The 102,061-nt window shown below is 50.0% G+C and overlaps 8 protein-coding genes across 11 annotated transcripts; 1 reads left to right on the top strand and 7 right to left on the bottom strand.

Annotated features, from left to right (window-relative positions):
• Positions 1–555: 555 nt before the first annotated feature.
• On the bottom strand, positions 556–3,189 carry TPI1 (triosephosphate isomerase 1). Its single transcript, XM_021549125.3, has 7 exons — positions 2,991–3,189; positions 2,222–2,345; positions 2,062–2,146; positions 1,803–1,935; positions 1,608–1,693; positions 1,394–1,481; positions 556–1,125 (listed from the first exon to the last, which is right to left on the bottom strand). The coding sequence occupies exons 1-7, from the start codon at positions 3,100–3,102 to the stop codon at positions 1,007–1,009; spliced, it is 747 nt and encodes a 248-aa protein (XP_021404800.1). The 5' UTR covers positions 3,103–3,189; the 3' UTR covers positions 556–1,006.
• Positions 3,190–3,292: 103 nt separating this feature from the next.
• Positions 3,293–18,107, bottom strand: USP5 (ubiquitin specific peptidase 5). Of its 2 annotated transcripts, none has more exons than XM_021549111.3 (20): positions 17,959–18,107; positions 16,437–16,562; positions 16,041–16,107; positions 13,112–13,245; positions 12,666–12,811; positions 12,191–12,375; positions 11,531–11,625; positions 10,836–11,029; positions 10,613–10,684; positions 9,319–9,400; positions 8,974–9,099; positions 8,381–8,534; positions 7,822–7,996; positions 6,389–6,477; positions 6,002–6,193; positions 5,320–5,463; positions 5,021–5,166; positions 4,783–4,936; positions 4,054–4,138; positions 3,293–3,893 (listed from the first exon to the last, which is right to left on the bottom strand). In XM_021549111.3, the coding sequence occupies exons 1-20, from the start codon at positions 18,064–18,066 to the stop codon at positions 3,800–3,802; spliced, it is 2,568 nt and encodes an 855-aa protein (XP_021404786.1). In that variant the 5' UTR covers positions 18,067–18,107; the 3' UTR covers positions 3,293–3,799. The 2 variants fall into 2 exon arrangements, with proteins under 2 accessions (XP_021404786.1, XP_021404787.1); XM_021549112.3 differs by having other exon boundaries at positions 6,071–6,193.
• Positions 18,108–18,487: 380 nt separating this feature from the next.
• CDCA3 (cell division cycle associated 3) lies at positions 18,488–20,619 on the top strand. The gene is made up of 4 exons (XM_021549126.1): positions 18,488–18,601; positions 18,675–18,808; positions 20,002–20,119; positions 20,485–20,619. The coding sequence occupies exons 1-4, from the start codon at positions 18,488–18,490 to the stop codon at positions 20,617–20,619; spliced, it is 501 nt and encodes a 166-aa protein (XP_021404801.1).
• A 710-nt stretch (positions 20,620–21,329) lies between these two features.
• On the bottom strand, positions 21,330–27,061 carry GNB3 (G protein subunit beta 3). Its single transcript, XM_021549130.3, has 9 exons — positions 26,906–27,061; positions 26,361–26,399; positions 26,106–26,212; positions 25,931–25,994; positions 25,655–25,817; positions 25,487–25,553; positions 24,370–24,571; positions 23,101–23,317; positions 21,330–22,291 (listed from the first exon to the last, which is right to left on the bottom strand). Exons 1-9 carry the CDS (start codon positions 26,960–26,962, stop codon positions 22,185–22,187), a joined length of 1,023 nt encoding a protein of 340 aa, XP_021404805.1. The 5' UTR covers positions 26,963–27,061; the 3' UTR covers positions 21,330–22,184.
• Positions 27,062–33,353: 6,292 nt separating this feature from the next.
• On the bottom strand, positions 33,354–44,817 carry P3H3 (prolyl 3-hydroxylase 3). Its single transcript, XM_021549072.3, has 15 exons — positions 44,410–44,817; positions 43,712–43,864; positions 42,840–43,026; positions 42,581–42,712; positions 41,585–41,718; positions 41,227–41,316; positions 40,855–40,907; positions 40,626–40,684; positions 39,346–39,470; positions 39,126–39,221; positions 37,995–38,145; positions 37,709–37,826; positions 34,864–34,939; positions 34,304–34,444; positions 33,354–34,048 (listed from the first exon to the last, which is right to left on the bottom strand). Exons 1-15 carry the CDS (start codon positions 44,815–44,817, stop codon positions 33,836–33,838), a joined length of 2,136 nt encoding a protein of 711 aa, XP_021404747.2. The 3' UTR covers positions 33,354–33,835.
• A 1,016-nt stretch (positions 44,818–45,833) lies between these two features.
• On the bottom strand, positions 45,834–52,112 carry GPR162 (G protein-coupled receptor 162). Of its 3 annotated transcripts, none has more exons than XM_021549116.2 (5): positions 52,007–52,112; positions 48,567–50,334; positions 47,590–47,779; positions 46,883–47,034; positions 45,834–46,719 (listed from the first exon to the last, which is right to left on the bottom strand). In XM_021549116.2, the coding sequence occupies exons 2-5, from the start codon at positions 49,404–49,406 to the stop codon at positions 46,192–46,194; spliced, it is 1,710 nt and encodes a 569-aa protein (XP_021404791.2). In that variant the 5' UTR covers positions 49,407–50,334; positions 52,007–52,112; the 3' UTR covers positions 45,834–46,191. The 3 variants fall into 3 exon arrangements, with proteins under 3 accessions (XP_021404791.2, XP_021404792.2, XP_077637384.1); XM_021549117.3 differs by lacking the exon at positions 52,007–52,112 and adding an exon at positions 51,540–51,688; XM_077781258.1 differs by lacking the exon at positions 52,007–52,112 and adding an exon at positions 51,141–51,168.
• Positions 52,113–62,111: 9,999 nt separating this feature from the next.
• On the bottom strand, positions 62,112–66,316 carry CD4 (CD4 molecule). The gene is made up of 8 exons (XM_031503730.2): positions 66,256–66,316; positions 64,587–64,769; positions 64,365–64,508; positions 63,860–64,132; positions 63,052–63,414; positions 62,689–62,931; positions 62,480–62,598; positions 62,112–62,241 (listed from the first exon to the last, which is right to left on the bottom strand). The coding sequence occupies exons 1-8, from the start codon at positions 66,314–66,316 to the stop codon at positions 62,170–62,172; spliced, it is 1,458 nt and encodes a 485-aa protein (XP_031359590.2). The 3' UTR covers positions 62,112–62,169.
• Positions 66,317–81,425: 15,109 nt separating this feature from the next.
• LAG3 (lymphocyte activating 3) lies at positions 81,426–86,904 on the bottom strand. Its single transcript, XM_077790830.1, has 8 exons — positions 86,850–86,904; positions 86,448–86,619; positions 86,043–86,269; positions 85,518–85,775; positions 85,053–85,346; positions 84,440–84,730; positions 84,043–84,158; positions 81,426–81,533 (listed from the first exon to the last, which is right to left on the bottom strand). The coding sequence occupies exons 1-8, from the start codon at positions 86,902–86,904 to the stop codon at positions 81,426–81,428; spliced, it is 1,521 nt and encodes a 506-aa protein (XP_077646956.1).
• Between the last annotated feature and the right edge of the window lie 15,157 nt (positions 86,905–102,061).

The raw sequence follows: 102,061 nt of genomic DNA, 5'->3' as shown, positions 1-102,061 counted from the left end.
GTACTGCCTCACAAATAAGCTCCTCCTTGTAAGGCACTTTTTTTTCATCACCCTCAGTACTACCAAAAAAACCCCAGCAGCTAGCTGGGAAGTAACATCAAGTCTTGCTTTCTCACCCACCAGCACATGGCTGAAAGCAAGCAGCAAGTACTGCCCCAACACAGGGCCTAAATAAAATCCTTCCCTGCAGAGACTGAGCTGCTCCACTCTACATTGAGTGAGCAAAGTCAATTACCAGGCTTACAGGCAAAGAGCATGGATGAGCACATTACTGAGCCTGCCAGGGAAGACTGGCTCACTGGTGGAACAGCCAGGTGCTCCAGCAGCTACTGGAATAGATACACAGATATAACAAAATCACCACAGGCCCAAAGAAGAGCTGTTATATGCCAGAAGCAAGATGCAGGTTGAACCCATGTAGTGCCTACTGGAGTAATGGTGGGCTCTCAGGGAAAAGCCCACAAAACCCTCTCTGCAACCAGCCACCTCAAAAAGCAGTAAGTTCTCTATGCTGCTTGTCCCCGAGATGCTTCCAAGTAAGATCCAGGACACACCTTTGCTTTTTCTGTTTTTCATTTATTGTTCAGTACGGGACACAGGTGAGGTAAGACATCTCACAAGGGTCTAAGCTGAGAGATTCCTTGCTGATGGAGCTGAAGGATGCAAGAGACTGTGGTTCCTTTTTCCTCCCCGCAGCACCAGCGGCTCCCTGTCCCTGCAGGGCTGCAGGGAAAGGGAGAGATACTGGCCAGGTGGGCTGTGAGCTCTGAACAGGTCAACAGGAAACTGAGGATTCAGCTCAGAGTGGAGACTTGTCAAGACTCTGCCGAGACAGGCTCCTGCAGACAGGACTCTGACGTGGTGGGGGTGGTTAGCAGAACATCTAGAACAATGACTGTGGAGGGGGAAAGCCTCAAGGGAGGCCTCCGTACTGAGATGTGTGCAACAAAAGGTCCCTTCTTGCTTCCACTTCTTTACCACAAGGGACAGCTCCTCATGGGGTGCTTCAGTGTTTGGCATTGATAATATCCACAAACTCTGGCTTGAGAGAAGCTCCACCAACAAGGAAGCCATCCACATCATGCTGAGAGGCCAGCTCCTTACAGTTGCTGCCAGTGACAGAACCTAAGGAGGGAGCAGTGTTTTAAGGTCAGATGCGCCAGCTCTAGGAAAATGGGGCCAGAGCAAAGGCAGGACTGGCAAGGTACCAGCCACTTCTTACAGACAGCAAGACTCTCCCATTTATCCAAGCAAGCTACCCAAATAAGCTATAAGGTGATTCTTTATGCCCTGAAAGTCAAGAGTTTCCTTGCCAGGAAGAAATTATGTACAACTGCAGCAACAGGTAGAGAAATGAAGCACTTCCTGCCCTGGAAAGTCGCTCCAGACTCACCTCCATAGATAATCCTAGTTGACTGAGCAACAGCATCAGACACGTGGCTTTTCAGCCACCCCCGCAGCTTCTCATGAACTTCCTGAGCCTGCAACACAACGCAGGAGTCACACTGAGGCATGAGCCATTCTGCACACAGTTCCCTTCCAAAGACAAGGTTTCCTGAGGGGGAAGGGTCAGTTGGTCCTTTAAGCAGCACCTCCCATGCTCATACCTGTTGGGGAGTTGCAGTTTTACCAGTTCCAATAGCCCAAACTGGCTCATAGGCAAGAACCACTTTACTCCAGTCCTTCACATTATCTAGGGAGGAGAGAAGGTAGAGGTAAGCACAATACCCCCATACTGGGAAGAGCAGAGCTGGAAAATGGCTAAAAAAAAAACCAAATCAACCATTTCATTTTCCTCTTACCAGCAATAGCCTTGGTCTGTTCAAAAACCACTTTCTCTGTTATGCCAGCTTCTCGCTCATCCAGCTTCTCTCCAATACAGGCAATGACTCCAAGGCCCTCAGCCAGAGCATGAGCCACCTTCTGTCCAATCAGCTGGGAACGGAAAAGAAACAAGGCAGCCAATAAAACAGGTTGGAGGTATGTTTTAATTGTTCACTTTCTCAGTCTTTGCAGACCCATTGTAACTGGACCATGTCTCCATTCTATGAGGCCACTCACCTCATCAGACTCTCCAAAAACATGCCTTCGCTCTGAGTGGCCGAGGATCACCCATGCAGCTCCAATATCCTTGATCATTGCTGGGCTGGGGAGAAAGGAGATGACTCACTGGAGGAAGTTCACATCCCAGAGGCACCCTAACTTTATTCTCTGGGCTCACCTGATCTCTCCTGTGAAAGCTCCTTTTGGTACTTTATAACAGTTCTGTGCTGCCACGCCAATCTTTGCATCGAGCTTCTGACGGGCAAAGTCTAGGTAGATGGCAGGGGCTCCACAAACCACCTCTGCAAGGCAAAGCACCTTGTAACCCTTGTGACAGGAAAAGGGCAGAAACTGTACCCAGCCACTGATCCCAAATCCCAGCCCCAAGGGGTCATCCCTCTCTCCTGGGAAGGCACAGCCTGCCCCTCCTCACTGACATTTGGTGGCCCCTCTGCCACAGGGCAATCCCCGCTATCCGATTACTCAACAGCAGGGAGGAAAGCCTTTTCTAGGGGGCTGGACAGGCGACACCAGCCCGACGGCCAGCTCACAGGGGTCCCTTGGGAAGTGCCCAAATGAACGATCGCGTGAGAATCCCACCCTGCAGCCTGGCCTGGCCGAACCGGGCTGCGCCTGGGGGTATAGCCGGGCGCGGCGGCGGGGCGGGCGCAGCGCAGCTCGGTGCTGCGAGACCGCCGCTCGCAGGGCGCGGGGGCCAGGCCGAGGGGAGGCCCGGGCCCGCCGCGCGGGGTCCCCGGGGGTCGGCCGCACGTGGCGGCCGGGCCCGCAGCAGCCCGGATCCGGTTTCGCGAGTATATTTAGCCGCGGGGTTATATTTAGGCCCCGCCGCCCTCTGACATTTGGCGCTCCCCCGCCCGGGCCCGGGCCCGGTCCCCGGCTCCGCAGGGCCGTGTGGGACGTGCGCTACGTGCGGGCCGCGCCCTCACCGGTGTCGGCGGAGAGCTTGGCGCTATTCAGCGTGTGGATGAGCTCGCCCAGGCTCTTCTTGTCGCCGTTCATCTTCCAATTGCCCCCCACGAAGAACTTCCTGGGCGCCATGGCGGGAGGGAGCGGGAGCGGGGCCGGCGGCGGAGGAGACGCGAAGGTCAGCGGCGGCGGCGCGGAGACCGGCGCCCTTTTATAGCCCGGCGGCGGCCGAGGCCCCGCCCACCCCGCCCCGCGCGGGCCCGCCCCGCCCCGCCCCGCCCGCGCGCTCCCGCGGCCAGGCGGGCTCAGACAGGAGCCAGGGGGGAATTTCGGCTTTTATTTTGTCCCTCGTGTATTTTGGCATCTCAAGGGCACACAAGGGGAAGCGCTGCCCGTGGCCCGCCTTGCTGCCCGCCCCACGCCCCCGCCCGACAGGGCGGGCAGGAGGAACCCCCCCCATTCACAAGCCACACGTACACACGAGCCCCCTCCTCTCCTTCCGGACAGCAAGGAGGTGGCATCATCCCACCAAGCAGCGAAGCACTAGGGCTGTGTGGCACGGGGGTGGGGACAGTGAGGACATTTCCTACAGAAACAGATATTCCCAACCCCCCAAACCCCCTTCACTCATGTCCACGGGGGCTCCAGCCCCCAGTCGATCAGTCAGTGAACTCTTGTATCCCCGTGTCTCCACAGAGAGGCCGTGAAGGGACCGGGGAAAGCAGCAGAGAAGAGAAGGACCCTGCTCCCACCCTCACTGCCCCCACCCCTTTCCCCCCCCGACAGCTTCAGCCCACTTTCCCCCCACCACACACAGCAAGAGGATGTTCTAGCTGGGAATCCGCTGATAGAAGTAGATGTAGCCCAGGTCCTTGGGGGGCTTCTCAGAAGCACAGACTTTCTGGTCGTTGTAGATCACCCACCTGCAACAGGAGTAAGAGGAGCTCAGGAATGCCATTCGTGGTTAAGACACAACTCGATTGCCTGCTCTCAGTCCCAACCCCCCAAGACTTCTGAAGAAACAGGGCAGGCTGGGGATTTAAAACCAGTACCTCAGTTCCCTTACACTGTGGAAATCCTTACCTGCCATCTTTCTTGATGTGACAAACATAATGTCCACACATAGTTGAAGTGCCCATGTGGCTGATGAAGGCAAACAGCTGATATTCTTGAAAGAAGGAGGGAAGAGAGGATTGTCAGGGAAAGATGTCTTACACCCTAACATCCTCTGCAAGGCCCTCTCTAGAGAAGGATCCCTGAAGGAGGCTCTGCTGGGTAATAATTTAGAACTGGATCCCCCGTCAAGTGTGACTGTCAGTGGTCTTAAGGCCAGACATAGAGGGAAATGGGAGATGCTGACTTCCATTTAGACTTGTCTCTTCCAACTTTCTATTTGGGCCATGGCTCCTGGATGGGTAAGGCAGGGATTTTGCCTCCCTATGGCACCCAGGAGCCAAGCACCACTGGCACAAATTCTGTGCACAAACCAGAACTACTTTTTTTCAGTGGGAACCAAGAGAGCAAAAAAAGCCTCCTAGAACCACTGGACAAAAGCAGCACAGCCCTTCCTTTCTCTTCATGGCCCTTCCCCAACCTCTCTCTTATTGGCTTCCAGGTTAACACTCATCCAGCCTGAAGGATCTAGACTACTTTGCCATACCTTCCCTCCTCCTCCCTGCTTCCACCTCTACAACCAGACCAGCTCTGCAGTAGCTGCTGCTGCTAAAACCTGCAGTACTGCATGGATCAGGAATGACAAAGCAATGTTGAATTTGCACCCCAAAATCCACATTCCTATGGCTTGGAACTCACTTCCAGGCCCATCGCGGACTTTGGGACCCACAGGGATGGATTCAGAGATGGACTCGGCTGCCGAGCGCCCCTCTGAGATATCCATAGCAGCTTCTGCATCGAGGTCATCGATGTGACTGAAGATCCAATCCACAGCACGCTCCAGACTGTTGTTCTGGAAGGAAGAAGACGACAGTGAACTTGAGAATTCCTGTTCCTGAGAAAATCCTTGCACTCTGATGTCACCCATGCCTCTCACCGTGGCTCTAAGCGCTTTCATTGCCTGGTCCCGGGAGAAGCCCATGGAGACAATGGTGGCCACGCTGTCTTCCGAAGGAGGGTCTGGGCAGGCAATAGTTGACCCTGGCCCACTGGATCCAGGGAGAACTAATGGGTTAGCAAAGTCTGCAGCAGGAAACACAACACAGCTCCGAGTAATCAGATCTCTCCAAGAGGGTACAGCCCAAGTCCAAACTACTTCAGTTTTCCACTGTGGTAGTAGGACACAAGAACAGCCCAGAAGCAGCAGAAAGCTTCACCATGCCCATGGCCTCATACCTGGATCGTCCATATGTGACATGACCCAGTTCATGGCCGCCTCAACCCCACTGTTCCCTGTGTAATACACGGCTTTGCGGCAGGCATCCATGGGAAAGCCCATTTCCACTAGCTGGATAATCACCGACTCATCCAGCATGGGTGCTGTGGGGAGACAGAAGTTAGAGCCACCCACTCCCACCCATCCCTGCTGGCTCCATTTTGTCTCATGTCACACAGCCTCCAAAGCCACCACTTCCTAGCTTTATTTCACACCACCTTCCATCTCATGGCTTTTCTCAGCCACCTTTCTTCTTCAGAAGAGCAGTCTCACACACAGGCAAAGAACAAAATGATTCAACCCATGAACTCAGGAGCACTGGCTCTTCCCTAGGCTCTGAACCCAACCTCCCACTGTGGTTTGTAAAAATTAAATACCCCTACCAATTAAATGCTGTATAAATCCCAGCTCTGTCTCCTCTAAATGCACCAGACACGCCACCCCATCTTGCACAGAACAGGAATCAATAAACCCCCTTGCATAACACCCTTGCATAACAGGCATGCAAGGGAGGCAGCTGGCAATCGCTGACAAAAGGACAGGGAAAGTCTGAGCAAGTGGGAAACTGCTAGCATGGGACACAAGGCAAGGAGAGCAAGGAAATGAGTCAGGCATCAGGAAGAGAGGAGGAGAATCACTAACATGTTGGAGAGGAGAAGTGAGGGGAGCAGAAGGAGTCGTCGTCCTCGTTGCCATAGAACCCCAGGCTACCTTTGGGCTCATCTGGTGTCACCAGTGGGGGTGCGATGTCTGGCATTTCTTCCTCTCCTTCCTGCAGCCCCGTTCCCTGCAGTGCAGAGATATCCAGCTCCTCTGGCATTTCAATGGAAACATCTGCAAGATATGGTCTTGCTCAGCCTCCACGTAGGGGCAGAAGCAAAGGACTCAGCTGGGAGATCTAGAAGGGTAAGTCCCTGGGGATGCCTGCAGCAACTTTTGGGATAGTCACTTTCCTCCTGGCAGCAGTGACCACAATATCCATATGTGACTCCCAGTACCTATATGCTCTGTACTTCTCATCCTCCTTACCGAGTTTTTTGGGCACCCAGTCCAGACCAAAGGTGAACTTCTTGATCTGGATGACCAGATAGTCTGGGAAAGAGGCGAACCGTGTTGTTCTGAAAGAGACACGTAATATTTTTAAATACCTGGTCAGCAAAGACTAAGGGTATCTAGCTGATCCAATAAATCAGTGAGCAGGACAGAACCATGTCCTGAGCAAGTTGGGGGACACACCTGTCTGTGCAGTTCTTCTATACTGAGCTTAAAGCTCCTCAAACACAGAACTATTTCTAAGACAGAAGCCCTGATGAGATGGAATGCAAATCTTGGAGATGAGAAAAAATTGTACATATGCTCTACCTTCCAATCCTGTATTTTACAAACCTGGTCAGATTTTGTTTAATTGGAAGTCTAACTCTTAAGGAATGTAGTGGAAATAACATCTTTTATTAGAGCAACAGAACATGCAGGAACTGTCAAGCTTTCAAGCATAAGAGCGCTTTTTTGGATATGAAACAGAAGCAGTGAATTTTAAGTTAACCAAATTCAATAAAACATTTTTTAGTTAGACAATTTGAGAGAGAAAGTGTCTGGAAGCTATGAAACAGACGGGAATGTTTGTGAAGGGAGAAGCACTTCTAAGTGAGACAGATACTCATTACCAGGTGATAATTGCAAGATGCTGTAGAACTAAATCAAGTGACAGTAAAGTGTTTGAATACAACTCAGTAAAAATTAAAACAAAATGTTACTTTTCAATGTGTTATTTGTTTATAGTAGCTATTGCTTAATAGTAGAGAATTTAATAATTTAATTAATTAATCCATTAATAATGGAGTATAGAAAAGCCCTTCCAACTCTTTCATGACTTTCATTGCAAAAGAATACTCAGCATCACAGCAGAAAGCTGCTTACATTTGTAATTTTGTCACTTCAACTTTGCACTGTTGCATGTGCTACAAGCAGTGAGAAAAATTATATCTGGTTTTTAAACCTTGCTACTAGCATTTAAACTAGCATTCTTTCAAAGAACTCATGCATCTGTTACACTCAGTGTTCTGCTCAAATCTTCACAGCTTAAAACTTGAAGGAATTTTAGACATAGTGTAAGATCATTGTCATCATACAGTCAGTGCAGATTTCAAAGATAAATTTTAAATTTACAGTAACAACTACTAGTTTTCTGAAATATCACTGTGTTTTCATAGCCCCTCAGCAACTGAGAAATCTGATGACTAGTGCGGGAGTTTGTAATTGGACTCCACTAGCACTGCCGCTCTGCCTACTGAGGGTAACCACTCCAGCACTGATGGACTGATCCCCTCTCTGCTTCAATGTTCTATGGGCCCAGGGTGTGGAGGACTACAAAGCTTCAATAATGGTTCTTCCCCCAAGCCACTACAAGTCCCCAGAGAAGCAGCTATGGCCAGTTCATCACAGCTTAGCTGACACACACTTACTTGAGAGCCACAGACTTGGCCTGCAAGGCTGTGCTCCAGAAATCATCCACCTGCTCTGGAGCTCCATAGGCCTCTAGGCAGGAGCTGAAAGGCACCTTGGCTCGCACCAGCTCAGGCAGAGGCTGCTTCTCCTCCTCTGCCTGCCTCTTCTTCTCCTCATATTCCAGCAGTTCATCTAGAGAATAAAGCAGGGGAGTCAAGGAACACCTCTAGGTACCTACAAAGCGACTGCTGCAAGCTACACCCAGAGGCAGAGCAGGCCTATAGATACACGCCATCAAGCACGGAGCACAGCTTCCAGAGCACAGCTCTGCCACTGCAGTCACTCCTCGTTTGCTGCTGAGTCACAGCCCAGCTTGTGGTGGCCGAGGGAGAGGCTCTAGAGGGACATCCGTGTCACACCACCTTTGAAGAATCAGCCCAATCCCACAAAAGCAGGAGAAGGACCTGGCCTCAGAAGTGGCAAAGAAGTCCCTTTCTCATTTAAGGAGCTCTGTAAGAATAGTATAATATAGAAACACAGGGCTTGCTACTGTTCTGGTGTAGGCACATTACTGACCTTTGTTGAGTGCAGCATCCATGGGCACAGGCAGCTGCATAATATAGTCCACACGCTGGGTGTATTTCACCTTTTCTGTGGCCAGGCACTTCAGCTTCTCCTCCACCAGAAAACGGAAGACCTCGTTAGGGTTCTCCGAGCTGCGGCAGTTCCTCTGAGGAAGGAGAAATTAGAAGGACAGATGTAACAGCAGAATAGCAGAAAAAATTATCTGCAATAACAGTGATGTCACACAGCATGTGGCTGAAGAGGATTCACTTCTGTACCCAGTACCCTGGAAAAGACAGCAAAGAGGAAACTAAAGCCAGCTTCTGTACTCCAGGAAGCCATGGCATTCCTACTCCTACAGAAGAAACTTTACACCTCCAGCTGTGCCACTCCCAAAAAAGACTTCTCCATGGAATCAGCTCTGAAAACATGGCCAAGCACCTCTCCTTCTCCACCCTGGCAGGTGCTAGATGGCCCATTTCCCTGTGTTCTTTCCCTCTCTCTGCTCCAACTGCCAGCTTCTCACCTCCACTCCTCACCCCTTGCTGTATGAAGAAAATCAAGCTGGACTTATCTGTGATTTGTCAGTTAGACTCAACCATTACCTCCACCATGTTGATGAAGTGCAGAAAGAATTCCTGGGCATCTTGCTGTCTGTTAGTGGAAAATTCTGGGTGCCCCTTTCCAATGAGGGACTTAAACATGCGTGGAGCAATGCCATTTTGCATACCCTGCAAAGAACAATGTGGAAGAGGAAGGTGGTCATAATTTGCCAAGCATGTGTCCTGGCAGGTAGCTCTCTATTCTTAGACATGCTTTTCTTCAGGTGACAGGCCTTGCAACAAGCCCCAGCACATGTCTTCAGAAAGGGTTCTCCCTCCTTTGCCATGTAGCACACACAGTACCTCATGCAATACATGCATCAAAAGGATGCCATACCCAAGCCTCACCTTCTGATCAGGCTGTTGTTCCCCATCTGCAGAAGCTGGCCTTGAATACTCCCCAGAAAGCAGTCCATGGCCAAGTTTGGCTCTGGAATGACAAAGTCACTGTTAACATCAATGTTTCTTCAATCTCACATGCTCCAGGAGCCACATCAACCCATCCAGATTTAACACTGCCATGGGCTGTCAGTCTCACAGATAACAGCTTTTTCTGCTGCACCAGGCAAGATTATCTTATCGTGGTCTGCTCTCTGGCTCCTGGAGACATCATTGACTTCAAAGTCACCAGGGCTTTAGGGTGCCAATCTCAACCACTGCTTGCACACTGACTAGAACACGAAGGAACAGCTGGTGCTGAGCCACACGGCAGCTGTGCAGCAGCCAAGCTGAGCTGCAGCCTGATGGGGGAATGGAGCAGTGTCTGACTGTGCAGGAGACAACCGGGCACAGAGAAATTGTCTGAGCCAGAAATAGCACTGCTGTGAGCACACTGATCACGTTTTCCCACAGGAAAGATTGACTGCATCAGGCACTTAATGGACAACAGTATGTGTTCAGTGATTTACTCCTATGCTCTGACCCTTCTGCTATTACATTTCACTCCAGTCCTTCCCCATCATTACTGCCATCTTCCCATTTGTCTGGAACCAAACCTTACCAAACCCTTTGCCCAGGCAATCATCTTTCTTTCACCTTAATCCCCTCTCAGTGAACACCTCACTCCAGGCTGCCCAAATTTAGAATCCTTCTGTACTGAACTCCTTGTCCACAAATGCTACCTTCCATTCCTCCCCACCCAAACTTCCACATGCTTGTTTGAAAGCAGCTGCAGCACAAACATTACATACGTAACATGCAACTCCCTCCCAAATCTTGTGTTCCTCCTTCTGCATATTCTCCACACTGGAGGGAAGCCTCTTTAAGCATACATAAGTTATCCACTGAGAATAAAGCTGCCTAAACCTATGTATCCCCTTTATAATCTCCCTCCATTGAAGACAGCAAGCCCTTTTTATCTGTTATGCAGACAGAAGCTGTCTCCCAGAAAACCCCCCAGTTTAACATGCATAATACATTTCAGAGCCTCTCATGAACACAGGGTGCACTCTGTCCTCTCCATCTAGGGCATTCAGCTGAACTTCCTTGGCTTAGATCCTTATTGATCACTGAGGATCAGTGTTTCTGGTGACAGGCAAGGAAACAGAGGTGAGGCTTGAGGGAGAACCCTGGAGCAAAGCAGCACAGAGGGGATGCATCCAGGCAGTCTCAGCCTTCTTTCTCTCACCAAAATTCTACGTACACTTGTGTGCTGAAATCCTGTGTGGGGTCTGAAGGTGCACTTTGGAATATCTTCTCCAGCTTGTCCACATACCTGTGGAGCAAAACAGAGCAATCTAGGGGATATGCAGCTTCATCTGGTAAAAATGCAGCTCTGAGGATGACTACTGCAACAGAAGCGCCCAGCTCTAGGGGACTGTGTACTGATCCCAGACTAATGGAAAGGAGTGATTAAGTTCACTTACTTTCTCTGGAAGTCTGGGATACTGAACAGCACCTGCATCACAGAATTGAGGTAGCAACTGTTGCCCAGGTTACGGATACCAGTGTACCCAGGCCCATAGAGGGGCTTGAGTTGAACGCCAGACTCCTGGATGAGCTCCCACTCGCCAATGCGCTGGTTCATGTCTATTTCCAGTTCTGTCATCGTCTTGTCTGTCTGCAGAGGGAAAGAACAGGAAAATCCTCAAAGAGGACTCAAGGCAACATCAGAGGTGTGAAAAATGCAACAATGCTGTAGAGAAACAGAGTCAAATTCATTCTGTTTTATTCTGTAAGTAGAGGAGGAAGAAACAAGAGTTGTTTCCATATATATGAATAGCTGGGACAGAAAGAGGAGGAAAAAGAAATATGGGAGAAAGCTGAACCATTCCCTAGAAAGAGGCATGGAAACTACACACTAACAAAAAACCCCTCAGCACCTGGGAGCCTGTACTGACACATAAACCCAGGGAAATAATCCTGAGGGACATGAAAGAAAGGCAAAAAAGGCAATAAAAGAAGAGAGGCAGATGAGACAGCTCTCTGTGTGACAAAAAAACCCAAGGTTTCTTGACCAGGAATGGTTCTGCATAGCCACAGAAAGCTGGAATCAAGCAAAGACACCTCAGAGTGCTTCTCTGTCCTACTGGGCCTACAGGGGACACCACTTCCTCCTCACCTTCTGCATCTTAAGCATGTCAATCCCAAAGTGTGCTAGGTGTTCTGCCAGGTTGGGATCCAACACCATGTCATCCTCATCATAGGAGTAGACATCTATGCAGGAAAACAGGAAAAAAAGTAACTTATAATGACCTGTGATCTCAAATTCACAGCTGAATGAAGAAAGTGCTTGGAACTGGGAGTTTTGACAAACTGAGCTGTTGGGCTTTCTGCCCTTTCTCAGCAGAATAACATAACAGACAGAATACCAAGATTCCTCCTAAACATGTGACAAGACAATTTTGTCACCAATCAGGGTACAGAGGTACACTTATGCCAGGAGTAATGAAAATGGGTTACTCTGCCATATACTCTCTGCTCAGGATTTGAACACAGGGTTCTTTGATAAACACCCCAACACAGAAAATCAGACGGCAACCTGGATAACTACTCTGAAAGCTCACAATTACAAGGGAGAGGCAGAGAAAGGCAAGGCTTTTTTATCAGCTCTTTCTTTGCCTCACACAAGAAGCAGGTCAGAGGGGGAAAATTCACAATGGGATGATACTGCATGTTCCAGGTCACAAGATGGCCAACACCACCCTAATACCTGCAAGAGATCTGTGTCAGCCTGAGAGGTGCCTGGCATCCCTAACCTGGGGAGGAACCCCCTTCTCACCAGCCCCATCAGGAGTAATTGTTCCCAGTTTCACAGCCAGCGGGTAGCCAGTTTCTCGGTAGTGCTCGACCGCATGGTTGTTGCCACCACTGCCATCAAAATAGCGCCGACCACAGAGGATGGCTCCGTCGGTCATGTTCAGCCACAGGTTCTCCTTCATGTCACACTTGCTGCACTTCCAGCCACTATTGACACGGAACAGAGAAAAAGAGATCAGAGGGAAAACCTCTGGGTTCTACCTCCCAAGCCCTTGCCACTGCTGCCCACTGCAACATCCGCAGTATAAAGCGATCTCATTCCTCTTTTACTACAGAACACTGAGAATCCTGACATACCCCAGTGTGCCACCTCCCCTGAATCTACTGTGACAAGCACACCTGGAGACTCACAAAAGAAGTCTCATCTGCTCCGCAGCCCAACACAGAAGAAGGGCCTGGGACACAAGTGACACAGCAAGTTCTGGTACTCTGCTCACCACGGTGGGATGCGGACATCGTTCTGAAGCTGGTGCAGGGAAAAGGCGTGTTTGGAAACACGTCGAACCTCCCCATCCCAAGCCTGCACCTCCTGCTTCCGTGAGGCTGAATCTGCTGTCAGGATGGCCTCAATAGCACTGGCAATCTGGAATCAGGACAGCAGGAGAAAACATGAAGGGCTGGCCTACCACAGTAAGGGCAAAAGAAGCTTCCAGTGCCACGACACTCCACATTTAGGCAAGTTGGTTGGGACTTTGGGGAGCCTCAGTCACACACAAGCCAGATCTCTGTAATATACAGCACTGTCTAAGTGCAAAGCAATCCTGATGACTGCCAGCTGAGACTTCACAGCAGCTCTGCAGGATCCCTTTTACAGGACAGTTTCCTTCTCTGTAATGGTACATTTCCTCAACAACAGTAAACACAGCCCTCCACCCAAACATACCCTGTCTTTGACCATGTCTGGTAGTCCCTCTAGCCCATCACGTGGAATATCCAAATGGTCCGGCAAAATTACTATTTTTACATCTTCGTCATATTCAAACTTTTCTTCTGTGATGTCAAATCCACCTTCTACACCTACAGGAAGAAAAAACATTGTGGTAACAGGTGAAACCAAAGAGCTTGAAAAGCTTCTTTCCCCACAGCATACATGAGATAAGGCACCACGACTAAGACAATGATCTAAATCAGCGATCCACAAGCTTTCTTCCACTTCTGGATCCTAGAGCTTCTGCTGGTGCTGTGGACTTTACAGGAACAATTATAAGCCTAGTGACAATAGATTTTGTTTTCCCCAGCTTTTAACAAATACTTAAAAACAATCTCCAGACTCTGGCTACAACTAGGAAGAAAATCAAACCTCCTCTAGAGAGGCATTGGCTCAACCTTAACCAGAATACTCAAGACAACGAATGGAGATGTGCATTAAGAGAGCATCTTGTAAGCCAGGGCAATGGTCAGGTCTATCAGCATCTTTAAGAAGCCTGCCTCTCTTTCTTTCTTGCCTTTACCAGAAAGGATAGTCTACAGTCCTGCATTCAAGCAAGAAGAAGCAGGAGCTCTTCTGGAACCAAAACACCCAGAATTGCAGAAAAAGTCTGAGCAAAGGTATAGTGACAGTAGTTTCTATGCACACCTAGCTGTGCTTTCCAGAGGTTGCACCAGAAACTGGAGATCCATACGTAAAAGGTTATTTGCCAGTTGTAAAGAGTCATCATGGATGCTCACCAAAACATCTGCAGTTTCTGCAGATTTCCTCACCTACAGTTTTTGGACTATATAGGTACTCAGAGGAAAAGCCTGGCCTTCTCTGTTCTCTAGGTATTCACATTCTACATCCCAAAAGGAAACAAGCAGAAGATACGTGGCTTATTAGCAGCCTAAACCCCCTGTGTTTTTAAACTGAATTTCCTTTGTTTCTGGAAAAATTGCATGCTGTGATTGCAATAATCTCTGCAACAAATATCTGAACATCTGCAGCTGCAACAAATCTCTGAAGGGAATAAGAGCTTTTGCTGCTCAGTGCTTCTGCCTCAAGAATCCTGTGTGCATCACAGTTCTGATAATCACTTCTGTATTTCCTTAAAACATCCTTGTCAAAAGTATCCAATCCCATGACATCTCCTGCAACTCCCTCTTAGATACCTACAATTTTTACACTATGCACAAACTTCTGTATATGAACACAAAGATTTTAGAAAACAGTCACCAGCATCATGCAACAAGATACCTAGATAATCCTCTTCTGTGCCTCTTCAGCACAGCCCAGAGATTTCCTGTCACTACTTCATAGAGTAAAGCAATACACAACCCCTGCAAGGCATTACACAAATCCTGAACTCTAAACAAACTAAACCAGACTGCTGAGGTCCCCTCAGGTGGCCATGAGAACCTTCTGAGGCACCATATGAGGAAGAGAGAGGGTCTATAGGCACCAGCTTGCCCTGAGGTACTGCCTCCCTTTCCAGGGTGGTACCTAAGCACTACACACCACAAAAGTCCATCAGCCAACATGCAGGCATAGGAGGCAAGCACTGCAGATCTTTTCTTGTTATTGAGAGGGCAAGTGAGGTACAGAGAGATCAAGGGCTACATTTTGCTTGCAAATCTTTCTAGTACTTAAAAAAAATATCCCGTGTCAGGATTAGCTATACCACTAGAGTTGAGCTAAAACAAAGATTAAAAAAAAAACTTCTCCTGAACTTGAACCATTGCCTCACAGGGCTAATACTTTATTTTATTCTCTCTTGCTCCATTCACACCACTGAGCTGTTATCACAGGCAGATATTTGCCAACCCACTGACAACACTTGTTGCAGGACCTTTGTAGAATTCAGGATGCAGAAATAACTCATAATGCAGACTGGGCCTCATCTCTCCCAAAGCAGCATAATCATATATATACATAAAAGCACTGGCTATCTGAAGAAACAGACTCCAGCCTCAATTTTGCCTGAAGTGATCTATGGGGATCTATTCAGCTCACCAGCAAAACAGGGAGCAGCTGCCAGTCTTAACAGTGGTATTTGTGCTCTGGCAGTAGACGAGTCACTGGGCATCCTCACCAGGGAAAAAGTGAGCCAAAATCAAGACATTCACAGTCCAGATTCTGGATTTCCCTCTAGTGGTCAGCTTCCAGCAAGCCAAGAACCTGTTACTGCTACAAATGTTCCTGTCCCTTCCTTTATCTGTCTCCGTAATGGCTCAGAAATTACCATCTGAGACTGCTCCAAATAAGCAGCATCTCCACTGATTGCCACAGCAGCCCTTGCAGGCGGTGAAAGACAGTAATGGAACACTGGCATTGTTCTTCCAAAAAAAGGAACATTAAAAATATTTTTTATGTTTTAATGTCCATATGTATTTCCTCCAGTATCAGCTTTTTAAGACCTAATGAACCAAAAATGTTAATGCAGCATTTCCCATTAATTTCTTTGCATCTATATCAATAATGCTAGTTCAATATCAGAGGAGTTTAAAAAACAGTTTACCTGCCAGAACCTTCAAACTTACTTTTCTCAGACATATATTTTCTCAAACTTACTTCAGCCCCATGCTGGGCACATTGTGTTTAAGCAACAGTCCCAGTCTGGTGATCCCCACACCAACCTGAGCCAGGCACGTGGGATCACGGCAGAGGATAAAAAACATACTTATCCATGGAAAACAAGATGCAACGCTGGATATAGAACACAACTACCACCCTAAAGGCTGTTCTACAGAAACTGCTCACCCGAGACACACTGGAAAACAGGAATTCTGAATTTGGCCAGGGATACTAGCCAAGAAGAGTAAAGCAAAAGAGACAAACCAAGCAGCTCCAGAGGACTGGCTGAACACAGGCACCATACAGTACATAGGTGCTTCCTTACCAATAGCCAAGCGGGTTGGTTTCTTCCTCGGGGGGTCCCCAGCACTGGAGTTGGTGTCTTCTTCCTTCTGTGGCATTGAGAAGAAATAGGGAAGTAAGAGTTAAGGGGACAGGCACACTGTGGCAAGCCTTAGGTGTTAGAAAGGATGGATAAATCAGGCACTTAGGGATTGAAATCAAGCTACTCTGAAAACAGAATGAAACCAGGCAGAAATAACATGGGCAATCCATATGACAACTTAGCATAAGCAGAACTGGAGCACTGGTGTCCCTCAATTCACCAGGAAAAACAACAGCTGTATCTCAGGAGAGCAAACTGTATCTGATGGAATACACAGACACAGCCTGGCTCTCAATTTCAGAACAAGCTGAAGTGTATGTATTTTCATTTTTTTACCGGTTTACGTGTTCTTTTGAGGTGCAGGTAGACCCGCTGGCCTGTTTTCTGATAGTGCTTTTCCACATACTGCTTCCCAAAGCCCAGGAACGTGTTCATGCAGATATACAAGCCGCCATCTGACTCCTGGAAGGAAGGAGGGACAAAACTGAAGGGAGGTGGTAAGGAATAGCATTCCAGCTGCTAGGATAGGCATGACAGACTAGTCATTATTCCTTAAGTCATGGCAACAGCTCATCCCTACATAGTAGCCACAAGCAGTAAGAAAAAGGATGGCAAGCCCAGCCTGGCTGTCCCAGAAGAACAGGTACTCCCGTCATGATGATGTATTTAAAAAACTATTTGCGTGTTCATTTATGGCAGGATGCTACCAAATCAGGAAAGCCTCAGTTTCCACAGGAGCTTATCTTGTAAAAGGCTCCTAGCACACAGTTTACAAGTTCAGAGCATGGTACAATAATTACGAGCAAAACTGTGGCACCCTGTCCAAACACATGACTTCCAGTGCCATAGGGAATGCTGCCAAGCTACAGTGTGAGGAAGGTTGACAGGCCACCATTTACTTTTGCTGTTGTGTTCAAAAGCCTGTGAGCAGTTTGGAAACAGATACAGAACGTGGCCCCACCGTCCCATCAGCAGCTGGAGAACACCCACTCATTCAGCAGATACCCTTTTCAGATTGAAGGGGCAGGGAAAACAAATGCAGAGGCTGGAAAGGAGGGGAACCACTAAGAAGCTTTCAGAAGCTGCTGGGACTGAGACGGAGAGGGCAGTGCAGGGTCAGGCATCACTGTGGAGCTCGGGGAGAGAAAGGGCCGGGACGCCATGTGCTGCTGCCTCGAAGGAGCCGTATCTTCCAGCTGCAGCCCATTTCTGCCGGGATAGGGCAGGAAGCTCAAGGGGCACCTCGCCCTCCCGCTGCCTTCGGTCCCCTCAGGCCGAGCAGGGGTAGCGCAGGAAGCGCAGGGATGTCAGCGGCGTGGAGATGGCTGGAGAAGGGACCACTGCCATCTTAATGACACAGCAGCGCCTCGCCCCCCGCCTGCCGGGCCACGCTGCGCGGCGAGGGCGGGGAGGTGGCTCGGACCCGGGCAGGGCGGGACCCCCGGCCCGCCCCTCCACCGCCGGGGGCGGGCCTGGGACGCGCCCGACCCCCGCCCTCCGCTGGAGTAGAAGTCCTGGCGGCCCTCCACACGGAGGGTTCGGGCTGGGGGCGCTCCCTCTCCGGGGCTGCCGGCGGGCCGCCGCTGATCGGAGCGAGAGCCCTGCCCACGCCCGCCCCGGCCCCAGAACTACAGCCCCCAGCGCGCAGCGGGCGGGCGGGGCGCGCCGCGGGGCACGCCGGGCACAGTAGTCCGCGAGGGCCCTACACGCCGCCCGGGAGCGGCCGCCGCGGCCGCCGGGGAACTACAAATCCCATGAGGCCCCGCGCGGGCTGCGCCCCGGCTGGCGGCGGGGTGGGAGCCGGCCGCGGCGGGAGCAGCCCGGGACGGCGGGCGGGCCGGCGTCGGGGCGCGCTTACCGGCGTGTCGAAGGAGAAGGCGCACTCGTCCTTGTGGACGCGGTCGCCGGCCTTGGGCACCCGGATGGACGGCAACACCGACAGCAGCGCCTCGCTCAGCTCCGCCATGACAGCGGCTCACCGCGGCACCGCCCACAGCCCCGCCCCGTCCAATCGCAGCCCAGCGCGGTCAGGCGGGTCCTGGCCAATCGGCAGCGAGGCTGGAGGCCGGACTCGCCGTGCCAACCCTCCGGCTCGCCCAATCGCAATCGCCCTTCGGCCATCGCGGGAGGCGGTGCCGGGCTCCTCGACCAATAAGGGCGTAGCGAGGGGCGAGGGGGCGGGTCTGTCTAGGAAGATTGACAGCGGGGCGAGGCGGGACGTGACGGGCGGGGCCCGCGGAGCCGACGGGCTGGCGGGGCGGGGCGGTGGGCGTGGCGATGTGAGCCCCGCCCCCGCGCAGCGGCCAATGGGCGGCGGCACCGCCCGGCGCGCGGGAGATTCGAACGGCGCGTCCGGCGGGCCCGGGGCGCAGAGCGGCCCCGCCGCCATGGGGGCCTCCGGCAGCGCCCCCGCCACCCCGGCCGCGCCCCGCAACAAGCACCTGGCTCACGTCAGCGACCCCCGCTCCCCCACCGCCGGCATCCTGCGCACCCCCATCGAGGTAGGAGCCCTCCCGCCGCCGCTTCCCCCTGCGTGGCTCCGGCCCTCTGCCCGCACGCCTGCCCTCTCCGCAGGTGGTGAGCTCCCCGGCGGGCAGCCCGCAGCCCAGCCCCGCCGAGCCGCCGGCGGGCACCGGCCAGGAGCGGGACCCGCGGTCGCCCACGCCCGGCATCTCCCGCACGCCCATGAGAGCCGTGTCGAGTGGTGAGTGAAGCCGCCGTGGGTGGGCGGGTTGAGGGGTGCCGGACATAGAGGCTCACCCCGTCCCCCTCCGTCCCCGGCAGACAGCGTGGACCGCCTGGTGACGCAGCTCAGCGAGGCCTTCGGGGCCGAGGCCGCGGAGCCGGCTCCTCCGGGAGCGGCGGGCCCCGCCCAGGAGCCGGCCCGGCGGAGCTCCCCGCCCGCGGGCCCGGAGGCGGAGAGGCCGCCCTCCCCCGGCACGGCCCGGCCCGGCCGCCCTGCAGGACACGGCTTCTGCTCGGGTGAGTGCTCGGGGTGGGGGTGAGGACACGGCTTCTGCTCGGGTGAGTGCTCGGGGTGGGAACGGCCGGGCTCCGTGTGCCCGGAGGGCTGCGCGGGGTGCGCTGTGAGCACGGCGGGGCTCCCGGTGCCTTCTCCAGGCTGCTCCGCGCCAGAGCCTGCCCCTACCCCCAGCTCGGCTGTGCCCCCCGGCCTGGAGACTCTGCGGCCGGGGCACCCCTTAGGAACTGCTACGTTATCGAACAGGTTTCTGTCCAGAAATTGTTTTTAAACTGTATTCAAAATCAAGAGGTATACGACAGTTCTTCCCCTCTTCGAGATGGGTTTTTGACTGTGGAGACCTGTCCAGAGGGACCTTACAGTTTCTCCTTAGGAAGAGCTGTGGAGCAAGGGTGGGCAGCACGTCTCTGTGCTGAGAGACTCGGATGCAAACTGTGCTTCAGAAAGCGCTTGGCTGAGCACTACTCCTCAGAGGAGCAGCTGAGCACTGGGGCTGTTTGGCCTGGAGAGGAAAATGCTCAAGGGTTATTTTCTTAATAGATACAAATACCTGAAGGAAGGGTATAAAGAAGAGAGAACCAGAGGCAAAGGGGACACAATGGTACACAGGTTCCTGAACATCAGGAAACGCCTTGTTTTTCACTATGAGGGTAACCAAGAAGTGGAACAGGTTGCTCAGAGAGGTTGCAGGATCTCTATCCATTGAGATATTCAAGAGACACCTGGACATGGTCTTGGACAATGGGCTTTAGGTGACGCTGCTGGAGTGGGTCCTCTAGACTTCACTTCCAACATTTCTGTGATCCCTTTGCCTCAAAGCCCTTGGTTAAATCTTTGATAAAGGCCAGGAGGCATTTAAAATCCAGGACCTTTGAGCCTTGTCGTGACATGCTGGTGTGTTTCCTTTTGTCAACTAGTGAGCAAGCCCATAAGACACAAGCCCAACAACAAATTCATGGCAACATCTGGAGGAACTGGCCGCTCTCCCCTCAGCATTCTACGAGATGATAATTCTCCCAGTGCTCCCACCCCTCGCCAGGTAAAGCTTAATGGGTCATGCTGAGGGAGGGAGATTGAGCTGAAAAAAAAAGCCACATCCTTCAATTTCTGTATCTTGTAGGGTCCCAGTTGAGAGCTGTGGCCTCCCAGGTCTGTAGAGACTAGTAACTAAACAAATGTTTTTCTGTGGGTTAGTCTTGTTCAGTGTCTTTGGCCTTACTGTGAAATTGCCCATTTCAGTGCATTCTTTCTCTCTAGGCTGTAGAAAAAAAGTTACTCTTGTACATTGTCACAAGAGAGTCCAAGCTGAATGGCTTGAAAATAGGCTACATATTCTGCTGAGAATTAACTAACCTTCCATTAACTTGTGTTTTTCACTCTGTGTTTGGGTTTTTATTTCTCTAGGGTAAGAGGCATGTGTTGGGAGAGAACCTTGGGGAGAAGAAGGATGTGGATCTAAGCAGGAGCCTTAAATCTGGGAACTGTGCTTGGAGCGACTTGAACAAGGAGAACCAGCAGTGTACTTTTGTGGAGAACTAGGATCTTGCTATAATTTGCTCCTATGTTTTGAGAATTTTTTAGAGGGAAGAAATCCTACAATAGACTGAAACCCCAAAGCAGTGGTCATATTTCTCACCTATCCCTGCTGGGGAAAGATTTCTCCCTCTTCCTAGCTTGTCATGTCTAATGTACAGCACAGACTTTGTCTCTTTTATTGTATAGCAGTTGTATTGGTTTTTCCATAGAGCTTTTATCTCTAGTAAATAAATTTGTGTTCAACCTTTGCTGACTGTATGTCCTGATACTGTGCTTGCTCAGCAGAAAAAAACACAGGGTGAGATCCAAAATAACATGAGATGGCATTGTCCATTAATATTGACCTTCTGTTGGTGAGTTACTAAACCTTGTTGATCTCCAGCTCTCCCTAGCAGAGCCTTGGGCCCCCCAGGATGCTACTTGGAGCCAACAAGTAGAATAGGGGCTGAAAAAAAATGGCTGTGTCCTGTAAATCAGTAAAATATCCAAGCTTTGAAAGGATTCACTTTCATCCCATGATCCCAACTTCAACCTCTTCTCCACTACAGCATGTGAGGAGCCCCCTCCCCTGGGGCTGTGAGCCAAAGCAAGGTCTGTGGATGAAGTGTTGACTGGTTGAGACCAGCAGGTAATATTCACAGGAAAAGAGTTATGCTAGCAGTAGCTCATTGCAATGCTGGAAAGAACACAGCCTGCAGTGCTTCTGTGAGCTTTCTTTATTTGCCTGGGCTGTAAAGATCTAAACAGACTTGAAAACATGGGCTGATGGCTACTGGTTAGATAGGGTCACCACACAATGCAGGAGTGAGGCAAAGAGGGAAGGAACAGCAGGAAGCAGACAACAAATAAGAATAAATATATTATTCCCTGATATTCTGGCAGGTCTTGAGGGCTACCTTTCTGCCATTTATGCATAGATAAGACTTGAACTAACAAAAGAATAAATATATTCCCTGCTATTCTGGCAGATCTGAAGGCTGCCTTTCCCCTCTTTATGCATAGATAGAACTTGAGCTAAGTATTCCCCCATGAAAATGAGCCAAATTTACTCTAGCTTTATGTTTGAGGCGGTGCCATAGAAATCATAAATCCAGTGTGTCTGGGGCTGTCTGCATGTATGCAGAACAGCTGCACAGAGAAGTTAGGGAGAATTAAAGCAGAGAGAGAGCTTAGTCTGGGGTGGGTGTTGCATGAGGGGTCCCCTGAAGGAGGAGGATGGGTACCAGTGCGGGTAGAGGTGTCTGAAGGAAGGTGCAGGGTGTCTGAATTGTACTGCAAAGTCCTGAGACATAAAGAACAGGTCTTCAAGCCTGCACAAGGCTGGAAACTGCTGGGGCTGTTTAGAGGTGGAGAGAAGGGCCAGTGCATTTGCTCCTACTCCCCAGCTCCCCTTGCTTCTCCTCCCTGATCTCCTTTCACTCTGGGAGACTCCTACAAGTGACCTGTGTCTAGAGACGAGTGGGAGTGGTAGGTAGGCATTTCTGTTGTGCTCAGCTGATGATGCTGTTTTGCGTGGGCTCGGGCTGTGGGCCGTGCTTCTGCTGCTCATCCCCTCTCTGCTGCTGTCCTCAGTTCCAAATCTTGAGGAAACTGTCCCAGGAGCCAGTGGCAACAGCCATGCCATCCGCCGTCACCCCCAGGCAGCTCACTCTGTTGTCGTGGCCAGAAAGGATTCCTGCGGTGGGAAAGAAGAGAGGTCAGGGAGTGAAGGGGGGCCTGTGAGAGGTGACATGGGTGGCCCTGCTGAGGACACACATCACAAGCTGTGCCTATACACCGTGTGTGGCCCTGCCTTCTCCTGCACATCTTAGAGTCAGTATGGGGAGAATAGGAGCAAACGTGCCAAAGAGCTTTTGTGTGTGGCATAAAGCCACCACCCAAAGGGTTCTTGGGAAGGTGTGGCCAACTTTCACAACTGCTTTCACCCTGGAGTGATGCTAAGACTACGATAGGATAGGGTCCTTGATAAGGCTGAGAAAAGCAATGCTGTTGGTGGGCTGTGTTTCATGACTTTTCAGAGGACAGGGGCCACATCTGAAAGAAAAATGCCGTGCGTTCTGTGTATGAGCATCGCAGTGTACCCAAAGATGTTGGATGGAACACTTGGAACCAGGTGCACACTTGACTTGGTGCCTGGCCACCAAGTGGCACTGTGAGTACCTGGAACTGGCAGACTAGGAGGAAGTAAGATATTCTTTTGGTGGTTGTGAGCAGTTTTAGCTAATAGGAACCTTCTTGTCCCCCTTGAAACAATGTTGTTTAAAGGCTTGACTTCCTTAACATTAAAAACCATAGCTCTTCTAGGCCAAAGAGAGTTGTCCGAAATCTGATGTGCTCCCTAAGCACGAGGGAGCTTTGTTTGGTTTCAGTCAGTATAGGATATCTTCCTATGTTTAGGAAAAATAAGTGCCTTGCTATCCCTAAGGCAGGGAGGGACAGGAGGCCTTGCAGGGAGGGAAAGAGGGACCTGGAGGAGCCACTCACCCACACGCTCTGCTTTCAGGGAGTCCCAGATGTTGCAGTTGAAGTCATCGTAGCCAGCGAACAGGAGCCGGCCGCTGCGGGAGAGGGCGATGGAGGTGATCCCACAGATGATGGTCTCGTGGGAGTACATGATGAGCTCCTGGTCCGCCCGCAGGTCGAAGAGGCGGCAGGTGGCGTCGTCGGAGCCGGTGCAGATGGCTTCGCCGTTGGGGAAGAACTGGGGAGGGCACACACCACGTTTTAGTGAGGTTTGCCTCAGATCCCGATGGAATTCCTCAACTCGCCGCCCCCCTGCTAACCACCAGGAAGGCATGGAGGCAGGAAAACCTGGTGGGGCCAGACACGGGATCATAAAATTTGAGTCTGCTGAAGGGGAAGAGTGATACTTCTCGTAAGGCCTAATAAACTGTTTCCACTCCAAGAAAATAAATGGCCTGTTGCAAGATATCTCAGTGCTTGAGGAAGGATTATTTTAACTCCAGCTGTTAGGTTGGGCCTTGACAAGTGTCCACCCATTATCCCCCAGATGAGGTCTGACATAATTCTGGCTACCAGAGCCTTCCTCTGTCTGATCCTCATATCCCAGCCTTCTCATACATGCTCATTTTCTGTGGTTTTGCTCTGAGGAGTAAATAAAGGGCTCAGGAGCAGATATGGCAGAAAATCATGTGGCTGGCAATGCAGCCATGGGGCAACTGAGAAAGTTACACTACTTGGTGTCAGTGGAGGGTGGTTTGAGCAGCAGACTGCAGGGAGCTGGCATTTGGTTAGCTTCAAGGATTAGTCTGCCATGTGTCTTGTCCTGCCATCTCTGCAGCTCTGAGAGAGGTGCTTCCTCTTAAATGTCTGAGCTGCCTCCCATGGAAATATAATCTTCAGAAGACATCCCTGTGATCCTACCTCTTCTGCCTGGAGCTGACCTCAGCTGAGTTAGGTATTCCTGCTGCCTCACATGTGCCTTGTGCCAGAGGTGCTGGAGCATGCCTGAACCACAGTTCCCAACAGCTGCTGCGAGCAAAGCTGCACCAGCACCTCTGTCAGGGTGCTCATCTCCACAGACCATGGTGTGCTTTGGTGCCTGGGGAGAGCCCTCCTCCAAACTTCAGTGAGCTTGGGCACTCTCTGCTTCAGGCTGGATCATGGGGCCAAGGTCTAAGACCCTTGTTACCCTAATGACTGTGACAGCTTCCTTCAACCTTGTCCCAGGGCTGTTTTGGAGCTGTTCCACCCCCATTTTCCTCCCTAGCACTGTGCAGGGAGCATACGTACGGAGATGGCGTTGATGTCGGACTCGTGCCCTGAGAAGGTCTGACGGCAGGAGCCCTCCCGCACGTCCCACAGTTTGGCAGTAGCATCACAAGCCCCGGAGATGAAGAGTTTGAAGTCAGGGGAGACGGCCAAGCTCATGCAGTCTCCAGTGTGACCAATGAACACAGTCTTCTGCTGCCCTGTCTCGATGTCCCAGAGCGCGCTGCAGGAGGGGACAAGAGAGGAGAGAAGGTCTCAGAGCCAGCCCAGGCAGAGCAGACCTACAGCTGGGCTGAAGAGCTGTCCCACTCACAAACAAAAGGAAGAAGCCATGGTTACTGCACGAGAAAATGGGTGAGAGCATCCCTGGAGTCAGCTGTATACAACAGGAGATATCTTCACAGCTGTTGTTGGCAATACCTTTGCCAAAACAGAGCTAGACTAAGGCTGGGGGTGTGTGAGGCTTGGCATATTCCCGTAAGTGTAACAGCTGAAGGGAATACTGAGAGACAGAAAGAGGGACACAAACAGCAAAAAAAAAAAATAGAAAACAGGAGAAAAAGGTCTTCTGTGTCCATTCTTGTAAGATGCAAAGCTCTTGTTCCAGGGGATCCCACACCACAGCTGGGCAAACAAATCCTGTGTAACACTGATCTCTGATGGAAATGCCGTTTATCCTTGGTCAAAATACTATTCCAAAGCAGGTTTTGGGATGGGTGAATAAAGACTCAGGACTGCTCAGAGTCACAGCACAGCAAACCCTGAGAAACAGGAACCAAAGGATCAAGGAACTGCCTCTGCAGTGTCTCTTGCACAGAGGGCAAAACTTGAGAAGTGGAGAACGTGTGAGTGCTCTGCATAAAATTAAAACTCTTTCTGTGCTGGTATAAGTGACGCTGCTCTTTGTGAGAGCTGTTGACATAGTCCCTACTGCTTGACCTGGCCTCAGCTGAGAAAAGAAGCATCTTTCTGCCAAGGGAGTTAGAATGGATCAGGCTTCCTAAGGTGCTCCATGTGGCCTCCCCATGTAGGAACAATTCCTCCTTAGATAGTGGAGTGCTGAAGAGCACAAGGACTGCACTTGCTGCTGTGCTAAGAGCAGAGATCATGTCACTAGGATGCAGGAAGGAGCACTCACCATGTGGTATCTCCAGAGCTAGTCACAATATTGTTGTCGTCAAGAAATCGGCAGCAGGAGAGGTATCCTGGGAAGCGGGAACAAGCAAATGTGAGCAAAAGGGGCAGGGATGGAAGGGTGAAGTTTGGGAGCCAGGAGCACCCAGTTGCAGGCAGGCAGTGCACACACCTGTATGGGCTGAGAGCTCCCTGCTCACTTTGACGTTGCCTTCACGAGACTTGAGGCTGTAGATGGAGCACATGTTGTCAAGGCCTCCACAGGCCACAAAATTGCCAGAGGGGGCATAGGCACAGGTCATGACCCAGGAAGAACGCAAAGGGATGGCATGAACCTGGGAGGACCAGAAACCGTGTCAGGGCTCTTGGCAGCAGAGAGAACAGGTCAAGGACACCAGCTCCAAGGGGACCCCTCCAGCATCCCAGTTTGCAGCCACCTGGCTCCTACCTTGTTAGTTGTGTATGTGTCCCACACAATCAGTTTTCCATCTTGTGAGGCACTGACCATAAGTCTGTGAGAAAGCAACAAGATCATGTTAGTAGCTTTCTTCCCACCAGAGCTTTCCTGCCCATCACACCCATGTGCTGTCCTGCACCCAGCAGATCAGCAGTAGTGCTCTCACTTGGAGTCTGTGGACCAGTGCAGGGCGTAGATCTTGGCCAGGTGTCCCCGCAAGGTCCTTCGGGTCCGCATCTGGATGCGCCCAACGACCTCCATTCCAGACACAATCTAAAGAAAGAGCGGCGGGAGAGAAAGAATTTATCTTGGACTGCCAGGAGCTTTACTACTTTCCACATCTCTGCCTCCTAACTCCTTCCTGGCAGGACAAAAGACCCTCAGAGTGGTGCTAGCTTGCCCAGGCAGCCCTGTCCCTTACCTGAGCAAGCGTTGTGTCTGCACAGGCTTTCCGGGCATCCTGGAGAAGAGACAACAGCAGATGAGAGAGATTAAAAACATGCGGGGAAGGCATGACATTTGGGGTCATAGTCTGGGGGCTACTAGAAGTAGGAATTGTGGCTTTGCTGTGTTTGGATTGTGGCCAGCATAGGGGGATCTTTGTTTATGATTAGGGCACCTTGACACCAGTCATTTGTCAGGAAGGTGAGCCAAAATTTGCTGTGCTTCACCCTTTCCATAGACCCTCCTGACAGAACACCAGCGATCTCACAGACAGAAGATCCTGGGGATTCACTATACTCTTGGGACTGCTGTCCCCTCTTCTCTCCCTTCCCCTACTGTTGTTCCCCCCACCATGGTGGGAAGATCTCCATTAGCATTTAAAGGGCTGTGGAGAGCTGGAGAGGGCTCCAAGTATGTAGATGGAGAAAGCCCAACTCCATCTTGCAGCTGAGGAGGAAAGTTCGGGCATGCAGTGGGGGGTAGACACGCTCTCAGCAGCTTCATGACTGTTGCCAGCATTACCGCAATCTGCTTCTTCAGCTGCTCAGCCTCCTGCTTCATCTGTTCCATTTCCCCCATCTTTCTGACCTAGGGGTGGCTCCCTCCACGCGGGGCAGCCTGGATTCTGGGGAGACAGATCAAAGGAGAGAGGTGTGAGTCAGATAGGACACCAATGTGACTGCTCAGTTATGGAAATGCAGGTATCTCTGATAAAGGATTGGTGACCACTTCTTGGCTGAATACTCAGTCATGTCGTGCTGTATCTGGCCGCAACCCTCAGCATTTGGGAATATTGTGCTGGGCCTGGTCAAAGGTCCATTTTTTTTGGATCCTGCTTACACATACACATAGGAAAGCTAAAGAACTCCAGAGCCTCTTGCTGAGGTTCTGGCCATACTTGTCCACTCATTTTTAACCTCTCCATTCCAGACCCTGTGTCCTCTTCATCAGCTTCTCTCTGCTCATGACCAAGCTGTCCATCTCAGCTCCAGGAGGAAGAAACTTCATGGGGGGAGCCCATTGGCTATTTCCTGCTGTTTGTGCTAAGCAAAGCCTCACCAGGTAGGACCACCCAACTCTCCGACCACCAATAAAATCTACAGAGCTCTTGAGGTACTCTCTCAGGGTTCCTTCCCAGTTTCACATCAAAAACCAAGCCAAAACCAACCAAACCAACCAAAAAAACCCAAACCAAATTAAAATAAAAAGAAAGGTGGATGCCTAGGGAAGGGTCTAAGAATAACGTAAGCTGATAGGAGTACATCTCCTACTTGCCCAGCCCTAGCTTTTCACTGACATCCAAAGCTAGAGCAACATTACTGTATACAAGTCCTTGATGGACTTTTCTTCTTTGCATTTGTCCACACCATTTTTGTGCCTATGCCAAGTTCAGCCTCCTCAGTACCCCATGGCGATGATTTCCACAGCTGGGTGGCAGGCTCTGCAAAGAAGCTCCTGCTTCTATAATTTCCCAGTGGCACTAGCTCCACTTGAGAGTAGCTATATTTTGAGTTGGAAGAATCAGCAAGTAACTGGTCTCTATTCACCTCTGCATCACTTGGTGTTTTATACTTCTTTGTCATACCCGTCTCTTTTCCAGACTGCAGAGCAAACTTAGTCATTCCTCCCATGTAAGCTGTTACATCCTATTGTCTCTGTTGTGCTATGAGTTTTTTTTCAGTTTACAGAGCAGAGATGATACGTTTTTGCAGGGAGGGCAGGAACCAGAACTGTAATCCATATTTAAGATGCAGGTGTACTGTATCCTTATACAACATCTCTCTTTCATTCTCTCTTGCTATATGCACTTAAATCTTTACCAGCAATTCTAGCATCTCCCACTTTTGTAGACAAAAGTGATCTTTAATTGATCCAACATTTCACCTGGATAGATGCAAGTGTCCAGATACGCTCCAGGTGTTGCCCAAGAAATGTTCCAGCAGCATCTGCAGAAATTCTCCCAGTCCCTACGGGTCACATCACTTCCATCCCTGCTGCCTGAAGGCCTCACTTCCTCTGGTCAGTGGGGCTTTGGGTCCTTCCTTCCATGCCAGACTTGCTCCCTTGCTGTGGGCAAGCACATCCAGACAGCTCCCAAGTCCCACCTTTGCTTGCTGCTTCATAGAGCCTTTGAGTTTCCTTTAAGAATGCCTTCCCTTGAATGTTTCCACGGCTTTCCTTTGATCCCTCAGGCATGATGAGTTTTTGCTTGTTCAATGATTCCTGAGGCATGGCTTTGAGTGCAGGAAAGAGAATGAGATACAGGTTTCCCCTAGCTCCTGGGAGGCTATCCCAGCACAAAGCTATTTCAGGATATATTTTGCAGAGAGAAACTTGTGCCTGCTGCTGCCTGCAGGGCTGGATAGAGCCACAGCACTGCTGAATCCTCCCTGCTTGCTGTCAATGGACTGGATGGGGCTGCCAGCCCCAGCAAATGGTGAGGGAGCAGGAGGAACTGCCAGGACCCAGAGGAAGGTGCCAGAGCCATGCCTGGAAATGCCAATCACAGCCTCCTGCAGCTACACTGAAGGACAGGAACAGAGCAGCACCTAAGCTGGGCCCATTCCACAGAGTTTTTCTTCTGTTATTCCAACAGAGCAGTGATGAGGGGGCTCCTCCCAGCAAGGATGCAGAGCTGCACCTCATTGAGTGACCCTGGCCATGAAAGCCCACCTTTATCCACTCCCCCTCCTTTGGGAAAGGGCTAGCATTTCACTCCACCTCTCAGCTGACTGACAGAGCGGGGAGATGTTGGGGAATGCCTTGCTGCTTTTAGTCAGAGGCTGCACATCCTCCTTCTCCTGCAGTGTTTGCCCCTCAGTTTCAGTGTACAGTGAGGCTGCCAGGCTCCATCCAGCTCCGGTCACAGCTGACAGCACACCAAGTGGCACACCTGAACTTCCAGCCACCTGTGCAGCCAGCCCTACCATTGTGGCCCACACTTTGCCCTTTTCCAGTGTTCCTCAGGACTGATCCATCAATCCTAAGCATTGGATTGCCTTTTCCTGCTAGGTAACCTTCTGCCTCTGACTCCTTCCTTCCAGCCTGCTTTACTTGGTTCCCAAGTTCCTCAGGCTGTTATTTCATATACCTTTGGCTCTCTGAGATCACTGTCCATCCACCTGCCCTAATTTTTCTTTGTAGACTTCTGGTTTTGCCCACCCAGACCTGCACAGAGATGGGAACCTTGTTCTCTCTCCCTTCCAATTTCTACTCCCAGTGAAGCTGGCCGTACACGTCCTGCTCATTACGTTGGATCCCAGTCTTCCTTTCACTGCTCCTGCTTTTTCACTACACTCTTCCCCTTCTCTGGTTGTTTCTCAACTCTGGCACTAGCAAGGGAATGCCAGTTCACTGGTCTCTAAAGCTGCACGACCAGATGAGGGGCTTTCAGAGCCCTAGGCAGATCAAACAGCAGGGGCAGGATGTCGAGGACGGATAAAAAGGGCTAAATATAGAGAAGGTGCAGCTCAGGACTGTGTCCGAACCCTTAAATCCCTCTGAGAGAACACTCTAAATGAAGTTGGGAATTGTTCTCAGCCTCAGAAGGACAAGGAGCTACAGATGAGTGATAATAATAGCTCTATCTTTTGCCTGTCGCCTCCATCCGTCACATCCCAGTGCAATTTGTGGAGAATGAGTTATCCCCAGCGTAGTGCAGCTGCCTCCCAGGAGGACCAGGGCAGGTGTGCAAAAGAGCAGCTTGTTATGGTCATGTAAATTTAGGGCAGGAAATGGGAGGAACAAAATGGGAGAAGAACAGAAGAAAGAGAAATGGAGTTTGGCCAAAGCATGTTCCTGCCTTGACCCGCAGGACCTTAGGACTACACATTTCTAGTGGATCTAAGGATCAGCTCACAGTTGCTCATGGTGGTTGCCCAGGCTAGTTTTAATGGGAAAGGCTTCTAAATGGTGCACACTTGGTTCTTTCTGGAAGTAAGGGCTCTTTCAAGTGAATGCTAAGCAGAAGAGGAAACCAAGTCCTTAGGTACCTTTGAAAGAAACAATTCACCACTCTCAGCACAGCTGCTGACAGGAGGACCTTGGCACCTGTTCCAGACTTTTGCCTCCTGCAAGCACTACCAGGAGCAAGTAGGGCATAGTCAAACAGAGCCTGGGCTTGGTCAGTTCATGCCAGCCCTGTTCTGAGCTCTGCCTTAGCTGTGCTCATCCAGTTCACAGCTCTTGGCTTTGGAAATCAGTTCTTCTGCTCTCCAACATAACAGTTCTTTCCCCTCCTGCTTTTCTAACATACTTCTTGCTGCAGCACTCCTGTCTGTGGGCAGTCAAACCCATCCTGAGTCCTTTGGTGTCTGCTCATAGCAGATCAAATGCCTCTGCTGTGGTGCAAGACGGAGGGGGATCTGGAATCATCCATCTTCTGCCTTTTGCTGCCACACCCTGACTTTCCAGAGCAGTGGCCATATCCTTGCACAGTGCCATGGAGGTGGCCCAGCTTGCTCCCTGGAGGCTGTCCCTCCAAGTCACCTGCATCACTCCCTGGTGGGGATAAGGGTGCAAGTAATAGGTGGGAAAAAGAGGCAAGGTGAACCCTCTTATTGTCTGCTCCTGGGTAGCTTCCCCCATGCTGCAGAAGGAGTGGTTGCTCTGTGAAATGTTGGGAGAGGGCTGTGAATGGAAAAGGGAAAGGTGCAAGAAGGACACAGTGGGAACAGGCAGCATCCCTGGGTCTCTGTGTAATCCCTGACCAGCTTCGCAGGCTCGCCCTGGTGACCCTGGGCTCCTTGCAGAGCCGGATAGAGATGATCCCTCTCTCCTGTGATGGAGGTCAAAGGTGAGGGTAAAATTACCCTGCTCTGCTCCTTGCTTTCTGAGGGCTCCTTCTGCACCCAGAACAGCAGCCAGCTGCAAAGAGGTGCACCTAGGGCGCACTGGGAGTGCCAGGTCGATCAGAGGAGGTGCTACTCTCCCGCTCCAGCCTGGAAACTGGTGAGATTTACCTGCCAAGTGGAGAACAAGCAGTGCATCCCAGCGCAAAGCTCTCTCATCACTGTAAGGACACTTCAGTGCTAACCCCAACTCCTTTCCATGATCTTACCCTCCCTCATCCTCTGATGGGATGAGCCCTTGTTCAAAGTCTCCCCACAGAATCACTCCAAGAAACTCAGGGTTCCAAACGCCAGGTTCACCAAGGTGACCTCAGGCATTGCAAGGCGGCAAACTTACCGGGATCTGTAGAGCAAGGTGGGTTGCAGACCCTCCTGGATGGGACCCTCACAGCCTGCCTCCCTTGCTGAGAATGGCTCCTCACTGCCCCAAAGTCCCCTGTACCTCTGCAGTCTCCAGCCAGTCCCGTTCGTCCAGCCAGCGAGTCCCTTGCTCCCTCTCTGCTCCTCAGCCTCTCCCAGGACTGATCTCCCCATGGGGAGCTGGAAGGCTGTGGACGGGAGGGGTTGGGGGAGGGCTGATTCCAGGAGCAGCGTCAGGCAAATTAAATCAGACACCAGAGACTTGGGGAAATCGGATTGGGACGTAATGCAAAGCAGGTGGATGGGGAGGGGTGAAAAGAGAGAGTAGCACACTGCTCCTGAAGGGAAAGAAACAATCCCAGGCGGATTTGACTCTCTCTGTTTATATCAGCAACAAACTAATAAAGTGAAGATTAGCCAGAACAGCCTAGGATTATCAGCCACCAGGGCAGGGCTTGCTGTACCTCAGAGTCACAGGAATTCCTGTTTTCCCAGGGACAGCATGTCACTTGTGTCCTGGGCAGGGCAGAAAGAGGGATGATGCCACCAGAGAGGGCCTGCAAAGGAAAAACCAATGGCAGGGCCATCACACCCTCTCTCGGCTGTGAACAGAGCTCTGGATGGGGAAAACAGAACTGGGCACAGGGGCCAGGGGTGGCAAAAGATTTGGTGGCATGCCTTTTGGCAGCCACTTTAGTGGGATGCTGCGAGGGGATTATCTTGGCCTCAATCTCTTTTAATCTCTCCCGCGGCTTTGGCCCAAGCCTGAGATAAATACCTTTTAACGGATCTCATCTGACGTCAGGAGGCCATCAGTCTAATCACCCAGGCCACCTTTGGGCAAAGCAAGCCAGAGATGTGGACACTGGCCCCTCGGCCCCCAAAGTGTCTTCATCAACTAGGAACCACCCAGCACCCCGCAGAAATCATTGGGATGGACATGTGGGTGCTGGGATGTGACAGGCTCCTTTGCTTGGGAGAGGGAATTTGAAATGCACACATCAAACATTTTCCTGTGACCCTGGAGAAGGGGATGGAAAGCAAAAAGGGTTGCCAACAGAAGTTTCCCAAGCCTGCATGTTAAGAAGCATCAGGATTCAGACTGAGGAAGGACTTCCCTTTCCATGGAGCAGGGGCCCTGTGCCAACAGTGACAAAGGGGATCACTCACCCACCTCTTACACCACTGCCTCTGGCTCTAAGGATTTCTTCCACTTGAACTGCACTTGGGGTCTCCATGCACAACTCATCAAGGCTTGAGTATGTCATGACCACAGATTGATCTCTTGCTCTAATGCTTCCCAGGAAAAGGGTCACTGCTCTTTTAGATACTCCATATCCACCCCATTCAATTCCTATTTGACTACAATATAATCCCATCTCGGGACACTAATCCTCTGGGCAGTGACAGCAGATTGTCTTTCTATCAGGGTGGAAAATGATAAACAAAATCTCTTTTCTGCTTTCAGGGACAATTTAGTGCATGGAGAGTGGAAAAAAAATGAAAACAAAAAAAAAAGTCTTGATACAGGGAAATGTGAGTGCACAGTGCTCTTTCTTAAAGGCACTCCTCACCCTTTCCATGTTAGCCATGTCACAGCTGACTTTCTTGCTCTCCCTTACTGGAAGTAGCTGACATCTGGGTAAATACTGTTATCTTTCACTGAGGGCTCAATCCCCTCCCATCATTTGTTAATTAAATTTCAATCAGAAACAAGTGTGCACGTCGCCCTGGTATACAGACTCAAGCTCCCATCAATATCTGTGTCCAGCATTTGGCTTTTATTCCATCTATTCACAGTCCCTCACCTTTCCTGTCTCAGGTCACTTTGCAAAGTTCTGGAGTTTGCAGGTGCTTAGGAAATTGAAGCGCTTTAGTTTTGAGCTCCTGAATGTGAGACAGCCCTCACCGAAAGACTCCAGGCTCCTCCTCCCCCTCTCACATTTAGCCCTGGATGGCCAAGAAGTTAGCAGTGAGAGGAGTGGGGTGAGAAGACTTTGTCTTCTTACTTCTCAGTGAGGCAAACAGGGTGAGGCAGTGAAGAAAGTTCCTGGTGTCACTGACTTCCACACTGTGTCCTTCTCCCATTTTTCAGCTGCTGGGACACCACAGAGAAGAAAGCTGCACCCCTCCCCATCACTACAGCTCTACCACACTAATACACTGCCCCAGGCCTCCGTGGTCCCGGTCCTTCCGTGACCTGCCAGGCGTGGTGTGTGACAGTCCACAGGGCCCCATGCCCTCAGAACTCATCTCTGGCCCGTAGCACCTTGGGGTGCTGCTTCCTGTCCAAGCCAGGCTTCTGTCCCTGGTCTGCAGGCTTGCCTGCACGCCTGGGAGCACGAGCCTCTGAGGAGGATCTGCTGCTGCGACCAGTTCCCTGATGTTCATCTCCATCAGGCTGGTCCTGCTCCACAGCCCTCTGCTCCATCAGCTCCTCTGCCTTCACCCGTTCCTGCAGCCATGGAGACAGAAATTATGTGAATCCTCCCTGCTGGGGTCTCGACAAAGCACATCCACCCGACCGCTCCAGAGCCCAATCCCCTGCAGGACCCATCCCAGGCTGGCCAGTCCACCAGACACCCTGTCCAAGGGCAGCCCCCAGCTGCTGCACTATGCTCTGCCCCAAGGGAAAGCCCAAAAGCTGTTCCCCAGTGGGATTTGATCCCACTGGAGCTACTTGTATTTGTCCCTCGGCATGGCCCTTCACCTGCTCAGCGTGCTCCTGGGAGTGCGTGTACCAGAGGGCGATGGCGCAGCGCCGTCCGCGGCTCACGGCCCACACGCCATGGGGGTTCTCCTTGCCAGAGCTGAAGGCCACCAGCCTCCCGCACTTGGGACGCACCTCGGCCTGCCAGGAGAGAGACAAGAGACTGTGAAGCCAGCAGACCCCTGCTCCGGAGTACACAGTGCTTCTACAGAGGTGACACTGCCTCTGGGAACGTGGAAGAGCAGAGAGCTGCTAGGAATCTACAGTCTATGAGCAAGGCAGGCCTTGGAGAGGGACAGGGAGAATCAATGGGACAACAAAGGTCACAGACACCCACAGACTGAAAGAGCCTGGGAAATCTCAGCTAGGAAAGAGTCAAACTCTGCTCTGTCTGAGATTTGCCTCAATTTCCCTTTAGCTGCCCCTATTTGAATCTGCCACTGCACCATCATGGGATTGTTTTTGGAGTGGTGGGATCCAATAACCAAACAGTTTGCTCCTGCCCAGACTAAGTCTCGCCCTCAGTCCTCTCTCCCTCTTTTGGCCAGTCCCAGACTTACTGTGACGGTCACAGTGTCCATTTCAGTGAAGAAAAGGCCTCCACCTTTGAAGTCATCATTGAGGTAGAGAATGCCACTGTGGATAAAAAAAAAAAAAAAAAGAGTACATATGTACAGTGAAGCTTATTCCTCCCAGGTGCTTCCCCACACTCCTTGTCACAGGTTCAAAAGCAAGCAGACCAGTTAGCAGGAGAATCCATCTGAGGGTGTTAAGTACAGCAGTGCCTAGCTCAGGGGAGTCCCTGAGCTGCAAGCCACAGGAGGCTGGGAGAGAATGCCAGGGAATTAGCTCTACACACTTGTCCCGTTTTATTTTGGTTTGTTCCTAATACCCTGCAGCATGCAATCTGTGGCACTGTTGTGACAATGCCCTAGGCTTGACAGACCTTGTTTCTAACCTGCTGCTTATGTTTCAAGGTTGGGAATAACTCAATTCCTGGAAGAGGAGACTGATCAGCAAAGAAAGCCATGTCTTAACAGTCAAGCAATTTCAGGGTAACATTAGAATTGGAATGATCAAAAAGGGGCCTGGTGCATGTAGAAAAGAAAATTAAACCAAGAAACTTCACTAAAGTTATACAAGAAGAGAAGTAATGAGGCCACTGTACAGCACAGGTGAGCCCACAGTCAAGTAGGTGAAAGAATGGACCACAAACTGCCCGGGTTCTTCTTGGTATTCGATTAAGCTGATAGAAAACATCAGAGGAATGTGGCAAGCACATTTCTCTCCCTCTCAGGATTTTCATAGAGGTGCACAGAGAGAAATGAAAGAGAAAACAACTTCTATTTCTGCTCCTTGTTTTTCCTGTGGGGAATGTGTTTGGAGGATTGTTTACCTGGAGTGAGTGCTTGATTGGATTCTGGTGAGGATTGTTTGAGCCTGATGGCCAATCCAACCCACCTGGGGCTGGACTCTTGAGAGAGGGTCACGAGTTGTGGGAGGTTTAGAGATAGAGTCATAGAAAGCAGTATGTCGTTTCAGTATCCTCCTTTTATATAGTATATTAATGTATTTTAGCATAGTTATAATAAATAAATAATTCAGCCTTCTGAATTGAGTCAGACATCGTAATTTCTTCCCATCGGGTTCGCCTGCATTTACAATAGAGGAACAACAGAGGCTCATAATTAATGGAACACAGAGGAAGAAATACAAATGAACACTGTGGTTGCTGAAGCAATGTTAAGGACATGAGGGCAGTGAGAGGATTACCAGTCCTGGAACCCAGGAAGTTGTAGCTCTTCTGCCACAGGGTTTTAACGAGGCTGTGAAGCCAGAGTGCTGACATGAGTGGAGAAAAGCAAGGACAGCTCTCACACATCCAAAGGGACAGGAAGGTAGGGATAATGGTTGAAGCATAAACTGTGTTATCCTGACCTCAATAGTCTGCAGGGCTTTAGACTCCATTTCTGAGAAGGGTAATTGGAGGACAAGAAGCAAACGGAAAATGGTCTTAAAATGTAACATGGGGGTACTAAAAGCAGATTGGGCTACCCACATAATGATTGAAAAAATAGTGCATTTTCCAAGGAAACACTACATGCTCAATCTCAGCAGTTTGGACTGTGGTAAAAGGACTCAGAATGGTGCCATGGGGGAAATTTCTAATGAAAAGAGAAGGTGAAGATGAGCATGAAAGCACACAGGGACCAGTGCACTGCTGGCACCCAAAGGAGCACTGTGCACCCAGAGCAGCCTTACTGGAACTCGTGGGCCCCTGGGCCCAATCCTGCTCAATATTATAATTAATGCCCATAGCACAGATTCATAGGAAAGATCCAGGAAGTTTGGAACACAGGGACTTTATTCAAAAGGACACTGTAAGAGCTCAGCCCTTAAGCTGGTTGGGCAGTCACAACTTGAGCTGTAAGGGGACAGGGATACTCCCAAAAATAGCTCAGTGGCATAGATCCTGGGAAGGTATTTTACCATCCATTCATGTGGAAGTCAGAGAAACCAGGGAGCAGTGAAGGGACAGGACAGCTTTCTCACAGGAGGGACATCTAAGTAGTTACACAACAAAGTCTGGTAACTTTACAATTTGGTTATACCAAGTAAACACTGCTATCCAAAGGGAAACAACTCAGTTATACTAGAATTCCCTCTAAGTCCCATATCTTTATCACAACTTCTTAAGAGATTTCTGCTCTAGATATAGCTACCATTCAAAGAAAAGACAAGTAAAATTTCTGGATGCTCAGGGATGAGATGGCAAGCAGGAGGAATCAGCTGTAGTGAACTGACCTCATCTGGCTGCAGTGTGCAACAACTGGCATCACCATTAAACTATATTTCAGGTTCTTTCACAGAAGAGTAACAAAACCTGCCACAGGCTGGAAAAAACATAAACTCTCACGTGGAATGGAAAAACCCAAGACAAAGTATTTGCAGTGAATCTTGAGAGAACAGTCACTGAAGTACACTGACTGCTCAAACAAAAGGAATCCAAGGAGCTCGAATATCCCTTATAATTCACAGAATTCTGTAAAATATGGAACTCGACTACAAGAAACAGCCTGTCAAAAGGGCTGGCAGCTGACTGTAGTACTGTGGTAGACCCACAAGATAGCAGTTTGATACCATGGTTCTAATCTGTGCAGCCTCCTAGCCTCATTCTGCTCTCTATTAAAGCTGGCTGTGTGAAGCAAGGAAGGAGAAAGGGCAGGTCTTCCCAACCCAGGGAAGGTGTTTTACACCTTGTTCTGAAGCTGCTGATGCAGCCTTTGGCCTGATGCTACAGTCCTGGATGGCTCTGAGCCAACCATCACCTGGTTTCTATAAGCTAAGCTCATCCTCTGATGGAGCCAGGGATATCTTCACATGATCCAATGCAGCTGCTCTTACCTGTAGTCCCTGTACACATAGGCAGGAGGTTCTTTCCAGCACTCTTGCCCCTCAGGATCCAAGAGACAATTGTCAGCGTGGACAGGATGACTAAGATCCATGCGACCTTCCTGCTCCCCTGAAAATATACAAAAAGGAATATGGGCATTTTCAGTTTCAAGAAAGAATAAAGCAGAGGGAAAGGGATACAGTGAGAATACATGGAGGATAATCTCCTGAGAGCACATGGCTGGGAGTGAGGAGACTCTCTGGGAGGCAGGCACTAACAGGATAAAAGGTTCTTTACCATCTACAGCTCTGCGACACACAAGGTGTGTGAACGAAAAATGGAGTTTCTTTCCAGGAGTAAAATAGGACTCTATGATTTTCCGAGATTTCTCGCTAGCCTGCAGAAGCAATTTGGCGTCCCTCCATTCCACGTCCCCATTTTGGGCCAGCTACAAGTGAAAAACAAGTCTGTTACAATACTTACAAAGACACTCTATGAAATGATACACGTACACAGCACAGAAGAAGAGACCTTTGTAAAGTCCTGTGGTCACTCAGGCAAGAAAAGAACACATTTTCTCATTCAATTATAACTCAGGAGTACAACTGTACAGCACAGTAATTATTTCCTTCTCCTTGGCCCATGAAGCCACATCTGTAAAGCTGCATAATTTTGGATGTCCCACTACACAAGAGATACTAGAAGACTGAAGTGAGTCTTGAATGAAGAGTCCCAAGATGGCAGGAATGTTGGAACACACGACTTAGAAAAACAGGCTGAAAGATTTGGCTTTCTTCAGTCTAGAGAAGAGAAGGCCAAAGGAACATCTAAGTACAGCCTCCTGTCACCTGAAAGGGGATTATAGAGGAGATGGAGACAGTGTCTCCTCAGAGAGACACACTGAAAAGAAGCAGCAGACCAAAGCTGCAGCAAGGGAAATTTTGGCTAGATATAAAGAAAAATTTCACCCTCACAAGACTGGTACAGCACCAGAAAAGGTGCCCAGAGAGGCTGGAGAATCCCCACTCTAGGAAATATTTAGAACTTGCCTACATAAAGAATCAAGGGATTTAATCTAGCTTTGGAATTAGACATGCTGCAAGCTGGAGGTCAGATCAGAGATCTCAAGAGGCTCCTTCTACCTTAATTTATTCTCCAGCTCTAAACTAAGCGTGTCTGTAGGGATACCTCACAGGGAGAAGCAGTCCCCAAACCGTGCCTCACAGAAGAGAAAGTACTTGTCAAGCCTTCCACCTTCAAGATCCCTGAATGTGCTGAGGAGGAAGGAGGTCAGAGGAGACCACAAGTGTTGTGAGGGAGACAGCTCACCCCTGACACCACCCAGAGTGCAACTCACAGAAAACCCTCAGGTGGCAAACTCTTTTTCTGGACAATTAAGAAGGCAGCAGACTCATAGATGCATTTTACCTGCACGGCCTTGAGAACAGTTAACCCTTCAAATCTCTCATGTGGGGTGTGAGGCGACCGTCTTGCCCGGTATCCATCTCCTGCTTCCCCTGCTGCCTGGAATAGAAGGATACGGATGACATGCATTAGGCTGCCACCTCTTCTCCATGGAAACCCTACTGCCCTGCCTGCTGAGGAGGAAAGTACACACACAGGAATTCTTACAGGACCCTGGCCTCACCTTTGTCAGTCGGAGAAGGTCCTTGCACTCAGACTCTGTCAGCACTCTGTCAAAAACAACCCTCTGGGTTCCATTCATCTGCTGGGAATCCATTGTGACAGCAATACCCTCAAAAGGCAAAGGACCTATTGAGAAGCAAGCACGGATAGGCATGAGCAGGCTTTGGACAAGAATCCCTCAGACACCAGCCCCCAGCCTGGATAAGGAAGTGGAGAGACACTATACATTCTCTGAGAAGACAGGACAGTTCCCCAGAAGTGCCCGCTCCTTGCAGACCCCTCACATGCTTCAGGGGAATCAGAGCACCAGCTGGGGAAGCTGGCCTACAGCACGTGCTTCAGGAGCCAGCAGAGACTTGGGACTTGCTGGGAGAGCAGCAGGGAGCTGGGAGAAGTTGAGTGCACTGTGGATTGCAGCAGTGGAACAGGTCCAGCCTACTGGAGTGAAGCTCTGGAGAAAAGAAGCAGGTAAACACCTCCATCAACCCTCCTTCCAATCATCTTTCATCAACATCTTATTCAAGAATTATGTCTGGTGAATCTTTCTGCTTTTTTCACCCCAAAGAGAAGCACTGGATATTAGCTGATGATTTAGCTTTTTGATCTTCAGCCTTTTTTCCCAACCCCTCTGACTTCTGGATGATAAGGAAAGCCAAGGCACTCAGGCCCTTAGAAGGCTCTGCTCTCACGTGTGCCACAGCAGAGAACCACTTGGGGTCATTTTAAGCAAAGACTCCACGACTGAGCCCTTCAAGAGGCTCTGCACATAAGAATAGGGGACCAGCAAGAACACGAGACTCTGCACTGCAGCCTGTATCATTTGGCCACAAACCCCTTGGACTTCTGCTTTTCAGGGAACGACTTGCCCAAGCTACATTGCCTGCTTCCAGTTTCCATTTCCCGGCCCCTCCCTTCATGTCCCTTTCAGAAAAGTGTTGATTGAAGTCGGGCTGGTGGAGCTGAACCAGGTTTGGTGTAGACACTGCTGGCACACTGAACAGGGATCTGCATGTCCACGGGCTTGACACACATTCAGGCTGCTCTCAGCTTCTCCAGCCACAATGCCCTCTGAGTTCGCATGCCAGAGATGTACGCAGTAAGATTTTGCAAGATTACACATGCATCAAAGAGGAGAAAAAGAACAGTGAGAAGCCTTGCTGAGCCATTCAAGTCAGTCTGCCTCTATGCTAGCATTCCAGTGTCTGAGGGTGGAAGACAGCACTTAGCCTGAGTAAGTCAGGCTGACTGCATCCAAGACCTCCTTCAAGCTCTTTTACTCACCCCTCTTCTCCCTCTCTTCCATATCCAGAGTTTCCTGCTTTTGCTTCTCCTGATCCTCTCTCGGGAGCAAGGGCAAAAACAGAGACCAGGGCTGTCAGTACACAGAGCTATGCCCAACCCCCCTCTGTAGCAGCATTTCACATCTTTTCCGTTCCTTTTGTGCCCATTTCTCTACATATTACTGTTCCTTGTACCACCCCTACTTATACTGCATATTATATAATATTACCTGTGTTTCTCCCTTAGGTTTTCAGGAATCAGCTCATCTGGAGTCCAAAGATCCTGTAGGACAAAAACATAAGTGGTTCAGTACACAGCAAAAATTGCATTGCTGCTCCAGTGAGTATCAGACCAACCACTGTGGCTCACTTCTCAGGACAGACAAATGGAGCCAATGCAAATTGAGCAGCAATTTCAAACTAACTTCAGTCCTGGAGCAGCAGAAAGGCCTTAAAGATCCACCTCATAAGGACTTGGGGGTCCTCCTCATCAGCATCTGATCATTTCTGGATCATGGCCAACTAAAGTAAATTCTGACAACTGTGATTGTGAACAATTGGTGAAGCCACGGCAGGAAGATTAAGATGATACTGTTACTTACAGGGTCATTAAAAGTTTCTCCCAGATGTTCTACTGCATAATAAATCAACTTCTTCTCCATCAAAGATCTCTGCACATAATGCTGAATATTCTAAGGAAGCAAAGAGACTGTCAAACAAGCACCTCACAAAAGACAACCCCTTCCCTGTCCAGGGCAGAAGCCTGACCCCATCACTGTGCCCGTTTTTGTCCTGAAGGGACACTGACTGTGACAGACTAGATGTAAACTCCAGTTTCTTCAGTCCTGGCTTTGGCACATGTCTGCAGTGAAACACCTTTCCCTTTTTGTCTCTTGGACTGTGATCCTGTCCTGTGGGACAGGGGAGGACCAAAAAGGACAGACCTGGAGTTGTAGCTACCTGTCTGGCTGTGACAGCTGCATCCTCTCCCAGTTCTGTGCGATACTGTTTCATCTTCTCCAACATGGGCTCATCCGTGGGATAGAAGAGCAAGTAGGAAGCGGCACATTCAGCAGCCAGTGTCTGGTTCCCAACTTGTGCAGGGACAGAAGAGAACAAACACACATATCTGAAAGACTTGAGCAGCAAATGTGTGCAGGCCAGCAGCACCCAGTGTCCCTGTCGGGATCTGGCAGCTGGCCTTACACCAAGTACACATCAACCCCTGCCTAGCAGGGCTTCCACCCAGCGATGGGAATGATCCTGGTACAGAACAGGCATGCCTTTAATACTTATTGGGAGCTGGTTTACAATAAACAGATTAAAAGTAGGTATATTTTAAAAGAGAGATGGTCTCACTTCCCTCATGCAACAGACAAGATGAGGGGTCTAGCAGCTTCTTTGAGATACAAGTTTTACCAGCTGTCTGACAGAGGAAGTAAGAACAGTTGGGTCAGTATGGGGAGAGGCAGGGTTATGCAAAAGAAGGGCTGAGGGATGTGTGAATGTGACAGAGTGACAGGATGACCAGTGTCATGCCAAGCCATCAGTTCAGCAGGTAGGCAGGTAGGGTTGCCTCAGAGGGAACACCACTGCTGAGGTGAGATGTGCAGCCTTTAGGCAGGAAGGGGGAGCCTCGTCTGGAATCATGTACTGAAAAGGAGGATATAAAATACTCAGTAAATAGCTAGAACAAGGTCCTGAAAAAGTGTGCTGGAGGAAAGACATGGGGAACAGCCTCACCCCACAGATGCTGGGCAATGAGACTGAAAGAGACCACAAGGGACATCTCCCAAGGTGGCCACAGACTTGAACAGAGGAGTTAGGGGGTAAACAGAAGTAGAGCTCAGGACAGTGTGCCATTTTTCCCCATGAAATGCTGCCCTCCAGGATCAGAGGCAAAGGGCAAGTGTAGGGGTGCCACAGTACAGCCTGCTGGTTTGTGGCTCTGCTCACCCTGGCTGTAGGCAAACTGCAGCAAATCAAGGTGAGAGGGTATGAAATCTTCTGTGGCAGAAATTCTCCCCGGCTTTGTGGCAATTTCCAGGACGCACTGCTGCCTGCACTTCAAAACCTGAATATAATGGGCTGCAAGAGAGGGGAGCAAGAAAGGCAGTAGCCCACACTTCTTCCAGACAGGGGTGCTGGGTGATGGGATGTGCCCAGTGTGGGGAGCACAGCCTTCCTACCCAACCCTCTGTGCCTCTAACACTACCTGCAATGGCTTCATACAGGCCAGGCTGCATTTTCTCCTCCTCGTCCTCATCCTCCCGAGGCCCTTCACACAGGGCACGACACTCTTCCAGTGCTGACAGGGCCTCTGAGAGTGACTCCTCCAGCCCGGCCACAGCCTGCAGGTACTCATCTGCATCATAGTGCTGCACACCAGCCTCATATGCCTCCTGTGAAGGACAGATCCAGGTCCCTTCATCAGTGTGGGTGACACCAAAGGATGCCCTGAGACTTCTGAGTCGCTCATAGGATGGGGCTGACATAAAGCGGCCCACCTGCTCATGCACAGTCAACCACACAGTGACAGCAAATCCTAGACTAAAGCCAAATAACTGTCATCAAAAAGTCTCTCTGTCACACTTGCAGTGGTTTGTCCTCACCTTGAAGAGAAGGCTGCCGGGAGATCTTCCCGCAGCCGTTCAGACACAAAGGGGTCTGAGCAAGACTTTTGACCAAGGCCTGTAGTGACAGAATAAGGGGCAATGGTATTAAACTGAAAAAGCATTTTGATGGAAGATAAATATTTGTTGCACTGGAGATAAGATACTTTGATGTAGGAGACACTGAAGCAGGTTGCCCAGAGAAGCTGTGGATGTCCCATCCCTCAGAGTGTTCCAAGGACAGAATGGATGGGGCTTTGAGCAACCTGATCTAGTGAAAGGTATCCCTGCCTATGGCAGGGGACTGGGATTAGGTGATCATTAAAGGCTCTTTTCAAGCTGAATCTCTATATGATTCTGTGTATGGGGGCCTGTCTCAAGCCATGGCCTTTGCATAGGAACAGATCAGGGTTCCAGACTGGTCCCTAGGGTGGAATAAAAGCTGCTCATGCGTGGCTCTGCACTGAGCCCTCACCCAGTGTGGCGTGGCCTCCAAGTCCTGGAAGCTGTCTGACTTCACCCCTGACATACGGCGGTACTTCTCGATGTCCTCCCGCATTTGGAGGTGCTGGGGATTAGCGACGAAGAAGGTGTGAGCGGCAGACACGGCCTGATCCAGCTTCTTCAGCTGCGGAGAAAAGGCAACAGTGCCTGTCATGCTCCTGTAGGTCTCTGCTGTTCACACCCACCCCTCACCCCAGCTACTTCCCGGGTTCAGAATCACAGAATTACAAAATGGGTCACATTGGAAGAGACCACAGCGGGTCATCTGCTCCAACCTCCCCGCACAAGCAGGGTTGTCCTACAGCACATGGCACCAGATTGCATCCAGATGGTTTTGGAATGTCTCCGGTGAGGGAGATTCCCTCTGCTCTGAGCAATCTGTTCTAGTGCATGGTCACCCACATAGCAAAGCTCTTCCTAATATTCCCCCTAAAGGTGGAACTTCTTGTGCATCAGTTTCTGCCTGTTGCCTCTTGTAGCGACTGGCACCCGTGAGAAGAACCTGGCTCCATTCCCTTGGCAACCCCCTCGTAGACATTTATGCACATCCATACGGCTCCCTCTCGGTTGTCTCTTCTCGAGGCTGAAGGAAAGGCGTCCACCCCCCGGCTACCCGGGGACCCTCTGGGAGAGCCGTCGGCAACTCGCGCCCCGCTGCGGCTCGCCCACCTGGAAGAAGGCCACCTGGAGGTAGTTGTAGGGCTCCCTGCGCTGGAAGTCGCGGCGCACGGCGCGGCCGGCGCGGTGCGCGGAGGGCGCGGGGCGCAGCCGCCGGCGCAGGCAGCGCTGCAGGCAGCCGGCGCGCCGCAGCACCGGCCCGAGCAGCGCGGCCTCCCAGCCGGGCCCGCCGGGGAACGGCTCCTCCCGGGCGCAGGCGGCGCGGCAGGCGCGGCGGGCGGCCCGCAGCCCCGCGTAGCTGTGCAGGGCGCGCTGCAGCAGCTCGGCCGCCCGCGCCCAGTCCCGCGCCAGGTACGCCCGCACCCCGTCCGCGTACAGCAGGTCGAACGGCACCAGCCGGCCCGGCGACGTGGCGGCCGCGGCGGCGGCCAGCAGGCTGAGGCACAGCAGCGAGGCCATGGCTCCGGGAGGAGGAGAAGGGGTCCGCGGCGGGCGGGCGTCCTGGCGGGCCCCGGGCTCGGCCCACCCCGGGGGCGGCGCCGGTCCGGGGCCGCGGTGGGCGGGAAGGCTCGGCCCGGGTCCCGCTGCGCCGGCCGGGAGCCGCCGCTGCCCCGGGGGCTGCCGGTGCTGCCGCCGCTGGGTCCGACGTGGCCCCTGGCCTGCCGCCCCACGCGAACCCCCCATTTGGGGTCGGTCACCCAAACGCCTCCAAGGACGCCTCTCCTTGGAGTCACGCTTGGACACTTCATACTCCGTCGCACGGAGAAGTGCTTTGGGGGTGAAGCGCTACCTGTCTCCCTCTGACACTGCCTCTCCTCTGACACTGCCAAACCTTTGCCCTTGGCTGGACCTACAGCCAGCACCAGCCAAAAGGTCCATCTCCCACACACTACTCTTGCACCTCCCTGCCAAGAGTTGTGTCTGGGGCAGGAGCCTGCTCCAGGCCTCGACACTCCCAGCTTTGCTGGTGTGGGCAATTGAGGGGGACTTCCCCCAGAAGCCTCTGTCAGCTTTCCTCTTTGGCTGAGAAGTTCGGGCTATCTGAAGTTTCACACAGTTTGCACTGGAATCAACAGTTTGCACTGGTGAAATAAGATGTTAAGAGTCAAAATCTTCTTGGAGTGAATTTAATTCTTTCCAGGCCTGGAGTTGCTCAACAAATGGTTTTGCTTTGAGGCAATGTCAGAAACCTGAGGCCTCCTGCTTAGCACCGCAACTGAAATGGACCGAAGACTTTTCACCCAGTCTCCCATGACAACTCCTCTAAGGGCATCCTTCCCTTTCCTCGGCTGCTAAGCATCCACTGCCTTTCAGAGAAGCTGACATGAGAGGATGAAGAGGGAGGAAAGGAGCCTCGCACATTTTGCGTTTCCCTTCCAGAAGCCTGTGAAGCTTCATTAAACACCGGGCCAATCATTTTGTTTCTATGGAAACAAAATTATTACTAATATAGTATTTTAAAAACAGACACACGATTGACACTCCAAATATAGAATTTTAATACCATTCTGCGCCTGCCTTGTCTCTTAGGGCAGAGCGGATGTGAGGGTGGAGTTCACAAAGGGACGGGACTGGCAAGGGCGCCAAGTGGCGGTGGCAGCGGTGGATGTGTTTGTAACCTGAGAGCAGGCACAGGCTGTCTGTCCGTCCGTTGTGCTCCCTTCTGTGGATCTGTCCCACTTCTTTTTTCCCCACCAGCATGGGGTGCCGTGCTTTCTGCCTGCTGGCGAGAAAGATGAGAATGCAAATTAGTGATTGGGTCCCGGGACAAAGGGAACGCTTGAAATTTTATTTAAAAACTGTGATGGCACTGAATGTTTTTGATGCTGTCTCTCATAGTTTGGGGTCCTGGAAGGTCTGTGGCTTGCAGGCCTCTGGGGTCCTTTCACATGGTGCCTGCTCTCCATCCTGCAGATGCCAGACTTCATTGCCAAGCACGGAGCAGCGCCGTGGCCGGTCGGAATTCTCCTCCTCCCTGCTGCCGAGGGAGAGGCGGCGGTCTCGGCGTGATGCGAGCAGGAGACGGGAGTGCCGTGGGCTGCAGGCTGGGGTGGGTTGTGGCGTCTCGTCGATGAACGTGGTGATCTCATCTCGGAAGAAGCAGGCGCTGGAGCTGGAACCCCGGGGCAACAGCCCCCCCTCCAAAAATTGCCGTAGGGTCGTCAGCTCATCTTCTGGGGGCCGCCGGCGGTGCTGGTAGTCATGCAGCTGGGGAGGCAAGAAACCGGGGCCCCCAGGCTTGCGGGGGGTGGAAATGCGGATGTCGTCAGATGAAGACCACTTGTGTAGGAAGGATGGAGCAGAGCGGTGGGCGGAGAAGATGTTAGTCTCATCATGTGACAGTCTCCGTGAAATAGGGACCTGGAAAACAGAGAAGGGGGCAGGTGATGGAAGACTTGAAGAGTCAGAACAGGAAGGGAGTAGCTGAGGTTCTCAGAGAAGAGAGTCAAGAGGACACAAAGGCGTGGGAAACTGACGGAGAAGGAAGTGGGTTGTGGGGCTGCCCTGCTAGCTCTTGGCTCACCTGCAGGTAATGCACCTTGTCCTGGGGCAACAACATGTGGTGCATGGGCAGCAGCTTGATGTCCCGAGAGTCCCGCTTTGCAGCTGTGGCGCCATTCGCATCGAATCTCACTTTGCAGATCCTGCCATCACCATAATCATCACACACACCATCTGTTGGCAAAGACAAGAACGGCGGTCAACACTTTTCAGTCAGAAGAGGAGCATTATCAGGGCACCTGGATACCATCCTAATGCTTATCTGACTTGTGCTGTCCTACTTGCAGCCCTGAGGGCTCACCTCTGAACAAGGACCTTGTCTTTCTGCTTGCAGCAGCACTAAAGCACCCACACAGTGCCCTATTTCTTCTGTCTTGCCTTTGAATCGCTCACTGCCAGGTCTCTTGGACCCTTGAATGAGCGAGTTGGGCTGAGGCCCAGCATGTCACTTTGGTTGTGGTTTGGCAGCTACACACAATGTATCTATGCAACTAGTGAGGAGGATGCTGCACTAATGCTTCCTGGATGCTAGTCCTCAGGCTGCGAGTGGCAGAGCCCTCCACAGAATAAATTTTCTTGTGGTTGCTGACTTCAAGCCGTAACATAAATGTCACTGAGCCACCCGCAACACCACAAGATCCTTTCCCCAAAGACCCCCTCTTTCCTCTGTAGTCTTTTGGGGAGGTTGGTTAGTGAAGAAAGGTGACTGTGGGGTGGTGAGGAGCTTACCATCCTCTGTGTCTTCCTCAGACATGATTGCCACACACTGCTCCCACACGGTGCGGAGATCTGCTCGGTAGCGCTCGCAGGACCAGATGAAAGAGGGGAGCAGCAAGGTCTGCACCATGGAACACCAGAGCACAGCCAGAACCATCCAGGTGGGGGCCGTATCATAGCGCAGGCTGAAAAAGCTCACGACCTGTAAGGTAAGAAAAAGCAACAATGCCAAGGAGACAGAAGTAGGCAGAAAGGTAACAATTCTGTAGTAGAACATAATCTGTCTCTAAAGGATTCATCAAGTAATTACCCTGTGTCCCTTTGAAAACCTGCTCCTGGGGTCTTTCCTCAGGTTTGCTGGACCATATTCCAAGTTGTCATATCTCTACCATGAGACCTGGTGCTAGCATCCCTTCTTCCTGTGCTCATTACCAGCTGGAGCTAAATAGGTGCTAACAAAGAACACCAGCCGCTGGGGGAAAAAAATAATCTGTGACTCAGCCTCTCCCCTTTTAAGGGTTCTTTTTGAGAATTTCTCCAGCTCTCCAATTTTGCACAGAATCGACCGGCTGGCCAAAACCTGAATGCTGCCTACAGCCATACACGCAGAAAGAAAAAGACAACTGGATGCATCAGCTGTTAAAGCTGGTGTACCAGTTCTCCAGAAGCAAACTGGAGAAATAGAAATCTCATTGTTTTTACAAGTAAGTTTGCAGAATAATTTCCTCTCCTCTTAGCCACTTAAAACTTGCACAGTGGTTTTAGCTGTGCGGTGTGTATTCCCCAGACTTAGACTTAAGAAAATGCTGCTGCGGAAGGATGAGAGAATTACTGCAATCTTTTTAAAACCACCGCTCAGAATAACACAGATTCAGATGCGGCAGTTCTGCGGCTGGTGGGACAGGAGAGATCCTTCTCTAAAACTTGAGAGAAAAGCAAATCTGCTTTAACTGCACACTCTGAAGGGAAAGGGAGAACTGGATGCTTACCAAGATGGGCACCCCAGTGAGCGTGTCATACAGGAAGACAATGGCGCTTATGAGGTTGGTCATCTGCAAGGAGGTCTTGGCTGACTCGGAGCCGTCCAGGGAAGACCTCCTTTTGCCTCGTACATCCTCCACCACAATGGCTGGCACATTGAAAGTGGTGTGTGCTGATGAAGAGCAGGATGAGGCTTCTTCTGCTCTCTGATGGTGGCACCGCCGGCGTCTCCTGTGTGCCCACAGGGTTTGGTAGAAGGTGATACCCACGCACACCAAGCCCATGACGATTCCTCCGAGCAGCAGGAGGCTAAAGCAGACACCGAAGCCCAGCCCTATTTTGCTGACAATGAACTGGCAGCCACGGGCGTAGTAGCGCTCACCGTTGTTGTGCCAGCCGATGGAGGGCAGGGTGGAGAGGATGAACGACACCATCCAGATCCCCATGACTGCGTGCAGAGCCTGCTTCTTGGCATTGCTCAGGCGGTAGTTGACTGGCCACCTCACCATCCACATCCGGTGGTAGGAGAGGGAGGCCACTGTGAAGCAGGTGGCCAGCGCCAGGGTGTAGTATGTGGAGACAAAGACCTTGCAGATGCTTTCGTTCCAGTCGTAGTCGGAGGACTCGCGCCGCAGCTGCACCACGGCATAGGTGGTGAGGGGTACTGCTGCCATAAGGATGTGTGTGCCAGCAAGGAAGCACAGCAGCAGCTCCAGAGGCTTGTGTTTCTGTTGTTTGGCTGTGATGCTGAGGATAATCCAAGAGTTGGCTAACAGAGCTAACATCCCACATGCCAGCCACCACAGTGAGTTGTTGTGCAAGGTGGACTCTGATTCAGAGTCCCCCATGCTGCCAACCCTGCTAGACTGCACCCTGCCTCTGCTGCTGGGATATTGTAAGAGGGTGAGTGGGACTCTGCGCTGCGGGAGCCACGTCTCTCCTCATCTGCTGCTGCAATGTGAGTTGTTTGCACACTGGAAGGGTTTCTCAAGGCATTGCCACCAGGTGCCAGGCAGAACAGCCGTCAACTCTGTCTCGCTTCCAGTCTTCCCTTTCCCTCCTATTCGATTATATTTCTTTTCCTTGTTCTAACTTTTTCATCTGGTTTTTTTCTCTTGTTCTCTTTCTTTCTTCCACCTTTTTTCTCTCTCATGAACACTTGCCAGTGCTTCTTCCCTCATTCACCTGGGCTCACTTTTTTTTTTTCCTCCCCATCTATTACATCACTCTCCTCCACTCTTCTCCCAGATAAAAAGCTCTCCTTACTTCATGTGCCCACCAGACACCTTCTGACTCAGAGGCCACCTTCTGCTGGGACTGGTGAAGGCCACACACAGACAAGGATTTCTAGAGACTCCAAACAGTTTGGCAGAACCAAGTGCCTGCTTCCCAGTGTCCTAGGGAATGAGGAGCTAGGCAAGAGTTTCAGAGGTGACAGGAAAAAGAGCAAAGGTCCTGACGAAAAAGTGAGGGTGGTGCATACACTGTGCGTAATTCCTGTCTCACCAAATGCCACTGCGCTTGTGGCCAGGTAGAGGTTCCTGCCAAGGCTGTCAGAGAGCTATCAACAAAGAGGGAAGGGTGAGAAACAAGATTCAAAGGGCTCCCTACCCAAGACCTCACTGCACTCTAACTACATTGTCCTTTTTGCTGTTCTCTTTTTGCTGGTCTTTAAAGCTTTCCTGCGCAGGGCACAGCTGGCAAACAATACGGAGATGGCAGGGAGGGGAAGATCCTTTTCAAAGGTTCCCTTGGAGATTCAGGGCATGAGTTTCACTGTGGAAGAGAGAAAAGAGAAAAAGTAATTTAAGATCATTCTATTCTCCCAGATCTCTCCCTCTCTCTCCTTGCCCACACTAACACCTTGTCATGATTTAGACAGTGTGGAGCATTCCCTGTGTCTTTCAGGGAACAGAAGAGCCATATTTGCACCATTCCCCACACAGCTCAGGCTGGACTCTGGTCCCCACCAACTCAATCCAGTGCTGCTGAGACACACCATGTTCCCTGCCCTTCCAGTTCTAAGCTTCCTACCCGAAGTGTTACTAATGCCATTTCTGCCATGGAAGGTCTGATCTGCATCATTCCTTGCAATTCCAGCCCTGCCATCCCCATGCATGTGCTGCTACACCCCTTGTTTCAGCTGTATAGTTCCCACAGCTCCAACAGTCTTTGGACCTCAGCTTCTCTCTGCCAGCGGTCTGGTTTTTAACCTGCTGCTCCCATGTATGGGTGCATTCCACCATTACAACAGTACCCTGCCATTCCACATTCTTGATACACAAGTATTTCAGCCACATGTTTCTGCTGTGCAGTTCTGGTCTCCAGAGACCCCCACAGTCACAAACCTAGGGAACAAGACTATTAACCCACTATTAACCAAGACTACTCACCTTTGCCTTTCCTGGTCCTACCAGCTCAGACCCCCTTCTCTGTCTTCATCCACAGGGGACACCCAAGCAGTATATTCCAGGAAGGTACAGGCCCTGCTCTGTGCCTTGACTATGTGCATGGCTCAGTACCCAAGCTAATGGCTGAGTTCCCATGCCCCCCTTCTTCCTGCTTCTCCATTATTTTCTCACCTTCTCTGTGACCACCTGAGGCTTTGCCTCCTTTCCTCCCTGCTTGGAGCAGTTTGCCATGACTGGACTGGCGATGGCCCCATTCTAGTCTGTTTCATCCTTTTCCCCCCATTATCACCACTCTTGCAGTTAGGCCTGTGGCCTCTGGAGACAGTTACGGAACTACCCGTCTCTGATAATCCCAGAGGAATGAATTTCCTTGCAGCTTCTCCTTCTGCCGCCCTTCCCACCCCGGCTTGTTCTGCTGGCCCACACTGATCCCTCGATGAGGCTGGAATCCTCCTGCTTCTGCTGGCTCTGGGGCCCAGTTCTGCTTCAAGCTGTGGTCCTCCGGCTCGCAGAGACCAGAGTGCTCCAGAGCTAGCGCAGGATGCCCAGGTCGGGAAAACCCGTCCTCACCTGAGCACGCTGCCCGGCTGCACCCCACCGCCCATCCCACCGGCGGGGGAGAGCACGGGAGACGCTGGCGGGGCTGCTGATGCAGGGGCAGGCGAGGGAAGGGGCTCGCAGGGGAAGGTGACCCAGAACGATTGCAAAGGAGCGCGGAGAAAGCCGGGGTGCCGGAGCCGCGGCCGGCCGGGCCGAGGCGCGCCGCTGCCCCGCCGCCCCCTCCCCTCGCCCCCCGCTCGGCAGCCCGGCCGCGGCGGGGGTCCGGCCGCCCCGAGCCTCGCCCGGCGGCCGCGGAGCGCCGCGGCTCGGCCGGGGCTGGGCTGGGCTGGGCTGGGCGGGGGCCGCGGGGCGCCCCGGGGCGCGGCCGTGCCCGGCGGCGGCGGCGCCGCCCCGCGCCCGGCGGAGCGGGGGCCGCCGGCGGCGGAGCGGGGGCCGATGGCGGCGGCGGCGGCGGGGGCCGGGGGGACCCATCTTACCTCTCGCCGGAGCAAGCGCTGCCATGGCGACGGGCGCCCCGCGCGGCTGTGCGCGCCTCTGCCCGGTGTGCCGGCCCCGGCCCCGGCCGCGCCGCAGCTCCGGCCGCCGCAGGCAGCCGCCCCGGCCCCGCGCTCCGGCCACCGCCGGGCGGGGCTCGGCGAGGGGCGAGGGGCGGGGAGCGGCGGCGGGGGACGGCGGCGGGAGCACCGCCGGGCCGAGCAGCCAGGGGGCGGGACGGGCGGACGGGCGCGGGAGCCGCCGCCCCGGCACCGGCTCCCGCCCCGGCACCGGCCCCTCCGCCGCTCCCGACGGGGCGGGTCGCGCCCGGCCGTGATCCCGGAGCCGGGCTCGGACATGGCCCCGGCACGGCGGCTCCCGTCTGTGCAGCCCCACGGGCCGCACGGCCGCCCCGCAGTGTCACTCGCAGGACGGGAAGGAGCCGGCTCCTTTCCCAGAGAGGGATGTGAGGAGGCACCCAGGCCGTACGAGGGGTGGGGGGCATGGCTGTGAACTGAGGGGAAAGGCAAAGAGCTGGTGCTGCAAAGGGTGCTTGGCGGGCAAAGTGCCCAGGGCATGGGATGCCCAGGGTGCCTCAGTTTGCACAGCTGCTGTGGTGGCCTCTTCCATCACCAGCCAACAGCGTGGTCCTGCAGACAGGGGAAAGGGGGAGGAGAGAACAGGAGCTAAGAGTGGGAGTAGTGCTTAGAGCAATGGTTTGGTCATGTCAGAGGAGTGAAGCTCCCCTTCCAGCTATGTCACCTCAGCCAGGACAATCCTGGCTAGAAAGTCTTCACAAGACAAAAAACATTTCATTTTCCTGTTACCCGTCTTGCTACTGGAGTGAAGGCACCAACACTTTCCTTGTCTTCATTCATTTTAGGGCCTGTTACCTGCCAATATCTCTGTCTTCCTTTCCTCCATCTGAACTGGGACAGGAATCCGTGTTGATGGACAGTTAGGGTGCAGCTGCAATAGTACCTCAGTTTGGATCAGGAGAAAGTGAAAAATTTAGGTGAAAGGACCTGCAAGATGTGCAGCAAATATGCTTTGACCACTGTAAGAATTCAGCTTTGCTTTGGGCTAGGGCTAGTCTGAAGTCCCCAGACATTTACAGAGTGGCAAAAAAGTCTTCATCATCAGTTGTTTCCCTCTACAGATCTGCTCCTGCTTCACCAGCCTGTTTGCTAAAGTGGACCTATGGATCCAGGATCTGCTTATTTTTATCACCCTGCTGACAGGGCAGATTTCATTTATCATTCTCAGTATTGGCTGAGGTGATCCCAAGTGTCTTAGATAGCAAGGAATTTCATCTAAGATTTGTAGGATCAGCAGAGGGAGAGACTCCTGAGGAAGAAAGCTGGAGGTACTGCTGATTCTTGGGCCCAGGGGCAGCAGCGAAAGCAGTTCCAGAGGTAAAAAAGAGATTTGCGTTGCAGTAGCTGTCATGAGTAGGGTCACTTTTGGAGACAGTGAGTAGAACGAGGAGCCACTAGAATAGATCCAGCTTTGTATGAGGTAGGTGATAAGAGATATTTTTGAGGAAGACGTGTGGTGACAATGCTGCCATGCTCTGGCTTTTCTTTGGCTTGAGGAACTCCCACAGAGGAACAGTCTTGAGGTGGTTCTGCTAAGTCGCCAGTCCAACAACAGCAGGAACCAAAGAAGTGAGAAGGGACAGTAGTGGCCCCCCTCTGTCACTTTTTAACCTGTATCATTTGCAGGAGGTTTCTGCCTTGAAGTGAGAAGGTCTGTATCCACAGATGTAAACATTTGTGCAGCTTCAGTTGTGTCATCTGGATGAAGTGCTTGATGTGATAACTTACACATCACCTTCCTCCTCTGATTCAGGAGTTGAGTCTCTTTAGCATGAGTTGTTAGCCTGCTTGTGTGGGTGAATAAATCCTCGTGTTCTCTCAGGGAAACAGCAAACCAAGCTTCCAGCACTTTCTGTACTGTGTGCCTGTCTCCTCTCCACACGGGAAGGGACAATCTGCAGTCCAGCATCTCTTCATGGCTTAGGCTACACCCGACAGAAATCGGTGAGCAGAACTGGATGGGAACAGTCCTCCAATTTCAAAGAATCTTCTTGTGTTTGCAAATTAGTCTGGGTTATTACTTTGAATGGAAGCAAAAAAATGGAAGATTTACTGTGAAGCAGAACAAACTGTTATCGGAAGAAGAGCTCTTTTCCTAGGGCTGTCACATTCCCAAGCAGATGCTTGTCCATCCATCTCATCTTATATGTATTTTAAAGATTTCCAGACATCTGGTTTCACTAGTTTTTGTAAGAGGTGCGTTGCAACTGCATATATGCTACATATTGACAATGCACATGAAAAGGAGCACCAATACTCAGTCCTGGAAATCCTGAAGCCTCACAGTGCAGGGCTCCCTCCCTGTGTATCTAGGAAGTCCAGGCTAGAAGTGTGACCCCCCCCCCCCCACCCCTAAGACTCATCCCTTAGGAGGACTCACACAGCTGGGAGCAATTTTTAATTCCTACAGAGTCAGGCTGTACTCTGACCAGCAATCTGCTGTCTAAAGTCTCAGCTCACTGAAATAGTCTAAGGCATCCAGGCCTGAAGAAACAGTATTGTTACAATGTCAGGGTATGAAATGGTTTCTGGAAAAGTTCACTGCATGAAGATCAGTTATTTCTGGACAGCAGCTCTGCAGGTCCAGGGAAATGCACTTCCCAGAGCTACCTTGGATCCTTAAAGGAACAGAACTCATTAACCAAGGAACAAACAGCAGAATCCTAAAAGCAGCATTTACATGACAGCCAAATGTGCTTCATAGGGTTTTGACGGTTTGCAGCTCTTACTCAGGACTTTGATAGGGACCATGGGAGGTTTCATATGTTTCTCACAGATCATAGATGCAATTAAATCCACCCTCAGAGCCCCAACACGACTTATACAGCCTCCTGTGAGGCAACATTGGTGTGCTTGCAAGCAGGTTTCCTGGCATCCTTCCTGGCTCTCTGAGCAGGGTGTGGTTAATGGCTAACAAGAATCCAGCCAAGCATCTCCCTCCAGTGACAATGACTGCAATGTAGATTTGTCACATCCAAACCTTAGGTTCTATTTCTAGCACCGTACAGCAAGATTTAGTGAGATTTCTCAGATATTTCATCTGCAAAATGGGCAATTGATAATAGCTCTCATCAGGGGACAGATGACTAGTGCTGGTTATGAGCTTCACAGAAATATTTAGGGTTCATAATGTATAAACTAGGATTTGGACTTGTGGATGCCTGTTTACCACTGAATGTTTTGACTTACACAGCTGGGCACCTTCAAATTTTCTTTTCCTCTGTCATGTACATAAATATTTGTATATGATATTTACCAGGAGAAAAGGAATTGCCAGGGTAGCCTTGTCAAATTTATAATGCTGTGATGCTGCACGCTGTTTTGCAGAGGTGTGTATGTCCTCCTTCTTCCCCCCATCCCCCTGCCCATCCACAGTAATGCTTTGTGTGTTCTTCTCTTCCGAGTGTTAGGGACCCCTTTTTCATCCCTCTTGCATCACTGATATCCCAGCTCAGTGAATTCCAGTCTGTAAAAGATGTAAAACTGTCATTTCAGAATTTAATTATGCTGCTTTCCAAAATTACCGAACACTTACTTGTTTGTTCTCATACACAGAAAAGATAATTAGGAGCTCTTGAATCATTAGTCTGGGAACCCACAATATCTGGAAAGAGCTAAAATTACTTCTTTGCTTTAAATTTGTAGCACTGAATTACAATTTTCATTTTACCTCTAGCTCCTCTAGGTATGTTTGAGGTTTCCCAAGGCCAGAACAATCATTTAATTTAAATATAGCCTGGGCTTTCAGGAGCACTACTGACATGCTGGATGCAGCTGGCCCCTGCCAGGGAAGCTCTCTGGCTCCCCTCATTGTTTCAGGTGGTGTGCTGGCCTCTCTGGAGCCATGGTCCTCACACAGCCAGCATCACTGTACTGCTGTCCATGTCCAGAGCCTCATCTCCACACAGCACACGGACAAACTCAGGGGAGGGACTTCCCAGCACTGGAGCCTGGAACAGGCCCTTGACACGAGCCAGCTGGTGCTGAAGCATTGAAGAGCTGGGGTTTCTCCTTTCTTCCTTTTTGGTGCCTTGCCAGTGAGGTAATTTCTGCCACCACCTCTTATTCTGCTGTTCTTTGATTTTCCAAATCTGGAAGTACCTCTAAGACTTGGCCAAGCTGGCTGGAAAATGAACTGAAGGAGAGCCAAAGGCTTCTTCAGGGGGGATGCCAAGGAAGGATGCTGACATGCATGAGGCAAAGGCTGTGGTTTGATGTGTTGCTCAGTGTCGGAATCTGAGGTATTGATGATTCCGAGATTGTAGAAAGTCTCTGTGTTTCTGCCCTGTTGCCAAAGAAGAAGCCATAATTTGTCTGTGCTGTTTTCAAGGTTGTTTATTCTTGCTTATCTCTAACATGTTCTGCTGCCCTGCCACAGGTCTGTCCTGCAGGGCAGCGTGTGGAGCTCTGCCCTCAGTGGGATGTTACAAACATTATATACCAGAAACTACCTGTGCTGGATTTACAATAATGTGCCAATATCTGCCACCTACGTTGAACAGTGTGTCCCCAGCCTGAACCAACAGAAAAATGCCAACACTACAGTGAAACATGGAGGGCATGAAGAAGGAGAAAAAGGACAAGACACACCCAATTTCCTCCATCTTGTCCCCTTTGAACCCCTAATCTAGAATCCTAAAATTTTACTTTTGCACCCATGCCACACTTAATTATTACTCATATCAAACACTCAGAGCTTGTAATTCATCCTGTAAGATTGGAAACTCTTTTCCATGGACAGAGATCACAGACAGTGTCTCTGGGGGCTCTGTACAGGGGGGTTCCTGACCCCCTGCAAGGTTCCCAGGCTTTCCAGGGCAGCCAGAAGGAAGCTCTGGATTCCCACAGCTCAGAGGTGAGTGCACATACAGACCCTGGGCTTCCTCCTAGGAGGCACTCACTTGGGAATACTCTCAGAAAGGAACCGGTCCAAAGCTGAGCATCTTAGAAGAATCTGGTACTCCAAGTCTACCCTCACTTTGAGAAAGGTGGATGGAAGCTACTTTCTCTGCAGCTTCATGAGGCTAATGAGCCATTCAAATGGACACTGAATGCTGCCCTTCCTCTCCCATCTCCCCCCACCCCCCACCCCCCCTTCCCATCCCCAAGATAAAAAGAAATTAGCCGAGGCTGAAATGCACAGCTTTTTCCCTTGTAGACCTTGGGAACATGGAAAGAAACACACAGGGTCATTTGGATCTGAAGGCTGAGGGATGCGAGTGCTCTGCTGCAGAGCCTGCGGGGAGCATGAGTCACATGGATCGCCTCGGCAGATCCGGGCTGACAGCATCCACCGAATCACCGCCTCACGCTGCACTCAAAGGGCACAAATAAACTGGGAGCAGGAGGGGCTTGGGGAGCTAGCGCTGTGGGACGGGGTTATTTCAGCCCGTGTGTTTAGCTCAGCAGAAACACTGCCTACAGGGCAGGACATCCTCAGCTGTGTCCAGCCTCCTCCCTCCGCTGGAGCAAGGAGGTCTGTGGATCCTGACTGAGGACCATGCATTGGAGGTGGGTCCAAAGGACTGAAGCATGTGCTTTTCCCTTCTACAGCCCAGAAACATGGGGAACTGTAGTACCAGAAAGACTGATGCAATAGGAAAAATCAGCACTTCACATATTTTTCCAAATTCATACTTTCTGTGGTCTTTCCACATCACTACACAGAGCTCTTGCTGACATTGTCATTTTGTAAGTATTGCCATGTATGCCATCGTCTCAGGGCTACTCTGATGAGCTGTCACCACAGGATAAATAAGTCTGTCATTGTGTTTGCTGCTTTGCAGAGTTTATTGATGTGGTTTATGTCATGCAGAGGCATTAATTCCATTGTATAATGTAGATACACCCTTATCACACCTAGCAAAGGGAGAAGTCCTCAACACTTCCTGTGAAGGAGGACCAGGATACATGGAAGACAGCCTGTAAAGTCCTGGCTTGGGCAAGATATAGCTACATTCCATTCCAGCTGGGGACTCATCTACTTTGACATGTTCTGTGCAAGCTTGTTCGTATCTGGGTTGAATCTCTACCTCTGTGCTGCCTTGAAGCCCACACTGAAGCTTTCAGTATTGCACTCAGATGGAAAACAAAGCCCAACTAGGACTCACTCTGTGGATGACTTTTCTCTCAACCAGGGCAGTCTGTGTATCTAGGGAACAAAGGAAGAAAATGAAAAGACACAGGCAGGAGAGCTGCCAAAAAAGAGAGATTTATAAGATTAGAGTCTACAGTGATTTGTGCTTGCAGGTGAACTTCAAGTGGAGTAGGGTAGGGTCACAACTTTTGAGATCAGGAAACCCACTGAAGAATTGTGTAGTGTTGGGGAAGGCCTATCATTTTTGTTGCACTCATGCAGATGGGAGAACTGGAAGCTGTGCATCTGTGGATGCAGCTGTGTGCTTACAGACACCCCAGTGGCACCATCACATCTGCTGCCACGCTAACCAGGCCACTGGGAGCAGATAGAAGGACTTTCTGCATCGATGGTGGGGATGTGAGCCTGAGTGCTCTTGCAGGTGGGTCTCAGCTGTGCTTGGGGACAGAACCTTTGGTCACTTGTGAGGACTCAGCCTGTGGAAGACAGGAGAGCTGCATCCTGGCTTTGACAGCTGTCAGGCAGCTCAAGCACCTCTGTGTTCTCCAAGCCACTGCTGCTGGCATTGTCTGCTACCCCATGCATTTTATCCTGGACAGGCCAGGTTTGATGGACCCTGTGCTTAGAAGAAATTAACTCTACGCTGGCTAAAACTGGGACACAAGGTTTTTAATGAGCCCTGTTAGCTTAGTGGTTTTTTGTCAGGCTGATTCTCTTGCTGAAAAAGTCAAGGCTGGTGTTTTGTGGTAAAGAGGTGGTTGGCTCAGCTGTCAGAACCTCAGGTGAGCCTCTGAACTGCTGGAGATGGCTGCAGTGCTAAAGGAGCTCCCAACAGATGTTCACCCAGCCTGATTTTTTGTCCCATCCAGGTATCAGATGGTACAGGGTAATCCCTCTGCTCTAGATACCTGTGTGAGTGAAAAAAGGAGCTGACTTGGGTACTCAAGCAGTTATTTAAGGTGAAGAGTCTGGACTGCAGAAACAGGAGTAGCTTTTTGTTTGGGAGGACTGTGCCAAGCAGTTTGGCATGACCATTACGACCACCACTGACTTTGCGCTCATTTTCCCACATACAGCTCCTAAAATGGACCTGTCCTTAAGCCATGAGGATGCCTTGTTTAGCAGATTGATGGGTCACAACTGGCTCCCAAGGTGTGCTGGCAGTTCAGGGACAGGACAGGAGCAGGAGGAGCAATTCGTGCACTAGGATACAGACCAAGGCTTTTCCAAAATTAATGCATGCAAGCACAAGGTATGGGAAGGAAAGTGGTGTTAGTGACAAGCTTTGTCACTCCTGTTTGAGTGAGGATGAGGGTGGAGGAGCAGCCCTGACACCAGTGGGGGCCCACACCTGCTGCCACAGCTGCCTGGGGCTGGTCCCCACTCCAGGGCTTGTGGGCTGGAGCATTTCCCCGGCTCACAGGTGCTGCCTGTGCCGTTGTAGCTGCCTGTCTGTCTGTCAGTAACAACGTGGTGCTAGCATCACTGCCACACAGAAAACCCCTCCTCCAGCAGCAGCCATCCCACCGAGGGTCTTCACCACAGCCCAGTGCCCCTCTGTGCCTGTCCCCAGCAAGGCCAGCGCAGACAAACAAACCAGGACTGCAGCCAGTGACAGCTGTGGAACCTCAAGGCCTTTTTGACCTGCCACTAGCAGACAGACAGTAGAGTAACTTCTATAAACACAAGACTTCTGTGTACATATTTTAACAGCATTTTTCGTTCAGGACATTCTGTCATCTCTGCAACATGCTTTTAGTTCCATCTGAAATTTCCTGGGCTTTTCACTCCCTCTTCTCATCTCCTTGAGCCAAAAAAAAAGGGGGTCATTTGGTGAGAAACATTTTCAGTGGTTTTCTCAGAAGCATCTGCTTTCTGCACTCTGTGGGACTAGGCAGTTCAAGGCTGGTTTGTTCTCCTAGGAATTACTTTCTCACACAATTCCCAAACTTACCTGATCAACATTCAGAACTTCTTTGGGTTCTGACTTCCAGAATCTATTGGTATCCTGGGCTATTCTCCTGATAAAATTAGTTCTGAATTATCCCACTGATTGTGCTGGTTTTGCTTGTTTGTTAGCTTGTTATGGGAGAGGTGAAAGCTACAGGCTGAGGGATAGATATGGGGGATCAGATATGTAGGTCTAGGGGTAAATATGTAGGGCACAGACTGCCCAAATGAGCATGGACAGGCAGATTTCACAGACAGCAAAGAGCTGGTGCATTAAGGAAGGCTCGTGGCCGCCACGGAGGCTGGAGATAGTGGGAATCAGCATTTCACATCCTAGCAGGAAAGAAAGAAATGTGAATTTGAACCAGACAAGAGTGCCTCAGAAAAAATGTAGTCCAGCTTGCAAGAAATAACTCCCAACCCCAAAGTAATTTATTGTTGCTCAGGCAGATAAAAGAAGTGCATAAAATTGGTTCTGCAAGAAGGTCAAATTAAGTACATGAACAAAATACAAGCATATTATCTATGTATGTGTGTATATACACATATCTTCTGCTCAGCATCTCTCATTATAGAACTGAGGATCAATCACAACCCCTCAGGGTTTCTTGTCTGGTCCATTGGCTCCTAGCCAGACAACCTCCCTCCATGGCATTAGACTGGGGGAATGATGAAGGAATAAAGAATTACATTAAAACAGGAGAATGGGAGATGGATTCACTGAGCACTATGGGCTGCCAGGTGGTTAGGTACAGGCAGAGACTTCATCAGTCCTTGTGATGTCAGTGCTGCAGTATTACTTTCTCAGCCGGCTGCAAGAGAAAAGTACTACATGAGTACCACCCCTCACTTTTTTTTTTTTTTTTTTTTGCATAGAGAATGACTGCCTGCCTCTGTAGCTGAGGATGCAAACAGTTACTTGAGCATCCACACGGCTGCAGTTTAGGTTTCAGTTACACTGAGCTGCTTACTTGGCAAAGAGAGTTAGAGAACAACTGCATCAGCACTTGTACTGCACAGATTTATCTAGATTTTGATGTATCTGTACAGACTTTGTCCTCTCTTTATGGGGATTATTTTTTAACCTTGATAAAATGTAGGTGAAAACAAGGTGAATTCTTTGACACGTTATGCTCTTCATCACATATACATCCCAGCTGTGATGCAGCATTTCCAATAAACATTCTCACTGAATTCTTGGTGGCAGTGAGAAAAAATTAGATGAAACTAACACAGTTTGCCAATGTCACTGGTGAAATGAAGCAGAAGTCCGGTTCTGTACCCAAACATTCATCGAACTTGTTCGTGCAACCATTTATACTTCCCTCTGCTCTCCACTCCCAGTGACAGAATGGCTGTCAGTGTTTCCAACAGCTGCTTCTGATGCCTGATACCATATAAGCTTAAAGACATGGAAAAGGGCAGCTTCTCTGCTGAGAAATCCTTGCTCCCATGAAAAGGGTCATGACACAATGGTGTATTTCACATCACCCGAGGCCTTTAGGAAAGGGTACAAATCAGACTGTTCTGTGATTTTTTTTTCCTCCCCTTTTGTTACTCCTGGGAGGTTATTGGCAATTTTCACCAAATACAGCAATGCTCTAGCAGAGCTGGAATTAAATTATAGACATAATAGATTTTTAAAATTTAGGTTTCATCCTTGTGCTTGTTTGTGTGCCTTCCACCTCCACAACCTTGATATCCAGATCTCAGATTCACTGTGGACCCTACCAAAGGACTTTGGAACTCCTGCTTGGGTTGGGCTAGCATCTCTCAACACTAAGATAATTTGAGTAAAACAACTCTGCTCAACAGTTTCCCGCACAGTGCTACCATGGGAGTGGGATTTTGCATAGCTCATAACTCTTAAGCAGGATTTAACATGAGTAAGAGCTGAAAATGCTGAAATGCAGCTGCACTGTTTCACCAAAGAGGCTCAAGTTCAATTTCTTCCCGCCAGTTATCCAGCCCCTCTCTCTTGAAAACAGTCTTTGCCCATTCTGGGTGCCCTCATCGCCACTTACTGTTGGCACTGACATGTCTTGTTTTCCAGCAAGTATTGTCTTGCTTGTGCCATCCTTTTTGTCCGTTGCTGCCAGGAGAGAAGGGACAAAAAATAATTGGATATTTTTATGCTTCAAATGCTTTCCTGTGAAGTGGTAGTAAAGTGCTGTCTGACATCTGCAGATTGCCCATCTCAAAAACTTGCCTTGAGTCTAAGGATTGACCCTTTGTCTGTTCTGCCCTGCACCCAAACAGGAAATCTGACTCGTCCTGTGGTTTGGAGAGTCAATAATCTCTGCACCTTTCACAGGGACCGTGGCACTCACCCTTCTCCGCTGCCAGCTTATACCACTGATGATGCACAAGCACCCAAGGGCAAACGCCAATAAGCTGCCTCCAATGCTTGCTCCAATTCTCACATATTTAATCCAAACAGAAGCGTCCTCTGTGGGAGGATATAAGTATTTAGACACAGAAACAAATAGAATTCTATAGCTTTAGGGTTGGGACAGGGATGCGATGCTAATTTCCATACCCACGTGGTAATGAAAGCTGATCTTTTTGTCACTGCCTTCTATGAGGTGACAGCTCCACAGCCCTGCAGCACTGATGTTCACCTCCAACTTTACTTCACGCTGCTTTGAGTTCTTCATGTCCATCTCAGTGCCATTCACACGTTCCCAGCGCAAGTAGGCATTGGGTGGGAGCTGTCCAGAGACCTGGCAGGTCAGGGTCATGTTGGCTCCTCTGGAGAGTGGCCCAGCAGGGTTAGCTGAGACTGTAAAGGCAAGAAAAGGACATGTGAGTGAGGGGATGGGAAAATGGGTCCATCAATGCTTTTGGGGCTTGCAGATTTCTGTAGCTCCTGCTCTTCATGACCGACTTCTCTTCCTCTCACCTTTCATCACCACCAGCTCTATCTTGCTCTGTGAATATCTTCCTTGGTACTCCAGCTGGCACTGGTACTGGCCAGAATGGTTGAAATGGACTTTGGGGAGCTTCACTTCTATGGTACCTTCAGGTTTTCTTTCAGGTATCTCAAACAGAAAGTTGTTGCTTTTTTTAGTCTCATGCAGCTGTCCTTGTGCTGTGACATTGAAATCAAGCAGTTTATGAGATTTTGCACTTTCCTGTTGTTTCCAATTCAGCTGTCCTGTGAAACCTTCTTTCCATTTTATATTCTGGGAGTTCAGATGCCATGACAAGATGACAGTGCTATCAACAGTTGCATACTTTCTTTCCAAATCTGGATTCTGAAAACCTGAATTTAGAAGAGACAAGGAATACAGAGGCAGGAAAAGACATGGTTATGCTTCCCCATGTCTACCCTTGATCCAGAGTGAGGCACACTGCACACAGTTTAAAAAGGACTTGGAGAAAAGCCATGACATCCTCCAGGAAGGTTAAACAGAGGGAGAATAAGACAGCAGAAAGATCCGAAGCTCCCAAGCACAGCAGAGCTGAGAAGAACAGACCCCAAGGAAAGAAGAATCTTCCCCTCACCAAGCCTGGAGAGAAAAATGAGTGCAAGAGTGGAACAGAGTTCAAGCAGCAGAACAATCACCAAGCTGCATTGTTGGAAGCCCTGAGAAGTCAACCCTGGAACACCAGGGCTTGGAATGTGGAGATTAAAAATTAAACTCATGAGCTGAAGGGAACACTGGTTCCCAAGCCTGTGTGTGAGTTCCATTTTTGTTGTCACATACCTAATACATTCACAGCAAAGGAGATGTTCCGATTAATCAATGGAGAGTCTGAATGGACCTGACACACCCAGGTCCCGCTGTCCATAATCTCCAGTTTCTTTAATTTCACTATGTATTTTTGACGGCTCTTGCTTTTTATTTCTGGTATTATTCTGTTATTGTCACTGTCAAACAATACAATGCTGAGATCAGGAAGAGGACTGGATGAATTTTGAATTAAAATCAGTTCAGGGACTTCATTCTGCAGAAAATGCCCATCCAAAGAGATTGTCACTGTAAAAAGAAAATGCACAGCCAGTAAGTCAGTTCCTCTTCCTGCAAGAGAGAGACAAGTGTTACAGCAAAAAGAACCTGGAGATGCTGTGCTCTGGACATGGAGGAGAAATGAACTGTGATAGCCTGGGACAGAAGAAATGCAGCTGGATAAAGAATCCCAGCAGAGAGGTCTCCCCAAGCTCTATGGTTCCCTCCCCTCTTGATGACTACAAGCCCTCCACTCACTCACATTTAAAGATGTGCAGTGAGGTGTGGACTTTGTGAGTGCCGTATTCACAGGTGTAGATGCCGGCATCGGAGAGCTTCAGATTCCACACGCACAGTTGCTTATATTGCATCTTGATGTTAGCTCGGCCAGTAATGAAAGATGGTTCTTTTGAAAAAATAGGATTGGTTAGGAGGGAAGAGGTTTCTCAGCTGTGTCAAGGGAGAAGAGGTAATGAATCCTTACTTTTCCAATATCTAGTATTCTTTTCCATACGCCATAGAAGAGTATCAGAGTACTTCCAGCTCACAACTGTGGCATCCTGAAATAATTGTGAATCAGAAGGTATGCCTGTGCAGTTCAGGGTCACCTCTCCTCCTGTAAGTCCAGTCTGGAATTCATTTTGCTGAGCCATACTGGAGATCAGGCCTGAAAGCCAATACCGACCAAAAAAAGGTGTAAATTCACTTTCTTAAGGACGGCTCAGTGAAGACTTCCCAGCCCTCCAAAAATATGGTGATATTTCTCCCTTTCCCAGACACTGAAATTATCCTCAATTTCTGAATTTGTCACTCCTTTATATCATCAATCAAGCAATCAGTCAATTGCTTGATTACTCTTTTATTACCTGGTTATACTCTTTCACATATATTCAGAAAAAAAGGAAAATACCAGTAGTTATGGTGGACTGACCATCATTCATAATTTTGAAATATCAACTTTACTGAAACAACATTTTCCCACTGGATAAGACTTAGTTATTCTACTGGTAGCAAATGTCAATCCTCCTTCACTCCCCACTCAACACTTGATGCAACACTGACAAATTTGCTCACACCTTCTTCCAGTTTTTGCATGGACAAAGACTGAAAACACAGCAAAATGAAGAAATAAAGTGAAAAAGAAAGAAAGAATGCTTACCTAATGTCAGTTCCTGTTCTTGGGAGGAGGGATATGTGACAGTAAAAGAAATAGGATGTATAAGGTTGAAAAAACATTAGGAGTGGTTTTTTTGGGAGAATAATTTCCTTTCTTTCACTGTAAGGAAGGTTTCTGCAGATTTTAAGAAGGAGATGGAGTTGCCAGAGGTAAGATTGGGAATCACAGGGTTGTGATCTCCTGCCTCATTGTTGGTAAGCTCTCAGAGATGTCTAACCTGCAAATCCCCCAGGTGACCTGAGTACTGAAGAGCTGTAGAAGTGTAAAATGAAAAGTTTAATGTAGGGTTTGTCAGAAGTTACATCACTCTAAGAGGTAACCTGCAACAGTACCCATACAGGTTTTAAATAATTGCACATTGGACTACAGAAGTTTATGATTTTGTCTTTAATTGTGAAATTAAAAATGTTATTAATAGGAGTTGGTATCTTTTGCTTTTTATTTGCTTCTAGAATGCACAAAAGATTTCCAGTCTTTTCTCTGTGACCAGAGGAATCAAAGCTGAGTATCTGAGAAATGCTGGCTTGGCCTTATTCATTGTCTTGCCTTTCTTGGAAAATGAACACTAAAAAATCTACCAAAGCTTATAACATTAGCAGTCAAGCTAAGCAAGCCAGTAGCATTCCATTTTCCAGGGCAGATCTGTGATGACATTACGAAGATCACATCACAGATGTGGTTACGCATCACAGATATGTTTTTGCCCAGACAGCTGGAGGCAATGTGGAGGGCATATTTTCCACTCTGCTTGGTTCTCACAGGACCCCCACTCCTGCATCTCTGTGGGGCAGCTTCCCAAACCCTGGTTTTGGCTGGCAGGCTCAGCAGGCTGGCTGGGAACCACCTGAATCCCAAAGCTAAACCGTGTGAGGAAATTTGTACAACACATCAGAAAGAGCCTAGAAATGCACTGAGGGTTGTGAGGCCTGTGAAAAGGCTGTGAGAACCATGAGGGTTTGTTGAGCCCAGGACTCACCCAGATGCAGAAGCAGGAAGGCAGCAGGCATGCAGCTCAGGGCTGTGCCGCACGGCTGCATCGCTGGGGAACGCTCCTCCCGTCCACGGAGAGCAGGGCTGGAAAGGCTATCACTGTCAAGGGATCTTATCCTGGAAGACCCAAATGCTCTGTTAACATGTTTGATTATTCAGACCTCAATGGATGGGACTTGTGTTCCCAATCAGCTCCCACCATCGTTCAGCACAACAAAATAGAAGCTTATTGGGAAAGTCACCAGAGCCCTTTGTTTCAGCGAAGAATCCATCTGCAGCGTGCCCCTGGAGTTTGGTAATAAACATTTCATTTTACTCATCCCTAGGTTTCTGGCATTCATCAGGCAGCAGCTGTTTATACTGCCAAGACTTCTGTGCTTTTTTACTTCTCTATGGTGGGTTATCATCACTCTTGCAGAGATTAAAGCTAAACACATACAGGGCTGCATTAGCAAGAGCACAGCCAGCACGGCTGGAAGCAGAGTGAAGTAATTATTTCTCTCTATTTGGCACACCTGAGGTCTCATCTAGGATACAGGGTACTGTTTTGGGCCCCCAGTACAAGAATGATGCCAACAAACTGTATGGAGTTCAGTGGAGGGCTAGTGAGATGGTGAGGAAGTTGGAGCACCTGACATACAGGGAGAGGCAGAAAACTGGGCTTGATAGGGAGAAGGGAGCCAAAGTGATTTCTAATTTCAGTTTCCCATTATCTAATGGATATTACCTAGAAGAATAAGCCACATTCTTCTCAGATGTGCACAGGGGAGGAACAGGAGGCAGCAGCCATATGTTGAGCAGGGAAATGTTGACTAGATAGAAGGAAAACTTTCTTCCCACTGAAGGTGGTTCAGCAACGGAGTAGATGCCAAGAGACGCCAGGCAATCTCCACCATTGGAGACACTCTGGAGTTGCCTTGTCAAGCCCTGAGCAACAGGTTGTAGTTTTAGAGTCAACTCAGGTCTGAGTAGAATTAACTGGAGACCTCCCAATGTCTCTTGCCATCTAAATATTTCTATATATTTGTGCTTCTACCATTACAACCATCTTTAGGCTGTTATTAATATTTTTCTTCAGCTTTGGTTGGTTTTTTGTTTGTTTGTTTTTTTTTTTTTAACTTCTTACCTTACCTTAAAAAATTTCAATAACCAGCAAGTCTGATGTTGGAAAGATATGTTTGAATTCTTAAGATTATTCAATGAAAAGTATATGGAAAAGGGAGGAATGTGGTCCAAAAGAAGAAGTTGCATTAATGGTAGCAAAACCTTAAGTGGGAACTGGAAGCTAATGGTCATATCAAGGTGAGTTACCAAATTAGATGTAGTTTCTGACTCTAGCAAAAACCAAGTGCTGGTAAACAGCTGCAGCGGGGTGGGGTGACAAGGTGAAGGGGACCATGGCTGCTGATGCAAGGACATTTCTGATCTCTCCATCCCTAAACCAAGGCATATATCACAGAAGGGAAGCCAAGCAGCTTAAAAGCTCTGGGGAATGAGCAAACCAGCGAGGTGACCTCACTCCTCTGAGAGCAGGCAGTCCCCATGTCAGGCATGTGGCAGACTGAAGGCTGGAGTCTTAATGGGATTAAACTCAAAAGAAACACATGAATAATTTTCTACAATATTTATATGTACGATGTGCAATATTAAGTGTAATATATTCTATTAGAGGATAATTTAATACTGAAATTAATTTAATGATCAGAGCATGTGAAGCTATCAAAGAGTAGATGAAAACATCAGCACTACATTTAAATGGAGATCAGGTCAGCACAACATCTGACATCCAGACCAATGTACAGACATGCAGAGATGAAAAATATGTGTGCAAAAGCAAGACAGCAGCCATATGCACCATCAGAAGAGAAACAGGTGGCAAAGACAGTCAGAGGAGACTTGTGGCTTGCCTCGTGCAAAACAAAAAACCCACCCCAGGTCAGGAAATATTTGCATGAGCTGTTTTCTGTGAAAATTGTAAAACAAAGGAGCAAGTACAGATGATTGGAGATCACTCCTAACAAGATGCAGAGGCAGTAATGAAGCAGTTTGCTGGGTTAAGCTGCAGAATAAAGAAAGGGGCACTAACAAGGCATCTGTATGCATCTCACTCTGAAGGAACATCGATAACTGAGAACTGGCACAGGGCCCTGGGTAAGATCCATTCCTAAGGTGACAGGAGAAACCTCATCCCTGCTGTGAAATCTCACATCACCTGTTCCTGTGGGGCGAAGAAGTCAGCCCCCACTCTAAAGTAATATCTGTGAATTAACAGTTCAGTGATGGGTTTCAAATTTTTGAAGTCATTAAACTTTATATAAAACCTAAAGGTAATGGAACAAGTAAAAATTAATGAAATCGCTGAGTCACACCTCATAATTTTGTTTTGACTGGGAATCTCTATTCTCCTGTCATATGGCTTCAGTTTATTCTTTGCCTTCTTGCTTCCTGGTTATTGAAAAAACCACACAACCAGAGCACTGTGGGACTGGTGAACTGCTGACCTTGTGCACCTTGGTAGATGCAGATTGATGCATCTTTGTTCTTCTGTTTCTTCTCTTGGTTTCACATCTTCTGCATTCCCACTTTGTTCACACTAATCTTTGTATTTCTGTGGCAGATCTCCACAGTGCGATGTTACCACCTACATGTTACAAATCAGTGGGGAAAATGGGTTGCCTTCCGCTAGGATTTCTTTTACACACTTTCCCTCTCTCCCTGTTTATTTCTACTTCTCATGCATGCCACTTCCTATTCTCCCCTGCCTTCCTATCTCCTTCTGGATCCCTCCAGGCCAGATCACAGGCAAGGCTGCTCCGGATCTCAGTGTGCAAGGCTCTGCTGTGTTAACCGAGCAAGCTGCTCTCATTAGCGGATGCTCGTAGCAGACCCACAGCCTCCTTACAGGCAGCCCAGCTGCATCCTACGGTGGTACTCATAAATTAAGCGGTGTCACAGAATGTCCCCAGGCACTGGAACATACTCATCAGTCCTGTTAAATTGCTAGTACATTTCCTGACACATTTTTGGCCGGGGACAACTCTCGCTGTCCCGAGCAACTCTTGGGATGCATTTAGGTGTTAGCATGGGCCAGGGACCTCTCCCATTAGGTGGCTGGCATGTGGCCAGTTCATTTTGGAGGTTAAGTGAGTTTAATAGCCCAGACCATCTCATGCCAGCTGGCCTCTGTGCCAGAAACAGTCCAGGCATACTTGATTTATTAGCACATCTAGCAACGGAGGAGCAGGGCTCCCTCCCAAGTGAACATTGATTTCCTTTTCATTTTAACTTCCCCCTCTTATTAAACTGGTTTAATTTCCTTCTTGACTTATTTTAATGATCCTTGCCTCTCTGAGGGATAGAAAAAGGAGAGCTGAGGTAGTGAGTGGGCTTGCTTCAGAGAATGATGCCTGCAGGACCAAGTCATGCCTGGAGAACATCTGCTTGAGAGCAGGGCTGGCAGCCCCTCAGTCCCTCCAGTACCAAACCCCAGTGGGTGATGGCTACAGAGACCTCTCCACAAGCTGGCACTTCCATGGCACAGGAGGAAACTTAAATTTATAAAAACCCCAACAAATAAAAACTCGGCAACCACTCCTGATGCAGAGCAGGCCATCTCCTTTTCTCGGTGCGTTCCTGTGCCTCTTCCTTGCAGTGTGGTTTTGGTTTCTCCTCTCGCTCTTGTTTGTGGCTGTGCTTTTGATCTGGCAGCAGCTCGTTCTGTCAGGGTGGGGGGGCCCCCCAGCCCTCCCTCCCCACGGGGGCTCCACACCTCAGTTTCCGCTGCGGCATTTCCCCTTCTGCCTGCCGGGCCAGGGCTCAGGGATGCAGCTGCGGCTCGCCCTGCTCGAGAGTTAGGCTCAGCTCTGGGGCTCTGGGCTAAAGGGGTTCACCTCTCTTCTTCTCGGCTGAAAAATCTGAAACAAATCTGTTGGCTCTTTTACCAAATAGTGGTTTCTTTGAATTTATTCCTTAATGTTAAAGCGAATGTCAGGTGAGCAGCAGGCAGGGCAAGAGATGAAATGCAATGAAAATAGCCAGCAGAGAGCAAAGTTATGACAGCAGTGAGTCATTTCATGATCTCTGCTGTCCCCCTGGACTGTTTGATCCTCCCTCCATTTCCTCCTGAGCATCTCTGCTCACCCAAGAGCAGGTGTCACCCTCCCATTGGAGCTCCTGGGAGAGGGATGCACTGGAGCAGGATCCATGGGGTCACACAGGTGAAAGCAGCTGATCCTCCCTGGGAGAGGTCCCACCATCAGGACAAGGAGGGTGGTGATGTCACTGTGTCAGCACCAGCTGAGCTCCCCTCAGCCATGAACTACCCCATGCCCAGTCACATGCCTGTAACCACGTGGAGGTCACAAGAAGTGGCTCCATCTCCACAGCCCAGGCTGCTCCCTTCTGTCCTAAGGGGAAGCCGAGAGTTGCCTTTCTAAAGCCACCGGAGGCTGTGACTAATAAAAGCACTGTGATGCACTCTGAAATCAGCTCCTCCACCAGCCTTCCAAGCCATGTATGTGCTTGGGATGACATTTGGGTATCATCCCTCCTTAATTTTGCTCTGGTGAATACAGGGTCCCCACATGAGGCTGTGGCAGATCAGGCGGGCACCGTCTCTGGGTGCTTGAGAGCCGCTCGTGGGGATGAGGTGGATGCCCAGTTTGGATGAGCCGAGCCCTGCTGTGCTGCAGGCAGACATGTTTGTGAGACACTGAGGAGGACAAAGGAAAAGTCGGGGAGACCTCACCACAGCCTTTCAGTACTTAAAAGGATCTTGCAAAAAAGATGAAGAGCAACTTTTTAGATAGTCAGATAGTGATAAGAGAAGAAGGAACGGTTTTAAACTGAAAGAGTGTTGGTTTAGATCAAATGTTAGGAAGAAATCTTTTACTCAGAGACCGATGAGGCACTGCAACAGGTTGCCCAGATGGCTGCTCCATCCCTGGAAGTGTTCAAGGCCAGGCTGGAAGGGGCTTTGGGTGACCTGGTCTAGTGGAAGGTGTCCTTGCCTGTGGCAGGGGTGTTGGAATGAGCTGTTTTCTAAAAGTCCCTTCCAACCCAAACCATTCTGTGATCCTATGACTCTAACCTTCACCAGGGACTGTTGAGTTCATAGTGGAGAGCACTGAGCAGGAACCTGAACTCAACCCTCATGTGGAGGAATATCTGAGGTGGCTGATGGAGGCTGAGTAGGATACGCCACCTGAAAGTTGAAAAATTCAACCCAGAAATGAAATTCCTGCTTTCAACAGCACAGCAGCCCATGTAAGGGGAAAACAAATCCTTTTTATGTTGTCCTGAAATTGCAAGGATCCCTCTTTTTCCAAGAAATCCTGCTCACTCAGCCCTGAGCTAATGGATCAGGCAGTATTGGCAGCTAGTGTCAGGCAGTGAGCCAGTCAGCCTGGATTAGCAGAACAGACCCCTCCAGTCTCGGCACGTACAGATGTAAATAGACATCCTTACTTAGCTAGAGACTGGCATCTTCTTATTTTTGCAGGCTTTTTTTAGAATAAAGTTCCCCTTCCTGCAGGGTACGTGGAGAAGGTGATAGCAAGTGGCAGCTGGTAGAGGGCTGCTTCCCAATACATTTGCAGCCCTTGGGGATATGCAGTCACCAGTGACAGGCCCTCATATAGGACATATTTCCCTATATATGGGTTTAAAAGATCCATGAGATCCCCAGGCTCTGAGGCAAGTTGAGCTTTTCGTAACACCCTTTTTTCATGCCCCTTTCATAGGAAATTCCAGGGAAACAGTTTTTAGTTAAAATTAAAAGGCTTGGAGAATTGCACAGCCAAAAGTATTATCAAGTCAAAGGTTTAAGATAGTTTTACAGCAGGCCTTTAAGCGGGACAAAACCAATCCATTTGTGCTGAAACAGCAACTTGAGTGGAGTAATAAAGTTCATAGCATTAAAAAACCCGAAAACATGCTGGCCTCTTAGCAGAAGAAAGAGTTTCCTTACCTCTTTTCTCTCAGCCTCTGTGCTTCTGTCTCCTTGTGTTTGTCACCTGCCGTAATTGATCTCACCCAACTACAGCTGAAACAAAAGAAGAACGAAGTTGATGTTCAGCGAGCAGATGTAGGGTTGGCCTTGATGTCTCCTCCTCTCCAGCCGCTGCCACAGCAAGGTCTTGCTGCCCGTCCAGGTTCTGCTGACATCCGCCAACGTCTCTAGATGGTGATTTTCCAAAGGCACGTGATTTCAGCTCTGGGTGTGAACAGAAATGGACCTGAGCGGAAGGCGATGCATGGCAGCGCTGGGGAGAGTGAGTGTGCGAAACAGAGAGAGCCGATCGGCACGGGGCAGCCGATGGAGCCCGTGACGGGCTGAAACTTCAGCATGGGTGGCTGGCAGCTGGCTCTGCTCCTCTGGGGAGGACAGCTCACCAACTAGCAGGTTAGCTGGGCACATCCAGACCCAGCCCACGCCTCCCGCACTCTCTAAGAGCAATCTGAGCTCCGTTTCCCAGCCTGTCTCCTGCACCACCACTAAGAGGAGGCACCTCTGAGGAGCTGACCCCAGCCCCACCTTTCTCTGCAGTATTATTTCTGAGATTTAGGGTGAGATGAGAGATTATTTTATTTATAGCGGTGGTGGCTTTTCCTTGGCTGTCGGCCAGCACCCACTCAGCTGCTCTCTCATTCCCCCTCCTCAGCAAGGCAGAGGGAGAAGATGTGAAAAACCCTCTCAGGTCAGGATAAGGACAAGGAGATCTCTCCCCGGCTACCATCATGGGCAAAACTGACTTAACTTGGGGAAAGGTTAATTTAATTTATGGCCAATCAAAAACAAATAAATACATAACATAGTGATAATTTTTTTAAAACCCCAACAACTTTAAAAAGCTTCTCTCACCTCTGTTTTCTCCTCAGGCTGAACTTCACACCTGACTCTTCTATCCCTCCCTCCTCCCCCAAAGTGTCACAGGGGACAGGTCATCGGAGTCATTGTCAGTTCATGGCACTTCATCTCTGCTGCTTCTTCCTGCTTATGCTGTTCCTCTGTTGCACTGTGGGGTCCTTCAAGAAATGCTCTGATATGGATTCCTCCCATGGACTGCAGTTTTTTATGCTCATCTTGACTTTTTTACAGTGAAAACAATCAGTCACCAGAACAACTTCCCCAGGGATGTGACAGAGTTGCCATTGCTGGAGGCTTTCAAGGTGTGATTGGGTAGGATGCTAGATAATCTCAGCCATGAACCCAGTGTGGGTCCTCCATAGGCCACATCTCCTGCCAGAAAATCTACTCCAGTGCAGACTCTCCATGGGCTGCAGGGAAATCTCAGCTCTGGCACCTGGAGCACCTCTTGCCCCTCCTTCTCTCCTGATCTTGGTGTCTGCAGGGCTGTTTCTCTCTTGTATTGTCCTTCCTGCCTCCCACAGCAGCTGTGCACAGCTTTTTACCCTTTGTTAAACACACTGTCACAAAGGTGTCAACAGCATCACCGATGAGCTCAGCCTTGGTCTGCAGTGGGTCTGCTCTGGGGCTGTCTGGAGGTGGCTCTGACTGTCATCAGGGGGCCAAATCCTTCTCACGTCTCACAGAAGCCACTGATGCAGCCCCTCCAGTACCAAAAGCTTGCCCTGTAAAGCCACTGTGAGGTTACTCTTCAGTAACCTGTACCAACCTGCACTGCTACTGAATCTCAGCTGTTTCCCGTCTCTGTAGGGTGGAGGAGGGGGCTTTTGTGGTTTCCCACCCACATTAGGTCTCTCTCTGAATCCCAGCCTCAGCCAAGGTGGCGGAAACCCACTGAGCCCCAGACACAGCTGAGATTTCATCTCTGTGCCACCCACTCTTCTCCTTTAGGCACTGACTTGCCCCTTTGCCTGAGGATGGGGGTGTGAGATGCAGCCAGGCTTTGGGGGCAGCAGGGACAGACAGCCACAGCAGCAAGGCTCACAGTGTGCCACCAGCTGTGCCACAACAGCCGTGGGCAGGCCTCCAGCACAAGAGCTTCTCCATGGATTGTGACTTTGGAGAAAGGTGATGTCCTGTTTCGGAGAGGAGCCAGATGCACGAGTCAGGAACTTGCCAGTGTGGGATACAAAGGATGGGATGGGATGGGATGGGATGGGATGGGATGGGATGGGATGGGATGGGATGGGATGGGATGGGCACTCTGCCAGTGTCCAGAACTTGGGAAAGCCCTTTTCAGAGACACAGCTCTCTGGCAAGGACCTGACATATCACATCAGCATTCTCAAAACTCTCTCACATGTGTCAAATAGAAATATCCTTTCTGGTCCCCAGCTGCCAGAGAAGGAATGTCCTGGGGGAAAAAAAAACAGTGTTAAGAAAACTCAGGTTGGGATTGTAAGGTTTTGGCATCTCAGTGCTTGGGGATCTGAGGCACTGAGCTGATGCTTCAGTTTGCACAGATTCTGGCTCACGTTTTGTCTCCCCAGCATGCTGTAACACAGAAACACTGGCTTGTTTTTAAACAGTTGGTTTATGTCACTGCAAATATCTACCAGAAATAGCATTCCCTGAAGGGGTAAAGCTTGCAAAATGCACTTGAACTTGCTGCAGAGCTGCAAGGAGAAGCAGGGCTGTCGGTCTGAGGTGACCAAGCCACAGGCATGTCACATTGTGAGAGTGCCTCTTCTGGACCCACTGTCACCCTAGGGTGGGGATCCATCTCTTGGTGCTGCTGCAGTTGTGCAGTGAACAGGTGCCTCTGGGACCAAGGGTCACAGCGTGCAGTGACGTGTCTGTATCACTTTCATCCAAGCATCTCAAAGCACTTTGCAAGCATTAATTAAACATCAGAATCCAGAAGGGATGAATAATATTAGCCAGTCAGTCTCTCTTCTGAATGTAATATTCCTCATAAATATTTAACTGGTTTTTAGGTTCTTTGCAAGTCTGGTTCTCACCTCACTGGGGCAGTTGCTGTACTGCACCCCTGGGGAAAGGGGGCTCATCCAGCATCACACAGTGACCCCACGGCACAGCAAGAAGAGCCTGAGCACTGCACATGGCTCTCCCCCCACAAATCAGTGGCTGTCATCTTTCCCTGCTCTATCCCCTGTCTCTCTTTGCTCTAATCCCATCACCAGCAATATTTTTGCAAGCTCGTGTTGGAGAGTAACAGATCCTCTCAGCGGAGAGAAGAAGCTTCCAGGCTGTGCTGGGTGATGGTCACAGTCTGCAGAGACTCTGAGTGCTCCCAAGGAAGAGAGAAATAAAGGGAGAAAAGGGCTTCAGAAATCAGATGTTGAGAAAGACCTTTTGACTGGCTTCACTGGAAAGCCAAGATGCCTCCAGAGAGCATCTCCTTAGAACCAAGTTCCCTGAACATCAGTGGGGGCTCTCAGTGTGCCTCTGTAGACTGATAGTTGAAAGATACCCAGATATGTTGGAAAATTAGTGATTGCTCAAGTGGTATTGGAGAGAAGGAAGGACAAGTGTTTGATGCAGTGTAAAAAAACAGAGCTTCAGGCACCTGCCTAGCAGCAGCTTCAAAGGCCAGGAGCGTTCTCTTTGCCACAGAATAGCTGACACCTGGTGAGCCTCTTGAGAGGCATTTCGGATGCCTGATGTGGGAGCTAGAAACAACAAGCTGAGGGGGCTGCTGAGGGGGCCCAGTGATTTGCCCCTCAGATGAGGAACATCTGTGTTCCTCAGAAATGGGGAAAAATGGGGAGAGATACCTCTCTGCAGGAACTTGGAAGCCTGAACTGGGAAGAAAGGACTCTCTAAGCACATTATCATAAAGGTTCATTTGTTGATCACAGTGGAAAATCAGGAACCCCTCCAGAGAGGTTCTTCACGAGCAAGGGGGTCCCTTGTATTTAGTCAGGAGGGGTGGAGCCTGATGGAGCAAGAGTAGCCAGGTGTGCTGGGAAATCAGGGACTGCTTGGAGGGCACTGGACAGAGAAATCAAGAATCACTGCTTGCAGAAGTGTGTCACCAAAAGCGACAGGGGCTAAAGCAAGCTTAACCAAAACCAATCCCGTGTTAAGGACATGTGAGAAATGCAACAGGCAGGAGGGAGGTGCCTGGGGGGGTTAGGGACCTATGTAGGGTGCGTATTGCTTTACTCTCTCGCTATTAGTGGCCTTGGCAAGAGCAAGGGGGAGGAGCTGGTGGCGGAATGTTTCGGTGCGCAGCTGGAGGTGCTCGGTCGGCGCAGGATCCGCCGCGCGGTGCGCTAGATGGCGGCATTGGCTCGGCGCAAGGAGCCGGCAGGGACCGCGGAGCGGCCCCGCAGAGCCCTGCGAGCTCCTGGAATCACACAGAGGTGCTGGAAGCAGCCTGAAAGATCCAGCCCGACATCCTGCCATGGGCAGCAACACCTTCCGATAGACCGGGATCCAACCTGCGCTTGAACACTGCCGGGGATGGGGCACCCACAGCTTCCCTGGCAACCTGTGCCAGTGCCTCACCACCCTTACAGTGAAGAATTTCTTCCTAACAGCTGATTTAGGGTTTTGAAGGGCTGGGGAGTGCCTGAGCAGAGGGTCCTAACTGAGCTCCTGACAGCCCCCAAAGCTTGCTAGGGATTTTGCTGGTGTGTCCTCCTTGGTCCATTTCACATACCAAAAGGGGGAATGCTGACCTGGTGACAAGACACACAGTGCTTGTAAAAGAAGAGGAACCTCAGTGAGAATGAGAATTACTAAATCCTTGCAAAATCTGCCCCTGTGTGTGACTTTCTGTGTTTCTGGGCACAGTGTCCTGTGTCCTCCTGCCACGAGACCCCCTGAGACCCACCGGTTCAGGTAGGAGGGACACCCTTTTCAGAGCAGCTTTTGGAGGGAGTGGCATTGAACTGGCAGGCCAGCGGGATGGAAACCCAGGGGAGAAACTCCTAAGCATGATGGAATCCACAACTATGAAAAGACTGTCCCAGATGCTTTGGAACTTAGTGGGAGGCACAAGATGCACTACCCACAACAACAACATTCCCACAAGGAGCTTGGTTTGATGGTTTTTCCTTTAGAAGGCAAAAGCAAAACCCTACATATTTTGGGTTTATTCACCAAAGTGTTGAAACAACAGAAGAAAAGTACTAAGTTGTGGGAATTTTTTTGCAAGATTGGTGCTGATATCGTTCCCATAAATTTGACAAGCACATATAAAACTCAGTGTGCCTTAGTAGCCTACATAATTTGAGATCTGGTTTTAATGTTTCATTGTTTATAAAAGGCTGTGCAGAATGCACAAAGACCACATTAAATCTATTTTTCTTGTTGCTCTTTTGTCAGATTATGCTATTTGCTAGCGCTTAGCCTCTCACTGTAAATCCCTCAGAAGTCTGGGTTGCAGAACATCTGGACCTAGTTATGATTTTTTTCTAATGATGCTGATCTTTCTTACAAAAAAAAAAGATCAGTTTGGGATTAAATGTTGTCTTCCTTTCAGAGGAGTCCTACGCAAAGGAATTTGCATGCATAAACTTTCTTTGCATCCCTTAAGCCCTCCTCTCTGCTAAAAGGGAATCCACTGGATTTCCTGTGTTTTTTTAAAGTTTTCATCCACTGTGCAGTGAGTTTTCATGGCAAGGTCAAGATAGCTGGGGAGCAGCAGAGTTGGCTTCTGTGAGAAGCTGCCAGAAGCTTCCCCCATGTCTGATACAGCCAATGCCAGCTGGCTCCAAGACACTGATGGCCAAGGCTGAGCCATCAGTGATGGTGGTAGAACCTCTGACTACATGCTCAAGTGGGATGAAAAAACATGAACTGCAGCCAGAGAGAGGAGTGAGGATACGTGGTAAGAGCAGCCCTGCAGACACCAAGGTCAGTGCAGAAGGAAGGGCAGAAGGTGCTCCAGGTGCCAGAGCACAGGTTCCCCTGCAGCTCCATGGTGAGGCAGGATACCCTCCTGCAGCCCATAGAAGTCCATGGGGGAGCAGAGATCCACCTGCAGCCCATGGAGGACCCCAGAACACGTGGATGCCTCATGGAGGCTGTGACCCCATGGGAAGCCCACACTGCAGCAGAGTCCTGGTAGGACTTGTGGTCCTGTAGGGAAAGGAGCCCGAGCTGGAGCAGGTTTGCAGGTGGGACTGGTGACCCCAGAGGGGACCCATGCTGGAGCAGTTTGTGAAAAATGCAGCTTATGGGATAGACTCAAATTTGAGACGTTCATGGAGGTCTCTCTCCTGGAGCAGGGGAGAGTGAGGAGTCCTTCCTCTGAGGGGGAAGGAGTGGCAGAGATAACACCTGATGAACTGACTGCAACCCTCATTCTCTGTCCCCCTGTGCTGCTGTGCGGAAGAAGGTAGAGAAAATTGGGAATGACGTTAAGCCTTGGAAGAATGGAATGGTGGGATTGAGGTCTTTTAAGATATGAGTTTCTTTTCTCAATATCCTGCCTTGATTTGATTTGATTGGTAATAAATTAAGATAATTTCCCTGTGGAGAGTCTGTTTTGATGTGATGATAATCAGTGAGAAATCTCTCCCTATCCTTATCTGGACCAACAAGCCTCTTGTTATACTTTCTGTCTCCCATTCAGTTAGAGAAAGGAGTGATGCACCCAGCCAGGGTCAAATTACCACATTCTGATATGCTGAAAATATTTATCTGAGTTTTGCACGTGTAGCTGTGTCCTTATAGAAAAGCATCAGGTCTTTTTCCTTCATCTGTCATTTGCTTTATCACCTGTTTCTATTTATTGACTCCACTTGAAACAGGTTTCCAGATTTGTTTACTTTATTGCACAGATTCTTGGTCCTTCCACCTCAACTCTACTGACTTGCCTTGTGCCATCCTGATTTGGAAATATTTTCCTATATATAGGAATAGTTTATAGAAAGGAAAATCTAAACTGCATAAACACTTTTGCTCACTGTAACTGCACCATGCCAGGATTCTGCCTATCACGATAGGCTCAGTGAGCAGCTGGGTACAAGCTCAGTGTTGTTGAACTTCTTTCAGAGGAGCAGACAAAACACCAAAGGGCTGGATGGGATGCAGAGAAAGGCTCTGTGTCTCCGTGTAAACCAGCACTGCTCCTCTGCTGGGCTGCTGCCTCCTCTTCCAGAGCACAGGGCCCAAGCAGAGCTGGACCTGTGCAAACTGTCAGAGAGAATGTCCCAAAATCTGGGATTTGCACCTGAAAGACAGTGAGTCAGGAGGGGATGGGGAAATAACAAAAAAGGGAATGTGATAAAATGTGGTAAAATAATGGCCATCCAAGGTATGATAGATTTGGGAGTCCCTCTTTTCCCAGCCTTTGTGATGGTAGTAAAGAAAACAGTGAAAGTTGAAAGCTTTTAATTCAAAACTGAGAGAGGAACCATTTTCACACAGTGAATAAGGAGATCCAAGGACTGATTGACAGAGGAAGTCAGAGAGTACAAGGAAACAGGGAGGATTAAAGACAGACCAGGCACACATCTGAGCAGTGAGAACATCCAGGCTGGTAACAGGCAGTGCTGAACGTGTTACCCACAGGAGGAGAGAGCACCCCATTGTGTGTGAGAAGAGAGAGCAAACCAATGTCAGGCACTGAGAGAATATTATGTGATCCTGATAGATATTGGATTGCCCCTCAGCCCATGAGGGCTAACCAGCCTTTTCTCTACCTCCAAAGCATCTGGCAGACAGAGGTGATTGAGCTAGACACATCACTCCCACCTGAAAAAAATTAGCAGCATTATCATATGCTTAGGAAGATGCTGGTACCACGCTGGACTGTCTTGCCTTATGTTGGCTCTGCTCCAGGGTCTGCCTGAAATTGCATGGGATGGTTGAAGCAGACAAGTCTACCTCGCAGCTCTGCTGCACTTCTCTAGGATTCAGTGGAGAAAGGGGTGGCATTTGCAGTAAAATACACGGATAGCTGGGTAGCTAAAGAGTTGTGCAGTCCAGACATGCTCCCTGGAGTGGGCTAGTTGTGACTTTTGGGTGTGGCTACCTGCAGTCTAAGGATACCTGAGTACATTTACTACCTGAGTGCCTGAACCTTTTGGGGAGGGAAGGTGGGAGCCACACAGTAAGAAGGTCTGTTCATGTACCTGCTGAAATAACAAAAAGCTGTTCTGGCTGTGGTGACCTTCTCTCAAGTCAAGAGAATCTTCCATCCTGATCACAGAGCAGCCTCAGCATGGGGAGAAATCACCCATGTGGCTCTCATTACTTAAGTGTTTCTTCTGGGGTTGCATTCAGTGGCTGTACAAGAGCAGTGCCACAGTCCTCCATGGCTGTTCAGAGGGGATGTGAAGAGCATTCTCTGACTGCATGAAACCTAAACACATTGAAGGTCTTGAGAGGTAGGGCTTGGCAGACTCATGCTTACATTTCTAAGTACATCCTTAGCAGGAAGAGTGTGACAAAGAGCCATAATGCCACTTGTAGATCTTTCAGGAACATGTGAGGACTAAAGGAATAAATGAATGAATGAAAAGGGACAGTCAGATAGGAGAAAAAAAGAAAAGGAGGCTCTGAAATGCAGCAGAAAGGAGAGACTGAACCTGTGATTCTTCCTTCTCTAGTGGCATTTAATTTCCCCTTCCCCACTGTGAAAATGTCAGAAACGAACAGGCAACTTCAGTAAAACAGAACTGAAAGAGAAAGAGAAGGCAGCAAAAGCCTTAGAAATGGCTTCACACAGGCAGAGGTACAGCCGGCTCTGTCAAACAGGCATGCTCCCCCACAAGCACATACAGGGGTCAGAGGGGTTTTTCATCACATCAATTTATTTTAAGTTCTAAAATTAGTTTCTAATAAGTTAAAATGCTCAAAATGTGCAACAGGGCAGGTAGCAGGGCAGTGCAGGGAGAGGGAAAGGAGAAGAGAGTAAGCATGGGGGGAAAACCATTGTCAGAACTGCAGGGGAGATGGATTCCAGCCATGTCCTGCATCCAAGTGTTCCACCAGAGAAAGCCTGAGAGAGAGACCTTGAAGGAGGGGCAAAGAGTGGGACAGAGATGTGGCACCAAAGCAGGCAGTAGCTACTGGCTCAAAAACTCCCAACAGCTCCAAGGCATCTCTGCTGCTGGCCACCTGACTGCAGTGGTGAGTCTGCCTCGCCCTGGCTGCAGCTTCCAGCCCCTCTGCAGGGACAGAGCTCCCAAGGTCCCCTGCATTGCTCATGCCATCCCTAGCCCCTCCTGCACGGTGTTCATCTCTCTCTGCATGGCACACAGAGTTTCATCCTCCTGTGCAGACCGGCCCCGGTGCCCCTGCTTCCATCAGCACTCCGTTTGCTGGGTCTTCCCTTTCTGCTTTTCCTCCATGGGCTTCCATGGCACATTGACTGCAAACATCCCTTCCAGTGCTGGGAAGGCAGGAGTCCGTGCCTGAAAGGGAAGCGAGAGGCTACGTCAGACACGGGAGGGAGACTGAATGGCACAGGGCTTCTCCCTGCCATGGAAGACAGTCCCACTGCTTGCAACCAGAAGGCTTCCATTCTTTCCCAGAGACAGGGAAAAAAGATACTCTCTGAGACATGCAATTTCTTCTAGGGGAGGCTGGCTCAGCACAATCCTCCTTGGTGTCATGGACATAAGGAATAACAAAGGCAGGACATGGCTAAGGGAGAGCAAAGACTGATCTGGACAATGGTCAGGCCACTGTCAGGTTTGAGGGTATGTCAGATTGGAGAAGTAACAAAGGCATGAAGGCTTGTGCAAAATGAGATAAGAACAAATTAAAGACAGAACTACTATCACAAGTGACTTTCTAGACAGTGAAAGGGGTAGATCTCAGGGCTCCTGATAGCAGGATAGGGTTACACACAGGCAGTACAGCAAGAAGGATGAGATTAGTTAGAGAATGACATGGTAGGTGTGATCTCAGCTAAGAGGAAGGGACTGGGGTTTGCTGACAGATTTCTGCCAGGCTGAAGGGAAATGAAAAGCACAAGTCTTCAAAGACCAGTCATTATTAGCACAGAGGGTGTGAAATTGCTAATGAGTTAGGCAGTGGATAAAGTTGAGGAGCCTCATTTGGAAGAAAGAGGATGAGAATATCACGCAAGACACAGATATTTTGGGAGAAGTCAGCACTACCCTGAGTGACAGGATCAATGAAATGCAACAGTACCAATCAGACATTGATAGGATCAGAGGATAGGAATAGGATTCCCCAACAGCCCATCGGGTGTGCAGGATACACCACAGGCAGCATCCAGTTTGCAACCAGCACAGGGACAGCAAATGCAGTCTCAGAGGATGCCAGCAGAGAGAGAGAGAGAACCAGAGAAGGAAGAGCTGATATCTCTGCTCGAGGCACCACCTCATCTGCACTCTGAGGAGGACGAGCCCAGCGGGGAGCCTGTGCAGAGAAGGGTGTGAATCACAGAATCACAGGGTGGTTGGGGCTGGAAGGACTTTTGGAGATGATCCAGTCCTGCTCAAGCAGGGCCATCCAGAGCTGGGAGAGGAGCACCCATGGATAGAGGAGCCATGCTGCCACATGGGAGCCTGGCTTGCTCAGCACAGCAGGGCCATGGGGCTATATGCAAATCCTTTGGGGTGGTGAATATCCTGAGGTGGTGAATATCCTGAGGTGCTGAGTATCCTGGTGGGATGAGAGCTGTGCTGAGCAAACAGCTGGACACCCATTTCCTGCTAGCTGAGGCTTTACAGGTACACTGTCTAGGGGTTCCAGTCCAAGGTTTTGGGACAGAAAGGTTGGTTCTGATCACCTTGCCCTGGACTTGCACACTTTAGAGAGTCTCACAGAAAGTGTAGATTTCTGCCTCATATTATCCTTTACCATCAGTGCTGATTAAGGACGGATGACGAAGAACCTGTCACGAGCTGCTCTTGCACTACCCACAGTGGTTTTTTAAAAATTTCCACCTTGCTTCTTTGGTGATGCTGCCTGCCTTTAGTCTCCAGCCACTGGGACTTGCTAAGACTTTTCATCAATTTTGTCACATCCCTCATCTTCAGCTCGAGGCAGTTTCAAGGCTCCCAGCTCTTTCACCAGGGTAAGCTCTTCCAAACTTACCTCGCTCTGATCGCCCAGCCCCTTCCCCTCTAGAATTGTCATTATGGGCCCTTTCCATGAGGTTAAGTAGGAGGCAGCTGCATCACAGCTACTCCCGAAAGGTGGCCCTAGTCTGCAAAAGGAAACCTTGAAGGATGATTTTGCCATGTTATTAATTTGCAGAGCAATAATATGAAAACTTCAGAGAAAGAGTCTGACTTTTTTGCACATTTTTTTCCAGTGACGTGCTGGGGAAGGATTAGTCCTGGTCTGGTCTTGAGGGATCATAAAGGCGAGGTACAAGGCAGAGTTTTCAGAGGACAAAATACTGGAACAAGCTGAGCAAACAAAGGGCATTAAGTTGCCAGAAGCTGAGAGCTGAGGTGTGAAGGCTGAGCCAGAAACAACAGCCCTGCATCAATATTGGTGTCAGGGCATCAGCAGGCATTGATACAAAACAGGAGATGGTCACATTAAACCATCCAGCTAAGGAATGAGAGAGAGGACATCTACAAAAGCCTGGCCATTAGCCCTCCTCTACTACAGCATGGCTTGATCTCTGGAGGAATCAACATGAAGCTTTTCAAAGCTGTGATTGTACCTTAGGAGGTTTTCTTCCTTCTCTGAGGTGTCTGACCTGCCCCTGAGGAATGCTGTGGTTAGCCAGACCTGCCCATGCCCAGGGTACAATGTGCCAATGCCACAGCTTTCCCTGTGTGTCCCTGACACCATCAGCAGGTTGCTCCAGCCCCATACCTCCTCTGGCCACTGTGTCCCAGGATCTTTCACTGCTGTCTCTGCAGTAATCTGGGGAAGGTCAAATAAGGGTGGATGTACAGGAGAAATAACAGAAATGAGGTGATGGACACTTACCCTTTTTTGTAGGGCCAGAGCCACAACACAAACAGCAAGCAGGAAGAAGAGGGTGACTGTGAGCCCAAAAGTAATCTGCCCACTTAAGACAGAGGGAATGATGGACACCTGGGCACCTGTGAGGAGGAAGCACAGTTAGGAAGGAAGGGATGGTTGATTTTGCACGGGGGAAAGGGTGGGACTGCACAGCAACAGGCAAAATAGGAAAGAGGTAGGCAGGGAACTGGAAGAAGCAGCATGAGGAAGTGGTGAAAGCTAAGAGGGGATGACAAGAAAATGGGATTCAAGTGGTCCAAGGGGAGAAGGACAGGATGAGGTTGAGCGAGGAAAGGGCACCAAAGAGCTAAGCTGGGTGAGGAAAATAAAAGGTTGTTTGCAGACCCATGGAGGACAGTACCTGTGATCTGCAGGTCATACTCCACTGCCCCCAGTCTGCCTTCTGGGCCATGCACACTGCATTCCCAGGTGCCCGTGTCCTTTTGTGACACTTGGGGTATTTCCAAGGCAGGTCCCATCCGGGAACCGTGGCCCTCCAAGCTCCGGGGAGTAGCCACAGCCAGCTTGCTCTTAGTGGGGGCTGAGCCAAGGTGTGTCCACTGGAAACGCTCGTGTCCCTGGGAGTGCGTGAGGCTGCAGATGAGCAGCAAACGATTCCCCTCTGACACTGGGCCTTGGATGCTTGGAGTCACTGTGGCAAATGGAAAAAAGTAACCTCAGGAAAGCCTACAGGCATGTCCACATCTCTTCCTCGTCCATTCTTCTTCTGTTGCATCTTTTCTTTATTACACCCTCTAAACTATTTTCTTTGTCTTTCTCATTTTTAAGAGGAATAATTAAGTCACCCAGGAAAGCCCCTGATTCCAACAGAGTCCAGTGCAGTGCAATGCCCTGAACAGAGATCTTGCTTCCTGCCCCAGAGTGGGAACCCATGACCAGGAACTACCCATGCTCATTGCACAGCTGTGTGGGGATGTTTATCTGCAGTGAGGGACCCCAGTCTCTCCTCTCACCTGTAAGCACGGCCAAGGTCACGTTCCTGCTGATTGTCCTGTGACCCACAGAGACAGCACAGCGGTACTGCCCTGCCTCACCCGGCCCCACCGCGGGGAGATGCAGGGGGAAGCTTCTGCTGCTCAGGTTCTGGGAAATGCCCCTGTCTTCCAAATGTCCTCCTGCAAGGTGGCTCCACTGGGCTGCCACCACACTCATCCCAAAGGCTCTGGGCAGGTAGCTCAGACTGCACGGTAGATCGGCTGCAGAGCCAGCTGCTGCATAGACCACAGGGTTGGTTGGGCCATCAAAACCTGAGCCAGGGAAAGAAGACAATGTGGAGTGGTGCCTGGAAAGAGCTCCTCAGGGAGAGGACTGACCTGGGAAGTGAGGACAAGAGGGAGCTGGAGCCATCAGGGTTAGTCAGTCACATCAAAAGGATCAGGTTTGGGATGCTGGGCTATCAACACAGAGGCTGAGCTCACCTAGAATTTGCAGGTTGAATGTGGCAGAAATTATCTCCTTATCAGAGTACCGAAGCTGGCAGCGCCAGGAGCCCGCATCACTCATGGCTGGATGGAGGATGGAGAGAGTCCCGGACAAGGAGCAGAAAGTCCTGGAGGTGGGGCCCGGGTGCTCCTTGTGGAACCAGCATGTTTCCACAAGGCTGGCCCGGTGGCTGGAGTTGCAGCTCATCAGGAGCAGCTCACTTTCTATTACAGGACTGGGTGGACTGAGGGTCACTGCAAAAAGAAGGGTTTGGGTTGAGAGGTGAGCTAAGGTCATAGGGGAGCAACCAAAGCAGCCCTTTGTGTCTGCACTATCCTAACTTTATCCCTCAGGCAGCTCTCCCTCCAGAGCTGAGGGCAGACAGCAGGAAACTGCACTTTCCAGAGGGTGCTGCCTGTGCTCTCACCTGCCCTGCCAAACACGGCATCCCCACCCTACCCCACCTTTAGAACCTCCCTGGTCCTAAAATCAACATTCCCAGGTTTTCCATCCTCTCCTACCTGTGATCACCCCCAGCTCCACGTGGCAGCTGTGCACCTCTGTCTTGTATTTCACCTGTGCCTCGTAGAGCCCAGCGTCCTTGCTGCGGACGGGGACGATCCGCAGGGAGAAATCGCCCTTGCGTAGGGTGGAGTCCTGCAGTGACACCCGGGGCTTCATCAGCTGTGCTGTCTTCTGGAGCCCTGAGTCCCCAACTTCCAGCACCACATGTGGCTCCTGGTGCACACTGGAAACAGGAAATATGAGTGGCTCATGCCAGAGGCAAACACAAGATAAGGGAGGGGACAGGAAGGAGGGAATATGGGGAAGGAGGGAACATGGGGAAAGGAGAAAAGGGGCTCAAAGGGCCTCCAACATCCCCATTCCCCTAGGAAGGACTCGTATCTCTTTTGGCCCGAGCATACCTTCCCCCATGCCTCTTCCACAGCACAGATATCTTGTCAGGCAGTTTCTTTGAGCTCTCCCTTGTCTTTCTGGGGCTCAAGTGGCAGGGCAGTACGGCTGAACTCCCCTCTCTGACCCACACTTTCTGCTCCCTGCTTCTCCCCTCTGACAGTCCTGGTAGGATGTGTCCAGCTGTAACAAATGGAGAGTTGAGAAAAGAGAGGGATTCAGTATTATCCCACTCTGGGATGGGAATGCCATCTTTTCCAGGGTGGCTTAGAATACAGCATGATATCTGGCCACCTTCAGTGGAGTTGGAAGGGCAGAAATTCTCCCTTCCAGCCTTTCCAGGCATCAAGTAACACCCAGACTCAGATTACTGAGCTACTCTGCCCCCCTCCAATATGTTCAGCCCCTCTTACCAGTGAAAGGCAGCAGAGTGAAGATGAGGAACAGCACCAGGGACACCGACCTCATGGTGTCATCCAGGAGAGGGGCTGCTTCTCGCTCAGCTTTGTGCTTAAGGAGGTCCCAAAGCTTGAAGAGAGCAGCAAAAATGAGGCATGGGCAAAGAAAGTTGTTAGAATGGGTGGGTGAGCACAGAGGGGTCAGTGGGATGTGCTTGCTGTCATGCTCTCTCTTCCTCTCTCAGATCAAAGCATTTCCCTAAATGCCTTTATATTGCAGGTGGGCAGCGAGTTTCCTCATATCACTAAGAGGATGCGTCACGACCAAGAAACCAGTATGAGCCCGGGGCACGTGAGGGCAGGGGAGGGAGGGACCAGAGACACTGCTCTAAGCATCTTTTGGTGGAAATTCTTTGGGTCGCTGTTGTTTTTCTTACAAGTTTCGCTTCTATCTAGCCAGTGGAAAAAGTGTAGAAGGCACTTCCCAGCAAGTACCCTTCATGTTTTTCTTTCATCTCTTACCTTTTTTGGTTTGATCTTCCCGTCTCTTGCAGATTCTCTCTAATTCTTTCAGGGTTTTTGAGAACATGTTGGTCTTTTTTTCTGCTGTTCTTTCTTTTGTTGGTTTTCTTATTATTGTAATTTCCCCCCCCACACACACACTTCTTTAATATTTCAAATGTGCTGATTTCTTGGCTTTTTCCCATTGGTCAGTTCCCAGGCAGCACGAGGAAAGGCTGATGCTCCATGCTAAGCTCCAGCCAGGACACATGTGACTCATCAATCTAGAGTCCAAGGTTAGTATGGGACACACCTGAGGTGGTCCAAGGAGACAGAGGAGAGCATCCAGAGAGAAAAAATGAGCACTGAAAAGGGGGGTTGTGTGCTGTGGCACTCTGAGGAGTGTGAGGGAGGAAGCCTCCTGCTCCAGCAGCTCTGGGGGAAACCCACTTGAGCTCATGTGCTGAGGGGGCTCATCCTAGCCCCCAAGCAGCTGCTGACCTTTGCACAGGGCAATACATTTCCATCCACGTGCCTCATCCTGGGCCCCCTTTTTGTTTCAGAGAACCCCCACTGCTGTGGTTCACAGTTTCCAGCTACCCACTGGCTCTGAGTCTTTCAGATTATCAGCCCTTCATGATGAGTGTCAGACACCCAAGCCCCTCGGTGGCTCATCCACCAAGGGCTTGGGCTTTTTCTGAGGCTGAGGGAAGGGAGGTGACTCATAGTGGCCACTTCTTGACTGTAGAAGGAATTCTTGCTTGTTTTCTAGTTTTTCTCAGCTGTGTGGTGAAGGTGGAGGATAAAAGAGAGGCAGTGCTATGCTTCCCCTCAGCAGAGCTCTGTTGTAGGGACAGCTCTCAGGTCTTTCATCCCACGTGGCTCCTCAGCCTCCTGAGCAGTGAGACTGGTGTTCAGGTGTAACCCTGTGTACCTCCATGCCCCTGAGGGACTGCTCTGCAGTGGCCCTTCATGCCCTCTTGTGTGACACAGCCCAGAGGATTGCATGGGAGAAGACGAGACAAGTGAAGATGGGGGAGAAGTTGTGACAGTTGTCAGGAGGTGTTTTTTCCTCCTGTTCAAGAAAAACAGTTTGTGGTGACCAGTTCAAGCACAAAACATCAACCTCTCTTTCCCTTGAATCAGCAGCGCAAGAATGGTGTGAGTGTGTGGGTGCAGATATGAGAGAGAGAGAGAGAGAGGGAGAGGAGGGAGTTGGAACTGTGGTGGAGAGGCACGTACAGCTCCACAATCCAGCACCCTCTGCCCCCCTTCTCCTGGCTTTTTCCGGGGGACACACCAAGCTCACTGCTCTCCCCCTTCGTTTCAGCCCTCCCTGCAGCCGTAGCCTTGGCACGCTGGCACTGTCCCCCTCTCACCCCCCAAACCATCCTTAGTGCAATCCATACTCCGGGAAATGCTCGTCTCTCGTAGGGACCAGCAAAGGAGAGGATGCGTTTCCATCCTGCCGCCGCTTCCCCGAGAGGCGTTCCCAAGGCACTGATGGAGAGCCCTGGAGAATGACAGGCATTGCCTGGCACTGGGGGGCATTCAGGGCCCAGGGCTGATTGTGCTGAGCGAGCACGTTGTGAAAGGAAGGTTTTGGAGGCACCGTTTTACTCAGCAGCAGGCTATCTTTAGCAAAGACACGGTGACGTTCGCCTAACGACCCACTTTAAATGCTGACTCCTCGAATGGCATTGTCGTCATCTCCCAGAACAGGACCCCGGCGCAGAGATAGCAGTGACCGGACAAAGATCAGCATGGGAACGTCTTCTCACAGTCTGTGCGAGTCCCTTGGGCAGAGCCGTGGGGAATGACAGGCAGGCTCCGACGGGAGTGGCCAGGGCCAGGGACACAGGAGCCCAGCTCAGGAAATGCTCCTCGGTCTGTGCCAGGCATTAGCAGCTCCAGCCAGGTTCCACCCACAGCAGACACCTTGTGCACAGCCTAGTACATCGCTTTTCTTCTCTGTCTTGGCACGTCTTACAGATGCAAAGTACCCTGACCAAGAAAAATAGGAATAGCAAAAACACTGTCCTGCAGTATCATCGAGTTAGTGTTGCTGAAGGAGTTTGTAGGTGAGTTTCCAGATTGCTGTGATACCTCATTTTCCTCTGAGACATTCCACTTCCACGTTTTGGTCCTTGCAGCATCAAGTCTGAGGCTGGTCATTATCTTCTGCTTTTATGCTGACTTTCTGTGGTACTCCAGAATTTATTTTCAGACTATAGCTGATCTAAGAAACGACGGCGTGGCTCGTAGCCTGGGCTATCAGCTGGTCTGGGTGTTCCTGAGATAAAGTGCTCGACAGAAAGGAGCTCCTGTAAAACCTCCTGATTGCTGTTTGCCCAGCACAAAAGCAAACACAGCAAGCAAAAACAAGTTACTTGCTAATAAGAGATAACTAATAACTCCACGGTAAGGGACTGTAAACAAAAAGCAGCCACACCTGGGGAAACAGAAGGGAAAGTCTGGCAGGGATGTGGTGTGAGCAAGAGCTGCTGGGCAGGTTGGTACTCAACAGGCAACTGCACAGGCAGCAGTGTTTCCAGAGATCAGAATGGGATTAACTGCAAGACTTCTGGCACTGCCTGGGAAGCTTAGGGAGCAAAAACGACATCTCAGGTCAGCTGCAGAGGGGATGAGTGGAGCTGCCCCTCTCTGGGCACTCAGGACAGATGCAGCAGCTCCCAAGCCACCACCACGGTGCTGCAGCAGGGTCAGGCAGCAGAACACTGAAGCAGAAAGAGGCAGTGCCCACGCCTTTGCAGGCTCTGTGTGAAATGCAGAGTGGGGAAACACATGGAAACAGCAGCCCTGGGGTAGAAGGATGCAAGCCACTCTATCCAAACAGTGGGCCGTGGTGGTTTCTGCCAAGGCACCAACCCAAGATGCATTCTGTGTATGAAATTGGGGGTGGGTACAAACTTCCTTTTTTGAGGGAGGAAGTGGCTGCTCCAGTCTTCCTTCTGTCCCTCTGTGAAGCCTGGAAGCAGAAAATTATACCTCTAGGAGTAGGCTATACCACATGTCAGTGGGACCCATTCATCTGAGGTGACAGTCCCAAAAAGGAGTGAGGAGAAGAGGATTGGAAAGGAGAAAGTTCACATCACTCAGCAGATCCGGGTGAAACCAAAATGTGCCCCTGCAAAATTTCTTGGAGTAGGAAGAGTGACTGTATGCCTGACTGGGAGGCTTTTCTGAGAAGGCCCTTTTTAGAGGGGCTGCTGGATGGGCAGTGCCTGACTCACCACAGGTCTCAGATGGTGCTGAAGAAAGTCTAGTGGTGACCTGTTTCCCAGAGTCCCAAAGGAACACCTTTAGGAAAGCATAGCTTCATGGGGTTTTTGGACAAATCTGCAGCCTCTTTCTGCAGTGCTATAAGGCAAGCATCCTTTCAGATAGCTGAACATCCCAGAGAAACCTGAATTAGAAAGTCAGGAACAGCACTGGGAGGTGCTGACTGAAGCCGTGGGCTGCATTTCTGCTAAAACAGCCCTGGTGATTTAATTACTGAAGAGAGTCTGCAGCATTCATGGGCATGTTCGGCAGCTGGCAACTTGTATCTGGCCAGCATTCTCTGTGGAGAAGTGTGTAACTATTCTCTTTCAAAAGATCCTTCCTGCAGGAAAGATGGGATGCTGCAGGATCCCCTTCAGTCATCCAAAAGTGCATAAGGTGATGGCTTATCAGTACCTTGGCCAGTATTTAGTTAAGTGATTTCTCTTTGATGCCACAGCCCCTGTGTTTTGCAATACAGAGGGTGAGGTGGATTAACTACAAAAATCCCTGCAGCAGGCTAGGTTACGTTTTGACTCATCTCTCATTGCAGCATTCATGCTTTTAATCCAATGGGAAAATATGCAATAGCCTCCCAAACATCCTAGGGCTGCAGTAGGTTTTCTCAAGAGCAAAGAGGTACCCAGGAGCTCAGCACATGGTGGCAAGGTGGTGTCAGGACAGGCTGTGAGGCTGATGCTGGACATGCAGTGAAACCAGGGCGCCCAGATTCCCCCAACAGACTACAAAAAAGCCACTTCTTAGGTGTGGCTTCTTTGGTTTTCAGTCTCTTCACAGTTTTGCAGGGAAACTGTACAACTGCTTTTCCTAGAGATTTTTTTGCCTGTGGGACCTCCAGAACAGATGTGGGTTGTGTCTGCTGGTCTTAAGAGTCACCAGCAGATCCAGGGGAACAATAATATTTCTCCTGATGCTGAGAGAGAAAGTTTGATCCACATATTTCAGGCTCATATCCCCATTGCTGCTGTTTATCTCAACTGACAATACAGAATCCCCTCAGAGAAAAGCCACCACAAAAGGATGTGTCTTCTGCTCCTGGGGCTCAAACCCTTTCTGTGTTCTACTCTGGGCAGTACCATGGGTCTCTTCAATGCAGAAGAGGCACCTTGGTCATGCCTCAGATGCTGCTGTTCAGGGCATGGAGGGGTCTGGCTCTAGGCTTAGTTGCATGTGTCCTCAGGAGCTGTGAAAAGCAGATGTGATCCATGTGCTGTGTTTTCATGGTGCATCGTGGCAGGAGAACAGGAGCCCATGTCTCATGGTGCACTGCATCTCTGGAAGCTGCAGGCAAACACTTAAAAAATAGTGAATATGTTGTTTCTTTCTTAGTGGGAAAGCGAGATATGGAAAATGTAGGGTAACTAAAGGACCATGTGATGCTATGAGAAATCATTTGCAGACAAGTACAGCCACAGGGAAGGTTGCTGTGGGTGATGGCACAGCAAGGAAGAGCACAGCAGTGCTCCAGAATAGTCCTGAAGAGAACAAAGTCTCTGATTTGGTGATCCCCAGCCACTTGGCTCTGAACAAGAAATTGCTAGGGAAGGAGATGGTGCATTTTTAAACTCAAAGGGCTCATTGTAAATCAAAATGGATTTATTCCTTTATAGTTTAGTTTTCAGCTGGATCAATTCTCCGCTGCTCATCAGTGTTGACAAAAGAGAGGCAGCAGGAGAGATGCAAGGGAGGATGGGATTGCCCCTCTCTGCAACACTGCACATTTTTGCTGGGTTAACAGGATTGTGTGCCAGACTGCAATTCAGAGGGTGCTGGCAGCTGAGCTGCTCTTTCAATTTCCTCTCCACTTGGCACCTCATGGCAGGTAGCACCCTGTAAACTTCTGTAAGATATCTTCTACCACCTCACTAAGAAAAAGCCCCACAGAACCAAATGAACTCTCTTGTTTGTCACGGCATCACAGGAAAATTCAGCTGGGAAGGCACCTCTGGGTCTCCTCTGCTCCCAGCAGGAGGATTCTCAGACTAGACTGGGCTGCTCAGGGCCTGGCCCAGGTGAATCCTGGACACCTCCAATTGTGGATAATCACTGCTTGCTGAGCTGCTGCCTTTAGCACTGCAAAGAGACCTGGCTGGCTCTGCAGTACCCCCGCTCTCACCATGCTGGGAGGTGACTGGTGCATCCAACAGGCTTTCCTGATTCACCCTCAAAGCAGGCTGGGACCAAACAGTTGGAAGTACAAATGGACTTTATTGTTGCCGGGAAAGGGTGGAGTCTCCTGTGTCACTATGAGGGCTGGGAGAGATCTGGGTTCCCAAAATGGAAAGCAAACTGAATATTACAAAGTTGGTCACTGGGGTGCAACTGAGGCAACAGGGAGTAAACATGGGTTTAAGCTTGATTTTTTTTCTTTTTTTTGGTGCCATTTATAATTTTTCCTGGTTCTAAGAAGTTGCTTGCAGACAGCAGATCCCATTCTCCAGGAGGAGTACACTCTGAGCAGCAGGTTTCTCTGCTAGGTTTTTCTCTGAAAGCCACCAAAGACCAAAGGACTCTCTTTAGCTGCACAGCATGTGAGAGAGTAGAAGATAAAACAGCTAATGCTTTTGTGTCTCTGTAAATACTTCAGACCCTTTGCTGATGAGATGAAAGTCTCCTGGAAATTCAGAGTATGCGAGCTTCCAGTGCTAGGCTGCCACAGGATTTGTTCAACATCCAAATTCCCATGGATGTCTTATACTGCCAAAACATGATTAGGAGGCTTCAGATCTCTGCAGGTGTGACTGTCTCTCCTGGCATGGTGCATATATTTGGCAAGGTTAACAGGAAGCCACTGCCTCCGAAGACCCCTGGTAAAGTCACACCTTGAATTCAAACATAAGGTTCTATGTTGAGGAACAAAGTATGTGGATCACACTTCCAGAACAGAATACAGTATCCTGGGAAGACAAGACTCCAGGGAGGCAGATAGATGGTAAAATGCTGTATAAAATGGGATCTCAAGGAGTGAACAGATTGTGTTACCTCTGTTTACAGCACAAGTTACTGGAATGTGTCCATATTTCAAAAAAGGATGTGGAAAAATGGAAAAGGATTTAGGAGAGTGGTACCAAAAAAAAAAAAAAATCCCATTTGAGAGCCTGGGGATCTTGCTTTGAAATGAATGAACTTGAGGTGTTTGATTTCTTCTGCCTAATCTGAAGAAAACAGTGGTGAACTCAGGTGTTTTACTGCAAACAAAAGAAAATTCATTTTATGTGTCACAAAGACAGTATAATTCTTGGTGGAGGATGATGTGGAGGCCAGGAGCATAAATTAGTTCAAACAGAGACTGGGTTATTTGTGGAGGATCAGTTCCTCTCTGGCTTTCCAATGTGCTGGCTTGGTATGAGTGGCAGCTTAGGATCCTAAGAGAGCTAAGAGTCCTTGACTCTTGCACAATCCATCTTTGACATTTTTTTCCCATGAGCAGAAGATGTGAGCTAGAGGCAGGCTCTCCACTCCAGCAGAGGAACACACAGATGACCAGAGGCTCTAAATTACATCCCAAAATCTGTCTGGAAAGGAGGTGCATGCTTCTCACAGAAAGAGACTAACACGGGAAGAGATCTTGTCATGGCCTCTTCACCACCTGCAGACTGTTAACAGGAGAAATGGTCAATGCCATCCTCTTGCTCAGCCCCAGGATATGGGACTCTGCAGGATTAAGGAAACTGAGTCAGACATTCACCATCATAAGAATAAAACAGCATCTGCTCAGATTTCTCCAGGCTTTTTCCCTTACTCACAGCCCTGAGTGCAGGGCCTCCCGAAGAGTTCGTGTGTGCCCTTTTCAAGACTCAGAAGTAAAAGCCAGCTTGTCTTGCTCTGCAGGAAAACTCCAACGGAGGGAAACAGTGGATGAGCATGAGGCACACAAGTCACAGGGAAAAGGAAGGAAAAAGCTCCTGGATTCAAATGAAGTGAGGTGGTGGTGGCATGTGGGTGTGGGGACTTTCCCCTGAGTTTGGCAGGGACTGCCTGTTTTTTCCCTAGCTACAGGTGCTCAGAGGGCTCATTTGTTCCAGCCCTGAAGGAGATACAGGGGTTTCTATGTTTTCTTTTTTTTTTTTTTTTTTTTGTAATTACTATAATTTTCTTCTGTGTGTTGCTTATTAAGTCAAAACAAAAGTCACTCTGAAGGACTGGTAGCCCCAAGGACTCTGTGTGCCCCCTGTCTGAACTGTAAAACCAGATCAGCTTGTGCAGAGGAGGAAATATGGGAAAAATGGTCCAGCCATGAGCCAAGGTAAAGTTCAGAAGCCTTAATAATGGAAAAGGAGGCTACAGTCACTCTGGCACAAGAGCAGTTACTCAGAAGGGGAAAATAATTAAACCAAGCCAAGAGCAACATTTCCTGGTCTGTGGAAAACAAATGTTTGGGGTCAATATAAAAAACCAATAGTCCTCCAAGTGAAGTGGCATACTCACTCAAGGGTCAGAAGATGATCTGGAACCCTTCCCAGGTTCTTGAGAGGGGCATTCCATGTTACAGCTGTTTTTATGAGGAAACAGATCCAAAAGAAGTTTGCCTTCCTGTCTCAATGCCTCAGGGAATGACAGCCCCTGGCTACATGCTCACTGCCACTGGCACAATTTCTGATAATATGGTCCTTCATGGGGTTCTAAGAGAGACCAGTGTAAAATTTTGGTTTAAGAGGAGGAGAAAAAAAAACGGGAGTTTGTAACTAGAATAGGGAATAACTAAAATTACTCCCATGGCATGTTCCTACGAATAGCTGCCTGAGCACGACTGAGTGGATGATAAACTGTGCTGAAGGTGGAAAGGACAGAAAACTTTTAAAATTCTATTGCTGCCATGTAGAACTGAAGCTGTAGACAGCGAGAAAAACAGGCCCCTACCTCCTAAAGGCGGGACAGTCAAACTCCAGTGCTCTACCCAGGAGATCCCATAAGGGAAGGAACACTTCTGGGAAAGGGTCCAAAATCCATATGTGCCTTTCTAGTGGAGGTCCCTTGGGTTTGCCTTGGACTCTCTAGGCAAAGGACGGTGTCTCCTGGAAACCAGAGAGACGCCAATGCACGTTCAGATCATCCTGTGGACATGCAGCCAAGCCCAATCTGACCGTGACAGCACACAGGCACTTCTCCAGCTTCACCCTGGTGAGTGACCAGAGCCATTCCCAGCTGCTCCTCGCTGAGAGGCAGCTCACAGCCTGCCCTGTGCCCCCATTTTGGGCGCAGAGACGCCGGCATGGAGCCTCTCGCAGCTTTCCAGTCGTGTGCTCGGGGACACGTCGGGCTGGGTGCCACCAGGGGCCCTGGGCAGGCAGGACAGCTGCGCTTCAAGGACTCCAGCCATGCCTCTCCCAGGGATAAATCTGTCCCAGAAGATCAAGAAAAGCGACATCAGGCGCACCCTCCACGCTGGGTGGTACCAGTGTGAGCCACGTTTGGTTGTGCTGCCCGCTCTCCCAGGGTGCTGCTCTGTTTCAGCACAAGCAGAGGTCTTGAGAAAAGATTGGGGCTCGGCCTTTGTGTCCCGAGTTGAGGCAGAAGGACTTGGTCCTGCTGGAGGTCACCCCGGAGCCCTCAGTGATGAGAACATGTACAGCACGAAGGGGTTCTGCTGTACAGCAGCTGAGACAGCACAGGTGTCACCACTCCATCCCAACTCCATGGCACCCCGTCTTCCTTTCTGTCTGCACTCTGCAATCCCATCTTTTCAGACTTGGAAGTAAAAGCATAAACAGCCCTTGGGGGATCCTGGGAACACCTACAGGGATCCTGCCACAGATGGAAGATTTTATAAGAAGTCATGATTTGATCTGAAAGCCCCTTAAAGCATAGAGAAACTGAGGCAGAACAGGATCCTCTCCCAGTGAGGAGCTAGAGTCAGCATGGCACACCATTAGCAATGCCATACCAGAATGCTTATTTTCACAGCTACGGAAAGGAATTCACAGACCCTGAAGCAGTCTGTATTTTCTTTAGTTATGAGCAAAACCTCCTGACTCATTTAAATTACAAGGCTGGCTTTTCCAAACATCCCTACTGAATCTTCTGTGAAATTTACCTTGTGAAGAAACATCAAATTCCCAGCTCAAATCTGGGTCCATATTTACCATGCTGCTGTCCTGGAAGCTCAGGAGGTTTGTTGGAGCCATATTCTACAGCTTCAGCTCTTTTCAAAACTGGATCTGACACAGGAAAATATTTATAAGTATTAAGAAACTTCCCAAAAGAAAACAGCAACCAGCTATAAGTTTTCTGGTGTGCTTATGGACAAGCCTACCTGGGGTCATGCTGGGCCTATGCTGGGAAGTGCTATTCAGCAAAGACCTTTTTGTCAAGTCTTTTGGATATGCAGCAACAGAAGAGCTGCCAAAGGATGCTTCAGGCAAGTGGCTTTGAAAGTTTTCATTACAAATTGTGCAGCCTAATAAATGCATCCTAAAATGATGTGTGAATTGTTGTAAAACCAGGGAAGGTCTAAGCCATGACTCCACCTGAACTGCCAGCGAGGTATTGGCAGACACTGCTAGTCACAGGGCTCTGGAAATTGGATATTTTTGCTACATCTTACATCCTTTACTTGTTGCAGGGTCTTCTATCTTGGATGCAGGGAGCCCTGGACTTAGGGACAAGATCCTTTGTTGTAGGATATGTAGCCAAACACACTGCTGACATGACTGATGGGACTAAACTGAGAATAAAGATCTTGCACCCAGAGAGGACACCAGAAAAGCTGACCTGGTCGTTTTGAGATGCAGTGTTATAGATACATGATAGAGAATGGGAGCAATAAACGTCATTTCAGAAACCACCAGAGGTCTATAGAATGTGCATCTCCTACAGCCCCCTGGTGACAAGCAGCATCAGTCAGATGTCACCCACAGCACACAGATGAGCCGTGTGCTCTTCTGCCCCCTTCCACGGTCACATGCAGCAGGTCACCGAGCCCCTGCCTGCCCAGGGACACCTGGCAAGGTGAATCTTGTCTGCTCTGATATCCCACTTCTGTTGTGCACAGATACTTCCAGCTGGGACTCAGCTTCCTGAACAGCCTGAGACAGGAAAGCGTCCTCCTCTGTGTCTAATAAGAAATGCCTCCCACAAGAGCAAAGCTGTGCTTGGTGGCACCACGCTGGGCCTGTGAGCCGTGTTGTGTGGCTGAGAGCCTTGAACACTTAAAGACCTTAGGTGTCTCCTCACCCCTGTGGCTGTCCAGGCTTTGCTAAAACTATAAAAGCTCACAAGGAAATAGTACTGGGGTTGCATGGCAAGGTTTTAGTCATGGAGGGGCTCCAGGGACAGTTTCTGTGAAAAATTACATGTGATGAACTGGCTGTAAATCCCTGCACTGCTGGAGGGGAGGGGATAGAGAAAACTGGGAGTGAAATTGAGCCCAGGAAGAAGGGAGGGGTGACAGGATGGTGTTTTAAGATTTGGTTTTATTTTCTTGTTCTGATCTGATTATTAATAAATTATGTTAAATTTTCCCCAAGTCAAGTCTGGTTTGCCTGTGACAGTAATTGGTGAATGATCTATCCCTCTCCTTATCCTGACCCAAGAACCTTTCTTAATATGAGCCTTTACTGTATTTTCTATCCCCCATCCTGTTGAGAAGAGGATCATTAGAGCAGCTTTGGTGGACTTCTGGGGTCCAGCTGGGGTCAGCTCAGCACAGAAGGAAACTCCAAATTCATCCACTGATGAGACGTCCCGTCCATCTGCAATATGTCCTGAGCCTGAGCCCACACATGTAAACACAGACTCCTTCCCTGAGAAAACAGGCTGGAGCAGCCACCAGCACGGCTGTCTTTGACTCTGTGTTTGAAACAAGGGAGAGAGGTGGGAGGGAAAAGTACACGGGCTTCTTAAGGATCGGGGAGGGCGAGTTGTTTCAGCTTCCCATATGGCATATGGGACGTGGCACAGCAATGTGTCTCCTAACCAGAGGGACTAAAGAAGCCCCTGATCCCAGGGGGAGAGGAGGAATAATTGGTCTTCACTGCTTTCTTAAAGCTAGTGCAACAAGGTGATTATGGACTTTCCTGAAGCAAGAAGGGTTTTTCTCCCAGACCAGCAGTGGCTGGAGGGCTCACTTTTTCCAGGTCTGAAGGAGGGTTCACGATTCTGCGCATATGATGGTTTTGATTATTCCAGTCTTGTATCATCTATTGAGTTAAAACTGGTGTGAAAGACAAAAGAAGCTGGGCTGAGGGGATAATTTGCCTAAGGGGAAACGAGAAGTTGACAGCTATAAGATACAAAGAGCATTCATTTCTGGGCTCAGCACTTCAAAATATCTTCAGACTCAGCTCACATTTTCAATGGCAGGCCTCTATTTCTTCATATATTGCAGAAACTGGTAGGTGGAAAGGGACATCTCAAGACCCCTAGCCCAACTCCCTTGGTCACATCAGAGCTGATTCCAGAGCTACGTCTGGTTTTATTGACCCAACAAGGCAGCGCCGTGGGTCACCTGCAGACGCCAGAGCTGTCCCGATAGGTTTGGCAGCCCTTTCACAACCACAGCCCTCAGGAGGTTTGCCCATCACTCTGGTGGGCCCAGGTCCCACCTGCCCAGGCATCCCTGCCAAGGAGCAAGGGGTCACTCGCTCATCCAAGAGGGGACAGGGACCCAGCTAAGACTTCACGGGTGGTTCTACCTGCTCTCTGCACTGGTGTCAGCGTTCGCTTTTCCAGACCACACAAAAGGGCCATCAGAAGCAGAAATTATCATTCTAGAGAGAAGTTTAGCAGAGCCTGCAAGAGCACGACTGCGACACCTCCACAATTCCCTCAAAGCAAGCAGACCTGGAGGAGGAGGAGGAGAAAGAAGGAAATCTCTGGTGCTGCTTGGCTGGCAGGACCAGATCTGCTGTAAGCTCGCAGCAGGTTCCATCGGAAGCAAGGACGGGACAGCTGAGGGAGTTCTGCCCCCAGCTGATGAGGTTAACAGATGGCCACAGGAATTAAATGAAATGAGCAGAGAATTAGCACAGAGACAAGAAAGGCAAATAAGGCCCTGAAAAGGCATCATCATTTCTGAGGAATCACTGGTGAAGACAGGCTTTGTTCTTACCTTGATGACACCAGCACGACACGACTGATCTCATTGTGGGAGAAGAATTAGACTGAAAGACGAATAAACCTGCAGGCTCGGACACAAACCAAGCACACAGGCAGGCTCGAAATGAGGTGCAGTGCAAAGCCCTGCATTCTCAACTTTTTCTGGACAACTATGCCACTGCTTGCTGAGCTCACTCTGTCAGCCAAAATACCACTGGATTCAGCATGGACCTTTGTAGATCTACAGGAAAGGAAGAAACTGTATGATTTTCTATTGTTATCTGTAGCCCACACCTCAAGTCAGAGATGATGCCCTGTGGGTCATCCCAAAGCAGGTATTTTTCTATTTCTGTATCTCTAGCTGTATCTTCTAACTATCCACAATGACAAAGGTGTTCAATAAAAATGAGTAAGGCAGAAGAAATAGAAGAAATAGAAACTGGGGAACCAAGGGGCCCACAGAGACATGGAGAAGCTGTCTGGCAACCCTTTGTCACTTCCCTCTGTCCTGCAGTATTTCCCTCAGAGGAAAGGAAGGGTGGCTGCTCACATTGCTAGTGCTGGCCTAATAATCAGCTGCTGCCCCCCTTCCTTCTGGATGACTGCCTGGATAGAGCCAGTGGTACTGGTGTTGCATCCACATAGGAAGCAGAGATTGAATTATGCTTCCATGATTTCTCATTGGCAAGCAGGTTCTTCACTACCCCCAGCCAGGCACTGCAGCAGTGGTGGGGAGGAAGTATGAAAACTGTAATCTGCCTGTGCAGAGATGGTATCATCTGCTGATAATTTGTCTTCAGTACTGAGCAGCAAAAGCTGGCTGCCAAGCAGAAAGTTTGGGAAAGTCCCAAGAACTTGCTCAGATCTGGAGCAGAGACTAGAATCTGTAATTTTATTTTATTTTATTTTATTTTTAACGGAGAAATGCTGGGCATACCAAATTGCAGGTCCGAGCAGCCCACGGATGCCAGCGGCCCAGGTGGGAGCAGGCAGCGCTGGTGCGAGTCGCTGGCAGGAGCTCCTGGAACCTGCTCCTGGAGCGCGGCTCTGGGCGGGAGGAGCCCAGCCTGGCTGCGGCTCCAGCCGCCCGCAGCTCCACCGGGAACGGGGCCGGGGCGAGCGGTGACCCCGCCCGGGAGGCACCCGCGGGCTCTGCCCCTCCGCGCACCCTGCGGCCCCACACCGGCGCTCGGAGACAATGCCAGCGGATGCTTTGCCCCTCTGGAGACCAGGCAGTGTTTGCGCTTCCAGAGCCTGACCCGCCGCTGCAGCCGGACAAGCACAAAGCCGCTGACGCTCACACAAAGTTGGTATTATTTACAGCTCCCGGTGGCTCCTTGCGCGACTGCCAAAGCACGAGTTCAAAAAGAAGAAAGACGAACGGCAGCTTTAAAGGTCTGCAGAGATAAGAAGACAAACGCCTGGCAGCTCTCCCCAGGGCAGCCGGCGGGACAAAGCGCCGCGGCTCTCGCCTCTCCGCTCGCTGCCCCGGTGCCGTGTGTCACGCCCGGAGGCAGCCGGCAGGGCCGCGGGGACAGCAACACCGGGCTGCGGCCAGCGGCGCAGCTTCGCTTCCCTTTCCAAACCCCTTCTGCCCAGCGCGGAGGCCCAGCAGCAGTTTCCAGAGATCCAGGACAGCCCTGGAGCTCCGTGCTGCGTTTGTGCATCGCCCTCGCTGCAGCCGCAGCGGGGCAGGGCGAGCAGGACCCAAACGCGCTGCCGCAAGGGGCCCTTAAATAACCAACACATGCCCTTTGATCAGCTTCCCTCTCCACCCCCTCTTCCCACAAGCCAACTCCCACCGACCTCTGCAGGATGTGAAGACACAGCCATGCGCACCGGCGGTTTGAAACATTTTTTTAAACGCTTTTATTTACAGTGCTTGTTGAAAACAATATATATATTTATATCTATCATCCTCGTGATGTCTGTGCCATAGAAAACGCTGTGGCTATATTGCCTTTAATTTACAAAAAATGGTCACAAGAAAATCTGAAGGGAAAAAATGGAAATCAAAGTTTGGTCCCCAATTGTGTCTCGATTTGTTTTAAAAAAGCCTCCAAATTAAAAAAATACACAGCTCAGATGAAATTCGTATATAAAAGCAACCCTTATCTTTCAAAAAATTCACGAGGGCCAGCTTGCTGTCATGTAAACTTGGAAAAAAAAAAAAAAAGAAAAGCTTAAAATAAATCCTGTCTCCATGTGTTGCTTAATAGAACCATTATTTGCTTGTAATATTCTTTCTTTGTCTCTCAGGGTTCAGCAGGAAAGCGGATGAGAAGAGGCCTAGGACTGGGAAACGCACCATGAGATCTGTGCCTGCACCTCCTGGCTCTGGCAGGAGCTCTGGCAGCAGGGCTGGGCAGGAGCTCTCAAGGATCTCA

The sequence above is a fragment of the Lonchura striata genome, chromosome 2 (assembly GCF_046129695.1).
Source record: "Lonchura striata isolate bLonStr1 chromosome 2, bLonStr1.mat, whole genome shotgun sequence".
Classification (NCBI taxonomy): Eukaryota; Metazoa; Chordata; class Aves; order Passeriformes; family Estrildidae; genus Lonchura; species Lonchura striata.
Note: the sequence above shows the minus strand (reverse complement) of the source record. Positions and strands in the feature narration are given on the sequence as shown.

Excerpts from the sequence above, each read along its gene's own strand:
- LAG3 (XM_077790830.1), bottom strand. The coding sequence starts at position 86,904 with ATGAGGTCGGTGTCCCTGGTGCTGTTCCTCATCTTCACTCTGCTGCCT. Across the intron at positions 86,620-86,849 it reads CACTCTGCTGCCTTTCACTG|CTGGACACATCCTACCAGGA; the intron begins GTAAGAGGGGCT and ends CATTTGTTACAG. Across the intron at positions 84,731-85,052 it reads GACCTTGGCCGTGCTTACAG|TGACTCCAAGCATCCAAGGC; the intron begins GTGAGAGGAGAG and ends CATTTGCCACAG.
- P3H3 (XM_021549072.3), bottom strand. The coding sequence starts at position 44,817 with ATGGCCTCGCTGCTGTGCCTCAGCCTGCTGGCCGCCGCCGCGGCCGCC. Across the intron at positions 40,685-40,854 it reads AACCTAAGGGAGAAACACAG|AGAGGATCAGGAGAAGCAAA; the intron begins GTAATATTATAT and ends CTTGCTCCCGAG. Across the intron at positions 34,049-34,303 it reads CCCAGGAGCACGCTGAGCAG|GAACGGGTGAAGGCAGAGGA; the intron begins GTGAAGGGCCAT and ends CCATGGCTGCAG.
- TPI1 (XM_021549125.3), bottom strand. The coding sequence starts at position 3,102 with ATGGCGCCCAGGAAGTTCTTCGTGGGGGGCAATTGGAAGATGAACGGC. Across the intron at positions 1,936-2,061 it reads TTTTTGGAGAGTCTGATGAG|CTGATTGGACAGAAGGTGGC; the intron begins GTGAGTGGCCTC and ends TTCCGTTCCCAG. Across the intron at positions 1,482-1,607 it reads AAACTGCAACTCCCCAACAG|GCTCAGGAAGTTCATGAGAA; the intron begins GTATGAGCATGG and ends GTTGTGTTGCAG.
- USP5 (XM_021549111.3), bottom strand. The coding sequence starts at position 18,066 with ATGGCGGAGCTGAGCGAGGCGCTGCTGTCGGTGTTGCCGTCCATCCGG. Across the intron at positions 13,246-16,040 it reads ACCAACCCGCTTGGCTATTG|GTGTAGAAGGTGGATTTGAC; the intron begins GTAAGGAAGCAC and ends TTCTTCCTGTAG. Across the intron at positions 8,535-8,973 it reads ACTTCATCAACATGGTGGAG|AGGAACTGCCGCAGCTCGGA; the intron begins GTAATGGTTGAG and ends CTCCTTCCTCAG.
- GPR162 (XM_021549116.2), bottom strand. The coding sequence starts at position 49,406 with ATGGGGGACTCTGAATCAGAGTCCACCTTGCACAACAACTCACTGTGG. Across the intron at positions 47,780-48,566 it reads TCACTGGGGTGCCCATCTTG|GTCGTGAGCTTTTTCAGCCT; the intron begins GTAAGCATCCAG and ends CTTACCTTACAG. Across the intron at positions 47,035-47,589 it reads TGAGGAAGACACAGAGGATG|ATGGTGTGTGTGATGATTAT; the intron begins GTAAGCTCCTCA and ends CTTTGCCAACAG.
- GNB3 (XM_021549130.3), bottom strand. The coding sequence starts at position 26,962 with ATGGGGGAAATGGAACAGATGAAGCAGGAGGCTGAGCAGCTGAAGAAG. Across the intron at positions 25,995-26,105 it reads CACTGGTCCACAGACTCCAA|ACTTATGGTCAGTGCCTCAC; the intron begins GTGAGAGCACTA and ends GCTTTCTCACAG. Across the intron at positions 25,554-25,654 it reads GGAGCTCTCAGCCCATACAG|GATACCTCTCCTGCTGCCGA; the intron begins GTGTGTGCACTG and ends CCCGCTTCCCAG.
- CDCA3 (XM_021549126.1), top strand. The coding sequence starts at position 18,488 with ATGGGGGCCTCCGGCAGCGCCCCCGCCACCCCGGCCGCGCCCCGCAAC. Across the intron at positions 18,602-18,674 it reads TCCTGCGCACCCCCATCGAG|GTGGTGAGCTCCCCGGCGGG; the intron begins GTAGGAGCCCTC and ends CCCTCTCCGCAG. Across the intron at positions 20,120-20,484 it reads GTGCTCCCACCCCTCGCCAG|GGTAAGAGGCATGTGTTGGG; the intron begins GTAAAGCTTAAT and ends TTATTTCTCTAG.
- CD4 (XM_031503730.2), bottom strand. The coding sequence starts at position 66,316 with ATGCAGCCGTGCGGCACAGCCCTGAGCTGCATGCCTGCTGCCTTCCTG. Across the intron at positions 62,599-62,688 it reads CAGCTTTCATTACCACGTGG|AGGACGCTTCTGTTTGGATT; the intron begins GTATGGAAATTA and ends ATCCTCCCACAG. Across the intron at positions 62,242-62,479 it reads TAAGCTGGCAGCGGAGAAGG|CAACGGACAAAAAGGATGGC; the intron begins GTGAGTGCCACG and ends CTCTCCTGGCAG.